The sequence below is a fragment of the Cyprinus carpio genome, chromosome A24 (assembly GCF_018340385.1).
Source record: "Cyprinus carpio isolate SPL01 chromosome A24, ASM1834038v1, whole genome shotgun sequence".
In the NCBI taxonomy this organism is placed as follows: Eukaryota; Metazoa; Chordata; class Actinopteri; order Cypriniformes; family Cyprinidae; genus Cyprinus; species Cyprinus carpio.
In genome coordinates this window covers 7401762-7515083 of record NC_056595.1, presented here as the reverse complement: position 1 = coordinate 7515083, position 113322 = coordinate 7401762, and the positions used below count along the sequence as shown (strand labels likewise).

Here is a 113322-nt window from a genome sequence, read left to right as displayed (position 1 = left end):
GTTTGAGCCACTGTAAGGTCTAATGCCCCTGATCAAGACACTGAACTCCAGGTTGCTCCTGGAGGACTGAGACTGTAGTACACTGATCAGCCACAACATTAAAACCACTGACAGGTTAAGTAAATAACATTGATATTGCTACAGTGGCACCTTTCAGTGGGTGTGGTAGGCCTATATTAGGCCACAAGTGAACAGTCAGTTCTTGAATTTCATGACTTGGAAGCAGGAAAAATGGGTAACCAAAATGATCTGAGTGACTTGAGCCAAATAATGATAGCTAGACAACAGGGTCAGAGCATTATAAAAACTGGCAAGTCTTTTGGAGTGTTCCTGGTATGCAGCAGTTACTAGTACCTATCAAAAGTAGTGCAAGGAAGGAGAACTAGTGAATCAGTATCAGGGTCATGGGTGCCCAAGGCTCACTGATGCACGTGGGGAACAAAGGCAAGCCTGTCTGGTCCGTTCATACAGAAGAACTACTGAACCACAAATTGCTGAAAAACCAATTGCTGGCCATTATATATATACATTATAACTGTCAGAACACACAGTGCATCAAAATTTACTGCGTTTGGGACTGCATAGCCATAGACTGGTCAGAGTGCCCATGATGACCCCTGTCCACTGCCATAAGAACCTAGAATGGGAAAGTGAGTGTCAGAACCATGGAGCAATGGAAGAAGGTTGACTGGTCTGATGAAATCAAGTTTCAGCTCAGATGGATTGCCAGGAGCGTTTGTGTTACTGGAGATGGCAAAAGGATGCAGTATGGGAAGAAGGAATGTCAGAGGAAGCAGTGTAATGCTCTAGGCAATTTTCTGCTGGGAAACCTTGGGTCTTGGCATTTATGTGTATGTTACTTTGGCATGTACCACCTACCTGAAAATTTTTGCAGTCCACATACACCCCTTCATGGCAATGGTGTTCCCTGTTGGCAGTGGCCTCTTTCAGCAGGATAATGCACCGTGACACACTGAAAAACTTGTTCAGGAATGGTTTGAGGAACATGACAAAGAGTTCAAGGTTTTGCTATGGACTCAGAATTCTCCAGATTTCAATCTGATTGAACATCTCCGGGATGTACTGGACCAACAAATCCGATCCATGTAGCCCCCACCTTGTAAGTTGCAAAACTTAAAGGATCTGCTGCTAATATCTTGGTGGCAGATACTACAGGACACGTTTAGAGAACTTGTGGAGTCCATGCCTTGCCGCATCAGAGCTGTTTTCAATAGCCCCTCATTGCAGAACACAAGATCCAGGGGGTGTGGTTGGATCCACATATAGGGGTGGAGATTGGTAGGTTTAGGGGTGGAGATGGGTGGGTTTAGGGATCAGGGGGTGGAGACGGGTAGGTTTAGGTATATGTAAGGTTGGAGGAGTTGGATCTGGATCCAACCACGCCCCCTGGATCTTGTGTTCTGTAGTGAGGACTATCTTGCTGTTTTGGCAGCATGAGGGGCACCTATACAATATTGGGCAGATGGTTTTGATGTTTTGGCTGATCAGTGAAAGTGTGCATAACAGCATCTGAAAATAAACTGCTCATGTAATGTATTTACAAACTTGCATGGCAATTCCCCTGAAAGAAAATTTGTCAGTATGATCCTTAATATATTTGATTAGCAAAAAAAAAAAAAAAAACAATAAATAAATAAATAAAATATGATAATGGGAACTTGATCTGAGGCAAATGCACATCTCTTCATGATACACAAGTTTTAAAATGGTCAAGTTGTAATATTTAAATTGTCACAGCATACTTTTTAATAACGATTACAGAATACTGACAACAAATCGTTATAACTTAACTCAGTCCATAGACCTGAAATTAGACAGTAATTAAACAACTCAGTCCATAAGTAAAACAGTAACATAAGCAATTATAAATTAATAAAACATCAAAACCATCAATCTGGCCATTCACAGTTTACTGTCTAAGCTTTTTATTTCTTTGTCTTTTGTCCATTAAGCTATGTGTTTTATTTATAATGATTTTTGGGAGGAAAGCAGGCCATGGTCAATCTCACTTCTGTCCATCTGGCCATTCACAGTTTACTCTTAGAGAACGATCCCGCCTCTCCCAGGTGAATTTTGTTCCTCCAGTGACTGCTTCAGCTACAACGACTGGCAGGCCATGGTCAAACTCATACTGCATGGCCTTGGTGAAGGAGGAGGAGTCAAAGACAGCATGGTAGGCGGAGTTACAGTAAGCACAGAGACAGAGCTGTGGAAATGTGCTGACCTGCTCAGCAAGTTCAAGAGCCACTTGAAGCGCTAAAACAAATGCACACAGACTGACAATTAGATGTGAAGATGCCAAAATGGGGCCATTCCTAATTAAGTACATAACAGACCTCAGCAAAAACATTGGGTAGATGTAACAATCCTATTTTTTTTTTCAGCTGACCATAATGTGTGACCTCAAGTGACCTCCATATCATCACTCATTTCCTTCTGATATGAACTCATTTTGTCCTTCTGTGAAGCACATGAAAGCTCTGGCCTCTGTCCAGATCTCCTATGGAAAGTAATTTTGAAACTGATGTGCTTGTTTAACAGTATCTCTAAACAGCTTTGAGCTCATCTCATCTAACCTTGATGTGACTGTGTGAACTGCTACCACATTACATTAGTTTAATCTGCTAACATCCTCAAGGGAACTCGGAAAGATGTAAACGCTCATAGACTGGACAAAACAACACATATACAGTACAGCATCAAAAGATACACTGGCATGCTGTATAAAAGTTAGATAAAATTAAAGGGAATCGCATCGCTACAAACCTGTGTGACATCCTTGTGTATAGATCACAAAAAGAAATATAGTGCAGAATGTCCACACTGCTCTTTTTCAAAAAGTGAAAGCATATAGAATAGCAGAATACCACAAGCACACTCTAAAGTTTGTAATAATATAAAAGTTGTAATAATACATACAGCGATAATTCATATTCCAAAGCTTCTGAAGCAAAACAACAGGTTTGTTTAAGAAACAGACCTGAATTTAAATGAAGTTCTTAAATTTAATTTGTGCTTTTCCATATTAAAACTTTCCACGTTATGATTAGTCATGTGACAAGAACACCCACAAACACAACTATCTATGATATTATTTCAACATAGATACAATGTGTTTCAAGTGGTATATGATCAACTGCTTCATCATGTTAAAGTAAGTTTCAGAGCATGTGTATGTGTACCTTGGCCATCAGGCACCACTCTGTTTGCCAGTCCAAATGTTAAAGCCTCTCGCGCCTTCACCGGTCAGCCTGTGAGGATGAGATTTTGTGCTCGCGAGACCAATCAACTGTGGGAATCTCATCGTACCGCCATCTATCAATGGCACACCTGTGTGAGACAGACAGAAAATAGAGGAGCTGAGGATTAACTGGTAGGTGGTGAATTATGAACACATGCAGATATATACACCAACGACTGCACCTCAAAAGACCCCTCTGTCAAGCTCCTGAAGTTTGCAGACGACACTACAGTCATCTGTCTCATCCAGGATGGTGACAAGTCTGCTTACAGACAAAAGGTTGAGCAGCTGGCTGTCTGATGCAGTCTTAACAACCTGGAGCTGAACACACTCAAAACAGTGGAGATGATAGTGGACTTCAAGAGAAACCCCCCTGCACTCCCCCCACTTACCATCATAGACAGCACAGTGGAGTCATTCAGATTCCTGGGAACCACCATCTCTCAGGACCTGAAGTGGAACAATCACATTGACTCCATTGTTAAAAAGGCCCAACAAAGGTTGTACTTCCTTCGCCAGCTGAGGAAGTTTAACCTGCCATAGGAGCTGCTGAAACAGTTCTACTCAGCCATCATTGAGTCCTGTGCACTTCAATAACTGTCTGGTTTGGTTCAGCTACAAAATCAGACATCAGAAGACTACAGAGAACGGTTTGGACTGCTGAAAGGATTATTAGTACTCCCCTGCCCACCCTTCAAGAACTGTATACATCCAGAGTGAGGAAAAGGGATCAGAAAATCACTCTGGATCCCTCACATCCAAGTTACCCCCTTTTTGAACATTTGCCATCTGGCCGGCGCTTCAGAGCCGCAAATACCAAGACAGTCAGGCACAAGAACAGTTTCTTCCCCCAGGCAATCTACCTCATGAACAGTTAAATGTTCCCCACTTATGCAATACAAATGTGCAATATCCTTATATTTATTTGTTACCCCTCCATCCTAGTACATCCCTGCATCTCACTCTGTTCTATTCTATTATCATCTATATTTTTTTTTTTATATATATATATATTTGTTTTTTCATCTGTGTTGTCTCTGTGTACTGGAAGCTTATGTCAATATATTGCGCAAGCATACTTAGCAATAAAGCTCTTTCTGAATATAAATAAATATTTCATCTGTGTTGTCTCTGTGTACTGGAAGCTTATGTCACTAAAACAATTTCCTTGTATGCGCAAGCATACTTAGCAATAAAGCTCTTTCTGATTATAATTCTGATTCTAACACTAAATTTTGAGGTCAGATTTTTATTTGAAATATATTGAATACTTTATTAGGCAAGGATGCATTAAACTAATCATGATGAACATTAGAACTAGCATCATTACTGCCACATTCTATATATTTTCTCCTAAAGTCCTCTTGTAGTGGGTTATGGAAATAATGCATCTCTATTCATAGTGGTTTGAGAGGGTGAGAGATAATGAGTAGATAGATACATTTGCTACCAATCATCTGACCTCTCAGTCAACACACTACACATCTGGCAGCCTGAGCTGAGGTGGGAGGGAGTTTCTTTCAGTAAGCACATCCTTCCATATTTCCTATTACTCAAGTATGTCATTCAGAAAGTCAGTCCTCCATCTCTATTACACATCTGCAAGCAGTCTTTAAAGCAGAGGTGGTGTAAAATCCATAAATTCAAGAAATCCAAATCCAAGGTACATTCACGTTAATATTAAATAAATCACCAGAGTCGCCAAATCTAGGTTTGACCAGCTGACCATCTAAAAGAGGATTTTTTGACAAACAAGAAAAGAGTGCATTTAGGAATCAGTTTACTGTTTACATGTAATCTTTTTGTCAATCCAAATTAATCCAATCCAATTTTAGATTTCTGTAAATTTTATTATATGTACCCTAAAGCTATGCATTTAAGCTACCACTGCTCTGGTATTTTTTAATCTGATTGAGAAAGTATTCTGATTCAAGGGTTGACATGGCTAGAATTTTCCTATTAAACAGATTATTTAACCATAACCCCTTTCAATCAGATCAAAATTTAATTCAGACTGAGCTCGATCAATGCTGTCATGGTGGCTCAGTGGTTAATGTTGTCGATTGACAGCTAGGTTAACATAACACATGTAAACATAGCTAGTAAGAGACTAGAGGTGTCTCAGGCACCTGTATTGGTCAAAATTATGTGACTGTGAGTTAGATAAAGTAACCCATACATCTCTCCTAATCAATCCACCACCTTTATGCCCAGACCTTCACTATTGTGCAAAATCCTCTTGATCTCACACACAGGAGACACTGAAGTGGCACAATGGCTTTACAGACTCCCTGTCACTAGTCCTGCATTAGCACCTGGGTGATTTCAGTTCACCTCAGGTGTTTGACTGAATGAATAGATCTGTCTGTGTAAGCCTGAGCCTGCGGTTGAACTTTTATGTCTTCCTGTACGTGTTCATGCTGGTGATACTGGTATCCACAGAACATCAAAGCCCCAATAAAGCCTACGACGCAAGCTTGCACACACAGTGGTGTTGAGTTAATGCCGTGTTAGACCACAGTACCACACTAGAGCTCAGGAAAAAACCTTTACACGCACATGACTATACAATTACACAAATGCAACAAAAGCTAAATGAGAAGCTTTAAGATATGGTTTACATGTCTGTGAAATCAGAACCCACACGACAATGATACAAAACCTGTCCCTTATTAATTATATTTAAAAATCACTAATGGATAAACCTAAAATTTAGTTCATTTCAGTTTAAGCTATTCAATTCAAATAAATGAATGCATTAAAGAAAGTCTTCCGTTCTCTCTCTAAAACCGTCAACAGTATTGACGAAATCTGCATCTCTGAGTCCAAGCATTACAGGCCAAGGAAGGTTCTGAAGGTTGAAGTAGAATGTCTGTAAAATTGGAGATAGGTCGAGTCATTTCAGTTGTTGGCAGCCGCTCCACTGGATGAGGTGGACGAATGGAAACTGCATTCAGAGCAACTGGCTTTGACCACCTGGGCTGTTGGATTAGATACAATGTGTGCAGTTAGGATAAACTCAGATTTCACAGATCTTCTGGTCTCTGATAAATGTACTGCATTTCATTTGAGCTGGGAACAAACTTTCCATGTGAAACAGAATATTCAATGAGACTGGATCATGAAAAGTGGGCATTCCATAGTAGAATGGAATCAGACACTTTTGGAACCTAGGTCAGGTAAGGACATTTTGACAATGGTAACACTAACTAGCTATATATAATGTAGCCAAAAAAGAAAGTAAATGTGCCCAAAGTTATTACTTTTAAATTAAAGTTTATACAGTTTTTTTCTTCTTCTTCTTTGGTATAACATGCACTGATGAACTGTGCACAATAAGACCAGGAAGGTACATAATAGGATCAACATGCTAAAGACTACATAACTTTTAACTAGGTCAAACAATATTTCCCTTGGGTTTTAATGTGTAACTGCACTAGCTGAATCACTTAAATGGCTTGTCCACATTCTTTTCAGGGCTGTTTCTTTCAGTTTGGTGGGTCAATGTAGTATCTGAAGACACAACAGGAAGTATTTGGCCACATCAGAGAGATTTCAGTCAGTTCCCAAGCAAACCTCCCCCTCCCAGGGTAACCTCCCCCATTCGCATTTCTTTCTCATTTCTTTCTCTTTTATCTCTCACCACGAGGGATTCCCCTAAGCTGTTCCCATCTTGGTCTCCCAAATACAGCCCTAAAATTCACTTGCCAAAACAAGATTAGGTAAAATAAAACCTACAAGCAGGATGTTAAAATAAACCCTTTCCACTGATGGTGCCCAAGACATCTATTATGTGAGATGAATGGTGTTTAAGGGCCTGCTGTGCACTGTGGGTAAGTACTGGAGAGAGTGAGGAAAATTCAGAGGAAATAAGTGGGTAGTGTCAGAGCGCTTAGCCTTGTTCTGTGGGAAAAAAACAGTCTCCAAATGATAGATCTCATTTAAATTTGATCATAGCGGAAAGGCCACAGGAACCGATGTGTGGCAGAAACAACACATAAAATTTGTTGACCAAATATTTTGGTAGGTTGAGGAAATGGTTGCATGTTAGATGCTCCAAATAGAAGTGTAATGTGACTATAGATATATCATATCATGTAAGCTATTGGTTTATGATTTCAAAAATAAATACAATTTTCTGGAGAAAATGTGTGGCGTGGCGTCACTGCCACAATGTCAGGATGTTGCTAGTGGTTTCTACGCTGTACTGAGTATGTATAGTATGAGCAAGTTGCTATGCGGTTGATAGAGTGTTGTACTGTAGGTGGATGCCAGAGATTTGCTACGTATCTATGCTAAATATTTAATCAAGATGACCTGAGTTATGTATAACATATTGCTCTGCGACTGTAAGGATGTTATGGGTGGTTGCTATGTGGTGTGATTTTGAACACGTTTCTATACAGTTGCAGTTTCTAGGAAGTTGCTATGCGTCTTAAACAAGCTCAAATTTCATTGGACAATGTGAAGTGGAGAGATATCTTTCCAGTTTTATTTATAAATCGGTTGAAAACTACAAACCCGACTCCAAAAAAGTTGGGACACTATACAAATTGTGAATAAAAACAGAATGCAATGATGTGGAAGTTTCAAATTTCAATATTTTATTCAGAATACAACATAGATGACATATCAAATGTTTAAACTGAGAAAATGTATCATTTTAAGGGAAAAATATGTTGATTTTAAATTTCATGGCATCAACACATCTCAAAAAAGTTGGGACAAGGCCATGTTTACCACTGTGTGGCATCCACTCTTCTTTTAATAACAGTCTGCAAAAGTCTGGGGACTGAGAAGACAAGTTGCTCAAGTTTAGGAATAGGAATGGCACGGTGGATTGTGTTCACCGACAATGTTTTCTGGAAGTATTCCCGAACCCATGTTGTTATTTCCATTACAGTAGCATTCCTGTATGTGATGCAGTGCCGTCTAAGAGCCCGAAGATCACGGGCATCCAGTATGGTTTTCCGGCCTTGACCCTTACGCACAGAGATTGTTCCAGATTCTCTGAATCTTTGGATGTTATTATGCACTGTAGATGATGATAACTTCAAACTCTTTGCAATTTTTCTCTGAGAAACTCCTTCCTGATATTGCATCATTATTTTTCGCCGCAGCATTGGGGCAATTGGTGATCCTCCGCCCATCTTGACTTCTGAGAGACACTGCCACTCTGAGAGGCTCTTTTCATACCCAATCATGTTGCCAATTGACTTAATAAGTTGAAAATTGGTCCTCCAGCTGTTCCTTATATGTACATTTAACTTTTCCGGCCTCTTATTGCTACCTGTCCAAACTTTTTTGGAATGTGTAGCTCTCATGAAATCCAAAATGAGCCAATATTTAGCATGACATTTCAAAATGCCTCACTTTCAACATTTGATATGTTATCTATATTCTATTGTGAATAAAATATAAGTTTATGAGATTTGTAAATTATTCCATTCCTTTTTTACTTACAATTTGTACAGTGTCCCAACTGTTTTCATTATTATTATTTTTTAATGAATGTGAAATGGTTAAAATTAAAGACATTGTATTGATTGTAAGTAGGGTTTAATTTACTCATTCAAACTTTTATCAGCATTTGATGAAACCATAGTTGGTTAAAAGAAGCCCAAAACATTTGTCAAGTTTTTGTTAAACGCACTATAAGAATATTTCAAATAATCTGGCAAACTGATATATAAAACTGTAATGTTGTAATGTCAGAGTTGTAATTACAAGTTCTACAAGGATGTAAATGCTTTTTGCAAGTCAGAGTATTGTAATTGCATGTAATTCTGGCATGTCATTGCTGGTGTTGTGAGTAGTTACCAGGGACTTGCTATGTGGTTACTAAGCTGTTTTGAGTTTTTTTTTAGAATGTTACTACACAGTTTCTAAGTTGTTTTAGGTGTTAACTTAAAGGTCAAATTCAAAAGAGTTTACCTCTCAATAAAATATATTCTGCTCTCTTTATGGCTTGTGTTCCTCATAAGTGAATATATGTGATGTTCACCCATTTTTTTTTTCGTCCATGTGAGAATTAGAGTAAGAAAAGCACTAGCATACCACACCAAAACATATGATTTGAGGTACTGTATCATGCCTTAAAAGTAGTGCATGTAAATTTACAGTACATGCCAATTTTTTAAGAGTTAAAAGTTTGATCAAATTCCTAAATAAGAGCAGTATTAATGCAGGCAATTGTCTTAGCAAGCACTGCATTTTTCAATGCACAAACAATTTTGCTAATCATTATTGTAGAATGCTGGTGAAGATTTAAAGACAGAAGGTGTCACGTCTTCATGGGTGGCGAGAGTACAGCAGAGGCAGACAGTATGAGGAACAGGTCCACAGCCACATGTGGGCAATGCCCGGATGCTTGGTTTAATGAAAGAGAGAGGGTCATGATGATGCCTTTATGTTTTAAATGAGCAGCTGGAAAAATCAGTTCCTGACAGTAAATTATAGCACTGCTGACATATTTATATACACTGTGGTCATATCTGTAGCACAGAGAAACTAGCACAGGCGGAATGAAACTGCATAAAAGTTAGTTTCTCTTTCTACATACTGCAAAGCCTTTCCACAATAGTTTAGTATCGCAGGATTTAATTTACTGTGTTTGGATTGAAATTGACACACTTTATTTCATTACTCATAATACAGCAGTAATAGAATCCTGGAAGTACCACTTTACAATATGGTAATATCATGGTACATGAATATGGTAATCCAGGGGCTTGCAGTCAATATAAGCTGTGAATGTTTTGCATACCTGAGCCATCTGAGAGAATGAGCTAAGGGACTGGCTAAAAATAACATTAATGTTATATTATCATGTGAGGTTTATGATTTTATAAAATGTTTTGTTTTTGTCAAAAAAAAAAAAAAAAAAAAAAAAAAAATATATATATATATATATATATATATATATCTATATATATATATATATATATATATATATATCATTACTGTAAAGTTATTTAAATTGTAGTTTTTATGTTCATTTAACTCTTTTAGGTGTTACCATAGATATCTGTGTTGTTTCAAAACAACGTTGTTACCCAGACAAGTAGTGCTATACTAATATCAGTTTTCTTTTAGGATTTCCTTCTTTCAAGATTTTTTAGAAGAAAAAAAATAATAACCACAAACCCCTTCCCCCAACCCTGATCCAGAGTAGTAGGTATAAACTAGAGACCTGTACCCCCCCGCAGGACCCAATGCAACAGGGTGCAGCGCGGGGCAACTCTTGATGGGCGAGTGCGAGTGCGGGTGCGGGTGCGGGCGTGGGCGGGAAGAGACACGTGTGTGTGCGGGATGCGGGAGAATAAAATGATTTGCAGGACTCCTGCAAAATAGAAATTATCTAAACATAAAGTGTCTAAAATATATAAATTATTCATCTGTTGCACAAAAGCAAAAAGAACAACTAATATTAACATTAAAATGATTGATATGCTCAAGCTAGGCATAGTTTATATTTATAACACGTGTTTAAAGGGTTGCGCAATGTAGCCAATCACAGACTCAGCTGTTGATTTCTGGAATGCAATGGCCAATCAGAGGTGATTAACTTAGAATCAACTTACCGCAGTGCTGAAAGTGTAGACTTTGTGAAAGATTCATTGTGCATATATTTATTGTGTTATAACAGAGCTTTATGAGATCTCGATTAATTGAGATGTCAGCTTTTAGTGATAATAAAGCAAGCACTGCTGGCATTCTGCCATACCAAATCATGCACGCAGCAGCCCACGCTTGCTTTTCTGTTAAAAAATAACAGTGGTTTGTGAATGTTGATGCTTAGCCTAAATAACAAATATTTTATCGTGAGGATTATGCTAGGATGTTGTGGAGTTTAGGAGATGTTACAGAACCATTTCATGTAAATTTCTTCGAATGTACAAAAAAAAATCTATATAGATTACTTTTATGTGGGCTTTTGCGGGCGGGAGCGGGACAAAACATGAATGTCGCGAGCAGAAGCGGGACCAGTTAAGATATATTTCTGCGGGAACGGGCGGGCGTGGGACAGAATCTTGCGGGAGCGGGACTGAAAAATCCGTCAGATTGCCAGGTCTCTAGTATAAACAAACAAAGCCATGCCGGCCAATGCCACTCCTACCTCAACTTAACACATCTAAGTAAAATAAAAGAGAAAACAATACCTACCAAATCTGTGGCAGAAAACACCTATGATGGAGCTCTCCTCAACCACCCTCTAGTCAGCCAGCAGGGCCAGCTCCAGACCCCCAGCCACAGCGTACCCACTGACTGCTGCGATCAATGGTGTCAACCGTGTGAACCGAGCTGTAGGTCTGCAAACATGAGTGTCAGATGTCCATTATGCAAAACATGTACACTGAAAGTGACTTAACTTAATGGGTGTATCATCCAACTGTATCATATGGTAGATCGCAAGAGTTTCACAGTTTGCTCTACTGTTGGTAGAGAAATTGATTAATAACAACAGAGCTTGTTTACAAATAAAAGTCTTAAAGGTACAGTAGCAAAAAACGCCTCTAGGTTACGTATGTAACCCTAGTTCCTCAAAGGAACGAGACGCTGCGTAGGAGACACTTTGGGAACGCCTCCAGTGTGACCGGCTCTGAATCATATGTGTAATCAGTTCAATGGAAGAGATGTAGAATGTAGAACCCGGACTCCCTGTAGTGAGGAGGGACCACCTCGATGGCCTCCTTCCTCAGAAGAGTGTTTACTTCCTGTTCCAATACCAGAGCCTGCTTGGGGCCCACCAGTGTGGGAAATACCCCATTGAATGGCGGCGGTGGACTGCCGAACTGAATACGATGACCCTTCTCTACAGTCTGCAGGACCCAACGAGACACATTTGGCAGTAGTTCCCTCGCTGCTAAATAGTCTACTAAGAGAACCAGTCTCTCGAGACTGGCCTCTGGTGTTATTGGATCTGCTAGCTCGGTTCCCTGAAGCGGAGGACCGGCAGGAGACAGCCAAACTAACTGCTCTTGAGGGCTTTGGAGAGAGATGGACACCATGTAATGTGGTGCTACCCACTCTTCACCAGCAGGGGACGCCCTTAGCGGCCCAAAACCGTCAGGACCGCTTTGTCGGGGGCTTCTTTGAGTGAAGCACGACTGTCAAGTCAGGCCTCGTCTTAGAAGCCCCCAGTTTAGAGCGTCGCTGATCTTGGGGAGCGGGAGAATTTCTACACTACGCGATATGAGGAGCTGGCACACGGCTGGGGCTACTACCGCCCAGCATGAGGCATCCATGAGGAAGACCCTGTCTTTCTCTTTCATATCTGACAGGGTCAACCATAAATGTCCGAACCGAAAATTCTGTTAGCATTTACTGACATTCATGTTGCTACAAACCTGTATGAGTTTCTTCAAACTATCTGAACCTTCAGAAATCAGCATATAAGAATGATTTCTAAAGGATCATGTGACACTGAAGACTGGAGTAATGCCTGATTAAAATTTAGCTTTGAGATCACAGGAAATTCAAATTACATTTTCAAAACTATTCACACAGAAAAGATTGTATTTTTTTTAAAAAAACTGTGTGATGCCAAATGTTTGACAGTTGAACAGTTGAATTTAAGGCAGATGTAAAAGATTAAAAGCTATTATTTAGTTGCAGATCCTTTGCATGCAATCAGAGCAGTGAGTCTGCAACCTATAGACATCACCAGACTCTTGGTCTTATGCTTTGAAATGCTTTTCCACAGCCTTTAATGCAGCCAATTCCAAATGTTGCTTGGTTTGGGGAGTTTCTGTCTTTAGTCTCCTCTTCACCTGGTGAAATTAATGTTCAATCAGATTTAAATCTGGAGATTGATTTGGGCAATCTAAGACTTTACATTTCTTTGCCCTGATAAAGTCCTTGACTGAACTGGCAGAGTGTTTTGGGTCACTGTCCTGATCCAATATGAAGTGCTTTCTAATGAGTTTGGTGGCATTTTCTTGATTATTGGTAGCCAAGATGATTTTGTACCCTTCCAAATTCATTCTGCTACTGCCATCATGCATTAGAACAGGACCTCTTAATTTTAATGATGACTTAGAGACAGCCATGCATGTCCATGCCATGACACCACCTCCACCAAGCTTTACAGATGAGGTTGCATGCTTAGGATCATTTACAGTTCCCTTTTTTCCCCACACTTTTGCTTTCCAGTCACTTAAATAAAGGTTAATCTTTGTCTCATCGGTCTATCAACTCAGTTCCAAAACTCTACTGGCTCACATTTGTGAAGAATCTTGCCTTTCTATTTTTAGTGCTGATCAGAGGTTTGCATCTTGCTTTGTAGCTTCTGTAATTCTGTGTCAAATTCTCCTGCGGACTGTAGATTGACAGAGCATCACCCCAGCTTTCTGGAGGTTGCTGGTGATTTTACAGACATGTATTTTAGGGTTCATTTTCACAGCTTTTATGATTTGTCTGTCATTAACTACTGTTGTTTTTCTCAGCTGATCAGGTCATTGTTGGTTGCTGATGTCTCCGGTAGTTTCCAAACTCATGATTTCCCCATGCCCTTTGTTTTTCCTTTAGTTCTAATTGACTTCCTCTTTTCTTTTAGCATACAAATTGCTTGCTTTTCTTTCAGAGTCGGCTTATATATATATATATATATATATATATATATATATTTTTTTTTTTTTTTTTTTTTTTAGAGAACAGTTACCATTTAAAACAGTCCTTCAGTGTACTTTAACAAATTCACAGCTTGCAATAAAGCAATAAAACGTGAAATGTGAGCATATTTACATAATGGTTTCCTAATGGACTAGTAAAATCTAGACTAGTAAGTGAGGTCAATTACATTTGTGAGTGCATGCTCACTTACATTTTAATGTCCATGTAAATGTCTAAGATATAGTAGATGTTAACATAGAACTGAAACTGTGTTCTGGTGAAATTAGGGAGTTCTTGTGTGGCCATCATTACCTCTGGCACCCATTCACCTCTTCAAAGCTTAAGTAAATACTGTCATCACACATTCTTTATGTTGCTGTCTATGTAATGTTATCTACTGTGTTCAGTTCCCCTGCAGACAGTCCTCTGGCTGAGCTCCGGGTTTAGAGTCTGAGAGAGAGCAAAACTGTTCTCATGTCATGACTTGACATAAGAACAGTTCGCTATTTAGGTTTGTACGTTAGCATGGACTCACTAACTTTAACGCTAACGTTAGCTAGTTTTAGCCAGAGATATCTTACTTTATAGGGTGACCAGATTTCTCAGAGTGGAATACGGGACAGACACAGAACCCACAGACCCACAACGCCTACTGCACACATACAAGTATTTACACTTAATAACATTGTTAGCTATGTAAAAAAAAATGTATACTTACATAAATTTGCAGATCAGTGGGAACAAGATGGTGCAACAGCATCATTCACTGTTGCCATTTTGTATTTTTCACTGGAACCAATTTTTGCCAGCGTGCGCTTGTCTTTCAAGAGTTTATCATAAAATGCGGAGCAGTCCAGTCCGAAATTAATTTGTACGAAAAGCATTGCCTTTATTGTTGTTACACTCTGTCAAGATTTTTCATCCGTCCATGATGCATTCATTAACGAGAACACACGCTCCACAGGTGCAGATGTACCAGGCAGGCATAAACGTCTCCCAAAGATAAGACTCCAAAGTTGAGTGAATTGCTCCCTATCTCACTAAACACGTCTCTCCATCTATCAGACACAGCCACCTTGTTTTTGTTCCACTCAGTGATGTGACAAGTGACAATGTTTTTAGCACAGGCCCACTCATCAAAGAGCATGGTTTTGTCAACCGATGTGAGAGCAGGTATTTTTGAGTAGAAGTTGCTGAGGCTGCTCTGAATGTCTCTCCATTCTGGAAAACTTCTCAGTAGGACCCACTCTAGTTCTTTTGTATTCTCCAGTGAGCAGCTCCAATTATCAAAGTAATCCACAGATGCTGAGTAAAAACTTCTCACTGCACAATAAAAATAATCAGCTTTTATGTCACCAGCTTCAACAAGGGTGTCTAACTGTGTTTTGATGTCAGAGGGAATAAAAAATGATAAATGTGCAAAGCCACTTCTGTGGCAGATATATTGTCTTGCTATACTGTCTCCAATGCACGATGGAAAGCTGCAGTTTGCTTAAGTGCAAATCCAAGCCAAAGTTTTGTGCAAGGGTTGCTGAATGTGTCTTTTAGAAACTTTGGGCACTTTTCTTGAGAAAGAAAGTATGCACGTAGACCATCAAAAAGGTGCAGAATTCGTTCAAGAGATGGACCAAGAGAGAGGAAACGTGTGCTACCATGCTCCAGTAATTTCTGATAGTCCAGCTGTACAAAGTCACAAAACTCCTTGAGCTCCTTTACGCGCACTGTATAGATATGAAAGTATTTGTATACCTTCACAGCAAAACACTCCAAATCAATCGGTAAGCATCCACTGCTGTTTGCAGGGTATTGTGGATGATGTGTGCATTACAGCCAATGCCCAGAATATCCCTTCCTAGCTGAATTTGCAACTTTCTCCATATATTGCCTTTACCAGCTCTTTTAACACCGCCAAAGTTTGTGTTAGTGTTATCAACACAAAGTGCAACTATTTTCTGAGCAAGGCCATGTTTTTCAATGACATGGGAAATGTAGGCAGTTTGCAAATCCGATGTCTCACCTGGCAGAGATGAAAATTCAATGATCTTGACCTTTACACCCTCTAGTGGCTTGAAGTATCGCACAAGCACAGGGAACAATTTAATGTCTTTGTGGTTGGATGCCTCCACAGTTAATGTGACAAAGGAGCACTTGTACAAATCATGCTGAACTTCTTCCTCTGACAAAGGACCAAGAACGTTGCATTTTATAGTCTCAGATTTAGTGCGAGCAGATGAAAATTTCGGATCATACAATTTCTTAATAAATTTTGCAGTGCAGTCAGCTGACCGAAAACTATGGCCATGAATAACAGAATGATATGCAAAAAGTCCTTCACTTGCATGCACTTTATCAGATTCGCAACTTTGCTTCACAAAAAAATTGCTGACAATTGGAGTAGCACACTTACATTTAGCAGCGTCCATGTGCTTTTTTGTGTGCATATGCTGCGTAATGTCAGCTCGGCCTCCATGAGCAATGGAAAAGCGAGCCCCGCAAATGTCGCATCTTAATTTACTTGCCTCTGATAGTGACTCTCTTTTGAGAAATTTAAACTCTTTTTGAAGATCGTCGTTAAATGTACATGCACGCTTCTTTGACCTTTCTTTCTTTGATCTTTGCACCTGAGGGAAGCTTATCCGTCCTCTCATCTCATATACACTTAACTGTGACGTCGGATTCCCCCTTCACTAACTGCACGTTGATTAAGGGAATTGTGATTGGATGGAATTGTCCTTCTGCCTTCTCTTATTGGATGGATTTTTTTTCTCTAAAATATACTGTTAGGTGACTTGCTAGTTTTATTAGGTTATTCCATATGAGAGGAGTACTCACGCTATCACTCAGCAAAAAAAATACAAATAAAATAAATAAATTAATGAGAGTGTGATGACCAGAAAATGAACGTTTTCGTCTTCATTGTGATTGGGGTTGAATGCTTAGGGAGATTTTGCTCTGTTTTGGTTGGATTTAGGAAATGGAATTATAATTAATTACATTGCCTATCCTCTCAGGATAAGGAGGTGACATATTCAATTCACTTAGTTTTGTCATGGCCACGTGGCCATAATAACTCGTTGGGAACGTGATAATATTAATATATGGCCACGAGATATTAATTTGTGGGAACATCATATTAAAGTGCATACTGGAGGTAAAAAAAAAAAAAAAAAAAAATTCTAATTAATGTAGTGATGTGATCAACCATTTTTTTTGGGAAAGTGGTACATTCCACCTGTATAAAAGGGGATGTGATTGACATCCAGGTAGCGTGTCATTTGGGGTCTCGGACGTGACGTCATTCTTTGTGCGCTGTGTTTATGTCCAGCAGGTAAGAGCTACTTTTAGAAGCAGAAAAACAACAACCTTTAATCTTGATGTTTAACCTCACACCATTATAAAACTGAACCGGATCGGTGAATGTTGTTGTTGCACCGCATACTCTGATTTAATTGACCGACTTCCTTGTAGTGTACGTGGATTAATTTGACGATCGGAACGATCGCGTACCCGGTCTGAAGCGACGCATTGCCCTCAAATATTTATTGACTAAAAACTTGTGGTGGGGTAATTACAGTGACGAATAATTAAGTGTTTGACACGACCATTGTGTTTGACTGTTTCTTTGTCAGAGGATTTCCTATTGAACTGCTTCATTGACTGTTGTATTTTATTGTATTTTTGTTTGTACAGTACATGCATACGGTTGACACTTCACAAGATGTTATGCTGCCAACAGTTTGTGAGTACCAGTGAGTGAGGATTGCCAGTAACCTGGTGTCCTTGGTTCCGTCAGGCAGCAAGTGATAAGTGTTTCTGACAAACTATACTTTGACGTGCATATGTGACTGTGTGTATGTGTGTGAATGCATGTATTTGTTTCTTATCTTGTTCTGTTTCCTTTCCCTTCAGAATTGGGGGTACCAGTCCTAGCCAGTGTCCTGTGTGTGGTGGTGGTGCGGCTGTGGATTTGCAGTGTTCAAAACGTGGGTGTTGGTGCTGTGTTGTGAGGGCACGAGTGGTTGCTGTTCATTGGATAAGTAACTTGAATCCCCCAGTTCGGAAGTTGGAAAAATTTTTTTGCATTTCATGTTTTTATGATCAACGCTTATTTTTTTTACTGCTTATGAATTTCATATGTATTAAATAGTGATTTGAATAAATTTGTTGAATCCTTTATACTGTTGTCTGAGATCTGTCTCAGCCACCACGTATCTGTATGCTGGTGGTACATTGTAGACCGGTAGGTCCCCGGCCGATTTCCGGGGCGGTGTTGTCTATATTTCTTGCCATAGTTGGCACTGGGTTAAATTCCCGACAGCAGCTTGCCACATTTGGCATATAGTCAGCAGGGTATTGTGGCTGTTGTACAGATTCAGACACAGTGATATTGTTTTTTTTTTGTTTGTTCCATTTGTATATTTTTGTTTTCTAGTTGTGACAATACAGTGGAGATTCGTCTGGTAAGTACCCCTAATAAAATTTAGCTATGGAAGCTGAATTACAGGAAATGAGAGAACTAGTGGCCAAGTTGAAGGCTGATAATGAGAGACTGCGACAGGAACGGGCACCGGTTGAGTTGCTTGATCCTGGCGCAGCCTCTAGTAGTGTGTCACGGCCGGTAACTCCTAGTTCCGTCGACCCAAATGTCGGTACCATTGAGCGTTTTGTGTTTATTCCCCGAGAAAGGCATTGTCCAAAATTTAATGGTAGGTCTGGTGTAGGCATTGAAGAGTGGGTCGAAGAAGCTCAGGCGTGTATGCGTATGCGAACCATGACTGTTGCTGAACAAGCTTTCTTTTTGTTTGATCATCTTGAAGGAGAGGCTCGGGATGAAATCAAATATCGACCGAGCATTGACAAAGATGATCCAGAAAGAATTATTTCGGCACTGCGTGAGTTATATGGTTGCGCAGAATCCTATATTGCTCTGCAGGAGGTTTTTTATTCGCGCCGACAATTGGAGGGGGAAACACTGCAAGAGTTCTCCCTGGTATTGTTGGGCCTATTTGATAGACTTAAACGACAAGCCCCACATACCATTCCAAACGCAGATGGTGTAGTAAGAGACCAATTTATTGAAGGTGTGTTAGATAATGCGTTACGTCGAGAATTAAAACAACTAGTTAGACGTCAGCCTGCTGCAACACTGTTGGACGTGCGAGGGGAAGCTATTCGCTGGGAACGAGTGGGGATGCCGGGTGGTGCCAGGGGGTGAAGCCAATCTGTTCCTCTGGTGCGGGGGATTCAATGTGGGGTTCAAGGTGATACTGGGGTTTGTTCAGACCATGGGGACCATTCATCAGAATTGGTTGAATTACGGGAAATGCTTAATCGGCAGCAAAAGCAGCTTGACCAGCTTACTCAAATTCTAACCCATAGCCAAAGTCCCCAGTTACGTGGTCATTCGCCACCTCCCACTTCTGTGATTTGTCGACGGTGTCAGCAGCCCGGTCATTTTGCTCGTGAGTGTAATTGGAGACATCATTCTCCCGGCCCGCCTACTCGTTCCCAGGCTGATTCGTCCAGCAACGCAAGGCCAGTGAGTTCTAGTTTCCCAAACCAGTCGGGAAACTAGTCCCCACCGTGCTGCAGAGTCACAGTTCGGTTGGGGGTATGCGTGGCTCCCGTGTTTTACATGATGACGTATCCGTGTCTCGTTTAGTCTCCTCATGCCCACATCTTGTTGTTTCCATGGGGGGTGTCTCAGTACCCTGTTTGATAGATACTGGTTCCATGGTATCAACCATTACAGAGAGCTGTTTAGGCTCTGGTTTGAACCATGGGGCCAGGATCGATTACAGTCATGCCATTGGTTGCAGCTCAGAGCCGCCACTGGACTCGAAATTCCTTACATTGGGTACATGGAACTGGACATTGAATTGTGTGGTCACGTGGTATTCGAGTGTGGAATACTTGTGGTTCGTGATCCTCCAGGTGGCAGCTCTAGCATCCCTGGTATTCTGGGGATGAATGTTCTTGGGCGCTGCTACAGGGAGCTTCTCGGACAGTATGGATCCACCCTGTTTGAGTTACCATTAATGACGCGTGAGGTGGAATTGTTTCAGGCCTTCCAAACTTGCCAAAGAGTAGATGGTGTCCTCACGTGCGGGGGTAATGTAAAAGTTTGGGGTCGTAGAGTGTGTCGTCTTCCAGGCGGCACCCTAAAGTTCATAACTGCAATGTGCTCATCCGTATTTCATGATAAGATCGTGTTATTCGAGCCCCTTGAGACTGGGTTGCCAGCTGGCTTATTGGCCTCTACGTCTTTATTGCGTGTTAAGGGTGGTACAGTTTTGGTGCCCGTCGTTAATGTTGGTGTTTTTGATGCTGTTTTATGCCCTTCGGCCTGTGCAACGCACCAGGCACTTTCCAACGCTTGATGGAGCGGCTCTTTGGCGATCAGCGACACCAGTCTGTCTTGTTGTATCTCGACGACATCATTGTCTATTCCTCATCCGTGCAACACCATCTGCAACGGCTAAGGATGATGCTGGAACACCTAAGAGCTGCTGGCCTCAAGGTTAAGTTGGAAAAGTGCGCCTTTTTTAGGGAAGAGGTGCAGTACTTGGGACATGTAATATCGTCCCAAGGAGTAGCTACAGATCCTGGTAAGGTCGAGGCCGTAGCTCAGTGGCCCTGTCCCAAGACTGTGTCACAGCTGCGGACCTTTCTAGGTTTTGTTAGCTACTATAGGCGATTTGTAGAAGGGTTTGCCCAGGTAGCAGCGCCGTTGCATCAGTTGGTGACCCAGGCAGGTAAAGGGAAGGTGAGTAATCGTAGACAGGAGTTGGGGGCATTGTGGTCCAAACAGTGTGAACAAGCATTTCTGACATTGAAACATAAACTTACTACCGCACCCATCCTTGCATATGCAGATTTTAAACTTCCGTTCATCTTGGAGATCGATGCCAGCCATGTAGGGCTAGGTGCAGTGCTGTCCCAAGAGGTTGATGGCAAGGTGAGACCAGTGGCTTATGCTAGCCAAAGTCTCCCAAATACTTATTGTAACACCGCTACATACAACTCAAAGATAACAAACCTCTTAGCCTTAAAATGGGCCATGGCTGAAAAGTTTCGCGAATACTTATTGGGACATCGTTGTATTGTACGCACAGATAACAAACCCGCTGAGCCATTTGGTAACTGCAAAATTGGGCGCCACCGAAAAGCGGTGGGCGGCTGAACTGGCAGCCTTTGATTTTGAGGTGCAGTACCGGTCAGGTAGGTCCAACCGGAATGCGGATGCATTATCACGGTTGCCTTCGGGGGGACAGCCTTTGGAAGGCAACAGTCAGTTAGGAACACTAGTCCCTGAACTGTTGATACGGACCACACCTGTAAGTTCAGCAGCGCCCACCACTGTGAGGGCTGTGCAGGCTTTGCCAAGAAGATCTGGGCCCGAACTGTTGCTGTTGCAGGAGGAGGATCCCACTATTGGTGCAGCCCTTAAGTATTGGCGTCAAGGGCAAGGCCCAGGACCTCAAGAGCGACGACAATTGTCCAAGCTGGTGTTGGTGCTGCTTCAGCAGTGGGACCATCTGGAGGAACAGGACGGCCTGTTATATCGACGGGTTTGCCGTCCCGATGGTGGTGAAGAGGTGCTACAGCTGGTGCTGCCTGCTGTGTTACAGTCTGAGGTACTGACCCAATTACATCAGTGTCATGGGCATCAAGGCACTGAACGAACCCTGGAGTTGGTGCGACAGCGGTGCTATTGGCCAGGGATGTCGGCTGATGTAGCACATTGGGTACAGCGATGTGAGCGGTGTCAGCAAGCCAAGGAGGCTGCACCAGTTGCTCGGAGTTACATGGCACATTTACTGTCCTCCCGTCCAAATGAGATAGTGGCCCTTGATTTCACAGTCCTGGAGCCTTCCCATTCTGGGCACGAAAATGTGCTGGTAATGACGGATGTTTTTAGTAAATTCACATTGGCAATACCTACTCGAGACCAACGAGCAGAGACCGTGGCCCGTGTCTTGGTGGACGAGTGGTTTCATAAGTTTGGGGTTCCAGGGCGGATCCATTCTGATCAGGGCCGGAACTTCGAATCCCATCTTATTCAGCAGTTATGTAGCCTCTATCAGGTGGGTAAGTCTCGCACCACGGCATACCATCCAGCCGGTAATGGCCAGTGCGAACGGTTTAACCGGACTTTGCACAATTTATTGCGGACGTTGCCCACTGGGAGAAAGAGGGACTGGGCTTCTTGTTTGTCCCAGGTGATATTCTGCTATAATACCACTCCCCACCAAGCCACGGGTGAAACTCCTTACTATTTGATGTTTGGGCAGGAGCCGAGACTGCCGGTGGATTTCTTGCTTGGCCGAGTGCAAGAGCCAGTGTCTGGTAGAATCCACCATTGGATGGAAGAGCATCAGGCTCATCTCCAAGTGGCCTTTGAGGGTGCCCGAGAGCGGCTGTAAGCAGCAGCTCAAAATCGTAAGGCCAAGTTTGATCAACAGGTAAGAGAGCAGCCTTTGACGGAGAGCCAATTGGTCTATCTGCGAGAGCATGGATTCTCGGGACGGCATAAGATCCAGGATTTATGGAGCTCGATAAAATATCAGGTAGTTCGGGCACTCCGAGAGGGTGGGTCTGTGTATACGGTAGCACCTGTACATGACCTGGGTAAGCTCCGCCATGTTCATCGTACCTCTTAAAAAACCCTGTGTTCGTGGCAGTCCGGCTCCGATGGAATCCCTTGGGAATCAGTCTGAACAATCAGCACCCCTGATGATGGAGGATGAATTGGAGGATGAATTGGAGGATGGGGATGTAGCCTATGTGGTGGAAGCGCCACCAGTCAGTGAAGGGGGTGCAGAGGTGAGTAGAGCTCCTTCTGAAATGGGATTAACTCCTGCCTCTGGGGTCGAGAGTTTGGCTAGCAGGTCTGCAGTAGGGGTAGGTGAGAGTGGCGTAAGTTTACATCTAGAACCCGCATCCGTTGTATTGGGGACGCCCAATATATCTGGACGGGCCCCAAGACGAACTGGACGTGTAGGGGCAGGCCAGCATTCCAACCTGTACCGCTAACCACGAGCTGTAGGGAGTGAGGCTAATCAAATTTCTGTCACGTCTACTGTGGGGGCTAACTCCGTGGTGGCCTGGTTTAGACCTTGGGATTAGCAGAGTTGTTCATCGTTGGGACTACGATGACTAATGGGGGGGGTGGATTGTAGTGATGTGATCAACCATTTTTTTGGGAAAGTGGTACATTCCACCTGTATAAAAGGGGATGTGATTGACATCCAGGTAGCGTGTCATTTGGGGTCTCGGACGTGACGTCATTCTTTGTGCGCCGTGTTTATGTCCAGCAGGTAAGAGCTACTGGTGGCAGTGGCAGCATAACTATCTGTTGTCGGGAGGGGTAATTTGACACCAGTTTAATTTGCAGTGTGGCTGAGGAGAGATTTTTAGACGCGAATAAACGTTTATCTCTGCAAACGTCCAACTCGTACGCCAGTGAGTGCGCGGGTCAGTGCGAGTCATTATCTGCAGGTATGTCACATGTGTATGTCTCATATAGGTGTTACATGTAGGGGTTTGCTGGGGATCTTGAGGCGGTAAATTATATTTCTGCATTTAACACGTTTTTGTGTTTTTAGTGACACGGGGGGCCAGGAGGTGTTGCAGCAGGCTTTTGGTGATCTATTTGAAACTATCTGCATGCGTTTGAGTCTCGGCACCGGAGAGCTTTCGTGCGGAGCGGATTGTCTTTCATTGTGCCTGCTAATTCTTTCGACTACTCTTCTGCCATTTACCAGACGGTGAATGTTGTTGTTGCACCGCATACTCTGATTTAATTGACCGACTTCCTTGTAGTGTACGTGGATTAATTTGACGATCGGAATGGTCTGAAGCGACGCATTGCCCTCAAATATTTATTGACTAAAAACTTGTGGTGGGGTAATTACAGTGACGAATCACTAAGTGTTTGACACGACCATTGTGTTTGACTGTTTCTTTGTCAGAGGATTTCCTATTGAACTGCTTCATTGACTGTTGTATTTTATTGTATTTTTGTTTGTATATGCATACGGTTGACACTTCACAAGATGTTATGCTGCCCACAGTTTGTGAGTACCAGTGAGTGAGGATTGCAAGTAACCTGGTGTCCTTGGTTCCGTCAGGCAGCAAGTGATAAGTGTTTCTGACAAAACTATACTTTGACGTGCAGATGTGACTGTGTGTATGTGTGTGAATGCATGTATTTGTTTCTTATCTTGTTCTGTTTCCTTTCCCTTCAGAATTGGGGGTACCAGTCCTAGCCAGTGTCCTGTGTGTGGTGGTGGTGGTGCGGCTGTGGATTTGCAGTGTTCACAACGTGGGTGTTGGTGCTGTGTTGTGAGGGCACGAGTGGTTGCTGTGTTCATTGGATAAGTAACTTGAATCCCCCAGTTCGGAAGTTGGAAAAATGTGTTTGCATTTCATGTTTTTATGATCAACGCTTATTTTTTTACTGCTTATGAATTTCGTATGTATTAAATAGTGATTTGAATAAATTTGTTGAATCCTTTATACTGTTGTCTGAGATCTGTCTCAGCCACCACGTATCTGTATGCTGGTGGTACATTGTATAACGGTAGGTCCCCGGCCGATTTCCGGGGTGGCATTGTCTATATATATATTTCTTGCCATAGTTGGCGCTGGGTTAAATTCCCGACAGCAGCTTGCCACATTAATACATAATGTTGTATGAAAATTCCATATGAACTGTTAATGCAGGATTTGAAAATGTTTTACAAGACGTGAGGGCACAAATTAAGAAAAAAACGTTACAGTTTCCTTGACCGTTCTCAAAAAACACTTTTTTTTTAACATATTACGTCACGAGAGGGAGTCATGTGCTGCACTCTGTGAGCAGGTGTGAGTCAGTGTGTTTTCGGGAGTTATTTTTATTTCAGTTTATCATCGTCATGGTAAATTATTGTGTTGGAGGTTGCACTAACTCCAGCCTGTCCGTACACAGGTTTCCTAACAAGAAATAGGACAGTATTTTCCTGGCCTGGGTGCATTTGTGCGGGTGAAGAGACGGGATTTCACTAATGCATCTGCTTCGAGAAACGCGTGGTGTGTAACTTAGGCCCCATTTACACTGCATGGTTCAAGTGACCCAATTCCGATTTTTTCCTCTCATGTGGCACAGATCGGATATGACCGGTGAACGTGTAAGCAGGAAAAAAACGCATGGATTCCGATTTTCTCAGATCGGATTCAGGCCTCATTCATATGTGGTAATAAATCGGATACGTGCATTTGCATGTGCCATGTAAGCAGACAAATCGGATATTCCCCAGTAAATGCGAGTCGTACGTCATTAAAAAAGTGACGTCAACTCAGGTGGATGCCACCAACTGAGATCACATGACTTATTATAGGCGCGATTGGAGGACGAAGGATACACACAGTGGAGCAATGCGGAGGTTTCATGTCTTTTAAGTCCTCTTTTTTCTCTCAACCGTACAAGACCAATATTTTGCTGATTTTTTTTGTTGACTTTTCAAAATATTTTGGAAAGCAAAACACTGTATAATTTTATTTGCATCTGCATCCATTGTATTTTGTGCTGTTTTACTTCCTTTTCTGGGTCAGAACGTCTACGCTTGGTAGTTTCAGCAGTGTATAGTGTAAATGCAAAAATCGGATACTGGTCACTTTTAAAAGATGATGTAAGCGGGTCGTCAAAAAAAATAGGATATAGTCAGAAAATCGGATTTGGGCATCAAGACCTGCAGTGTAAATGCAGCCTTAGCGATCACTTTACACTGAAGGATTATCATCCCGGTGATATGATGCAGTTCAACATGGGATAGCGAAGCAAGAAGCGAGTGAGACTCAGAGCTGATGCACACAGCACCTTCATTCTGGTCCACCTGTGGCTCAGCCACCGACGGGAGACGTTATGCTCACGGATCCGTCAGAGATGCTGCTCCAAGAAAACATGAACTGTGCACCTTAAGTCTTGTTTTTAAACATTTGCTACTAACCAAATCAGTGAATAAAATTATTTAAATAATGAGACATAACGAGATGTGTATAGATTGTTGTAAAGCACCACAGCTAGCTTGTAAGCATTAGCAATAACGTTATACACCGTGTAAAAGCATTACCATAAAAGAAGGCAGAGCTGATTTACTATGTACTTATACATACAAGTATTTAGCTCAGAATAATAAATTATCTCTGCCTTGTTCTCCTCACACAACTCAACTTGTCTCCTCTGCCATTGTTCTGTCTAATCCTGGCCTGTCCTTGCTCTCTTGGCCCCATAGCAGGCTCATAGTTGTACCTGTGGTCCGTCACGAGCGTAAATAAACACTTGAAATTTCCTCAGCATCCGAACCGTCATTGCAATCCATTGTTTTCCTATTGCTTACATTGACCGCTCTCCCTCTCATTACATCACTTCCGGTTTTGGCGGTTTTCAGATGCGGAAGTAAAATTATCTCACAAAAACGACCCCAGAAGCCTTAATAGCATATTTTAAAGTATAGTTGAAAAGAAAATCTAGTTCCTACATTATTTTTCTATACATCGACTCACTGGGGTCTCTAACCTGGAATATGCACTTTAACTTATGGAAAAGGAAACCTTATATCGTGGCCACTACTTCTTATGTTAAGGGAACAACATATTTTTTCTGTGGCCACGAGTTTAATGCGCAAACAAATCTGTGTGACCATAGCATCCCGGGATTATCAGAGATAAACACTTTTATCAACATTAAACATTTAATATTTGTATATTATTATTATTGCAATAACTTATTAGAGCTATATTTTTATATTTATTGTTATATATGCTTATTTCCCCTTTCAATTTGTTTATCGTTTTACCTAGTTAATGTTTAGTATAATTAGCTATGCTAGTATTTACTAGCCTACCATATATTTTGCAAATAAACACCTGACAATTATGCCAATAAAGTTTTGACTTTATGATTGTATTTATGCCCATCTGTGATAATAAATGATTGTTCTGTGTTTACATTTACAAATGAAACTGTGCGAATGATTAATTCCTCAACGAAATACTATAGTATTTATAATTATGGTCTGTTAATTAGCCAAAATAAAATGAAATATTTTAAATTTAAACTGCATTCCAGCAAAAATTCCAGTCAGCATAATCAAAGATTTATTTGCATGTCGAGCATTTACAGTAGGCTATTATTTACAAAAATATTCAGAACGTTAAGTAAAGAGATCGAAATGAAAGGAAAAAAAAATGAATATTATTTAAATACAGTATGAGCACAGAAAGGCACACAAATGTAAAACGCAATATGACGCAATGACGTCTTGGATATGCTAATTAGCGCATGACGACATCTAGCGACATTTAGCGACTTTTCAATCTGGCTTTAGCTACTTTCCATTGAAAGAAGTTGGCAACACTGAAAGACAATCACTACTTCCGTTTCATGCTGACTTTAAACTCAAGGTAGGAAGACACTGCATTGTTGCAACATAGCTACCCCTCATAGAGAGTCTTCTCAAAAACAGTACAAAAATCAGAGAGGAGAAATCGCATCAGGACACCCAAACTGAGGCATCAGATATTTCTAAATGCCAGCCTGCACTAAAGACTTAAGTGTCTTAATGGCAATGTGTTTGCCTTTGTTTATTTGGTTTGTTTGCTGTTACCGGTGTTCAATTGTTCAATGAAAGTTTATTAAAATGTTAAATAATAGTATCTGTAATTTTTTGTAACAAAAAAATGCATAAAAATAAGGCTATTATAAAAACATTGAATAAAAAGCCGGGTCAAAAGAGCCGAATCTTTGAAAAGAGCCGGACTTCCCATCACTACTACAGATGTCCGATGGTGCATTCCAAACGAGTTATATCGCCCTCCGAAGGGCACTTCGGAGTGAAAACAATCATGGCCGCCATATTGAAGGGTCGCTCCAAACCAAAGTGCTCACAACTGGCCCCTTCAAAGGGCCCTTCGGAATGAAGGATTTCGAAGGGTACAACTGATGGACACTTCGGCCTCCCATGATCCTTTGCACAGATTCTTTGCATGATGACGGTGCCCTTCATGTGGGCACTCATGATGACCCAGAAGGGCACTTCAAGAAACAGTTGTTTGGTCCAAAACACCCTTCAACCCTTCGAAGCTCTCACTCCGGAGGGTAAACCCTTTGAAGGGATTAGGGCATAGGGATGAGCCCTTCCAAATGGAACGCAGGGCGAGTTCTGCTCCCCGTGCAACTGATACTCAACTGCCAATGGCTAATCTGCGTTCGAGGGGAGGTGCTTACCGATAAGCTTACACAATTCCGCTTATTTCCTAGGTAACCAAAATATGCTAAATATATTTACAAATTAGATAAACATTCTGTTTACAAATAAATTAATATATACAAACTCTCATATCTGCCTGGCCAAACCAAATATATATATATATATATATATATATATATATATATATATATATATATATATATATATATATATATATATATATATATATATATATATTTTAACCAAGTATAAAATCTACCATAAAAAAACAGGTTTTATTACACAAAATATAGTTTCTTGTATTTTCTGTAAACATACGAATAAAGTAAATGTTAACACATTATTCAAAATGCATTTTAATAATAATAATAATAATAATAATAATGAAACTGTCTACTGTGTATGCAAATGAAACTAATAGTTTGCCAAAGTAAAACGTGTGTAATAAAGCTTCAATAAATTGATTTCGGTCTCAGTCATCAATATATCTATATATATATCTATATATATATATATATATATATATATATATATATATATATATATATATATATATATATTTCGTACTGCATTTTCTTTATCTGCTGTTAGGACTTTTATTGTGAAGTGAAAAACCCAGGACCCGGATGTTTAAACATGAACAACTCAGGCATGTTTCGAAGTAATTTCTTGTGTTTTGCATTTACAATGTAGGTTTTTCCATTACATTGGCTGGCGGTCAGATGTACTGACATTATGCAGAAGAGCTGGGTTAAGGAATGCCCGGTCGTTATTCCACTTTTTTTTTCGTGGACTATCTGAATATTTTTGTATGTCAGGTTTATCGTCCAGTTCACTAGAAGTTTGCTGTCCCACCACTGGACGCCAGACGGTCAAATGAATACATCTAACGCATAAACAAATATAACCGAAAGGAATATATTTAACGTTACAGGTTATTCTTTTTCTTCAGCTGCTCATAATGTCTTTAGCTGGAGCGCTGTGGTTTGCTGTCCAGGATGATTTATTCACAAACGGAGTGTGTAACACCTCATCAGCACCCAGCATCAGCAACACAGCTCAAGACAAACAATCCAGCATCAGTGAGCCGATCTCCGCCTCCGAGACACGCAGTGTCCTGGACGCACTGGATGACAGCTTTATTTCTCAGACTTTACATCTCAATCGACAGTGTTTGCGGTTCATCGTCGATTTCATCCAGGCCCGGTTAAAGAAAGACGTGTTTGCGCCCAGCCACAGCCTGACCCCCGCGGAAGCCAACATTCTGGCCACGCTTGCCTACTACGCACAAGGGTCTCTGCCCAGTAAAATCACAGAGCAGCTGGGAATAGATCAGACAGCAGCGGGCGAGGCGGTGAAGACCATTACCAAACTCTTATCAGAAATGTGTCCTGATTTCATCACTTTCCCGAACAGTTATAATGACCGCATGGGTGCAGCACAAGCCTTTAAGAACCTGAGTGGCATCCCGCATGTGGTGGGAGTGCTGGGGTATCTGCACCTGAAGGTGAGCCCTCCGGTCGGGGAGGAGCACATGTATATGAACACCATGGGTTATCATTCAGTCATGATGCAGGCCATATTCGACGTGGATGGGAATCTGTTGAGTCTGGAGCAGTGCTGTCCGGGAGGAACCCCTGAACGCACTGTTTGGGAAAATTCAGACATTGGCAGACAGTTCAGCATATTTCAACACGGTCATACGTGGGTTATTGGTAAGAACCACTGAAGCATAATAAAACTTCCCCTTGCATTATAATTATGTGTCCTGATTATTTTTCTGAGGAATGAAGTCAACAAAAAGTTATCAATCATTTAAAATATAATAAAATTTAACTTGATCACTTCTTTAATATATTTTAATAAGTACAGGTCAGAACAAGTATGTTTAATTTTTACATAAATATATTTGTTACCCTGAGCATAGGTCTTCAACCCTGCTCCTGGGGACCCACTGTTCTGCAGTTTCTGTCCGACCAGTATCAGCACACCTGGCCTGTGACTTTACAAGTGATCTTGGAGACCTTGATTAGTTGGTTCAGGTGTGTTTGATTAGGGTTGGAGCTGAACTCTGCAGGAAAGTTGGTCTCCAGGAGCAGGGTTGAAGACCTATAAGATCTATAAGAGCATTATTTCATCCATTTATTAACTCCTTTTTTTTTTTTTTCTCCAAAAAAGTTATTTGAAACATTAAAGTAGACACTTTACTTGCATTTAATGTGCTTTCTGTGTATGTCAAGTTACTTCTGTCTGATCATTTTGACGCAGACACCAAAATGGGACATCTTTCTCTCTCTGTCTTCAATTATTTAAGTTTCATAAATATGTATTAAAATCGATAATTGCTAAAGCATTATTTTGAACTTTATATTCATCAAAGAATCCTAAAAATAATAATAATAACAAAAATATTAAGCAGCACAACTGTTTTGAGCATTGATAATAGGAAATTTGACATCTTAACATCTTGAGCAGCAAATCAGCATATTAGATTGATTTTTGAAGACACTAAAACTGAAGACTGGAGTAATAGCTTTTGGAAATTCAGCTTTGTCACGGGTATTTTAAATTGTAATATTTCATATATATTAAATGCAGCTTTCTTAGTGAACATAAGAGACATTATTAAAAATTCAACTATCAAAAACTTCTGAATAAATATATATATTTGTTACAATTTTGTGTATTATGTTGTTTACTACATATGAATAAAATAATGATTTAAAATGAACTCCTCAAATATCAAAAACTTCTGAATAATAATCATAACTTACCTGCAATACTATGCTGTAAAATGAATAAAATAATGATTTAAAATGAACTCCCGTCAGGAAATTTAGTGTGTTTCAATTGCCTCTTCCCCCTCTTATTTTTTTGTCTTTGTTTCCCACAGGTGGCAGAAGTCTGCACGGTTGTGGACATGTGTTGACACCTGTCGAGGCTTTTCGCATCAAAAGCAATGCAGCCCTGCGATTTAACAAAGCACATGCTCAGCTATACGGCCGTGCACAGCAGGTCTTTGGCAGTTTGAAAAGCCGTTTCCAGTGCCTGCGTGACATTGGATCCATTCAGTTACCTGAGTCAGTGGCATGTACCATCAAAGCCTGCTGTGTCCTGCACAACATCTGCAAGAAGTTCTCTGTACCGTTACCCTCAGATTTTAGCCTAGAGCCGCTCCATCCACCATCTGAGATGGTAAACATAATGGCAGAGCAGCCATTTGACTACATGGAAGACACTAAAGATGAAATGATAGAAATGTTTTTCAATATTGCAGAAGATGAAGGCCAATGAGATGTGACCAGTTATGTAAAATAACAATTGTGATAGCAAAAAGACAGAAACCATTGCAGTTTACATCATGTACTGAATGCTATGAAATGAACACAGACAAATGCATGCTAAGTCAGTTGATTCTTCACATAGTTTTATTCAATTAATCAATAATTGATCAAAATAAGTTAATGCTAATACAGTAATATCTGTCAACAAGTGATGTGAATAAAAACAAAATGTCTATGAAAGACTTTATATGGCACACGCTTTATAATACAAGTCTGTTACAAGAAATGGTAGTGAATGATTATCATATTTATATAAACACCATAAGAGTTGCCATGGTTGTATCCGAAAACATGTACCATGGTACCAAGTCCAGATGTTAATAAAAGATATTAATAGCTGGTACCCCCCCCCCCCCCTTTTTAAGTTAATTATTTACAAATTGCTTGTGGCTGGAAACATATAATGTTTTGCCTTGTTAGGAAATGATGTAAATGTATTAAAAATTGAAAGTAAAAAATTTAACATTTCTGTTCTTACTAAAGTGCAAAAAAATTACATGACCAGCAAATACCAAAACAGGTAAGACAACATTATTTACCCAAATATGTGAAGGTGAACGTGAAAGTTAATTAAATTTGACTGAAACTTAATCTTAAACTCTGATTGGTTATTTAAGAAATACTTATTTTATTTTTTTATTTTATTTTATTTCATTTTTATTTATTTTTTTGAAGAATGCTTACACAGCTCTTTCTATATAACAACAGCTTGCAGAAATCTGTGAAGCTCCAAAACAAACTCATTTTCCATTTCTTGGCAGCTCTGAAAAATCATTCTCTATTTTGCATACAGATTTGAAATGATTTAAATCAGGGTACCCAGTCCTGATGTAAATAATTACACAATTATTGTCTTTAAATGAACTATTCCTTTAAAGCATACTGTGGCTGAGAATACATGACACTGGCTAAATATAAAAAAAATACTTTTCTTCTGTATTAATCTAAAACAAATTGAATTAAACTGATATTAAATAGACTGTCTCTTATTTCAATTTTAACAACAACAAATATATATATATATATATATATATATATATATTATATATATATATATATATATATATATATATATATATATATATACACACATTAAAAAGCAATGTGCAAATTAAGCAGCACTTAAGTACAGTTCAAAGGAAAGTTTCCTTTCAGAGAGCAAGATTTACATAAAAACATGCCTCCATATACAGCTATGTAGTTTAAATTGTAAACTTTTAATGCTTTATAGCTACTTCTCAAAATACCATGGCCAGTATCTTTCAGTCTTGTTAGCAGAAAAGTATATATATAAAATACCCGTATAATCTGTGTTTATTTATAGAAGGCTGTGAATTTAAAATGGGTTATTGGATCATATGATATGGCTTATATTTCTGCTCATATTTAACTTTGTTTTTCATATTCTCTTAATGCTATTGCGTTGACATAAATCATGTCTGAGTTTTCATAGAGAGGATCTGACTTAGGCACAACTTTGGGTTGTAGAGTATCCATGATGCACTGGTGCAGGAACACATACTGAGACTGTAAGAGACAGAGAGATAAGCATAAAACAAATGAAAGTAAAGAGTGTCTGCCCGGAATATGCATTTCCTTATTTCTGAGTGATAAAATTATTGCCTGGAATTAAATAATATGTAGTAATCATAAAAATGCAGATGCCATCCTGTTTGACCAAAGAGTTTTTGAAATGTCCTTTGAACTGAAAATAAGCATTCCTTGAGAACTTGCTGATAGCAAGTGCTGTTAAATATGTTTACTACATGTTATCGTACTTTGCTATTAATTCTGGAAGCTGCTGTCAAGTCTTAACATTTAATTGTAGAACTAGTAATATCACTGTATGTATATATGGAATAATGAAAAAAAATAAATAAATAAAAAAGTCTTTGTTTTATTGCTATTAGTTATAGGCTAAAAATTGTAGTGTTTTCATTTCATGTTGCTTAGTTAGGTTAGCAATAACACAAATATTTTGATGATATTCATCATCAAAATAATCACCACAATAATAATAACAACACTGAGTACCCAATTCTATGCTAAACTGCCAATAAACCTTTTACAATAAAGTTTTTTTTTTAAAATAATGGATTGAAACAGTTTTACCTCAGTTTGCACCATTAGTGGGCGGCTGAGTCTCATTTGCTGGACAAATGCTGAAATTCCCACTGCCTTCTCTTTGTCCAGTTGCTGCAGCAGAACATCCAGCGCAATCAGGGTACCTGTCCGGCCCACTCCGGCACTTGAGTACAGAGATGGAGACAAATACAGAAGGATTAAAACTCTGCTTTATTTATTAAGTCAATGTAATTATTTATTAATGCTCACTCTTCACATTGCTTTGCTGTCAGCTTTGACCAGTTGACTGATTGTCATTACTCATGTTAAGTTAATGTTTGAGGTGGTTTTCAAAGTGAGCAGTGGTCACCTGCAGTGTACAATTGTTGGCCCTGCAGAGAAAGAGCTCTCTACTTGCTGACGGATGAGTCCTCTGAATTGGATCAGCTCCTCTGTGCCAGTGGGCACGCCATGATCCGGCCATGCTATGAATTGAAAGTGCCTCACTGTTCGTGTCTCAGAGGTGGTTTTCTGTTATATGCAAAAATAGACAGAAATAGATTGTCTTATCTATGACATAATTATGTCTTATGCTTATCTGACCAGTAATGTGTTAATATATTCATATTCAAGTTAAATTACTCATATCAGGAGGAATAAGGATCCTTTGAAATGAGTATATATAATAATATATATATATATAATAATAATAATAATAATAATAATATATATATCATAACACAAATATATATATATATATATTTATGTAAGCTGCAAAATAACTTCTGAACATTGACAAGTTCACATCAGTGATGCCTATTTGGTGAACAGTAATTTGGCCCATCCAGTCAAAGTGAACAATTATGAGAAAGCAGAATTCATACATACCAGAATACATTCCTGAACATCAGATGAACTGATCATAAGAGTAAAATGTTATAAAGTCTGTCAAAGCTTGTGCTGTTTCTGACTGTGTGTAGCACCTACACACAGTCAAGAAAAACAACAACTAAAAACTATTTTTGAAACGGAGGGATAGAAATATCTCAGCTCACATTTTTGACATTAAATTCTCGCAGAGTCCAACTTGGAAATTTATCCTCCGATTTTACTGTGACAAGCAGCTGTCCATAGAGACACGGCGTGTAGTCCATTGGCCAGTATTGCTCACACTTGACCTGGAAAAGTTAAAAAAAAAAAAATTTTCAGCCCTGAAACATCATGCAAGAATAATGTAGCATAATACTGTACATTATACGTTTCATACTGTACATCACTACATAATGTATAGTTCCATATAGTGTTTAAACAAATGGAAGTCAGTAAACACTTCATACAACAGTAAGCAGTATTCTATTCTAAACATTGCCTTACCCTTCCACCCTCAGTACAGTTGGTTACCATGACGATGACCTGTGACCTTTTCTCCCAAACCATTTTCCAGAAGTCATTGACAGTTGATGGCAGTGGACCTTGAGCAGCGATATACTGTCTGCTTGCATTGCCGTAGCCCTGATATGCCAATAAACAATAATCAAATGTCAATCCACCAGGAGCATTTTCTCTGGAGATACAAGCAAGGTAATGCCTTGTGTAATGAATTAAGTACTATTTAATGTACTTACAGGCATGTAGTTAGCATTGATATAATCAGAATCACTCTCATCATTTGTGGTGAGATGCACTCTAGAGGAGTCATCTTAACGACAGAGAGAGGAGGATAAAATTAAATTTTTAGACAGTCACTGTGCAGTAATGTGTGTGCGCACGTGGGTGCACCTCTGTGTGTGTGTGCGTGTGTGTGTGTGGTCCTGGTATTCTCAGCATTATGGGGACCATATGTCCCCACAAGAATAGTAATACCAAGTTTTTTGAAAATCTAAAAATGCTGAAAAGTTTTTTAAGAGTCCATATTTAGGGGCAGGATTAGGGTAAGGAGATTACAGTATAACCATTACATCTATGGAAAATCCCACACAAACCTCTGTGTGTGTGTGTGTGTGTGTGTGTGTGTGTGTGTGTGTGTGTGTGTGTGTGTGTGTGTGTGTGTGTGTGTGTGTGTGTGTGTGTGAACACTCACAGGCTAAAACATTGGTAAATCGGTTTTTGTCCTTGTTTTCGGGCATAAGAGCTGCAACAGTGGACTGTTTTATACCCACTGAACTCAAGTCCTGTTAAAACATATTCAGTAAAAACATACTCAACAAACGCTCTGAATATCGAGACTTAACTTGATGATTCTAACATAAAAGCAGGTTGGCATTTTCAGTGTTGAAATACTTTGCGACAGTCCCAACTAGGCCTCGTTCTGTTTTAATGCCACTCAAAATTCAGACAGAGATAAAAATATATCAAAATGTAATTTCATATTTGATAAATCCTACCTCATATTCCTCACTGAAACCTCTGTTGTCATCACGACTCATGTTTTGAAAATATTCAGGAAATTTATCCGAGGGAATCAGTCTGAAAAACATTTCGCATTTGTTTATGGTTATATTTAAGTCACTAAAATGACATCATATACAGCAGCCCCCAAAATATGTAGACACTTTTGGCACACCTAAAAAAAAATGTCTGAATGACAAAGCAAGTGCATTTTTATATAAAAAATACGGCACACTTTCACATTTTTATATCTAATCACACATGCAGTTTCGCCTAAAGTTCACCTGAAACTGAAAATTATCATTGTTTACTCACCCTCACATTATTTCAAACCTGTATGTTTTTCTTTCTTATGAAGAATACAACAGAATATATTATGAAGAATGTTGGTTAACCAAACAGTTTTTGTGATCACTGACCTCAATAAAAATAAACAAAGAAAAAACCCGAGAAATTTCTCAAAATAACTAACTATATCTTATATTTCTTATGTTCCACACAGGTTTGGAAATGACATAGGGGAGAAATTTCTAGGTGAACTTCTAAATGCTTTGGGCCACTTTATTTTCAAATTTTCTCATATAATGGACTCACAAATTCTTGTAGTTTTCATTATGTACTTTTGACTCCACAGCTGGTTTGGGCATTCTAAAGATGAGAAAAGACATTAGATATAAAAAAAAAAAACCAATACATCTTATATTGCATTATATTATGAAAGAAACCCATAATCCTAGACAATAAATAAATAAATAAAAATCTTACTTATTACGCTTTGCAGAACCATAGCGGTGCCATACAAAGACAGCAACACAAATAATGATGATCAAGAGGAAAAACACAAGAACACCTGCTATAACACCTGCAAAAAAAGAAAAAAGAAACAAACACTGTACATGTCAATGCAATGTTCAACTAATATAAATAAATACAAGGTTAAGCTTTATGTAGCTGAAGCCAATAGGGGTTTAAATGCAGACATTTTGAGATATGGGAACATCATCAGAATGATAAAATGCAGAGGACCAAGAAACAATTTCCAGTATTTTCTGGTACCCACCACAGGCCTCTAGGCTTTGTGATACTGTACAAAATCAACTCCTGCAGTAATAAATATTACCTCTAGCGCAAATATAAATTTGTGAGGATGTTTCACTCATGGCAGCTTATCATCAGTCATTGTTAAATAATGAATATTACCAAGGAAACTTTCTTAGCACTGCCATCACATTATGTCATGAAGTGGACTGACTTCTTGGTATCATGAATACTGTAACATTTAATAATATTGATTACTGTTAATATTGCAGGTATTTAATGTGCTCTTTAACATTTCAAGTTGTATATATAAAAATATATATATATATATATATATATATATATTTAAAAAAAAAAAAGATAAAATAGGTAATTACTGTCCTTTATTTTGCTGAACCACACTTGATGCGGTTGTAAAACACTTTACACACAACTGGTCAAAAGTTTGGAATAATTACAATATTTTAATATTTTTAAAAGAGATCTCTTATGCTCACCAAAGCTATTTATTTAGACTAAAATACAATAAAAACAATAATATTGTGAAATAGAATTTAAATTGAAAATAACTGTTTCCTATTTTAAAGTATTTTAAAATGTCATTTATTCCTGTGATGCAAAGCTTAATTTTCAGTATTACTACTCCAGTCTTCAGTGTCACATGATCCCTCAGAAATCTATTTTAATATGCTAATTTGCTGCTCAAGAAACATTCATCATTGTTGTAATGGTTACATTATTATCAGTGATGAAAACAAATCCTTTAAAAATAATATCAGGGCTTCCACAAAAATAATATTACAAATGCTGTTGTTTGACTTTTCTGTTAAAAAAAATTATCCTGGAAAAATAATATCAGGGCTTCCACAAAAATAATAAGCAGCAAAAATGGTTCTCAACACTGATAATAATAATAAACATTATTAATAATTGAGTACCAATAAAAATGGATCATAATTGAGCACCGATATCAGTATATTAGAATGATGTGACAGTAATGAGTAATGGCTGCTGATGAGTAATGAGTAATGTTTGATGAGATGGGAGGAAAACCTATATTTCAGTGAAAAAAAAAAAAACATTGTAAAAGTGGTCCATATGACTTGTTGCATTGTCCAAATGACTTGCCATATTGCAAGTCCTCTGAAGTCACATAATAGCAATTGTGTGCAGAACAGGCATCTTATCCATCAAAGCTCTCCTTGGTTTTTCCATGACAGCTCATGAGTGAAGCAGGGTTCATACAGTTTTAAAAAAACAAAAATTAGAAAAAAAAACACAAATATCATTTTACAATTAAGATTTATTATTGCTTTAAGTTGTGATTAACTTGGAATAGTCCTGGATCTTTTATTACAGATATCTAGACATTATTTTACCTGCTGGATCTGTTTGGCAGTTGACTGATACTGTGTGACTCCTCATGGCTCCAGAGAATGATGTTGCTGTCACTTTGTACCACTGGGCAGCTTGCAGGCCTTCTACCTCTACCTTTTGTGGGTTTTCTGAACTATGTGATTGGTTGAAACTTTGTTTGCCAACATCTATCTGCACCATGTTCACAACTCCATATGGAGGATCCCAAATTACAACCAGACCATACCCTCCAGAATGATATTTACAGCTGAGGTTAGGTACACTATTTGGAACTAGTTTGAGAGAGAAGCAGAAGGACAAAAATAAAACAAAGTAATTATATTGAGTATCAGCTTCTCAGTGGCCACAGTCAAAAGAGAGCATGTAAACTCACATAACGTCAAGTGGTGTGAGCACTGTGGCAGCTTCTCTGACTCTAAGTCATAAAACAGTGAAACAGTGTAGCTTTCTCCAGGATATAGGTCTTGCAGATTCACCCCGTTGCCATCTACATTGCCATTTGTACCACTTCCGGTGCTGTTTTGAGCTGTCACATATGTGCTACCATTCACTGCAGCCACTATTGATGAGTTGGTAACTATCCAGTTAAAGGACGCACAGTTAAGAGCTGCAGAAAATATAAGAACATATGAAAGTCAATTTCAAACTTGGGGCCTTAATCTTGACATACGTGATACAGGACTTTAGGTGACACTATATTTTCCAGCGTAGTTGTTACACGTTGTATTTACAATAGTAATTACAGTAAATTATGCACAATTAGATACAAGTAACCCCAAAATCAAACCCTAATCCTTACCCTAGCTTTATAGTAAATAAACATTGTTAATTAATATCACTTAGTTTTTAAATGTATAATTAGACTGTTAAAACAACACCTTACAATAAAGTGTAAACAGACTTTAACTTCCTGGTCTGGATCTGATCTTGGCCCCAACTTGGATTTAAAACATATGTTTAGTTGATTATGCTGTGGATTATTATTATTTTTTTTTTTAGAATATTTTTTACCAAATGTGCTAAAAATATTGGAAACACTTTAGTTAACATTAGTTAATACAATAAGCAATACATTTGTTACAGTATTTATAAATCTTTGTTAATGTTAAATGTTAAAAAATACAACTTCATGTTAGTTAAGTTATATAGTTATAGTCAATCAATTAAATAATATTAACACTTTTGATATTAAATATGTATTAGCATTAAACTAATTAAACTAAGACTAATAAATACCTTAAAAGTATGTTTCACTGTTAGTTCTTTTTAACTAATGTAGTTAACAAATGGAACCTAACCAAAATATTGTTTATAGATTTCAAGCATTCAAAACCACACAAGTATTTATTTATTTATTTTTTTTACCATGACTAGCAATCTGTCAAAACGCAATTAAATCTCATACATATGCTTTTTAAATACGTAGCTGAATCAAAATAATGTTATCAAAACTTACTAGTGACATTCTTAAAGCTGTATCCTGTACTTCTGACATTGTTCACCACAGTGAAGAGACTAAAACTGTATTCATTCCCTGGTGTGAGAGATGAGTAAGTATGTGTGAACTTATCATCCTCAGTAGATCCAGTGAAATTTGTCTCACTCTTCTCTCCATGGCTTTCCAAGGTGTAGTTGTAGATGTCATTATTGTATAACTTATACCATGAGATAGTCAAATCCGTCTGTGACCGACTGACTGTAACTCCAGTTATGTCGGATAGAGCTGTAAAGAGAGATTCATTTTCAACAAGAACTGTTAGTAATTAATGCAAATACTGCAGCACATTCTTCATAAATTCATCATTGAGATACGGTATGTAGCAGGGTTGTACACCAATCAGAATTGAGTTGATAATTCATTTCAATTCAATGTGAATTTGAACTGAGACAAAATAAGAAGAAAAACTGTAATACCAATTTGAATTGTATTTTACAATTCAATTCAAACCAATTCAATTCAGCTGAAAGAATGCTGTCAAAATTTGAAATAATGTCATTCAACATTTTTCACAGTGCCAGCTACAGAATGTGTCATCAAGCAGTGTCATCTAAAGAAATTTGCTTTACTGAACTAGATCATGAGTAGTACTTTATTTTAAAGTCCTGTTCTATATGTACAGTATGTACTAATATAATGTATAATAACTATACTAACCCTCGCCTAACCTTAACCCATTACCTTCCAAAGAAGTTGCCTTATATTAAGTTATAAATAATATGGTAGTCATTTTGTGGTGCTGTGTTTGCTAAATTAAAATCTGTTTTAAACTTAGAGAATTATGTTTAATCAGTAGAAGAAAAAAAACATTTGGTAATAAGAAATTATGTTCTTGTGTTGGACTAATATAATCCCTCTGTGTTGAAGTTTTTTATTTTTTATTTTTTACTGCAATTCAGTATATTTCTCTCAGTTATTTCAGTTCAGCATCCTGTGTGTTGTAACCAATTCGAATGCCAACATGTGAATTGAAAGCACGCTGATTCTTACATTCTGACTTTTGCACAGTCCTGCTATGTGATCAATTATTAATATAATCTAAAGAATATTAATAAAAAAATGAAAGCCACTTACTCGTTATTTGGTAGAAGTTGAATCCAGTACTTCTCAGATCAGCAAACTCTGTGTACAGAGTGAAGCTGTAATTTGTTCCAGGAATCAAATCTGATATATGACATGTTACCTCATTTCTTTCTGCAGTGTAATCAGTGCAATTCACCGGTCCATCTCTGTTTTCAAGAGTATAGTTGTAATTATTGTTGTCTATGTTTGGTACAACATTCCATTGTAAGATTATGTCGGTGTCATTGAGCTTCGCATTCACATTTTCATTCACATTAGATGGCACTGAAACAAATGCAGATATAGTGAGATATGTGTTATAAAAGGAGCTTGCCAATACAGCAGTTATTAGATATCAGAGGGAGTAAGTGCAGTAATGGACCTGTTAACTCTATGACACCAACTGCCAGGTTTGTGACAGTTTTTGGGCCAGTGCTGCACTACCATGGAAAAATTTACGAACTTCTTAGTGTATTTACACTGTTTTTGTGAATTCAGCTGATTCTGAAATCTTAATCCAACAGTTACTAAAACAATAGAAGTTTATCAGTTTTTGTTGTGGGACCAGTGAAAATATTTGGTGGGCAAGTAAAAATCCATTAGGGGTATACACTGTATACAGTGAATTGCATCCTAATTCAATTAGAATTTCCGCTGTGGTTCTGTTCTTATTCCTGCACATGAACAGAAGTTGGAGAGAAATGTCAGAGGCAGTTGTTTTGTCTTTCACACCTCTTTCTTTCTTAATTGGTAGGTGTGACAGACCTCTGACAGAATAGGACAAAAATTCAGCACAACAGCAGATGTGACACCCTCAACCTAAATCAGCAGCATTTGTCCCTGTAGGTTGACTAAAATGATGTACTTACTGGTTACATTGGAGAAGTTGTATCCACTGCTTATTACATTATTAAACACAGTGTAGAGCGTAAAGAAGTATTCAGTCCCAGGATTCAGAAACAGGACGGTATATTCCACTGTATAATCATTAGGTAATGCAGGTATTGAAGTTTCGTTGTTCCTGTATTTCAGCTTATAACTGTAATCATTGCTGTTGTTGACTTGATTCCACTGTAATTTTATCTCAGTCTCTTTCCGTGTGATGACCAAAACACTGTCAACATCAGATGGAACTAAAGAAAAAGAAACAGAAATTTTATTTCCATAGCTCCTTCTACTATTCACTTGTACATTAATTCATCTGCCATTCAGTTCCTTCAGAGACTGACCAGTTAATGTGCAGTTCTCCAAAAAAGTAGTTGTAAATCTACAAATGTCTGAATGTCTTTGCATTAGAAAAATATCAAGAAAGCTACACTTATTTTAAAGAAAGGCTGCACATATTAAATAGCACAGTCAAAAATACAGCCACTTTGGGTTTGTGAATTGTTAATGGATCATGTTTGTAGGTAATGTGATAAACTAGATGTTTGAACTAACACTTCTGTATGCTACTTGTTTATACTGGATACTGGAGGACTATGCACGGTAACATAAGTAGAATAAGTCCAATTTATAAATGACCATAACATTTAATGTGAAATTCTATCTACAAGACCATACAAGTACTTTTTTAAGTAAAAAAAACAAACAAACAAACAAAAAAAAAAACACAACAACAACAACAACTAATAATTAATGGTGGACAACTGTTAATTGGCTTTTCCAGAATTTCCTGTGTGACACTTTATATTTCATTTGAATAATTACATTTCTTCTTATGGTTGTTATCAGTTATGCACATCATAGTTAAATGTTACATCTTGTGTTAACGTGTTAATGTTTAATGGATTATTTTAGCGTTGTGTGTCACACTGTTTTATTTGTATTTGCCTTGACTTGTGGAAAGGCTACTTGTGATTAATTTTTTATTTATCATGTGGCTTTCCATCGTACTACCTGCATTATTATAGTGTTATTGTGGTTGTTGTCATTATGTTCTAAAGGTAAACTTTTTTTATTACTTGGTATTTTAACATTATATCCCACAAAAGTAAACCCAAAAATGTTCTCATACGTTTGTATGTGCATTAGTGTTAAAATACTTGTACTGTAAATAAATAAATTTGAGGCCTTATTGCAGGTTTTAGTTAGTTCTGCTTGCTGTTTGCAATTAGTCAACTTCAATGAAATTGTGTAGAACATACTAGATTTTGAGAAAGATCATTAATTAATTTCACCTAGCCAACAATTAACAATTTAATTTTAATGTAAGAGGAATTTGAAACTTATTTTGCCAAAATTAAGTTGCTCTACAAGTTTCTTTAGAAAATAAATAAATAAAATAAAATTATATATATATATTTGGTTAAACCTCAAATACTCACTTACCAGTTACATCAGTGAAGTTAAATCCTTTGCTCGTCTCGTTCTTAAACACAGTGTAGAGTGTGAAAGAGTAATTAGTCCCAGGAGACAGAGATTGGACTGTTATATTTACTGAAGAATCAGTTTCTGATGGGATGATCTCCAACTCCTCTTTGCCATGTATCATCAGACTATAATTGTAACTGTTGCTTTCAACTTCCCATTGAAATGTTAATTCAAATTTTGTTCGACTAATTACTGAAACATTCTTAACATCAGGGATTTGTGCCTGAGGGAAGAAATTGCATTAATTTAAATTATGAAATGTTCTATAAAACAGCTGGACTCCATAACAATCACAACAGATATGTTTGACGACTAGCTGAATTTTAAAGATATTGCAAAAATCACTCATTCATACAGATTTGCTCTAAAAAAAAACTTCCATCTTATCTTAGCATGCTGCAAAAGTCTTTTCCCAGGCTTTTGTTACTACTGTAAAGCTCTTAAGCCATCCTTCATCATGTGCAATCAAACATCTGTCAGTCTTCAATGAACCCATATTACACCTTGTTGTGAATCTCTGCACTAGCTGCCAAGTTTAATCAAAGACTGCATATTACTGTATATCTTATTTTATAAATAAACAATACGGAGGATTACTAATATGGATTGCTCCTTAATCTGAAACGTTACATCTTAGTAAGGCTACATATCTTGGCTTCTATGTCTTCATTTCAATTTGAATGATCCTTAAAAAAGCAGCCTTCGATTAGTGTCCTTCATTCAGCATTTTTTAAAGGATCCATCAAGTGTATCCTTTGTATCTGCCAATAACCCACAATCCTTTGCAAGCTCTCATGCAAAAGAATTTGCAGAAAACGAATCGGCACTGAGCTTGTCTAAGCATGATAGCTTAGCATATACATCACACATCTGCACGTACCCTAAATGTATTCACAATTATATTCAATATAAATACATATTAAAATATAAAAAAGTCCAAATATTTCAGTTATTACAAAAGAATGAGGTTTGGTTATTCATTTATTAATTAACCGTTATCAAGTGAAGGAAATTATATTATGTCCAATTTGTTTTATAACACCATTTTCCATAGGCTACATTGCACATGCACATTGGCTGGACCCACCTATATATATATATATATATATATATATTATTTTTTTTTTTTTTTTTTTTTTTTTTTTTTTTTTTGTGGTGTTTGAGCACAAGAAACTACATTTGATAGACGGTTCATTGCTGATTTTTAAATTTGTAAAATTGAGGTTTTTGAGATTTTGTTTTTCGTAGATAGGAGTTGGTCTTGTACACCTGACTAGTAAACTGACTTTAATTCCAGGGACTTGGACTTTTTTATTTTTGACAGAGACCTGGCAAATTGTTGCCATCCTGCTAGGAGAACTAACTCCAGCAGACTGTACCTTAGTACTCCAAGGTCTGTTGGACTTGGTGGTGGTTTAGCTACTGTGTTTAGGAACCATTTTCATTGCCTATTGACGCCTTTACAACCTTTGAAGTGCAGCTAATGTTAAAACTTGTCCCATACTTTGTGCACTCATCTATAAACCACCTTAATATAATAAGGAATTCATCTGTGAATTCTCAGAGTTTTGTCAATCCTGGGAGATTTCAATATTTATATTTGCTGTAAAACACAAACCTTTATTCAAGGAATTTTTGTGTATGGTGGATTCCTTTAATTTGACACAGCTACTGTAGTTACAGGTACTACTCATATAAACGGTCATACGCTTGATCTGGTGTTAACTTCTGGTTTTCACGTGAGCAATCTTGAGGTGTTAGAATCTGGATGTTCTGATCATAGTTTTGTTTTATTTGAATCTCTACTGCCACATCCTATCCGTCCTCCCCGATAGAGTCTGCCTTTTACTTGTGTTATTACTTCTTCTACAGTTATGCAATTTGAAGAGGTTTTACACTTCCACATATCTCTCTCAAAATACAGATGTGTTACCTAGTACTATGGATTCATCACAGTTGACGGAAGTATTTAATACAACTTGTGCTGATATTCTGGACCAGGTAGCTCCACTCAAATCATTGAGGTCTAGAAAAAAGACAGATATCCAGCCTTGGCTAAATGATCATACCCGCTCTATTACATGGCAATACAGGAAAGCAGAGTGTAAGTGGAATAAAGATAAACTTAATTTTTATTTAGGTAATTTATTTACAGCTTTCTTCTTATCTTACTGACTGTAAAATGCTTGATAAATTTCAGTCGGGATTTAGGGCTTTTCATAGTACAGAGACTGCTTTGCTAAAGGTAATGAATGATATCCTGTGCTGCTTGGATTCTGGAGACGGGGTCATCTTAGTTTTTTTAGATCTCAGTGCAGCATTTCACACAATAGATCACTCCATTTTATTAAATCATCTAGAGAGAGTGGTCAGCTTTCAAGGGGTTGCATTAAGCCGGTTCTCCTCATATCTTGAAGGTCGTACATTCTCAGTTAATATGGGTAAGCATAATTCATCCTCAACATTGATCACATGTGGTGTCCCACAAGATTCCATTTTGAGTCTTCTGCTTTTTTCTTTATACATGCTTCCTCTTGGCTCTATCTTTCAGAAATATGATGTCTCTTATCACTGTTATGGTGACGATACACAATTTTATCTTCCTGTCAAGTCTAAAGGTGAAGTAAAACGTGGTTGTCAGAAAACTTCCTAAAGTTAAATGAAGACAAAACTGAGGTCATTGCTTTTGGATCTTCATTATGTGTTGCTAATACTGGAAACCAATTAGGTTCCCTGTCTTTAACACTGCACAACAGAGTCAAGAACCTAGGTGTTGTCTTTGATTATGATTTATTATTTAACAAGCAGATAAATTCTGTCGTCAAAGGAAGCTTCTTTCATCTTCGCTCCATCGCCAAATTAAAACAGTTCCTCTCAAAGAAGGACCTAGAAGTAGTGATCCATGCACTTATTACATCCCGACTTGATTACTGCAATTCAATATATGGGTTTATCTCATTCCTTTATACATCGTTTGCAGTTGGTCCAAAACGAGGCAGTTAGACTTTTGACATGCACTAGGAAGAGAGAGCACATTACTCCTGTTCTTTCTTCCTTGCATTGGTTACCATTTAGATACAGAGTTGTTTTTAATGTTTTGCTGTTTGTTTATAAAGCTCTGCATGGGCTAGCAACTCAGTATATTGCTAATCTCCTTAAACCATATTCTGTGTCAAGATCTCTCCACTCTTGTAACCAATTGCTTCTTTCTGTTCCCCGATCCCATTTAAAGACTAAGGGTGACCAAGTGTCAGACTTTTGAAGCTGTTTTTCAAATTCCTTGCTGTGTTTCCTTATTTGGTCTTGTTCCTCTCCTCGTTCTGTCTTATTAGTTTGATTAGTCATCCCATGCACCTGTGTTTCCCCAATCATCCCCTGTATTTAAGACTTCATCTGTGCAGTCTGTCTCTGTTGGGTCTGCTTGTTGTCTACATGTGTTGCTCAAGCTCCTGTTGTGGATGATTCCCAGTGTTTCCTTGATTAAAGACTGTTAAATGTTTCCTCGTGACTGCAGCATGTTCCCTGAACAGTGTGACGTGACACCGAGCTTCAGCAGTTGTGGCTCCTAAACAGTTGAATGCACTTCCAGTTGCTGTGAGATCCTTGCCCACATCGGACACTTTTAAATCTAGATTGAAGACTCATCTATTTTCTTTAGCCTATGGTGTTGCCTGAGAATATTAGGTTATAAAGTTGTTTTTGGTTTATTTTACATGCTTTTATTTGTATGCTTTTATCTTATGAGTTTTTTATTTGTTGCTTTTAATATTATTTTAATTGTTTATAAATTGTACAGCACTTTGGTACAACCCTTTTTTTATTTTTTATGTGCTTTATAAATAAACTTGAACTTGAACCTTAAAAGGGACTTTGGATTAAGTCACTGAGGCTTGCATGTAGAACTGTCACTGGATCTACAGTCTACATTAATTCAGAAATTCCAGAAATCTGTGGTCAGTGAGTGAACAGTAAAAAGTCACAAAATGAATCTTTCTTTACATTTAGTGTACTACAATTGAGTTATCAGTAACACTTTATCCTGATAGTCCACATTAGACATTATTGACTGACTACTTATTATCTCCTAACACTTTATTTTGATAGTCCCCCAACAGACATTCTATTGACTATAAGTGACTTTACAAGTACATGTCAGCGTATTCTACTAACGCTAAACCTAACCCTACAGTCTACTAATACACTAATGAGAGTTAGTTGAGATGTAGTTGCAAAGCTACTTATAATTAGTAGAATTTGTCTTGCTTATAATTTTCAGTAGAATGTCAAAAAAAAAAAAAAACAGCTAAGGACGATCAGAATGACAACTATAAAGATAACTGTGATTTATCATCTTTACAGCCAAATCCAAGACCATAGTTCATTTATGTCAACTGCTGATTACAGACACAACTAGAAACTTTTCTAGATGGTGAAATTATTTTGACAAAAAAAAATTGCAAAGGATTAACATGTAAAAATGCTCTTTCCAATTTTTCAAGGCCTGTCCTGTATACAGAGAATGACAAACCTATAAAGATAATCTATGATGACTAGTGAATGCTTATTATCTTCAAGTACAGTTATTGTCCTTTGGTGAGAACAACAGGCTTGCATGATGAAACTTTTTAAAACATAAAGTGCAACCATCCAAAGTTTAGTCATTTATGTCATTATACTATGATATTATTTTCTACATATTACAGACACAAGTGTAAAAGGACACTGAAGACACACTTTTTCCATGTTTATATGGGAACATTGAAAAGACAATCCTCGTTTATACACTGACTGTGTTAAAATTCAACACACTGCATTTAGACTCAGAAATGTCTCTAAGCCATTCATGTTCACGCTACTACACAACCGAAAACGCAAACAATCCTCGTCACTGGACCATGTCGTGCATACACACAACCGAAAACGTGTGTGTGCAAAGGGGTGTGTAAAAAGTGTGAAACAGTTTTTTTTTATGAAAAAATCATAATTTGTGTTCTACTGAAGAAACAAAGTCACCTACATCTTGGATGCCCTGGGGGTAAAAAGACGGGCTAATGAAGCAGAGCAGGATTTACAAGCTTGTTTTGACCTCTCTGATTGGAGTGTTTTTGAAGCTGCATCCACTGATCTGGACGAGCTCACAGAGACTGTGACATCTTATATCTGTTGACAAACCATGGTTCACTGCAAAACTCAGACAGCTCCGTCAGGCCAAAGAAGATGCTTGCAGGAATGGGGACAGATTCTTGTATAAACAGACCAAATACACACTGGAAAAGGAGATCAGAGTGGCAAAGAGGAATTACTCTGAAAAGCTAAAGAACCAATTATTTTCCAGTGATCCTGCTTCAGTGTGAAAATGTCTGAAAGACATCACCTATTACAAGACACCATCCCCCAGCACTGTGGAGAATCAACAACTGGCAGATGACCTGAACGAGTTTTATTGCAGGTTTGAAAAAACACCATTCACACCTCCTGCAAACCCCCCACCCCCCACAAGGCACTCCAGATCTGTGAAGATGATGTGCATCAGGTCTTCAAAAAGAACAATAGAGGAAAGGCACCAGGTCCAGATGGTATGACACTAGCCTGTCTGAAAATCTGTGCTGACCAGCTGGCCCCCATCTTCACACAGATCTTCAACAGATCACTGGAGCTGTGCGAAGTCCCCTCATGCTTTAAATGCTCCACCATCATCCCCATCCCAAAGAAACCCAAAATTACTGGACTTAATGACTACAGACCTGTGGCTCTAATGTCTGTTGCCATGAAATCATTTGAAAGACAGGTCTGTGGATGATACAGTCAACATGGGACTGCATTACATCCTGCAACATCTAGACAGACCAAGGACTTATGTGAGGATCCTGTTTGTGGACTTGAGCTCGGCTTTTAACACTATCATCCCAAACCTCCTCCTGCCCAAATTAACTCTCCGTGCCCACATCCATCTGTCAGTGGATCACCAGCTACCTAACAGACAGGTAGCTGCTAGTGAGGCTGGGAAAATTGTCATCCAGCACCCCCAGGGTTTAGTCACTTGTTCTCATTCAATATACGTAGTATTACTATTTTCTATTACTATTCTCTTACAGAAAACTATGGCAATTTCATAAAACCCCTTTTTTATGTTTTTTAAGCCTTTTGTTTTTACGGGGACAGAGAAAGTGTCCTCAAAATTATTTAGCTTCTTCAAAGCAGCCTCGATTCCCAAACTTAGTTATTCTCTTTATGAATCTTCCAGCTTCATGACTTGCATACTGGGATGCTTTTTAAAAAACTATTGAAAAAGTTGACATTGACTTCACTATCCAACAGCCTGTTACAGAAGGGCCAACAATAGAAAATATACTATGCAACTTGAATTTATTTATTTTTAATTCTTTGTGTGCTTAAGGTATATTTTATTTAAAAGATGATTAGAATGTCATACCAATTACAGTAAGTTCTTATTATAACTCACAATAACTCATGATAACTTATCTGCAGGACTTTGGACTGGAACATTGGGATGGTATTTCAGTGAAACATTAGATCCATAAATATAAAATCTGAATCCACAGAACTGTCATCTCCCACACCATTTAAAAAAAAAAAAAAGTCAGATTATATTATATAGTGGCTATTTTTAAATGACTATATATATATACTATATATATATATATATATATACAGTACAGACCAAAAGTTTGTCATACTATTTTTTATGTTTTTTGAAAGAAGTTTCCCTGCTCATCACCTGCATTATTTGAAAAAATACAGAAAAAAACAGTAATATTGTGAAATATTATTACAAATCTTAAAATAATAGATTATATACTAAAAAAATAGTGGCAAAGCTGAATTTTCATTCCTCCAGCCTTCAACATGTAACATAGTCTATCACACTGATAGAAATCATTCTAATATTCTGATTTATTATAGTGTTGGAAACAGTTTCTGCTGTCTATATATTTGATGATAAAAGGTTATGCATTTATACAAAATAAAAAAAAATTATATATATTCTATAATATATTTTCTTTTACTATCACTTTTTTATCAATTTAACACAATAAAAGTATTGATTTTATTTAAAAAAAAGAAAGAAAAAAAAATACTGACCCCAAATTACAGTACATAGTGTATCTTGTTATGACAAAATCATAGTTTAAAAACATAGCTTTTTTTTTTTTTATTATTATTATTTACTATTTAGTATCCTACACATGTTCTGAAAAAAATATTAAGCAGGAACTTTTGATAATGAATCATCATATTAGAGGAATTGTGATAAAAATTCATCACATAAATGATACTTTAAAGTATAATTTCTTTATGTTGACAGAAGAAACTTCGTTCAAAAACATTAAAATATAATGTTTTTCAAACTTTGGTCATCGCTTCACATATATGCGTACTGCTCAGAATCACAGAGGAGAGGAATTGAATAAAGTCGTTATTTTTGTTTCTTCATGTACAAAAAGTATCTCATCGCTTCATAATGTTACGGTTGAATCATGATGGCACTAAACTTCTGACGATGCTTTTCATACTTTCCTGGACCTTGACACTGTTATTTATTTGGCAGCATATGGGACAGTCACAAGCCTCCCGGGTTTTCATCCAAAATATCTTAAATTGTGTTTCGAAGACAAATTAAGCTTTTACAGGTTTGGAATGACATCGGGGTAAGTGAATAATGACAAAATTTTCATTTTGGGATGGAGTATCCCTTTAATTACAGGTGTAATTAGAGGATGATATTTCCAAATATAAGTCCAGTGTAAAAACATGTATGTACACAATAAGTGCACTGTATCGAATGATTAATTTAAACATAAGTATAGTATTTAAGGACAATTAATATGAAATGAGTCCCATTTTATTTCCATAATCACCTTTACACATTCTACTAACTATAAGTAACTTTGCAACTACATGCCTGGTTATTTTGTAACTACATGTAAACTAACTCTCACTGGAAAATTTGTAGACTGTTGGGTAGGGTTGGTAGAGTTGGAAAATTACTTTTAATCAGTAGATTGTCTGTTGGAGGACCATTAAAACAAAGTGTTAGTAGACAGTCTACTAATACTTTAATTTTCAATGTATTATTTGCTGGTTTTTTGTTATTAATTGCTGTATATATACTTGAAAATTTACATGAATAACTTGTAGTTTCCATTTGAATTCAATGTAAGTTTTTATCAACAGAGCTATTCTTTGACTTCGAACTGCTTTATTTCACTGGTTTCAGTCGCAGGTGTTTTTGTCCTTAAAATGAAATGTCTTTGTCATGTACAGCTATAGGTTTTCAGTCTCGAACCCCAATTCAGGAATCTAAGTTAATCACAAATAGCAGTTGTATATAGAATAAGAGTGACTTACCCATGCAGAAAGCACACACAGCAATACTAAAGTCAAAGCTCCTTCCATGATCAACTTGGTATGTGGTCAGTGTAAACAGCACTTTTATCACACTGGAATTTCCTAATCACTGCATTCAAAAACCGTAAATTATCAAAATAATTCATCAAGCCTGTTGGCGTTACAGTGCTCACACATGACAGCTTTAGTATTATGTATTTAGCCTCTTTAAACTCTCGGTTTCTGATGCTTCTCTGTCTCTGTTCCCTCTCTGGTGACTGATAATGATCTGTTTTATTGCCAATTCTCCTTATTCTCATGACGGGAAAACAATGCCCACCAACCTTTGTCCTGCCTTTAAACCAAAGTTCTTCCTTATTTTGAAACTCCTACCTTTTTATTCTTTAAATTAAAATTAAATTAAATTAAAATTAAAATTATTTTTGTTTTTGGATATGCTTTCAATTAAACCCAAAGAAATAAAATAAATGAATAGAACTGAATTGTGGTCATTTATTGTTTTTAGTTTTCCTTTGAATGGTGACCTGCCTGTGGGTTGGCAAGTTAAAAAAAAGAATCCTTACACTCCTTACAAAAGATAAAATGCTGATAAATACTCCATTATTCTTGTATTTATTATAGTAGCAATAGACAGAAGTTATGGCTTAAGTTAAATAGTATAGTTGGGTGTTTCTTGAATATCTCTAATATCTAATACTGTGCACATCATGAATCATGATACAGAGGCTTTGTATAGAGTGCATACAGAGAGCATTTCTATCTCACCTATAGCTTATATATCATTTATTTTTCATCAGACCTATAATGCAAACAATAACAAACAACATTAAATAACATTTATTTTTCATCAGACTGATAAAGTATGCATTAACAAACAACTTCTCTCTGTTGTAAACTATTAGTAGGTCTAGTGATATGTGGAGGAAATTAACTGTGGAGGGTTTAGTTTACTTTTAATTTCCAGCCAACACAGGAGGAGCACGATCAGCACTAAAGTAATTGTTTATCACCATGTCTTTCTCTTTGTCATGTTTAAGAATTGCTTTTAGATTCTCTTTGAATTTTTTTCATTTTCTTTGTTTCTTTTTTTTTCTTTTTCATTATTATTATTATTATGGCCCACATTGTATGAGAAAGTGTGATACATAACTGAATAACATAGCTGAAAATAGTTGTTATTGTTATTTACATTATTAACAAACAAAACAAAACAAAAAATTGTTTACACAATATTTCTAGGATGTTTACAGTATTATCTAACATAAAAATGTCATTTCTTGTTTTAAAATTACAACAGTATCATATAGACCTCAATAAATAAATAAGTTCATAGCGGACTTTTTAATTTACCACACACTATATTTAGCTGTATTTTATGTATAACACTGTTACCAAATGCATCTTATGCCATATTCTCAATTCTGATCCAAAGTATCCTCAAACAAGTTCAATCATTTAATGCTTTTACCAAAGTACTTTTAAGAGAATCTTTAACCTAGGGGTCATTAATACATATTTTTAAATCAGTTAATTTATTAAATGATTAAATTGTGTTTTTATGTTACATTTTTGAAACATAAATTGAAAATGTCAAACTATAAACCTAACACAGCAGCACATAGAATGGGCTTAAAATCAATATTTTTATAGCCGACCCACGTGACTGGATGTGTTTGACTCCTCAGCTGTAGATGTCGCTGTGGGTAAAAGCAATGGGGAGATTTACTGCCGAGGAAACAACAAACACACAGGAATATAAACGAGTTTATAAATCATCCCATTAAAGAAATATCGTGTTTCCAGCCGTAATCTGACGCGTATCGTTGCTGAAACGGTGAGTCTATGATTTGTAGCTCCTGTTAAAGTCAATCAGCGAACATACAGTATAATGCATCAGCATAAATATAATATAAAACAGGAAAGTTTTATATGATAAATTAATAAACTCAAAAACATAGTTGGTTTAAATTGGTAGTGCCAAAATAAATATTTAATTATTGCTGTGCAACATATGCAGCTATCCATGTCATTAAAGGCTGAATTCAGTTTACACCAACATATCTATAGAAACAAATATGCATAACGTTACATTGAAACGGGTTTATATAAAATATTTTAATTTGTATTATTTTTGAATCAGTATATCACTGTTTTGAATCATACTTTAAGGAGAGTTACATGTCTTTAGTACTTTCCCAAGGTTTACGTCACATCTGATAAATCTATAACGGTTTGGGCAGAATTCAGTGTCATACACACACACTCAGTATCAGCACTGAACAGTGATCACACACTTCACACGGTAAGACAGAGAGTTGTGCAGTATGCATATACAGACATTTTCTTTTCCTTTTGTTAGTACATGTAATGTTTGTCTTGAATCCCCATCTGCTCTACTAACCTTTTAAAGTTTTTCATTTTTTTATTATAGTTCATCTGTTTTGTGTGTTTTCCTCCTCAGAAATGTCTCTAGTCAAGCAGAATCTTCACCCGAACAATGAGGCAAACATCAACAAACTGATCAACCTCAAACTGACGGCCTCATATGTGTATCTCTCCCTGGTCTGTTATTTTTTTTAAATGCACAGAAATACATTTAAACATAAAAATTTTATTTTCAGTGATTACTTCATGCTAAGTGTGCATTGTGCACAGGTTCTAAAATATTTTTTTTGAAGTGTTTACGAATAGAATATTTAATATTCTATATGCAGTGATGAAATACTGTTGATTTGGCTGTATGTTAATAATTGACCCCTGCATGTCTGTTAAAACAGTAACACTAATACAGTCTCTCTCTGTCTCATAGGGAATGTATTTTGACAGAGATGATGTGGCTCTGCCCCACTTCTCAAAGTTTTTCCTGGAGCGTTCACTGAAGGAAAGGGATCAGGCGGAGCACCTGCTGGAGTATCAAAACACAAGAGGAGGACGAATCGTTCTCCAGACCATTGCGGTGAGTGAGTTTTAAAGGAATAGCACCCTCATGTCCTTCCATACCAGTAAGTCTTTTGTGGAACGCAAAAGGAAATGTTCAATAGAAAAGTCACGTTGCTCTGGTCTGTGATGCTTAAACAAAAAAAAAATAAAAAATAAAAAAGCGCCCTGAATTATCGTAAAAATAGTACATATGACTGGTGCATTGAAGACTGCTAAAGGTATATGTATCTTTGAGATGGTTCTAATATAAAAGAACACTGCTTACTGAAACCCTTTATTTCCACACTTTAAAGAGAGAATTTTTCTCATTACAGATTATAGATCAAATTATGTACTTTTAAAAGAATATACTTAATTGCAAACTGAATGCGAACTATGCTTTAGTATAGTTAACACATCAAAATTGTTGTACTTTGACATTATTAAATTATTAAAACTTTTTGACAAGATTATTGAATATAAAGATTTAAATGTATTTTAAATGTGTGAAGAAATAATAAAGTGCACTCCAAGTTTACTTTTGTGGTATTTTATGCAAGTACAGTAAAAACATAAATAAATAAATAAGTGCATATTCTGTACAGTTAAGCACACTTATTTTTCACAAGGATGGTGTCATTGCCATCAAATTTAGAAGCTTATAAAAATCAATTTTTATCTCTCTCTATCACTTATCAGAAGCCCAGTCGTGATGATTGGAAAGGAGGTATGGATGCCGTCACTTTTTCTCTGGACCATCAAAAGTCTCTTAACCAATCCCTGCTGGAGGTCCATAAAGCAGCTGGAGAAAACTCTGACCCTCATGTGAGTAGCATAAGGGAAACAACAACTGACAGCACTTGTATCTTCTTTCTCATTTGTTTCATGTGTTTTCCAATATAATTGCATATTGTTGTTCAAAAAACAGGGTAAATTACTTTCCCTGTCACTCTGTTCCAGCTGTGTGATTTCCTAGAGAGCAGCTTCTTTACTGACAGTCATGACACCATTAAGATGCTGGGTGACTACGCCGGCAGCCTGAGTCGCCTCATCTCTTCTGACCCGCACGGAAAAATGGGAGAGTACCTGTTTGACAAGCACACTCTCTGATCCACTCGGATCTGTGTTTTGTTGCCAACATTCCGTTAAACAGTATGTGACCCTGGACCACAAAACCAGTCTTAAGTCGCTGGGGTATACAGTATTTGTAGCAATAGCCAAAAATCCATTGTATGGGTCAAAATTTTAGATTTGTCTTTTATGCCAAAAATGATTAGGATACTAAGTAAAGATCATGTTCCATGAAGATATTTTGTAAATTCCCTACTGTAATTACATCAAAACTTAATTTTTGATTAGTAATATGCATTGCTAAGGACTTCATTTGGGCAATTTTAAAGCTGATTTTCTCAATATTTTGATTTTTATTTTTTTGTACCCTCAGATTCCAGATATTCAAATAGTTGTATCTTAACCAAATATTGTTCTATCCTAACAAACCATACATCAATGGAAAGCTTATTTATTCTGCTTTCAGATGATGTATAAATCTAAATTTTGAAAAATTGACACTTAAGACTTTTGCACAACCATTTCATTTCTTTGTTTTCACCTTTCAAAAGAGACATTTTGGTAAGAACCACCCAGTGTTTTGACACCACAATTTGAAGTGTTTGAATCCATATAAAAGTTGGACTATACTGTGAAATGTGCAAATCCAAACATGGTTCCCTTGTGTTGAATCCTTAACTATCCCATGTATGTTTACAGAATTGAATAGGTGCTAGGGTAAAGCTATATCTTAGACCAAATACCAGTCTATAGGCTCCTGTAGGTTATTCAGGAGTGTTGTAGTACAGTGCAGTAGTGAAAATGGGTGTTTATTTGAATATATTGTACTCCAAAACTTCCATTGATGTGAATTGTTATATCTCAAACTGAATTGTTATACCTCAAACATGGTGCTTAATGTCAATATAGCAACAACAATAAAACAAGCATTCCAAAAAAAAGTCTTGTACCTTTTAATGTAGTCTCTTTGCAGTATTATTTTCATAAGGCATGCCTTTCACTTTTCAAGTTGCATTTCTATAATCAAATTGAGCAAATCATTGACAGATCAGAGTAACATGACACATTCGAACTTGCTTTCCTGCTCATAAACCTTTTGTGAAATGCTGTCCTTATTTATTTGTAAATTTAAATCCAGAGGCAAATTATTTATATTTTCTCATATGGTTGTGAACAGTTTATTTGAAGTATGAATTCAGTTCAGCTGGTATTGGTTTTATGAAAACATGATTTACAGTAATTATTATTATTTTTATTTAGATAACATTACACTCAATTATCTGACCAGATAAACAAATTGCTTTAAAGTGCTGACTGCAAGTGAAAGATGCTCTTCTTGACATTTGACTGCACACATCCTCCTTACACATGGATATGGCTGAACACACCAATTGTTATAACTGATGCTAAAGGCAGTTATGAATTAGGCGACTATAATGTGTCAGCCACAGAGATAAGGACTTTGAAACTGCTGACTCATTATGTGTGTTGTTTGGATATGAAAAAGTATCCAGTGTTGTTCTTGTGCTTGAATGTTTTCTGTGTGGTTTATGTTCTCAAAACCGCTGAAGTGCATTGAATGCCTTGCAAACAATTTATTTCTATGACTAATAGATACAGAGATCTAACTGAAAAAAAAGTGAATTTGTTTTTTATATAAAATTCATAGTACTGTTTAACCAGGTAAAAGAAGAAAGAGGGATTTGAAATACAATTGATTTGTCATAGAACAGTAGATATAGAATGAACCACAACGCAAAGTGGAAACTACAACTTATTTAAGATCTTTACCTAATAAAGCCTGGCATGAAATAATGGTACTAATTTATTTTTTTATTTTTATTTTTGTGTGTGTGTGTGTGTGTGTGTGTGTGTGTGTTTAAACTAAACTAAAAAAAGCTATATGGTGATTTTTATATGGCCAAAATATTAAATTCTAAAATCTAACAGTATTGTAGATTATTTATATAAAATGCAAATTAATATCAGTTGTCACTCTATATCTCCAAATATTATGTTTTATTAAAATTATAGTTTGAAAAGCTTAGTTGTATGATCAAAGCTCTATAGTTTTTATTATGGGGGCCAATAAATAAATAATAAAGATCTATGGATAATCACAAAAAACAGCAAAGATTTGACAGCAAAAATACATGTGTACCAGTACCACAACCTGAAGGGATACAGTTTTACAATTATACTAAATAGCCTTTTGCTTGCTATAAAATATACAGACTATCAATCAGATGACAAAGGCATGCAGAATATTGTGGTCAACAGGTTTCTCAGCAAAGTTTTGATCATGCTGATAAATTAGAGACCAAAGTAGACTTTATAGGGTTACATACAATTCTCATATTTTATTTACAGAGCCTTTCACTGTTAATTCTTGAACAACATGATACTGTGCTGAGCAGTCATAACTGTATGAAGACTGTAAGACACTACAGACTGCCCTGACCCAGATTCCCCTTCAAAATGTGATGTCATTATCCAGCTCAGTTCAGTTTAAATAGTATCTGTGCAATCAAGTTGATGATATCGCTGGATATTAAGTGTCCCTAACTAAGCAAGCCAGAGGCGACAGCGGCAAGGAACCAAAACTCCATCAGTGACAGAATGGAGAAAAAAACCTTGGGAGAATTCAGGCTCAGTCGGGGGCCAGTTCTCCTCTGGCCAGATGAAACCAGCAGTTCCATTCCAGGCTGCAGCAAAGTCAGATTGTGCAGAGGAGTCAACTGGTTCCTGTGGTCTTGTCCCGGTCACCGTCTAGGAGATAAGGTCTTCACTGAGGATCAGTCTCCGGGGCTCATCTAATTGTCCTCTGAATAAATATAAAAGATGTATTTTCTTAATGATCACTAATATAATTAATGGAAAGATGGCAACATTTAAACAAATTAAACATATACTTAATAAAAACAACAAAATATATGCCAATATTTTCTGTAAGATAGGTAAATTAGCCAATTTTGTTTAAATGAAGGATTCCAGAAATGCATACACCCTAGATTTAATTCAGAAAATGTATAATATTCTAGTACTTAGTATGTCCTCCAGAACTTAAAGTATACTGCTCTGACCCTTGTTGGCACTGAGTGTACAAGTTCATGACAAATTTTAACATCTGTCCTGTTTAACTCCTGGACGACCTCCTTAAATGCTCTGGTCTTTAATGGGGAGTTTTGCTCAGCTCATCTCTACAGAATCCCCCACAGCTGCTCAAGAGCGTTCAGATTGAGTAAAATACATGTCCACTGAAGGATTTTCACCTTGGGAGAATTAATATCTTCATTGTTATGCTGAAAAAAAAAGCCCAATAATGCAGGGAATGAGGGGAGGGTTGCTACAGTAGGTAATTCTTGTGGTGACAACAACCATGCATGTCACTTCTGCAGGCTGCATCATACTCTGTGAGATAAAGTGTGACTCTTTTGATAGCTTTTGCTGGCTTTGAGACACTTGCATGTTATTTCTCCTGCTCTTTTTCTAGCAAAAATAAAATAAAACTAAAATAAAATTCACTCATCACTTAAGGAAAACTTAAAGTGAAGACCTGAGTATTTCAGGAGCCTTATCACAAGTCCATTGTTTTTGGATGTCGGTGCTACTTCTGCTACATTTTCACACTTAAAACAATTTCGTATTCCTCTTGTACCATTGTCCTCTTTTATGCTAAGAAATAAGTCACCTGGCTCTCCCAAGTGGCTCCACTGCTGCCAGCATTAAGTCTGATTATGATTCAGTGGGCTATATAACACTTTTAATAGTCAGGAAATTACTTGTCTTTAAAGGTTTTGGTTCAGTATACTTACCTGTTGATCAAAAATAGCCTAAAACCTATACATTTTTTTATTATTATTTATTTAGTAACTTTCAGGAGGGTGTACTCATTTTTGCAACACAAAATTGTATCACTTTGATAAAAAAAATCGTATTTTGCTGAATAATTTTGGCATTCTTCTTTGGTAATTGATCAAGCAGGCTTGTTGAAACATTATATCTCCGAAGAACCCTAACATGTCTTCTAAGTAAAGAGTAATTGCTGAATTTGTTAAGTTTTAGAGGGGGTGTACTCATTTATGCTGTGCACTGTAGATGATGTGAATAGTATCATCATCCGTGATGTCATGACGTATTTATATGCTTATAAGATCAGTTCCTATAGACTTATTATTGGTGCCATTTTAATGTCTTCTACAGTGAATAAAAAAAACACACAAACACATATCCACAGGTCAAGTTACAATCTGTCTATCTCTCCTCTGGTGTCATCCAGTGGACAGATGCCATAGCGAGCAGGAGCAGTTTGGGCAGCTCCTCTGACCCCTCCGTCCCCATCCACACCTCACACTGAGACTGAGAAAGAAAGATTAGATTCTGAATCAAATCTGGACTACAATACCAAATAAACACCCCTTTCACATATTTAGTCATTCAAAGTACCATATTCTTTTTATTTACATGCCACTGCTGTATTACCATGGTGTATGTCCAAAGTGATAATACCATTTTATCATATCCAGTGACTCCTCGCCTGTTCTTGCACTGTTATGTGTTCTGATGCCCAGGTCTAAGATGTCCTGCTTGGCTAAACTGAGTTTACTTTGCAGTGCCCCCTTCTGACTCTATAGAGTCACTACATGGGCCTCTAGCTCTTGAATAGTGTCCTCCAGCTCTCCATCCCTCGCTGCAGATGGAGGTCCTTGCTTTAATCGCAGAAATGTTGTTGATAACCTGAACAGCCGAGACAAAAGACTGTCTTACATTAAAGCAATAATCCTTTCAAGGCTTTGTGTTCTTGGGCATACAATGCAATAATAAAAGTGCCATAAAGTAAAGCTGACAGCATCCAGCTAGGTTGCATGTTTCTGGAGCTGCCAGTTGAGGTTAATGGAAATGATGATTAATAACTTTATCCTGGTATTGTGGATCTATTAGTTAGTTTGTGTTTGTGTACCTACGTAGTTTTTGCTCTTGTGTGCGGCTGTGGTGTTTGAGAAGTGTGTTCTCATTCTGTAGACGGTGACATTGGTCCTTCAGCTGCTTGCGTGGTATTCTGAACAATCGCTGGCATTCTTAATGAAGACAGAGAGACTTACAAAACAACCCAGAGGACTACGTACAATATTTGCCCAGAAGTTGCTTTTCCATTCAGAAGTTTTAGGGGAGTATTTATTTATTTATTACATTTATTAACACATTCTGTACAGTATACATTTAATTGATCAAAAGTGTCAATAAATATTTAGAATCTTACAAAATATTTATGTCAAATATTGTTCTTTCTCACTTTCTGGATTTAAATAATTCATAAAATTGTCAACCAGGATTGATAATAATATTTTTTTGAACACCAAATCATCATATTATAATATTGTGAATAATTTACAATATTACTATTGTATCTTTGATCCAACACAAATGCATATAGTGAAAAAATGTAAACATTCTAAATATAATAAAAAAAAAAACATACTGACCCAAAACCTTTCCATTCAAAAATATTTTAAACAACTTTCCTTGAACATCTTTCATCATTTATATTCATGCATCTTTCATGACCTCACAATTGAGAGACTGCATCAAATTCTTCATAAATCAAGTACTTTTATGAATTAGTTTATCATAACAGCAGGACCATTTATATTGACTATAGTGAAAGCAAACATGTGCATGGACACAAACTTCAAATTGATAATATTATAATGTAGAAACTTACTTTAATAACAAAAACATCTTAATAACTTTAAAAAAATGCTGGGTTCAGCCTGTTGGGTCATATTACATGGTTATCATTTTCCAGATGATCAGTGAGAGAAGAACGAAAGTGTCACATGTTTTTTTTTTTTTTTTTTTTTTTATGTAACGAGCAGCGGCAGAGAGTGAATTGATTATAGCCTACATGTTTGATCAATTTAGCCTTCTCAAATCATCACAACTCGCCTAAAATAAAATCTATATATAAAACAGTTCAAGCATATCACAATGTTAGTTTAAATGTTTGATCTAGATAAATGTGTGCTTTTAGATGCATATCCAATCGTTTGCGCTGAGAGTGGAAGCTGAAGCGGGCTTTGCAGGACCATACTGGGTTGGGCACACACACTGCATACAGCCCATAGACTGTAAAAAAGTCAAGTAGTGTCCGTGACGTCACACGTAGGTTTCCAAAGAGCGTTTTTGAAGCCTAAAGTAGGCAGAGCTGACCGTCACCATCTTGGCAACGCGTCACTCCCGGATTATCGAAAATAGTCAAAAAGGCGGGAGCTGGTTGCTGAAACCACGCCCACCTTTCTCGATGGTGGTGACAGCAGCGGCAATCCACCTGTCACTCAAATGGCCACGCCCTAAAATATGCAGAACTTTAAGGCTTAATATAATTTAAATGGATGAGTTATAAAAAAAAAATCACCCCCTCACAGTTGTCAAGAGGGGAAAAATTAGCTATATAGACAAAAATCATTTTTTGAACCAGGCTGTAAATGTTTTTTCTGCTGTAAAGTTGGGCATTTTAACATGGGGAGTCTATGGGATTGACTCCCTTTTGCAGCCAGCCTCTACTGACCAGTTGACGAATTACAGGTTAAGTCCACCACCATGGAAGTTTAATCTCCCGCCAAACGAACACGTGAACATGGCTTTGCTGTTGTGACAAAGTTTCCGTGCACTCCACTGACTAGTACAACAGATTGTGCTACTGATCTAGTGCACTAGTGATTTAGCTGTGATCACGCTATACGTTTGACTGGTTGAAACTTAGAAGTCTGACAGACCAGATGGCACGAGGTGAAGCTGAACAGATTTTAGAGTGCTATTTATTTATTTATTTATTTTATTTTTTTTATGAAAAATCTTTAATAGGTTGACTGACCACAAAGTCAAAACACAACCCATCAAATGGGTTACACCTATGGAGAAGCCACATACTGTATACAAACGTGTGTGTGAATAAAAGTTTTAGATTGCATAAGTTAACATTTTTCGTGACTGGAAATATTCTACACATTTAATTACAAGTGATTTGGAATCACAAATGTCATATTAAATCAAATCTTGAATAAACAATGGTTTGTGTTCTCATTGCATCATTTAACTAACTGGATATGCAGGTTATTCAGCAAAAATCAATAAACATTTGAATAGATTAACAAGTATCATCTCTTTGTCTTTATCAATAAACTCTATCAATTTTCTTCAATCTGACAACATTTGCTTTGTTACATTTCTATGTTTGTTGATTAACATTCTTTATATTGTGACAGTTTCATATGTTTTATCTCCATTGTCAATATTGACAGGTTGTATAACCAGTGGGGCATTGTTATTTCCTGTGTCATTCATGTCTGGGTTAAAGTAGGCCAGTAAGCTCTCTGTAAAGCGCTGTCCAGTGAATGAGTAGATATGTGTGCATGTTCTCACATCATAAAAGGATACCTGACCGTTTTCATAATCCACATATATGCCAATTCTTTGAGGAAGAGTCTTTAGTGACAGAAGCACTGATTCACAGTCACAAGCCCTGTACTCGGAGCCCCCTCTCAGGCAAACTGCCCAGTAACCATAGTCTGGGCTCAACGTCACCAAACCCTTCCTGTTGACAGATTTCCTGGCCACTCCCAAGTCCCAGGCTGTTTTACCTGAGACTCCAACTACCCAATAAGCCCTTCCCCTTGAGATGGGCTCTCTTGACAGGACACATGGTGCCATGTCAAAACGTTCAGCATTGTTTGGAACATTGCATTCTACATTGCCGTCAGTCACACACTTCCTGTCTGCAGACACCACCAACCAGGGGTTTGCTGTGTCAGGGTCAAGGGTCATATCCACTGCTAGAATTACATCAGGCAAACTATTAATAAGTTTTCTGATAAATAGAGGTATGCAATTTATAGTGTATTCACATGTTTTACTATAACAAAGAAGCAGTTGAAAATGTACCAGAACTGTAAAGATATGTAGATATGTAAGATTTTCAGAGATTAAAGTAAAGCTTCAAGATGGTTCAAAGTTTTTTTAAATAAAGACTTAAAGTTGTTAAAGATTTAAGAAAAAGTTAAATAAATAATTGAAAATATTTAAAATGGTTTGAAGACTCAAGTAAAGATTCAAGATGGCTCAAAGACTGAAGTTAAGATTCAGGATGGTTCAAGGACTCAAGTAAGGATTCAGTATGGTTAAAAAAATATATATTCAAGATGATTCAATGATACAAGAAAAAAGTAGATGGCTCAAAGACTCAAATGCAGATTCAAGATGGCTCAAGGGAGAAAAATCATTAAATGCATTAAACAAAACAAATTAAAAAATTGTTAAAAACATTAAGTTTCAAAATGGTTTCAAAACATAAATCATCATGAAAAGATTCATGTAAAGACTCAAGATTGAGTCTTTTTAATAGAGATTTTATTAGGTATTTTATATTCCAAGTCTATAGAATATTTATAGATCCATATCTTAAATTATATTATAATACCTGCATACTGGGATATTGCCTCAAGTTCTGTAGAAAAAATAAATAAATTAAAATAATTTAAAAAAAGAAATACATATACATATATATATATATATATGTGTGTGTGTGTGTGTGTGTATTCCATCACAATTATATGTAACTTCCTTCACAATTAGAATACTAACATTTAGTTATTGTTTTTAGCTACCAAATTACAGAAACATAATAGTAACCTCTCTTTGTGACGGTGTATATTTGTGTTTTCAGCAGTTCTTCTGCAGCATTCAGGGTTTCTCTGAGCACCTCCAGACCCTGATGGGTGTGCACACTGAGCTGAGACCAGCTTTTACACTTAGGCACCTCACCTGGACTACGGAAAGCCTGGAAGGGTCAAATACAAATACAATAATTAAAGTTATCACCCTGTGTCACAACATTCAGTATTTATATATATATATATATATATATATATATATATATAGAATATATATAATATATATATATATATATATATATATTTTTTTTTTTTTCATTTTTTTTATTTACTTTGTTTTTTTCTTTGTTTTTTTTTTACTAAACACACTGAAGAATGTCCTAAATTCATACTGAAATATCCATTGTTTTATTATTCTAAATGAGCAATCAACCTGCAGATCCAGCTGAAAAGATGCTAAAGCACAGAAGAGTAACCTGTATAAGGTTGAGGTGATCCTCAGAACATGACAGCTTTTCCAGTTCAGAGTTTCTAGCATTCAGTTTAGCGATCTCCCTCTCCAGCTCTTTAATGAGGCTCTCTACACGTTTCTCTTCAGTTTTCTGTTTGTGTTTCATCTTCCTGAGCAGCTCAGACTGGCTTCTGTCAATAAACTGCTGCAGTGCAGTGAAGACTTCAACACTGTATGCCATCTCTCTTTCTATGTTCTCCTAAAAGGGCAACAAATCAACAAATCAAGAAAGGTGTGTGAAATGCATACCTACTTTGGCAAGCTAATAGGATGAGATTCTTAACCACTTTAGGTGGCAGCTTTATCATCTGTTTTAGCATTACATTTAATTTCATTAAGCCTATGTCACCTTGTCTGCAAAGAACAAAGTTTTGAACATAATTACAATTAGATTAAATAAAAAAGTGAATATAACCTGTAGTTTGTAGGGTCTTACTTTATTTAGTTTTATAGAGTGTCTGAGTTCATCAACTTTACTCCATCTTTCCATAATCATCCGCTTCAGGTCAGACTGTGTCTTTAATAACTGAGTCTATGACAAAGACAGAGAGAATATGGATATGCTCACAATTATGTCTCATGAAAATACAGAAACTACATGAGAATGTCTGAAAAACAAAACACATGTTGATAAAAAAGAAATTATAAACAAAAAAAATAATACAAAATCAAAATCAAGAATGCCTCTTTGATTCAAAATCATAGGTAAAAGTGCTTTGTAGACTTTTTCGATATATGTCTTTGTTGTTTTGTCGTGAATTATGACCCAGACAAGTTCTTTGTGTGGTCACCCATTTATAACTTTTTTATACAGTAATTTTTAATAATTTATATTTTTTTAAATAATTGTTTCTGTTTGTTTGTTTTCCCATGTCAGATCAAATGCAAATTAGCTGAAATGTAAAATAGTTGCATTTAAAATGTAAAATATTTGCACTTGAAATTTGAAAATATTGCATGTTTGTAGACTTTCATATAAAAAACACAACAGTCAGTCTCCAGTAAAAGAAGTAAAAATTGAAGTAATAAAAGTAAGTAATTATTATTATTATTATTAATAATAATTATAAACCTTTTTAGACAGATCAACCATGAACTGACATTAAGTAATGAGACATTTTGCATAAGCATAATGCATAATGTTTTTTAATTTATTTATTATTATTATTATTATTATTAATACTGTTAAATTTTGTTAGATCCTGAACTGCTGAATTCCCTGTGAATAACAAAACTCCTCATAATGAGATCCAGCATGTTGGAAATGGAAATGACATCAAAAGTGATCAGCACTGATGGCCTTGCTAATAAAAAATATATCACACCACACTCAAAATATATCAAAATATCTACACATATTTTTAAAATTTTTCAAAAAAATATAATATAATACAACACTCCTTTTGCTCTTTGCTTTGAATAAAATGACAATCATTCACTGGACAAGTAGCAAACCTTTCTCTCTGCCCATTCTTTCGCCACTGGTATTGTGTGGTGTGTGCTGTGTTCTGTATTCATGCAAAGCACACAAATAGCAGACTGGTCATATCTGCAGTAAAGCTCCAGGGGTCTTTCGTGTATCCTGCAAATTCGCTTGTCCATCCGCTGAGGCTGCACCATTGTGTGCTTGGTGAACCTGGAGGTGTGAGAAGTCATATGTACCTCACAGTATGATGCCACACACACCAGGCATGATCTTACAGCACAGGACGCTTTTTCTAATGGGCACATGTCACATAAAACATTGTCTGATGTGACTGGATGATACTCTGTTGACCTCTGACCCCTCTGATTACGGATTTGTTTGGCCATCTCACAAGCAAAAGAATTTTCACAGAGCTCTGGTGTTTCCTGGAAAACCGTGGAGCATTTGGGGCAATGGGAGGAGCCAGATGCTGTCCACTGTGCAAGGATACATGACTGGCAAAACGTATGACCACATGGGAGGGACACAGGAAGGGTGAAAACATCTAGACACACCGAGCACTGGAACAACTCCTCTGACAGAAGCGGGGTGGAGGATGACATCACTAGGGTGGATAAACAGGGAAGAAAACACAGTGGCATCATGAATAATAATTAGACATATTTAGAAACAAGGACAAATAGCAACAAGATGAATATAAACACGAATGGGGTGGCAGATTTTACATGTGGCTGGTGCCATTAAAGAGCAAACACTGAAATAGCAATGACTAAAGTAACAGTTAATAGAGATGATATTTATTTTTTCATTATAAATCCCAATAAACTACACTCAGAAAGCACCAGTTACTATGATCTTCAAGTTAAATTCACACACACAAATCAACACTCTTATTCCAGAAAGAACATTTGGTGGAAAAGACTCATTCTGAACTGCTCTACATCTCAAAAGAGTCCATGGTTGTCCACATTTACAGATCAACAATGCCTTTGTGGTGTTCAGAAAGTTGGCCCATCTAGTCATGACAATGTAATAAAAAGGAACAACAGATAGGTCTAAGCATAATTTACAGTGCCAAGTCTGAATTTGTCCCCACCATGTTTTTATTATATGTTATAATGTGTGGTAATCCAGTGCTGGAATTTGGTATTATATATGTATATAGCAACTTTCTTTTCAGTGAAATCACAAATCACAATGTAATGATAATAAAAAATAATAAAAAATAAATATGCTTCCAGTGATGTACATCTGCATTTAATTAATTAATTGGTATATTTAGTGTACTTATATGTATATATTGTACTTGCAGATAATATTAATGAAATAAAAGACCCCTTAAGTGAAACACTTTCATATTTCTTAAAAAAAGATGTATGTACTCTTTTAAAGATGTACGTTCTACACTTATTTATGTTGACTAACATATTAAAACACATGTGAAGTAATTGATTATACTTTTAACTGTAGTGTCTTATTTTTATATTTAAAGTTAAAATATTCTTAAAAAATACTAAATTGAAACTTCACTATTTGTTTAATTACAAATATATGTAAATATATAACATGTGTTTCATTAAAAATGACATCAATGTATATTTTAGTTGATCATATAAAAGTAAAACCATATTTCCAAGACAACAGAAAAAAAATGTTCATTAATTTTCAATTAACATGCAATTAAGTGTCTGAAATAGTTACATTTGTGAATAAGTATATTATTTGAATGTACAGTATATTAAGTCCGTAATAAGGACTCTTGCAAAGGAGAGTATTTGCTCAAATTATTGTATGAATACACTAAACAAACTGCGTAAAAATAAATAAATAAATAAATAAATAAATAAATAAATAAATAAATAAAATTAAAAAAGCCTTTGAGACTGGCTCATGGTGTGTGTCACGCCCATGGACTCATTTCGTTGTGTTTTTTCCTCCCCATGTGTGCCGTGTTCCCTTTTAATTAGTCATTCCTTACACCTGTGTCTTCCCAATTATCCTGTGTTCAAAAGCCCTTTCAGTTTGCGTTTGTCGGTTATACTTGTTGAATGTCCTGCTTGTTCTCTGTTTCTTGTGGACTATTAAAGACTATTGTTCATGTTATTCCAGCAACTCCTCGTTCCTCTCCTTTGAATTGTGACAATGTGGGTGTGTGTTTTGTCTTTTGTTCATGTATGCACTTGTTAGAAATAAAGAAAAAACTATATGTGTGAAAGCTTTGAACGTCCTGTGAATTCTGCTTTCGTTAGGTGTTTCATGTTCAGAGTTTCATCTCGCTGCCTTCTCACTAAACATTCACCAAGAGGTCAAAGTCCATTAAAGGCAGGTGAGCACTATACTCAGTTAGTGTAGTGCCCAATAAATAATTTACAATTGTTACTTTCATTGTAAATCTACAGGCAAATCATGAGTACATTTTTTTTAAAGTATCCATTCCCTGTAATAAGCATTTGTAACAGAACTCTTACCTGCAAGAAAAGATGTTTCAGTCAGGAAACAGAAGAAGCAATGTTTTCTCCAGCAGCTGAATGACAATTGTAAGTGATTGCGAGGTTTAACCCCACCTCTTTGGCAGGGATGGGATCCTGCTCCATGGAACTGTTGAGTCAACTGCTGAGTAAAGGTGTGTAATGCAGAAGCCCTTAACCATGCCATACCACTAACATCTAGCATATTCCTTTTAAACTGCTTGTATAAATAATATGGAATAAAGTTTTTCAGAGAAATCTGTTTTATTTTGTAATTGTGTTTAGTTTGTGAATGGAAAGAATGGAAACAGCAAAAAGCAGAAAATATAGTAGGATACAATCTGTATCATTCAATGCACTATAAAGTATTGAATCAAAACTTGTACTGTAATATATATCAAGTATAATATAAAGACACTAGAGAGGTAAGTCCACTTTTGCATTTTATGTACTTATAGTACTTATTAAATAAATAATATATAACCTAGTAAGAAAATTTAATTATTTAAGAAAATTATATAAGTGAAAATGGAATGTAGTTTCCAGGCGCTTAATCACATTAACTGAAATGAAGATGTATTACATTTTAAATTTATACTTAATGCAGTTAATTAAATTAGAGTGCTTTTCTACTTAAGTAAAACTTTAGTATATCTTTATATAATTTAATTATTACTTATTTTGTTTTTTTAAATATATCTTAAGTGTACTGTTAAATGTTCTGATAAGAATTTATGGAAACTAAAATATATTTTAATGTAATTTCTATTTAAACTTGCCATGTATTTAAATATATTTGTAATTACACATCTGTAATGATGAAGTTGGAATTTAGTACATTATAACTGTTAACTTTAAATGTAACATGAAATAACACAGTACAGTTAAAAATATATTAAGTACTTTACACCTGAGCTATAGTAGAGTATGTTAGTGAACAATAAATAGTCACTTGTATTTTAGTAGTGTTTTAGTCATATTTTTGCAAATTAATGGCATTATTGCTAAAGCAGACACTTAAAAAAAATAAAAAACACATCAAACATCAACAACACCAACAAATTCTAACCTCTGAAAATAAAACAAATTTTAATGTATTTTATAATTTTATATATTATATTATTGTATTTATGTTTTTTTTTTCTTAACTATTTCACTAATTATACCAATAACGATAGGAGCAATTGGCCACATCCATTATATATAACAGATCCCCCAAAACACAGCAAAAAATATTAACACAACTCTACATTTATACAAAAACCAATAAAAACAGAAAAAAACTAAAAACACAGCATAAAAGTTCAAGTCAAGTTGAGCTTTATTGTCATTCCGCTACGTGTTGACAACAATGAAGTAAAACAGTATTAACCTATACACAATAACCCACTGACAGATTTTGACTTTAAATATACTATATATAAATGTTCACACACACACAAAAAAAAAAAAAGAAAAAAAAAAAAAAAAAAAAAATACTTCACATAATACTGTACATATGTGCAAAGACATCGTAAGTCAAGCAGCTGGCTGGGGAACAGTGCAAGGTGATTTGTAGTGCACGAGCATGTAAACACACATATTACTGAGTCTTTTGTGGGATTATGTACATACAGCAGTGTGTTTGAAAAGTGTCTAGTGCGCATAGAGGAGAATTGCACAAAATAGATTTGAATTGCAAAAAAAAAAAAAAAAAAAAAAAAAAAAAAACATTTCAGACAGTTTTTCTGTAATGTGGTAAGGTTGGGGGTGATTGGGGGTGGAGGAGGTGAGATGGTCCTTGTTTCAGGAGGTAGGGGGAAGGTGGGGTGATTTTAGTTCAGGGCTCTCACAGCCTGGGGGAAAAAGCTGTTGAGCAGTCTCGCGGAGTGGGCTCTGATGCTCCAGTACCGTCTTCCTGATGGTAGGAGCTGGAAGAGACTGTGGGAGGGATGGGTGGGGTCCTTCACAATACTGTTGGCTTTGCTGGAGCATTGTGTTGGAAAATGTCCAGGATGGAGGGGAGAGGGGCAGCAATGATCTTTGCAGCTGTGTCCGCTGTAGGGTCTTGCGGTCTGCTGCACTACAGCTCCTATACCAGACAGTGATGCAGCTGGTCAGCACACTCTCAATGGTTCCCTTGTAGAATGTGGTGAGGATGGGTGGAGGGAGACTTGCTTTTTTCAGCAGGTGGAGAAAGTGTATGGCTGTTGTGCCTTCTTGGAGAGTGACATGGTGTCGGTGGTCCATGTGAGATCACACCCCCCAGGAATTTAGTGCTGCTGACTCTCTCCACAGTCGAGCTGTCGATGGTCAGTGGGGGATGCTCAACGGAGTTTCTCCTGAAGTCCATCACAAACTCCTTTGTCTTATTCACATTGAGGGACAGGTTGTTAGTGCCACACCATTCAGCCAGCTTTGTTACTTCCTCTCTGTAGTGTGTTTCATCGCTGTTGCTGATGAGACCTACCACCGTTTTGACATCTGCGAACTTGATGATGTGGTTGGAGCTGAACTTGGCAGTGCAGTGGTGGGTCAGCAGCATGAAGAGCAGCGGGCTGAGCACACAGCCTTGTGGGGCACCTGTGGTCAATGTGGTAGTGCTCGAGGTGTTGTGGCCGAAACGGACTGACTGAGGTCTTCCAGTTAGGAAGTCCAGAATCCAATTACAGACGGAATTGTTAAGGCCCAGCAGGTTTAGTTTATTAATGAGCTGTTGTGGTATTATTGTGTTGAATGCTGAGCTGAAGTCGATGAACAGCATTTTAACACAGGAGTCTTTAACACACTTCTGTTTTGTGATCTTTGATGTTCACTCACTTAGCACACGCATCATTTGGATCAAAACTAAATCGTAAAGATAAGACCATTTATAGGGGCATTCACTATAAACATAATTTATTTTCAACCTTAGGCATACACCACTTTCAGGCGAAAGTGAATCTAGCAGCCTGTGTGAAATACGCTAGACTGTTACTACTTATCCCTCTCATTCTGCACCAGTACGAATACATGCACACGTTGCGCATGTTTTGCCAGCTTGAGTTTTTCTGCAATATATGAGTGGCTTTAAAATATATATCGCAACAAGTTTCATATAAAAAAATAAAATAAAATAAAAAACGTGACTTCTATTTATGAAAATATCACAGTTAGGAGATTTATAACGTGGTTCCCTGCATTATTAAAATAAAGCGTGTGATTACAGTTTTAAGCCGCTGCAATGGAGCAGCTCTAATGCTATAAAATTAAAAAATTAAAGATGAACCAAAAAAGAAAGTAACAAAACCTTGTAAAATACATTTTAATGGACATAATTAAGTATGAAAATAACCAAAGGATATACAGTCAAACCAAAAATTATTCAGACACCAGATATAATTGTTTATATTTTTTTACTAGTGGGTGCAGGACACTAAAGTGCATATATGTAAGTGAGGATAGCAAAAAAAAAAGTAAACTGTGACAAATTTTATCCAAAAATGCTTCATACAGTGGACTAGCAGTAAAACTGATACAAATTTTCGAGTCTGAAAAAAAAAAAAAAGAAGTTCATTTAAGTGGAAGTTTTTCATGAACCTGGATGACAACATGCCCAAGAGACTACAGACTGTCATTGAGGCTAAGGGTTTCCCGACTAAGTATTGATTGTTGTGTAAATACTGTCATACTAACAGCTGTATGAATAATTTTTGGTTGACTGTAATCCATTACATACCTTTCTACCAAAGTTATCTAATATTATCAAGCTGAATTTGTTATGACACAGTTTAACTCTTAGTTCTTGTCATATTTTATTACCATCTTCTAAACTATAGAGAATAATCTGAGATAATGTGAGAAATGTTAAAGGTGTCTGAATAAATTTAGTTTTGACTGTTTCTATTTAATAAATGAAGTTAACCAGCTAACATTATACATACTCTTTTGGTTTCTGTACCCAATATTTTAAAAATTTACAAAAGCAATAAAAATATTGGTATCGGTACTCGGTATCGGCAAGTACCAAAAATAAAAGTATCGGTATCGGGCGAGTACTGGAAAAAGTGGTATTGGTGCATCCCTACTTGTAAGTGTTCATTAAATGTGTAACGTTAATTATGTGAGTAGGTCTGCTCATGTCTGAACAAAAAGATTATAGCTTGTATTTCTTTAGTACATTTTTAAATTAATGCAAAAACTAAAATGAATTGTAAATCTGAAAATTGAATTGTTTAATTGTGCTCAGCATGGTGGGCCGCATTTGAATTTGTGACAAGCCGCATGCGGCCCGCGAGCCACGGGTTGAGAACCACTGCTCTACACAAATGACTGCACCTCTAAAGAACCCTCTGTCATGCTCCTGAGGATTGCAGATGACACCAAAGTCATCGGCCTCATCCAGGACGAAGACGAGTCTGCTTACAGACAAGAGGTTGAGCAGCTGGCTGTCTGGTGCAGTCACAACAACCTGGAGCTCAACACGCTCAAAACTGTGGAGATGATCGTGGACTTCAGAAGAAACTCCCCTGCTCTCCCCCCACTCACCATCATGAACAGCACTGTGGCTAGCAGGTTATAAATAGACCTGAAATGGACACACCTTCAAGTTATACCTTTGACAGCCAGACACACCCATAGTGCAGCAATGAGGCGCAGCATCTCATTCCCGAATTTCAGGGAACAGGGTTACAGTCTCACAGAGCCTGCAAAGTCCAACAAAGGAACTGCCGCTTTTTTGGGCAGCCTCAACCACTTAGCTCCCTAATTGAAGCAGGCAACTAGAGGGTACTTTCTTACAGTGACCCCATCAATCAGAGCGTGGCAAGCTGAAATGGTGGCCACATAGACACAGGTCTCTCACCAAGTGAGCCTTATCTGCCGGGAGAAACTTTATGAGAGCTTCTTCGTACCTCTTTTGCTCTTGGAACCTACTGACGACCACATTAACAGAGCTGCCAAACAGGCTGGAATGAGACACCAAGGAGGAATGCCCGGTCCCTGTCCTTGATGCCCGTGAGGTTCAGCCACAGGTGCCTCTCCATGGTGACCACAGCAGCCATAGAACAGCCTATGGTCATGGTCATCTGCTTAGTTGCCCAGAGAGACAGATCTGTGGCCTGGCGAAGTTCTAAAAATGCCTCCCCATCAATGCCCCAGCTCACACTCAGATCTTTCAGCAGGTTAGCCTGGCACGCCTGCAGAACCACCATGGTGTGCAGGGCAGTACCAGTCTGACCTGTTGCCTGGAATTGCTCTCCCCACCAGCGTGGATGTTACTCTTCAGGTGAGGAAAATTAGCTTTTTCAGCGATGATGCACTTTTAAGGGAGAGAAAGCCCATGAACGCCACTTCCACCTGGGGCATCATCAAGTAGCCCGGTGCCATTGCACCCACGATAGTCAAATAAATTGACATTGAGGGCACAAAGACATGACTCGTCATGGAGATCGCCAAAGAAGGGGAGAGACAATCTCTGAGGTCCTTCCTTTTTGTCACCTGACAGAAAACTGTAACCAGCTTTGGGGGCTTGGAGGTCTCTTGCTCCTGCGGCCAGTCCAACTTTAGTCTGGCCACTGCCCAAGTCACCACCTCGAGTAACTCCTCATACACTTTATCCTCGTAAGAGGTGTGATTTGACGTAGTTCTCTCGATCTCCATCTCTGCTGAAGAAAGAGATGAGGTGTTCTCTACCCAATCCGAAGTGCCGGGGCACGCTTCAGAAGTGGGCGCTAGGACCTCGTCGACCTCAGCCAGATCGACGTGTGACCCTCACGATCTTAATCAGGGAGTGGAGGCTCGCTTCTCTTTGAAAAAAAGAGAGCCATGCACAAAGCAATTGATGGGTAAGACATTGCAGTACTCGCACTCTCCCTCGAACAGGAGGATAGCGTGCTCATTCTTCAAGAAGTCAAAGCAAAAGGTATGCAGGTCATCCTCCAAGATGGCCTTCGAACAAGGAGGTATGCATTTCTTCATGCAATCCCTCAACATAGCCATGATGCAACTTTACTTATTTTCTTATTTTGTAAACAAACAAAAAACTTAAAAATAGCACAGAGCACAAAGCACACACACACAATACAGTTAAATAGGGCTGTATAAAGTCTATAGACTTCAATTAGACATAACTGTATACGACTGATCATAGCACTGTCTCTTATGCTGTCATGTTTCCAAGGAAACACAGTTTCTGTATGCAAATTATAAAATGTCCAAGAATAAATATTGTTGTTGCCATAGTTCATAGTTAGTTAGTTAGTTCACTAGAGTTGTTACTTCTACAGTTATTCACCTTTTCTGAGAAAAACTCTTCAAATCAAGTCAGCATCAGTAATTACTTTGAAGATTTTTTTCTTTTCTTTTCTTTTCTTTTCTTTTCTTTTCTTTTCTTTTCTTTTATGATTAAGACATTTCTTTTTCAGATATTTTTCATTTCTTAACAGTTTTTTTCTTTCTTTCTGAGATTTACTGGACAGGGTCTTCCACACATCCTCTTGTGCCATTATTTTCAGTTATGCATTTGATTCTTGACACGGCTGGTATGAGGTTTGTAAATATGGGTGTCCGTGTTCGGCGGACTGCTGACTCAGCAGAACCAGAACCTGAACCACAACCAAAATCAGAACATGAGCACCATCCTGCTCACCCAACTCATCATGACTATGAAAACATGAAGAACAAGTTCATGAATGAACTGGAACATCTTCCATGTAAGTACCTACACTTAGCCCTACATTAAAATAAAAGTGCAAGACTAAAAAAAAGCACAAAACCGCACAAACTTAATCAAGTAGATATACACCGCACTTAATTTCATTAAAATACAGAATACAGATTTTGTTGTGATTGTGTAACCTCACAGGAAACAATACATCTCACTGCACTTAATTTCATTAAAATACAGAATACAGATTTTGTTGTGATTGTGTAACCTCACAGGAAACAATATCATTCTTCATTTTCATTTTTTCTCTGACTCATTATCTGCATTTGATTAGAAGTCAGATTGCATAAATGGAGCACTTTGATTTATAGTTTTTGTTTAGCTTTACAGACAATGATCATTTCAAATTAAAAGTACATTGAACTGATGTGACATAACACTAAGCGACTATTGTCCTGTGTGATTTATGTCCTGTACCTGTTTCCATGGAGACTGACCAGCTTTCTGTTCTCTGTAGTGCCGATGTGGGCTGTAGGAGCCATCATAGTGGTGGTTCTCGCCCTTGTGGCTTGTTTTACATATTGCATTTTCAAGAAATGCTTTGGCAAAAGGAAGAAATCCAAGAAAGCTCGAGAGAAATTGAAGGGACTGAAGGAGAGGGTGAAGGAGAACTACATCATTAGAAGAATGGCATCTACGCTCATATTAGTCCTGTGTTTCTCTCTTATTCCGAGGTCACTGTAGCCACCAGATCCAGTCTGTATCCAAGTCAGAGGGGTCACTGCAGTCACCCGGATCCAGTATGTATCCAGCCCAGATGGTGGATCAGCACCTAGAAAGGACCTCTACAGCCCTGAAAGACAGCGGAGACCAGGACAACTAGAGCCCCAGAGAACAGATCCCCTGTAAAGACCTTGTCTCAGATGACCACTGCGACAAGACCACAGGAAACAGATGATTCTTCTGCACAATCTGACTTTGCTGCAGCCTGGAATTGAACTGCTGGTTTCGTCTGCTCAGAGGAGAACTGTCCCCCCAACTGAGCCTGGTTTCTCCCAAGGTTTTTTTCTCCTTTCTCTCACTGATGGAGTTTTGGTTCCTTGCTGCTGTCGCCTCTGGCTTTGCTTAGTTGGAGACACTTCATTTACAGTGATATCGTTGACTTGATTGCAAATATTGCACAGATACTATTTAAACTGAACTGAGCTGCATGATGACATCACTGAATTCAATGATGAACTGCCTTTAAACTGTCATTTTGCATTATTGACACACTGTTTTCCTAATTAATGTTGTTCAGTTGCTTTGACACAATCTTTTTTGTTTAAAGCGCTATATAAATAAAGATGACTTGACTTGACTTGGTTGAGATGCCCTTGAGCAAGGCACCGAACCCCCAACTGCTCCCCGGGCGCCGCAGCATAAATGGCTGCCCACTGCTCTGGGTGTGTGTTCATGGTGTGTGTGTGTGTTCACTGCTGTGTGTGTGCACTTTTTGACCTTTAAAATCACACCACCAATTCAAAAAATGCCTCACCAAACTAAACTATACATCACTTAAATAAAAATGACTATTTTTTAACTAAGATTAATAATGCTTTAGGAATATTTTTCACTATTAGTTCTTGTTAACTAATGTAGAGTTTTACCAAAATGATATATGTGACAGAATAAAAATACCTGTATAGCTAGATTTAAGATTTAAGTTAAAACACATAATATCCATTGTAATTTAAAATATATTTTCATATTCCATGGACATACTGTATAAAATATGACTATCCATCCTTGCAGGAGGACAGAGAGAAAAAGAGGAGAAGAGGAGAAGTACAAAAAGAGAAGCAGGAAAACCTTTCTCTTTGGATTACAACTTCACTGATTGATGTATTAAACTCCTCATTAGGAATATACCATAACAGGTAACTCGTTGAGTTGCAGTGATGTAACAAGAAAATGGAAGGTATATGTCTTAATTTTGTGTCAACAGCTGATAGTTGGAGTTCTTCAGGCTCAAGACCTTCCCGCTATGGATATTGGTGGCACATCTGACCCATATGTGAAAGTTTACCTGCTTTCAGACAAGAAGAAGAAATCTGAAACCAAAGTCCAGCGCAAAAACCTGTGCCCTGTGTTTAACGAGACCTTTATCTTCATAGTTTTTTCTTCTTTAATGTTTTTGTTTGTTAATAAAGTACGAAGCCATGTTCTGACTTACGCACATGATGAGTTACAGCAGTGGTTCCCAATTCTGGTCCTGGAGAACCACCAGCACTGCACATTTTATATGTCTCCCTATTCAAACACACCTGATTCAACCCATCAGCTCATTAGTGAAGACTCCAAGACCTCAAATGTGTGTGTCAGATAAGAGAGACACCAAAAGTGTGCAGTGTTGGGACCAGGATTGGAAACCATATTTATTGTAAAAATTTTTTTTTTTTCTTCTCCACAACAGAACAATCCAGACAAAATTTTTACTCCGCCATATTATACGCCAACTACTAAAAAAATTCCACAGGAGAATCTTGGAGACATTTGTATTTCTCTGCGTTATGTGCCCACTTCTGGTAAACTCACCGTCAACATAATGGAGGCCAAAAATCTCAAAAAGATGGATGAATGTAATTTATCAACAATAATCCAAAATCACACAAAAAAAAAAAAAATAAAAAAATCATTACTACTACATAGACAACGATACTACTACCTTTCTAAAATCCGTAAAACAATACTACTTCTTCCTGTGTCAGATCCGTATGTCAAGATTGTGTTACAGCATAATGAAAAGCGTTTGAAGAAGAAGAAATACATACTTTAACGAGAGCTTCAGCTTTGAGGTTCCATTTGAACAGATTCAGGTGATGTGTGATCATTCTTAAATCTGATATAGCCTATATTTTATCAATTACTGTACATGTAATGTCCACAATGGAATAAATTCATATTCTAAAGTCCAAAACAACTCTATCCTAATGCAGAAATTCCAGCTCCTCATTATTGTGTATGACTATGACAAGCTGGGAAGCAACGACCCTATTGGCAAAACCTTTACTGGTTTTGGTGCCACAGGCATCAGCTTACAGCATTGGTCAGAAATGCTGGCCAATCCAAGATGTCCAGTGGCCCAGTGGCACACGCTTCAACCGGACAAAGAGGTGGAAGCTGCTCTGAAAGCACCACATCGCTAATCATCGTCATGGTAATAACATATACTGTACACAAACAATAAACAACCAAATCAACAACAAAAATGAATCAACCAACAGGCACTACATGCATGAGCTTTGCTAGCATGACCAGTGATCTTTACAGTTTATGTTTTGTGATAAGATAATTAAACAATTATTTCTTATTTTAATCAAAACATATCCAAATTACAACATCAAAAATGATTTTGTGCAAATATAAAATGAGATAATTAAATATTTTCTTCTGCATTTCATTAATAGCTATGCAAATGACAACAGTTAAAATGGTTATATTTATATAGATTGCTATTGTCAAAAAAAATAGTTTATTTTGTTCCACTTTTGTATTCGTAATGCTAAAGTCACTTTGTGTTTGAAAATGCAAATCAAACTAAATGGATGTATCATTTGTTTCTTGTGTGTGCTCTATTTAACTACATTTGAATGCCAAGAACCCTCTTATGAGGGACTGTCTTTCTAAAATCAAAGCCATAAAGCAGCTATATATTTTTCATGTAAACAAAATGCCAATTTCTGTCATGAAACTCTAGATGGTGCAGGATGATGGGTGCTTAACACAAACTGATGATATTTACAGTGTTAAACTACTTGGCACAAGCTGATTGGTTCATGATGCATTCGCAGCCAATGAGCTTGCTGATTTATATTTAAATGACCGGTTAGTATTCCCGAGAGCAGGGGTTCCCAGACACATTTCTGGAGCCCTGCAAACTCTGCATGTTTTCCATGTTTCTTTAATCAAACACACCTGATTCAGATCATCAGCTCATAGAGACTCCAAGACCTAAAATGGGTGTGTCAGACAAAGGAGAAATGCAAAATGTGCAGTATTGTGGGGGCTCCAGGATCGTGGCTGGGAACCACTGCACTAGAGCATTTCACAGTGCATTCTACCTTCCCCAGCTCCACCTGTATAGATCTGCTATGGGTTTTTTAATATGCTATTTGTGCAGCAGCTGTATGTCTTAAATACTCACAGCACTGTATTGAAGTACAGTATGTATTGGCAGTAGCAGGTTCTTGTATACTCTCAAAAATAAAGGTACAAAAGCTGTCACTGGGGCCGTACCTTTTCAAAAGGTACACTTTTGTACATATGAGGTTCTAATATGTACACTTTAAGTACTAATATGTACCTTTTAAGGTACCAAAATGGACCCTTTAGATAAAAACATGTACCTTTTGAAAAGGTACCACCCCAGTTGTCATGTTAGAAATTATATTATTAACATAAGTTGTTGTATAATGCAAAATTACTTTGCTGGCTGTTCTATTGTCATATTATAAGCAAGTGTGACATAAGAAGGAAAATACTAGGTGCAATTGTAAATATGCAGTATAAAACAATAATACAGTGTAAAAATAGTACATTCATGGATCATGGATTCATGGAGTGTGAAGCATGATTGCTTTTATTAACACATTAGTGGTTAAGACATGTGACATTACAAGAGAGTATTCATATGCATCATCAGCTACACAAGCAAAACTAAAACAGAAAATAAGATGCTTCAAGCAGAGTAAAACTTTTGCAAGATTACACAATTGCTGAAATGATACAATCTGAGCAATGAGGAAAATGGAGTTAATTCATCTGAGAAATGATTGCGCTCTAACTAATAGCAGTGATTCATTATCATATGTGTTTAATTTAAAATCGGTGCTGATGACATTATCTGTAGCTTTTTGCTGCTCATATCTGTTCTACTTATTATAACTTTTGTGCTCTTAGGTCAATAAATGAGGCTAAGGGTTTATTGCTCATTGGCCCATTATTACATTACCACACATGTCCACCAGGGGACGTACAAGTGTTACACAAACAGTCATTTTAAATGGGTAAAGAGCACTGGTAGCTTTGTTGTTGAGCAAGCTTGCAGTGCCATTCTGAAACCAAGATCGTTATATAGATATTTGTACTTCATTTATCGTCAATATGATTTGGGAGTTTCCAGTAAACCTCATGCAAAAGGACAAAATCGTATTCACATAATCATTTTTGATGTTTAAATGCTGTTTCATATTCTTCCTTTTTTTATACTATTTACTATTTGTGTAATTTGTCACACTGAGACCTAAAACAATCAGTCTGATAGTTTGACAATGACAGCCTGTTGTAAGGAAATGTAACATTATTCATTAAACTCTAAGACATATATAAGATATATATTTGAGCACTTAGAAGCAATACTTCAGGTTTTCTTATCTTGGTTTGTTCCTCCACCTTCTATGAAAAGTGAAGAACAATCTGTGGCTCTACACGTGAGACTAGAAAAAGAAGGCAAATAATTGGTCTCAGTTTATATATATATATAAAAAAAACTACCTGTCTAAAAAGGCTGTTGTTCATTTGATCAAGCCATCTGTCTGTTATCTGTTTCAAATAATTGCAATTTATGTTCATGCTGTCCGTCTAGAACAAGAATGTTCCCAGATACCATGTTGCATCTTATCGGCTGGCACGCCTAGTCCCCACCCTTTACCCTTACCAAACAAGATTAACTCAAGGAACTAAGGTAATTTGGACTAGTACAGTAAATCACTCACTCGCACAAACATTAGGTGAATGGAGTCACCTTAATTGAAACATTCTGCTGCTATAAAAGATGCAAGTACACACATGCAAACAGACACATTCACATTCTCCTGCAGAATCCAATATCTGGACTAGCAGTACAGCACACATGCTCAGGGCAGCTACACACTAGAGGTTATGCTATGTCAGAGAACACTGAAAACACTTTAATGGGGATGGTGCTCCACAAAGATGTAGCAGAAAACAATCAGGGTTTGGCAAAACTGATGCTATGTTAAACAACCAAAACTTCTTTAGGCATCAATTCATTGATCAGAATCTCAGAGAGATGAACTTTCAGAAAATCAAATTTGGCACTTGATATCAAACTGAGCCTTCCATACTGTCCCACCAATAAAACGTTCTGTAACAAGATTCTCTAATGTGTAGGCGCCCAAACACACACTAATCGCTATCTCTATCATGGTCTTCCACTAACACCAGCTCTTCTCCCCTCTCCAGTAGCGCTCTCATCTCAGGGCTATCTTCTGTCTCGTCATCTTCCTCCACCATTTCGCCACATTCCATCTCCATCTCCATCTCTATCTCGTCATCTTCTCTTCCCTCCATCACTGCATTCTCCACCTCCTCTGCTTCCCCAATGACTTCCACCATCTCGGTTCCCTGGATCTCCACTTCTCCTTCACGGATCTTCTTCACATGGAAGGTGAATGGGGGAACCTTGTAGATGGCCGTTTTGGAGCGAGCATAGATGGTGTGGTCAGGAGTGAAAGACTTCACCATCTTCTTCTGCGAGGACTTGATCTTCTCCTTGCGCTCGGGGTTCACAGACATCCGATTGCCGAGTTTCCCCATCTTTTTCTCTATGTTGTGACGTGTTTTCTCCAGGTTCTCTCTGGTTTTCTGTTTGGTCTTCTCAAGATTCTCCTTGGTCTTCTGCCTGGTTTTTTCCAAGTTCTCTTTGGTCTTCATGCGAGTTTTCTCCAAGTTCTCTTTGGTCTTCTGTTTGGTCTTCTCCAAATTCTCCTTGGTCTTTTGCTTGGTTTTCTCCATTTTGTAATTGGAGAAAACGGTTTTGATGTTCTGGACGCGTTGCAGGCTGCTCCGTTTGATGCGCTCTGCTCGAGACTCCTCAATGGTCTCCTCGAGGTCCACCTCCTCTTCATCAGAGGACAGGTCCAGATGAACTTTCTCTCCGTCCTCTCCTCCTTCCTCTGCTGCTGCTTTGTGTTCACCTTCAGCTTCTCCTTCCACGGGCTCTGGAATCTTCATGGACTTGGCTACACTGACTTTTGAAGGTATTTTCACTTCGTCCTGTAGAGAGACAACAAAATATTCATGTAATTCACATTCCTGAAAACATTTGTAAATTTTCTTTCTTTCTTTATCTAGATACCAAAATTAAGAAAATCAGTGGTGGGTCCTTTGTACTCAGGCCATAACTTAATAAAAAGCCCAACTACCACCTTCTGTACCAACATGCCACCATTATGCAAGAACCACTAATACTTTCTGCTGAAAATGTCACCAGTTTTGTCCACAGTTGTATCTCTCTCCTTGAGGAAATGAGAAATTAATAAGCCTCCTTTGCCAAAAGTGTGTAACAGATCTCCAAACTAAACACTGCCAAAACAATCAATTTCCTGTCTTTATTTATCCCATTAAATGGCCCTATTGTTCAGTATCCGTACTAACATTAATGGTGACCTTGCACACATTCACAAAAGCACACCCACCCACATGCTGAATTCACAACAAGGACATTATTAGACAGAACATTTGATTTCACTAGGGTCACTGATATGATTTTATGATGTTTGTAGCGTGACTACAAACATTATATTATGCACTTGTGTGGTTTTTAGAAGATAAAAGGTCATTCTAAAAGTTACCTTCTGTATCAACCTTCTGTAGCAGGGAAATCCTTATGCAAACCTTGACTAATTGTAATGTCAAACAAGCATGTGCATATGAAAGAGCTATTTTAAATAAATTCTAACAGCAGTTGACACATGGAGAACATGCACGAGTCAGCCAGAACTGTTCCTTTTAAGTTCCTCAACAGAATTTTTGTTTTCTTTCTTTTGTTGTTCTTCCATTCTTTCATCGCCCTTCCCTTCCGACCTGACTCCCACCCACCCTCCTGCCCGACCCTAATTCCCAGCATTCCATCCTGCAAAGCCCCTCGTTCCCAAGCACACTCTTTTTCTATAGCACAATGCTCTGACTTGTTTGTAAAGGAGACATATTTTCCGTTAGTGTGATACATTGAGTCATCCCGTTTTTCTCTGTTAATGTCTCTGCCAACATTCCCAGACCAAACTAACAAATATAAAAAATTATTTTCTTGTTGTTTAATTTATTCTTTCCTCTGCATCGAGCTGGGAGAAATGATCTACACAGGTAAAGCAACAAACAAGCAAACAATGTATTGGTAAGCTTATGGTGCTATAAGGTTATTTGCTGTTGCTGGAGGTTTTTGTATTTGTACGAGATTTATACCCCCAACTTCATGTAAAAACAGACATATCATACTGAGACACAGTGTCTGCATTCATCCTACTTGTTGGTACTTCACATTGGGATAGACGTATTTTGAATTATTACACGGCTCTGTGCAATACTTGATTCTGATTGGTCAATCGCGACATTCCGAGGTATGTTATCCTTTGATAACAACTGGTAAAAGCTGATAACACAGGCTCACCCGGTTAACTGAAGTCGGTGCTATACTCTTGCAAGGAACAGTTTGTCTTCATGTAAGCTTTGCATTTGGTTAGCTAATAAAATATTAAAACTCAATTCAGTATTATGGGTACAATTATTTAATTATGTAATCCTAGTATCACGGACTCGCTCTCTCGTTTCATACAAACACTGCTGCTGCCTTTTTGCGACAATTTTTTGTACACTGTAATGGATTATAAGATAGCTATCAAACTGGAATTTTTTTAAAACATTTTCATCTTAAATCAATACATTTTATCGCTTGATTATTTATATGGTGAAATGTTGTGTAATAAGTGGTTTGACCACATCTCCCTTAAATGTCCGTCTAGTTTGAACTTGCCACTTGCTTGCAACTGCTGTGTTCACAGAAGTTTGCATTCAAATATTATAACTCAAAACAATATTTTGTGTCTAATTATTGACTTAGTAGATAGTAAGATAGTGAACTTGATGCTAATGCTAACATGCTAACATAAACAGTACAGCGAAATCTATGGTATCAAGACACAATCTTTAAGTTATGAACTTTTGCAGTGGTGGACAGTAACGGAGTAGCTTTACTTCGTTACTGTACTTAAGTACATTTTTCAAGTATCTGTACTTTACTGGAGTAGTTTTATTTTAAGTAACTTTTACTTTTACTTCACTACATTCCAAAGCATAAGATCGTACTTTTTACTTTTCATAAATCGCACTACATTTCATAAAACATATCGTTACTCCTTATAATAGGCTATATCACTTGCTCTGAGACGCAGAAGCGGTGTCTGATTTAAGAACTAACTGATTCTTTTCAATGAACCTTTTAAATCGGTTCGCAAATCGCACCAAACGATTCATTCACGAATTAGAATGATCTGATTGCAGCATAGACTGTAAAAAAATATGGACGTAGTGTCTGTGACGTCGCCCATAGACTCCTCAATAGCGGTTTTGAAGCTCAAAGTGTGCAGAGCGGGCCGTCGCCATCTTGGCAGCGCGTCACCGCGTGACTCTCCCGGATAATCGAAAATGGGCAAAAAGGCGGGGTCTGGTTGCTGAAGCCATGCCCATCTAGCGCGCTGGCATTGTCAGCAGCGGCAATCCACCTGTCACTCACGTGGCCACGCCCTTAATTATGCAGAACTTTAAGGCTTAATATAATTTAAATGGATGAGTTATAAAAAAATTCACCCACCTCACAGTTGTCATGAAGGGCAAAATTAGCTATATAGACCAAAATCATTTTTTGCACCAGGCTGTAAACATGTTTTTTTCTGCTGTAAAGTTTGGCATTTTAACATTGGGAGTCTATGGGATTGACTCCCTTTTGCAGCCAGCCTCAATCGGCCAGTCGATGAATTGCAGTTTTAGTCACTTCCTTATTGGCTTCACGTTAGAGAGCGGGAGGTTGCCGCTCGGATTGCAGCTGTTCTCGAGTCTACAACTCACTGATTCAAATGAACCGTTTAGTGCGAGTCTCTAGTGAACTCAATTCACAACTGGGAGATCTTGTGAGCGTGTGCGACTGATGCTGCTAAAAGTAAGTTACTAATGTCGAATTTTGAGATTAATTATTGTAATTGAAAATCATATTTAGGTCAAAATTGTCAGTTGTTTGTGAACTAAATCTTCTGTAAAGGGTGATCTATTTAAGCCCACTGAAATGCTTGAATGCAAACACATCAGCATCTGTGCCTCTTAGGTCAAAAAAAAACAAAACATTAAATTAACACAGATTAAATAAAATAACTAATGCACGTTCAAATTCCCGCTGCCATAACATTAACAGTTGTATTAAAATGTTTACGCATTTATCCCTATGTGACGTCTGTTTTTATATTGTTTATCAACAGTATAAATGTTTATATTGTTTGAATTAACCACCCAAGTAAACAGATATGAATGTTTATTCATAACCGTACTGAAAATAAGTAAATATTGGTAGCTGATGCTAACTGTCTAGCTAACAAGCTTGCTGGTGCTAAGTTGAGGTTATTTTTTAAAAATAAAGTCCAAATATTTTTATTCAACCACCTAGATATATTATACCTGGGGGAAAAAGAAAGGCTGTGATGTTCAGAACATGGTAACTACAGTAATTATCAAAGTGGGAAGTGATGTCCTCTGGGAGTATTTGGCCAGGAATGTTTTTACACCACAGACAAGGTTTGAGAAAATGTTCTTCCTAACTTCAGGCCTTATTCTCATGTCATATATAACTGTGATGTTCTGCAAAACAACACATTTTAAAACACTTTTTTTTCATACTGATGAAAATCTGATGGTCAGATGTGACCCTGGAGCACAAAAGCAGTCTGAAGTCGCTGGGGTATATTTGTAGCAATAGCCAAAAATACATTGTATGTGTCAAAATGATAAATTTTTCTTTTATGGCAAAAATCATTAGGATATTAAGTAAAGATCATGTTCCATGAAGATATTTTCTAAATTTTCTACTGTAAATATATAAAAACGTATTTTTTGATTAGTAATATGCATTGCTAAGAATTCATTTAGACAAGTTTAAAGGTGATTTTCTCAGTGTTTTGATTTTTTTGCTCCCTCAGATTCCAGATTTTCCAATAGTTGTATCTCAGACAGATATCATCCTTTCCTAACAAACAAAACATCAATGGAAAGCTTATTTATTCAGCTTTCGGATGATGCCTAAATCTCAATTTAAAAAAATTGACCCTTATGGTTTTGTGGTCCAGGGTCACAGATCTGTTTTCTCTCAGGTACATCGCAGTGTAAGCTTCACAGTGAACATTACTACATCACTCTTGTCAGCGTAGTCCATATCAACAACAAAAATATATCTTGACTCCATGTAGTGGTTATGTAGTAGGTATTTTGAGCAGTAGGATTATAAAAAAAAAATATGTGCTAATATAAAATTAAGTAGCCAGCCTATATAAAATTGCTAAATAAATCTATCTATCAGTACTTTTTTACTTAAGTACATAAAAAATCGAGTACTTTTGTACTTTCACTCAAGTAAAATTGAAAAAGGAGTACTTTTACTTTTACTGGAGTATTATTTTATTATACGTATCTGTACTTTTACTCAAGTACTTGATTTGTGTACTTCGTCCACCACTGAACTTTTGTAATAGTATGCGATAAAAGTTCTTTGCTGTGGTACAGTGTTATTTCAAATGGTTCAAATATGAAGTCATACCACGATGATGTTCACAGTATTAGAAGGGCATTTAATCTATAGCACTAAAGACCCAAAGGTCAGAAGGTCAATGATTTTGAGTAAACAACATTCTTTAAAAGCAGCTGTAATGGAGGAACAGTTAGATGGAAAACATGTTAGAGGAAGTCAGAAAGTCAGCTTGGTGAGCCCACATCCCAAAGTGCCTCTCTCAAGTTAATGTTGCATTGTTCTGCTGAGCAGAGAGGAAGGGAAACACGTACTCCGCCATTAGAAACCATTGGAAAATGTGAGCTAATGTGTGTATGAGGGGGACGATAAGAGCTGGGGTGTTACATTTCACATTCCCAAGAAGAAAAAAAAATCTCTTTGAACTTGTTTCCTTTTGAAAGGTTAGCTCCTCTCAAACCATGAGACAGAAATCACTTTATATACTGTATTTATTATTATGGACTGAACAGTCCATAATTAGTCTATTTGTGTAAAATGCATGATGCATTTGCTGATTACACTGTGGATTTGAGGAAGGCTTGTTTCTTCTTTTTCAATATAGGAGAGAAACAACTTTGACTTCATGTGTGCATGACATAGTCTGTCAAATCTAACCACAATATTTTAAGGACATTCATTTTTTAGAGTGATTTTTGGCCAATTTTTAACTTAAGCACATCTTTATTTGTAATATCATAAATGTCTTTAAAATATGGTTAAAATTTACTGCTGAATGTGCTGATGAGTATTTATGGTAAACTAAAATATACTTTTCTATTGAAACTTGTGTGTCTTAAAATATATTCGGAATTACACATTTATAATGCAATTTAGTACATTTAAAATATATTAACTTTGAAGTTAATATGTTAGTTGAAACATAAGAGTTTTTAAAGCACAACAAAATATTATGATTGAAAACAAAGAACAAAAAAATACTATAAACCAAAACAACAATTTAAATTACATTATAAACATTAAAATTTTATTAATTAACATCATTACAAGCACAATTTTAAAAAGTTTGTTAAGGAATAGTCATGAAAGTGTACTCTATGTACATTTAAGTCACTTTTTCATTTGTTTACATTACATTATCTACAAGTAAATTTTTTTAAGTGTATACTTTTAAGATTTGAAAAGTGCACTTTTAAGTGCAAAAGTGAAAAGATAAGTGCACTTCTTTTTCACAATAGCTGTAGTGTACCCAATAATGTAACATTTAAGAAAATGCACAAAGATGTAAATATATTTAAATCTAAAACAGAGCTTTCCTTTCATAATCCAAAAATAGATCAGTGATTACTACCAGTTAAAATAATGTCATTTTTGAAAGTACATGTCCTGTATCATTTAAGATAGCACTCTAGAGAAGAGAAGAGAAGAGAAGAGAAGAGAAGAGAAGAGAAGAGAAGAGATTACCAAGTAATCCCACCTTCTAATTCCAGCTGCTTACAACCATTACATGCACACACACAACACAGTTGTCTTGGAAACAAGTGAAATACAGTATATCTGGATCAGTGCAGCAACACATTTCATTAGGATTCCTCCGTCTTTTTATTCTGTCGCTGCCTCATTGTGGTCTGGGAAGAAAATTGGTGTCATGCAGTGGCTTTCCCCCGTTTTCCATCTCAAACGCAAGGTGTTCTGCATGCACACACACATACAGTACATAAGTATGTATGAGTCGCATACAGAGAGCTGAGACCACATCACAGACTGCTTGACTTTTCCATGAGCCAACCACAGAAGCATGGAGGGCCGTGGGCTACAGAGTTTGACATAATATGTGAGCACATGAACAGAGGGGTTGTTTGTGTCTCTGAGACAGTTAAAGGGGTCATATGACATTGCTAAAAAGAACATTATTTTGTGTATTTGGTGTAATGCGATGTGTTTATGCAACTTAATGTTCAAAAAACACATTATTTTCCACATAATGTACATTATTGTTGCTCCTCTATGCCCCGCCTTTCTAGGATGAACACCTTTCTGAAACGCTATCCAGTGTTGATTGGCTGAATGCCTCAGGCGTGTGACGGAGATGTTACGCCCTATACCATATGAAATGCTGTCTCCCGGCACGATGAGACAAAACCAATAAAACCTGTTACAAATGAGGCATTTGTTGCATCCAGTGAGGACATAATTACTGATTATAATGACTTATACTGTCTTTTTTTGTGTTGCATTCCATCAAACTCGCGTTTGAATCATCAGTGGCAAATTCTTTAAATATAAAAATGTACTTACTGGCTGTGTGTCAGAAGCGCCAGACTGTCCTTGCAAAGTTGGAACTGCCCCACTTTATAGAAACAGACACCGGTATTGTAGACTACTCTCACAGGAAACAGTCCTCGTCCTCCTTAAAATGCGCTGCATTCATCTGAATATTTGGTTTGAACTGTTCCAGAACAGTGTTGTAAATACAACTTAACCACTGATTTCTATTTGGGTCATCTTTTGGAAGGCCAAAGAAAATAGTTTCGCTTTCACAACAAAATGCACAGTGTCACAACATGATGATGGTGGCAACAGTGAGAATAAAAGTTACGCCTTCTTTCTTAGCGTGAACATTTGGGCGGTGTTATGCAAATCTTCCCACATCGTGACGTAGACATGTGGGGGGGTGTTAGAACGAGCCGTTTCAGGAGGGTGTGGTTGACTCTTAACTTTTATAAAGAATATCTCTTTGGATTTGAGACTTTAGTCTTTGCAACTTTACAGATCTTCTTTATGCACCAAAAGCTTGTAACACTCCAAAGGGAAAGGAAAATTTGAAATCGCATCATATGACTCCTTTAATATTCGTGTGTCTGTGTGTGTGTGTTTGTCACACTGAGTATAAACACAATCTGATACAACAAGAGCTCCTTTGACTCTGTGTGTGTCACATGGTGTGAAGTTTGGTTAACTGTCTCTCTGTCTTTCTGTCTGTCTGACTCTCTCGTGTGTTTGCAGTATCGTTTTTTAGAAGAAAAAAGTTTTTTTTTCCCTAACATACCACAACTTGTCTCCAAAAATGAGATAATATATATATATATATATGAAAATGTCATATATGAAAATGTCATCAAATGTTTCATTATGGTTCCTCAAAAATGAAAATTTGGAATATATATATATATATATGAAAATGTCATCAAATGTTTCATTATCCATACACAAAAAAAAAAAATTTGAACCATTTTTTTTTATTATTATTATTATTATTATTATTAATGGTTCTCAAGTTCTCTGAGAAACAGATTAGTGAACCATTCTTTTTTATTATTATTATTATTATTATTATTAATGGTTCTCAAGTTCTCTGAGTTTAACTTTAGAAACAGATTATTGAACCATTCTTTTAAGGTCATTCAGAATGAACAATTTATTCACAAATTAAGGTCTGCATTTACACTCTTAAAACTAAAAGATCCAACAGCAATATCATTGGAAAAAAATAATAATTTGGGGCTCCTAAAAGAACAACAACAACAAAATATAATTAGATAAATTGTATTAAGAACAACATTTTAATAGTCTAAAGAAGGACCTTTAGTGTAATGGAAAGGTTCCATAGACTTAGATGCCAATAAAGAACCTTTATTATAAAGAGTGCTTGTTTTCTTTTAATGATGAATAGTCATTGCATGGCAAAACCTAAATGAAGTTTTCTTCAAAATATTTAGGTTTTTGTTTCACAAAACAAAGAAAGCCATACAGGTTTGAAAGAACATAATGGTTGCATTTAATGACAGAATTCTCATTTTTTGGGTTAACTGATCCTCCTTAGAACAAAGAAGTAAGATGAAAATGTTTTCCACATGTCAGCAGACTGATAAATGAAAACTGTGTGTGTGGATGGCAAAATATTTCCACTGCCTCACAGAAGCGTCTCTCTTCAGTCACATGTGAACAGCTCTTTCACATCTGCCTGCCTCCAGCCTGCCTTGTCGCCATGGCAATGAGGGATTCCCTTCCAAAACACCCTCCACCCCACCTTTCCATTCAAAGCCAACCACCACACCCACAAACTCCAGCACAGGGTCAGAGCAGAGGGAAAAGAGAGTGGGTGTGGGGTTTTCCCAAGAATATCTGAATGTGTGGAAGGGAATCCTCCGGACGTGTTGCATAACTTTGTCATGGCAGGAAATGGAAATGTGGAGCACCAGGGTAGGGAGTACGTGTGGAATGTGTATGTGTTTGTGGAACACAAATGGCTTTGGTTGCCTAACATTCTGTTACACACAAGTCAAAAAATAAACATAAGCACACACTAAAAGTGACACTAAAGTTTATTATTGGTTTCTTTAGCAGAAAGATAAAGCAAACATATTAACAGTTTTCCTTATGTCTCATTTAATTAATATTCCCCTCCACCAGAGCTCGCAAATAACATTCATGCTATTAAATTCTACTCCTGGTGATCCATCTCCCTGCGGGGTTGGAGTTTGGAGTTTTTACTACCCTTCCATTCTATTGGACCCTTTTCAAAGACTTTGTTTCCACAGATATTAACATTGTAAATCTCTTCTTTTTTTTTTTTTTTTTTTTGCATTTTCATTAAAAATAATAATTATGTATGTTGTGTTACCTTACCTCGGTATTTAATAACAGTTAACGCAATTAACACAGTAAACTAGTTAACGCTGCTGTGTAAGTGTTTCAAATACAACAGCTGAGGAAGTGACCGCAAATTTGACATCTTTCTCTCTTCTGACTCATGTAAGCAATCTCTCAATATTTTTTCCTCTTTTGTAAAGTAATGGAAATGCTTTCAAGTATTTTTTATTTTATTTTATTTTATTATTTTTTTTCTTCCACTTCTGAAATGTGAATAGTTCATAAAAAAGTTGCCAAATTGGAAAAGAAATTGTTTCAATACTGGATGCATTAATCAAAAACCTGGGTAAGAGGAAAAGAATGCTCTAAATACAAATGTATTGGTAATAATTAAAACTAGACAAGGAAAATTTGGATAAATAAAAATGGATAGAAAGACAGACAGACAGATCCATAGCTGGAATCACTTTCTGAACTTTTTTTCAGCTGATGAACGATAAAAACAGTAACAGCCAATCAAAATCCACCTGACCAGAAAGAGCCAAAAGCACCACCTACCAAATTCGATGTTCGAAAAAAAAAAAAAAAAGTGCACCCAAGGCAGCATTTCCACCACATATTTACAATTTATAGTTTTCAAGGTATATTCCACCCAAATGCAATATTCTATTTTGAAATTCAATTTGGATGCCAAAAGGTTAGTGTTACGTTCATTATTCACACAGGTATTCATTATGCAGTCATAGGACTGCAGCCCTGAAACTAGCCTCCACCGCAGGATAATGCATCACAAAAGAGCTTGAGATTTTAATAAACAGAGCATTAATGTGCATTGGTGTGGATGCTATATAGTTATTGATATAGTGATTTTTATAGTTATTGTTCTTTGTATGAACGGCCTTTAATGTGCTGTCACAGGCGTATGTTATCCCACCAGAATTCAGAGTCTGAATTGTCCGTTCTTTTATACTGATATTCCTCCCTTATTATGTTAAGGACAAACAGAAGGAGAGAGAAATGGGAAAATATTTGTGTGGACAGACCCTAGGGAAAAGAAGAGTCTTTTCTTTTCTGCTGTTCTTTTTCTACTTTAATGTTTCAAATGAGAGAGAGAGAGAGTTTGTGTGTGTGTGTGTGTGTGTGAGAGAGAGAGAGAGAGAGAGAGAGAGAGAGAGAGAGAGAGAGAGATTTGACTATATAAAGTGATGGTATGCTAGTTTTCCCTGCAGGGAATATTGTTTGATGAATCAGAGGCTGTTGTTGAGATAGAGAGAGCTGTTAGCCTCATTGGCCGCTTTGAGCCGTTGCTGCGATACGTCAACGCGTCCGCCATGTTTGTGAGAGGCAAGACTGCCTTAAAAATAAATGGAAGTAAACGGGGGAGCTGCATTTTTTTTCTGGGTAAAAATCACGATAACGTTCACATTTATCAAACCGATTTCAGAGGTTTGTGATCTACATGCAGTTAAAAATCGCTTTGCCTCCAGTTTATTTAGTTTTTAGGTTTGGAAAATTATTAATTTTCGTAAGAAATTGTGAACGCTCACACTTCTCACTTGTTGATTTCGTTGATTTTTTCGACAATTCTAATGTTAATGTAGTATAACTGTGACATGTACATGTAATTTGAATGTATATTAAATAAAATAAGTTGTTTTATATGCTTTCTCTGTGTTCAACCCCAACATTTTAGGTAAACTTTTCTTGTGCTTCAGGTCAGAACCTGTTTTTTATACAGGTCTGTGGTCAGAACACAGCTCATTCACTTGGGAAAAAAAATCGAAAATAATACATCTTTAAACACTTATAATTTACCATCATTGAAAAAAAATAAAACAACCAAATAAAAATCAAAAAGTAATACACTGGTTAGTTTGCTTTTTATTTTGATAGCACTCTATACAGATAAACGCCACAACAAACAATAACACATGCAACTGATGAGCCTTTATGGATCCAGTGAAACTTAGTTAATTTACAGTGGTAAAATATTATTCAATACAGCGCACAGTAAAAATATAGTTAAAAAGTGATATGTAATATAAAAATATATATGTTGTACAACTTGTAGTAAAGTGAATAATATAAAAAGCGAGTACAACAGTACAATAACATAAGTGATATAATAGATTTATAATAGTACAAATTATATGTATAATAACATAATAAATTAATAACAATAGATGAATAATAGCAAGAAGAATATGTAATATCAAGGGTGGAATACAGAATAGACAAAAAGAATAAATTAATAGTAAATTATAAAGTAAAATAAACAATCGTGAAATGTAGTTGTATAATAGTATTTGTGTAATAATTATTAAACAAATTAAGACACAACACAAAAAAAATGTGGACGTGAATTCCAAATTGTGTTTAATTAATGATCTTAAGTATAATATATACATGTACACACACACACACACACACACACACACATATATATATATAAAATACAAAATGGTGGTTTAGTTGTGATGACAAAACCTGACTAATAAAGACTAATTCTACACTGCTTTCCCTCAAAGATTTTCCTATTTTATTCAACTAATTAGTAAAATAATGTAAACAACTTGACGATGCTTGATCATTTTGTTCTACAATGCAAATTAACACACACCCATGCAGAAAACACAAATTTTGAAACAGTTGTTTATTTTTCCATATATATTAATACATGTATGTTAGGGGTGTGAACGTTGTACAACAAAATATCAAAGTATAGTTATATTTAACACAGACCAGAAATTTATAATCATTATTACAACATCAAGGGCAATAATAAACAATGATTTTTGTCATGATATTGCAGCTGGACTCACTATGAGTTCCTGTGTTTTTCAACAGATTAAAACAGCCTGTGTAATCATTTTGGCCAGTCTTAGTATTGTGATTGAATGCACTGGTTATGAGAAAGTGAATAATTGGCATTTAGAGCATTTCTTCTGGGCACTCAAAGAGCTTTACTCACAAAGCAATTATTTAAATATTTGAAAAAAATTTAATAAGGTAATTACATTGTTATAAACTGTTTAAAAAAAAAAAAAAAAAAAAAAACTAATGGTTTGGGGCAGTCTGTTCCGGGGAGAGAGAGAGAGTGGTTTGCATGACCAGGACCAACTACTGTCATTCAGGGCTATTCTGGGTTTTAATTAGTACCATTTAGGCGTTATGCCAGAGAACAGCTTTTCTTCAGCTGACTTTCCTTGTCCTGTTTTGCAATTGATATATATATATATATATATTTATAAGCACTAAGCAGACTTGTCAAAGTGCTCACTGTCAGTGCTTATCCAGTCTGTGGCAAGTTATAAGTTAAAACCCTTTTCTCAGACTTTGATGTTTATAAAGTCCCAGCTTTCATGCAGTACGAGTTAAGAATATTCTGACACTGTGTTATTCAGCTGTCAACTTATGTAGTTACCAAAAAACATCGGTTGAGTCCCTGTGAAAGATGCCCAGATCTGATTTTATTATTGTAATGCCCAAGCACCACGACGAATAGTCATGGTTGCCATGGTGCCCGCTCCAATATGCGGCGACGTTGACTCTTTCCAATAACAATGGTCTATGGTTACAACGACTGTATTTACACAGAGATTTTCCATGACTGTGTGGTGACATCCGCCGAGACAACTGTGGCAATTGTGTGCTTAGCAATTGCAGCTGTCCTTGAATAATCACATAAAATTGCAGATCTGGCCAGCTTCCATTGGAAAAAAAAAGTAAAATACCAAATGCTCCCCACAGTAAAAAAAAAAAAAAAAAGTAAAAAATGTTGAAAAAGCAAAGCTGCTGAATACAAATGAATGCGTTTCTTATATTTCCAAACTTTAACTTTTAAACTTTGAACCAAATGCTACACAATCCCTGAATACAAATGAATGCACAAGAGATTTGACATTTTCAGACATCCTTTCTGTAGCACAAATGCTCCGGTTTTAGGACGTCTTTTTCTTTGTCAATTTTTTTTTTTTTTTTTACTTATTATTATTTTGATTTTTTTTGTCATATTATTATTATTATTATTATTATTATTACATTTTTTTTATAAGTGCCTTTCATGATACTCCAGATCACCTTAAATTGAAACAATCAACCTTAAACAACAATAATAATTATTACAGCCTAAACAGACCTAATACAAGAATAAAAGCAATCACATAAAAGCCTGCCTAAAAATATGTGTCTAAATGCAAGATTTATGAAGGTCAGATAAGTATGAAGGAGCAAGATTATTAAGTGCCTTGTAGGTAAGGAGAAGGATTTTAATACGGTATTTCACTGAGAGCTAATGCAAGTGTTGTTATATGGGAGTAATGTGTTCAGTTATATGAGTTCTGCAAATAATTTAGGCAGCTGAATTCTGTACTAGCTGAAGTTTATGGAGAAGACTGAGGGTAGACCATAAAAAGAGTGTTACAATAATCAATATGGTAAGTTACTAAAGCAAGAATTGCTTTAAGGATTGCTGTGCTCTTTACCCAAAGAGTTGGACGAAGACTATTATTATTACATATGTGAAAATATGCAGAGCGAATTACATTATTTATATGTGCTTCGAATGATAAAGTTCTGTCAAAGATGAAACCCATTCTTTTAAGTAGACACAGATACTAAAATTATCAGTATTCACTGAGGGACATTTAGAATTGTTTTTTGAGCCAACAAGAAGAATTTCAGTCTTACTACTATTTAGTTTAAGAAACCTCTCTTTAATCTCAGCCACATAATCTGAGAGGATAGACGGAGGAAAAATAGAGATGGGTTTGGAGGACAGGTACATTCGGGTGTCATCAGCATAGCAGTGGAACTGAATACCACATTTCTTAAAAATATTATCAAGAAGTAGAAGATAAATAATAAATAAGAGAGGACCCAATACTGAGCCCTGCAGAACCCCAGTAGTAACATATGAAGGCTTTGATGTTAACTTCTTAAACTGTACAAATTGAGTACGACCCTTAAGATAAGATCGAAACCAAGTCAGGGAACTGCCCATGTTTCCAATAGACTCCAATCTGTCCAACAAAATACTGTGGGAGATAGTATCAAATGCTCCTCTCAAATCAATCAAAATAAGTTTAGATAGAAGTCCTGAATCAGCAGCTGCCAATTAATCATTGGAAAACTTAACTAATGCAGTCTCAATACTATGAAGTGAACAGGAGCCAGATTGAAAGTGCTCATACAAACTATTATCAGAAAGATGATCCTGGAGCTGGGCTGCAACAATCCTTTCCAGCATTGTAGAATGAACAAATTCAATATATATTCAATCATTAATATTTCTTTAGTCAAAAATAGGAAATGCCAAATGCAAAGTGCTATATACAAGTGCATAATATATTATATATATATATATATATATATATATATATATGTATAGATATACACAAATAAAAAAATTTACCAACAATCTGTCATGTTTGGGAGTGACTCCTGTATTCCGCCAACACACAGAATAATTTTTATTTTATTTTAGTCTCTCAATATTTGGCAGTATAGATATACTTCAGTCCACAAATGGCCAAGAAAGAATCTTTGCTGCCTTTCTCCTTTATCGTTTTTTGTTACTGTTAATATAAACGGTATAGTTTCTTGTATAATAAAGGAGAATGCTACCTCTGTGTACGAAAGCCCACTGTGACCATTATTCATCTTAGAAAAGAACCACTGCATGGTGGGAGTAACAACTAAAATTAACGGTTCAAAAAGGTTTTTTTTTTTTTCACAACAATGTCATTAAATAACCACTTTAGGCTCCCTAAAGAACCTTTCATGCAAACGTGAAAATAACCTTTTTCTTAGTATGAAGAACATTTAATAATCTCATGAACATTTACTACTTTAAAGAAACTTTTGTGCCATGGAAAAGTTCCATGGATGTTTAAGGTTCTTCATGGAATCGTTGATGGCCTTATTTTTAAGTGTACCTGAAAGTAGCAATATTACTACAGTTACAAACTTCACGTGATTTTTTCAGTACAGTGACAGCAGCTCAGTTTTTTAAAACTAGAATACATTTTTTTATTTTCAATTGCAATTAATTTGCAATCAAGTGTCATAAATCACTGCATTCATTTTGTATTTGTAGTATACATTTTAAAGTACTTTTTCTATAATATGTGTAAGTGTGCTTCTTAAAACTTTTTTTGCATTGTAGCTGTTTTATATATATAGCACTGTAAACTAGTAGTAATTAAAAGTATCTTGTAGCTCATACAGTTTCAAAGTAGTTTACCCAACACTGAACAAAAGAGAAGAAGGAGAAGAGGAAAGATGGAGGGTAGGCGATCGGGTACAAACAAGATAAAGTCTCTGCCAAACTAAGAAGCATGGGCTAAAAGCCAGAGTCATGCTGTTATGCCTCATGCCCGCCTGAAGATTAACTGCACAGAAACAACTCAAAAAGACACACAGCCATGGGCCGTGCCAGCAGTGGATATAGCCATCCATTCTGCTGTTGCCTTCGTCTGGACATGGGGCTTTTTGTGCGTCTGCTTCAGATCAATTATAGAGAATAACCCAGCCTCATCCACAAGCCCTCTCCCCCTCATAATCAAACAGCTATGCAGCAGGTCCTATTTATAGCAACCACTAGTGCTTTTCCTTCCCTTCTCACAGATGTGTGTGTGCTAGCTGTGTTTTAGAAGCCCAGATGGCTTTCTATTCTCATAACTTCACCCTGCACGCTTCCTACTGTCTGTTTCTCACACTTTTCCTCTAATTCTCTTTTTTTTCCTGGTGGCACTCCTTCTCTCACTTTGGTCAGTGGAGAAAGCACTGAAATTGCTTCCAAAGTGACATAAGACAAATGGGCTTTTCTACATGACGTAGACAACAGGAGTATTTCTGTGACTTTGCCATATATGGTCTACCAGTGTTAGGGCCAGATAAAATGCATTTAGTTATCGACTTACCTCACTATGTGATTGATGTTAATTATATAAGTTACATGATACAGTTAAGCATTCCAGTCTCTGAAAGGTGGACAAGATCCAAGTTTTTCCTTTTAATTTCAGGCTTTGTATTTCTAATAGATCTTTGCTTGCTTGAAATATCCAATCTCTGTGATACCGAAATGTCTTAATAACAATGCTATGCATCCAGGTTGACAAATTCTGGACGTAATATTTTTTTTTAAATAGGTTTGAGCTGAGGTTAAAGGTTTTAGAGCTCATGAAATGGATAGCTTCACAAAGTCAGTCTTTTGAATATCGGCAAGAAAAAATGCCATATTTCAACCTATTCTTGACAAGAACAGCCCACTTAGGAAGAGACTGAAACAAACCAACCAGTTCAGTGGATGTACATGACTGAAATTGGATCCAGCCCTTAAAGCAAAGTGGAAAGGTGTACCGAAAGATCTATTTAATGCACTACCTGCCTTAAACAAAACAATAGGTTTTAATGATGCATTGCCAAAAATCTAAGATTTAATGGCACAATAAGCCATGCAGTACAGTGCAAGCAGACCGCTACCAAAGCTTGCCATTACTGTGCTGCCAGTGGTATCTACAAACTTGAAAACAGTTCCCCTTGGACTAATAAAATCCTGTGTTTCCCTTGTTTTGTGCGATATGCATTATAGCGTGTAAACTATGTTGAGTGTTTACATTTTTGGGAATTATAACTATATGTTAATAAATCTGTATATATGTTAATGTGTTAATGTGCATAATTATGTAAATAAATGCCTATTACATTTCCCTAAATATATCAAAAGTTCGGGATCAGCCAGGGAAAAAAATGTAATGGCTACTGAAAATAATATTTTACAATATAATAAAACAGAAAATCCTTCTTTTTAATTGCACTAGTATACACACACACACACACACACACACACACACTATATGGTTTTTTTTTTTATTTTTATTTTTTTGCACTAAAAATCTTTTTATCTGCACTGTTTGTTCACTGGTTTGCACTCTAACTGCCATGTGCCTTGCGCTGCTTTTATTTAACCTTATTTTAATTTTATTTATTTTTTTTTTCTATTATGTCTTTTTTACATTCCCTTATTGTATAGTTTTATCTTATATTTTATATTTGATCTAGATTTTTAGGCTCTACTGTTAGTGTTATCTGTATGCACCGGGGGTCTGAGAGTAACGCAATTTCGATTCTCTGTATGTATGTACTGTACATGTGGAAGAATTGACAATAAAGCAGACTTGACTTGACTTGACTTGACTGACGATATATATATATATATATATATATATATATATATATATATATATATATATATATTTTTTTTTTTTTTTTTTTTTTTAATGCAGCCTTAGTGACACATGAAAAACATAAAAAAAAATGTTGTAGACCTCAAACCTTTCAGTGGTGCATCTATTTATGTGTGTTTGAATTTGAGTTGGTTAATCAGACGTCTGAGCTTAAGAAAAATCTACAATAAAATTATTCTTCCTTGTAATCCTTTTTATATAAAATAATTTATTCGTTTTATTATATTTTTATATTAGGCTATTTGTTTTATTTTTATATTTAATGGGAAATGTGTTGGCTTGCATACCTCATTATTTAGACCTTTCTTTACAGATCTTTATTTATTTTAACCTCTCTTTAAAGGAAAAACAAACTTGCAGAGAGTTGCAAAATCTAAAAAATCAATGCACGACATTTTACTTTTACTGTTAACCAAAACACACTGCACACATACAATGTTTAACTCACATAACAGTTATTAGCAAGTCACATCAAATGTGTTCAAGAGTTTGAAATTTCAGGCTAATGAGCCATCAGGATTTTGGAGGCAGGGAGTATCAGGGTGTGAAAGGTACTGGCAGGTTTATAAATGAGTGATATACTGGGAGGGTGGAACGGAGTGGTTGCAAAATGGGATGAGAAGTAAAAGAGCTGGATGGAGACAGGGGAGTGAGGATGCCTGAAGTATGAATCAGCACGGTAAATATGAGCTCCACTTTGTTAAGACACCACACCCTACCACACAACCCTCCTCTCTCAATCCTTTTCCTGCTTTTACTGAATAAAAGAGGAATAATAACTGGAATATACCTCTACATTCGTGCCCAGAGGGCCCAAGAAACAACAAAAAATGCTGTTAAAATGTTTTAGAGGTTTATTGTAGTCAAGCATTAAAAATAAACCTTTGAATTTGAGTAATTCAGTGGCCTAATGAAAGCGACTTTATTCTATGTTATGCAGGTCAACTCATAGGAACTGACATGTTTGAAAAAACACTTTTTCTCTGTAATCCCTAATGTTATTGGACGCTTTTGCACACAGAAAAAAACTTTTAAGTCCCTCCCGAAAATCATGTTTCATTCAGAAATGTGTCCTGTTAAATAAATTGGGTTTTAAAATGCACGTCCTATTAAGTAAAGTGTAAAAACTGAAAAGTTGCAAAATCTAAAATATTATGGCAATTTAATGCAAGAAATTTTTACTTTTACTGTTAACCAAAACACACTGCACACATATAGTGTTTAACTGATGCTAACTGATCCAAAAACTATTTTGTCCCACTCTAAATGATGTTTCATTAACAAGGTTCGGGAGGAGCACGTCAGATACTTAGCCTAATTAGCACAGGTGGAGCTCACTTAAGATAATCAACACTAGGGTATAAATACAGCTGACTTACCCCTGTCCATTGACGGTTATCAGTATCCCCCCTCCACCCCATCGCCTCCACTTAGAGTTCATTTTACACTTATGTGGGGGGGTACTCTAGGTTCGGGCCATTCCCGAGCTCGGAGCCCTTCCCCGGACAGCACGCCAAATATGCATTTTATACTTCAGCTAATTATATGTAAGTGTGAACTCGTGAATGGCTATTAAACACATAATGAAAAGGGAGAATGAAGGTGATAAAATTATGTCAAAAGAATGTTAGCACAAAACAGAGAGAAGCAGAGAGAGAGAGAGAGAGAGAGAGACAGTTGCAGCAGCAGCAGATAACAAGATGAATGTTTATGATGATATAGAGGGGTCAGAAAGGTAAAGAGTCATTAGTACTAACCGGTAACACCCCCGGGCAGCTAGATCCTAGGTAATAGCCTACAATTATGATTGCTATCTGCGTGAAATGGAAAAGACCAAATTCTCTGTAATAATTGTCTTATCTTTTTTTTTTTAATTCAAACCAGAAATAAAGTGTGATAATAGCATCACCTTCTCCTTATTATACTGTCTCTGCAATAGGCTAACTAAATTGCATTATGACTATCTTCTAGTAGCTTGCCGAGTAATTTCCACACTGCTTGACAGGCACCTCAACAATAGTCCCTGATGTATGAAAACTGTTATTCTTTTAACTCGGAACTGAACGGCTCAGTGGGGTGAGGAGAGAGGCATCTTGTTTGGGCAGGGACACAAAAAATCCCCTAAACGCCCATTAACTCATGACCGTATAATGTTTGTCAGACACACATTTCAGAAATTATGAAATATGGAACGTTGGCCTACTGTGCTGAAGGAGACAAATGATTAGAATACTCTTTGTCCTACAAAACATTTCAACACACCCATGAAGCATGCAAATCAGACATGTATCTAATTATCTAATGGTGGGTTTTGCATGCCACTGGTGTAAAGACGTTGCTCTGAAGAGTTCAGTACTCTGCATATGACATGTATTAGGCCTGAAACATTTGTTATGCAAGTGCATGAATGTAAACACTTCTACAGTAACTACTAAAGCTTGATTTCACATGACTAGAACACAATTCACACATTCTTAGCATTGCTACAAAAGGTGTCATTGTTGGCATTATCATAAAGTATTTTGATGACTATGGTGTTGCCTCACGTTGCCTGCATATGGGCAAAAAAATGTTGAGCTTAAACGTACCACAATGACGACAGCCAATGGCCAATTAGCATACGACCTGCATGAGAAAAAATAACTCTCCATACCAGCAGGTGGCAGTAGTCTGTATTCACTATTCAAAAAGGGAAACTAGGAAGAGCTCGGACTTGAAAAATGAAAATTAAACCTTCTTGCTTTTGTCAGTTTTGTTTTTCTTCACATTCATTGGTTGTGAACTCCAAATCAGAGCGATCTCTCTCACAAATTGACTTCGCTGCAAATTCTACATGCTCAATCAGCCGAAAAGCCACCAACAGGGCTCAGACTAGTGCAATGGTGCATAACACCCTGCAAAAACTATGCTGAAAGCTGATCACAAAAACCCGATATTGTCCAACCATCACAGCCTTTAAATCAATTACTGTAATGATACTAGTCAATTAATTTACCAAGTTTTGCAGGTTTGTGTCATCAAATCTTTGAAAGATATAAAAAATTTTGTTTGAATTTGGTTTCTTTGATGGAAGTAAATGAGATATCCACTATCAAAAATATATATTTTATGTCTGTGCAATAAACCATACCAAAAGTGAGGGGGACAGAAATGTCAAATATAATAAAAAAATAAATAAATAAATAATCTGTAATAGACTACAACTGATGGGGAAGTCAAAAGTCTGGCAACTCAAGACAATAACACAAGAAAGCACATTGTATGGGACGCTTACAATCAGTGGTGTATAGTGGTGCCTTGAGAAGTGCGTATACTCTCAATTTATGCCCCCATTTTTTTTAAGCGGCCCAGCAAAAGATAAACACCCTGTGTTATAAACAGTGACATGCAAGGCTAGTCTTGCATACTTAGTTTACACCAAAATTGCCCAGTGGTATTTGGACGGTCACTTAACTTCTGCTGCTTGACATAACAAAGTAAGGATCATTATGAAATTAATATTAGCCATAGAAGAGGTGCAGATTTTGCAATAAATCATTCAAATAATAAATCAATAAATCAAAAGGCTGCAGCAATTAGCATTTTGTCAGAACCTGTAGTAAATTACATTATATATACATAAATATATATATAAATATATATATATATATATAATCATGATGTATATATATATATATATATATATAAATATATATATATATATAAAAAGTGAGGGGGACAGAAATGTCAAATATAATAATATATATATTTTTTTGTCTAATTGACAGGTTTTATTTTTATTATTGTTATTGTTGTTGTTATTTGTCTAATTGACAGGTTTTATTTTTATTATTGTTATTGTTGTTGTTATTTTCCTATCTCTTACTTTTAATTGGCTGAGAAATCAAATATACTGCTGGACAATAACAAATCATTTGTATTCTATAATATTTTACTATATTTTCCTAATGACAATTTTATAATTTGTTTATATATATATATAAAACCTTTTTCCATTTTTATCACAGAATAAGATCAATTTTATAGTTTCTATAGCCAATTGTAATAAATACTATGTCAGTTAGCACTGCATTATTCAGATGTTTTTATTGCCTGGAGATGACTTGAAAAACACACATAAACCATATATTGTTGCAATCGTGTGTTTATTGTCTTCACGTTTCAGCAAAAAAAAAACATTTCTTTTTATTTAGCTTAGCTCCAGCAAGAGATTGCTTTGGCTACGATAGCCACATGCCTTTATCCATATTAGGGATTTCCTGGCATGTCATAGTTATTACTTCTACGAGTCAGTTTTGGACTTTCTGCACAAGAGTGCACTCTGCTTCGAGTATGAATGAAACACACTGCATGATAGTGTTTACTCCTTGGTCCTGACTTCCTGGTCCAGGACAGCATCACTGTCTTTACTAGGTGTTTGAGGGAATATTTGCATTTGTTCACATGCAGTTGAATTAGTTAGGCCTACTCATATGCTGGACTGTCATAATTCTTTGAATCACCTAAATCATCTAAAGAAAAAAGATCAGAGAATCATTAAAAGTGGGTATACGCCTTTTTCTTGTACTATGTTTCTGGCCTTATCTTGTTGAATCACCTAAATCATCTAAAGAAAAAAGATGAGGGAATCAGTAGAACTGAATAAATGAGAAGAGTGGAATTTGATCTTCCTAAACTTGCAAAATAATAACAGGGTGGAATTGTGACGGACACTCCCTCTCTGATGAGTGAAGGAAAGATGTTCGGAAGAGTAATTAGTGGATTGTGTGTGTGTGGGTCGGGGAGCTCCAGCCTCTTCTGACTCACTGTGTGGAAACTCTGAATGTTCTTGCGCCACTGTGCAAAGCTGCAAGCTATTACACATTGCACTATACAGCCAAAAAACCTCTAACTACAGACAGACTGTCTGAGTAACTCTCTCTGACTATTTTTTGCATGAAGCTACCCTTTTTCTTGTTTTTCCCACTCCCCTCTACTCTGTCCTTAGCCTCTGTTCTTCCATTCCTTCTTTCCCTAACAAACCACTCCCACCCTTTTAAAATAGTCTCTGGATTTTGCTTGTGGTATTTTCCATTTATGAAAAAAAGAAAGAAACCTTCTCTACATTAATCCAGCGTGTCTGCCATGTAGAAGAGAGAATGCATGTAAAAACATGTCAGTGTTCGTTTATTCTGCAACCATCAAACAGAACCCTGCTTTTTAAGGCAGCAGGTAAAGCAGCTGAGGCAACTGTAGTAATACACAGTGCATGCAGACATAAAAAACGTACACCAGTTCATACTTGAAAAGCTTTACATTATTGATTAAAAAAAAGTATTTGTATACCTTTAAATGTTTACATGTTATTGCATTAGATAATAAAATGTCACATGTACAAGATGCTGCTAGGGCTTCTTCTCAAAACTCTTTTCTTCATAATTTTTTTATCAATGCTTTTAATCATATGATGATTTTAGTAGATGTATATATAAAGTGAATCCTTCTCAGGTTCACACAGGTCTCATTTCATTTCACTAAAAACATGATCCAAACATCTTAATATTAATTCTACACTTCATTCATACATACAAATGTCTGTGAAATGTCTGTGAACTTAACAGAAAAGGTAATGATTATTTTCTGCCAGGAGATTATTTCTTTTTTTTTTTTCCTACTGATTTTTCCTCCAGTGTAACGGCAGGCCTGAATGTTGCTTTGCTATTTGTTATGTAATGCAATAACATTCAATTTTAAGTAAGCAAACACTTTTAAGGGCCACTGCAAATGCTTATATTTATTAATGGTATAATGTAACCTACTCATTTTTACCAAGGCCACACCCTACCACTTATGACTGTGACATGTGATGTACCCTGAATATTTTATATTGCACTCAGTGTGTATATAAATGTATAATGCAAATCAAAATATATCTATGTAATTTATGAAAAGAAAGAAAAAACACCAACAGAATTTCTTCAATTTCTCAAAACGTTTCTCCTAGACACCAATAACATTAAATGGAGTTTCTCTCTCTCTCTCTCTCTCTCTCTCTCTCTCTCCTGAGAAAAAGACAATAGAAATCTTGCATCTTAACTCAAGTTTCAGAAGAGATCTCAACCTGTGCTCAGATTTACCAAGAAACTGGAATCTGAAGTCTGAAGTGAAGTCATTGTGAAGTAAGGGATTTCAATATGAACGCTTCTTATTAAGTGCCTCTAAGATCTAAGATATCCTATCTACATTTTATAGATATATACTCTTACTGCATGTCAACAATTGTCTCAGTTTTGTCCGTTTTTACTTGTAAGAGAATTTCAAAAGAGGCAACATTGATATGTCAATGAAATGTAACTAAGCTATAAAACCTGATCAAACTCAAAGCAATCCTAACTGTCCTCTGTGTGCACACTCCTCACCTGGTAGATCATGACTTTGAAGTTTCTTCTCTTCAGAAGTTCGTTCTCATTGCTCTCCAGGCGTTTGATCTGCCCGGCCTGTTTTTCTAGGTTCCCCCGCACGGTCTTCACATTCACACTGACTTTCCGCACCTTCTCCAGCATCTTATTGACCTGGTTGGCTGTGGTGTTGTGGCTTTTGGACAGTTTGGTGAGTTCCCCCTGGATGCCTGTTACTGATCTGTCCATCTCCCGTTGACGGGCTTCCAGCCCAGCCTGCGTCTGCTGGATCTGGTCCACGGCCCCGATGATTTTGTCCAGCAGCGCCAGGACCATGACTCCATTCATCTCACCTTTGTCTCCCTCACCTACCTCTTCTTTCTCATCAGTAACTTTTGCTTTGTTTTCGGTGGTGACCTCATCTTCTTCATCAGAGGCTGGAAGGTTGATTTCATCTTCTGAGATCTCAGTAAGGGATCTGTGTGGGTCAGGCACCTCCAGGTGCAGATGGCTGTCTTCAATCACTTCCATGTTTAAAAGCTTGAATATGTGGTAAAATAACGTGGAATGTGAAAGGATACAAGCAGTGGAAAGTTCTGTGTCCTTACTCGCCTTTCTTTCTGCTCTCAGGATTCCCCTCTAGAGTTCACCTAACTGTTCCCTCCTCTGTCACACTCAGAACATCTGCTCTCCTCTCTCTCTTGCTCTTTCTGAGTGTGTTTGGGATCTGGCCAGAGCAACAGAGGCTGGCAAGCAGGCTGTGGACAGTCTGTACTGCATGAGCACTGGGTCGTGAATGCCACACTTTCCCGTGAAACCCTCCAGACAAATCAGCTGCGTGCCAGCTGCCTTCCTCTTACCCACTGACACTCCCCCTGTATGTGTGTGTGTGTGTGTGTGTGTGTGTGTGTGTGTGTTGGAGAGCAGTGCTCCACCCAGTGGCCTGCATTGGGACCCCATTGTGAAAAAAAAAAAAAAAAAAAAACACAAATGAGATCTCTGTGGAGATGAACTTTTCCCACTGTCAAAACAGTTGTCAAAAGATGAAGAATCCAGTTATATCAGTGGTCTAGAAAAAGCTGTTTTATTCTACATAAGGGTTGTCCATCTCATTGTGACCAATGTTAACAAATAACCAGACAAATACCACACTCCTGAAATCACAGGGGATATCATTGTGAAAAATGTAGAGTATTTATTACAGAAATAATATACTTAAGTGCAAACTGAATGCATTGTTTTCAGATACTTAATTGTATGTTAAAAATTTTAATTGATTATAGTTTACACTTAAATTAAACCAAAAATGACCCACATAATAATTACCAAAAAACATCAACAAAAATAAATAAATAAAATAATATAAACTTTAACCATATTTCAGAAGTAATTTATGAAATTACATATATAGATGTAATAAAGTCATAATTTAACATGGGACAAAAAAACAGAGTTCAACTAATTGCATTTAGTACATATTTAAACTATAATATATTTTCGTTTAATTTTAAATAATATGCAATTGTTCTAAAACATTTCATTCAATTCACACTGTAGTATATTATTTCTGTAATAAGGACTGTAATAAGTCAATGATCTTAGCACATTAGTTTTATAGTTCTAAATTCCTATTGTATATGAATAATTGTCTCATTTGAGTCTATTTTTATACCTCCAGATGAATTGTAAGAGAAAGGTGATACTTATATATCACAATTCCAAATTCCATTAGATCTTTTGAGCCAGATCTGAGTAATATAGTTTTTTCCTTGGGGATAGTGGTGTATATGTGTGAAGATAACATAAGGTTCTGGAGAGTGTAAGAGTGTTAGACAGGCACAGGCACAGCGAGAGCTGGAATGTGATCCAGACCTACAGGGTTTCTAAGTTCCCTAAAGGCCCATTTTTCCAGCACAACAAAGCCACCCAAAAGGAAGAGTTTACAAAAATAACTTGAGCTCTTATGCCTGCATGTGTACACATGTGTGTGTGTGTGTGTGTGCGTATTATTACAGCTCATCTCTCACTGATAGAATGCTTCTGTTTACAGTTTTAGAGAGAATAATGTAATATTCAGTGGAGATTGACTGACGATAACATTATTGTATTTCCAGTGGAATGGAAAAAAGGTTTGGTGGATTTGGACTCCAAAAATGAGCCTCTCAAAATAACAACATCCACAGATCTTAGAGTCCACATGCTAAAAAAAAATCTAAAAAAAAAAAAAAAAACAATAATAAATAAATAAGTAATGCGAGTAATGTGTTCACTCTGAAAATTTCAAAAAGAAAAAGTACACTTTCTTTACCTGGATGATGCACTTAAATAACCAAAAAGTGTGTAATATTGGACACTTCATGCACTCAACTGTGACAGCTTTAATCGCGTAGCGAGAGATAAGGGGCTATCAGACTCAGATTATGAAGGACAAAATAACTTTACTGTATATAATTCATACTCTATAGTACATAAGTACATAGTGCATAAGTGCATAGTGCATCATTTGGGATCCAGCTCACTTAGTCAATCAGTATGTTACTGAAACTCTTCTAAAGCCTCCCTGCTGCACAGCTAAATGTGATTGATATTCAAACTATGTTCATTAAGATGTGAATGAAGTACACGGCTGTTTTTAGGCATCACATCACAACAATACTAATTATTTTCATCCATCTCACCCATCCCTTCATAAAACACCCCTCATCATCTCCCCACAGTGGGTATAGAAAAGAATCACCCCCTTTAAAATAATGACATTTTGTTGCTTTGCAGCCTGAAATGAAGACAAAGTTTTTATTTTTTCCAACTGTATTTACTCAGTGCAACTTATAAAATCCAAGTCACAGATATAACACCAACATGTCAGAGAGAAAAAAAAACAAACAAACAGAATACCTGAGTTGGAAAAAGGATCACCGCCCTGTGTCAGTATTTTGTTGAATCACCTTTAATCACAGCCTTCAGTCTGTTGGGATTTGTCTCTACTAACTTTGCACATCTAGACTTTGCAATATTTGCCCACTCTTCTTTGCAGACCTGCTCAAGTTCAGTAAAATTTGCTGGTGACTGTTTGTGGACTGAAGTCTGTGCAGTCATTCCACAGATTTTCAATTTAAGTCTTGTCTCTGACTAGGCCATGCAAGGACATTCAACTTTTTCTTCTTCAAACTCTGTGTGGATAGTTTTGCTGTGTGCTTTGGGACATTGTCATGTTGGAAAGTAAAACTTCTTCCCATTGTCAACTTTCTGGCAGAGGGCAGCAGATTTTCCTCAAGAATTTGATAGCATTTTGCCCTATCCATTTTTCCTTCTATCCTGACAAGTGCTCCAGTCCCTGCTGCAGAGAAACACCCCATAACAGGATATCACCACCTCCATGCTTTGCGTCATTTGTAAGATGTGCTGTATTGGATTTCTGCCAGACATATCGTTTGGTGTTGAGGCCAAATAATCAAATTTTAGTCTCATCTGCCTCAGAATCTTCAAGTTGTGTTTTGGCAAAGCTCAGTCGTGAATACAGGTGCTGGTCATATAATTAGAATATCATCAAAAAGTTGATTTATTTCACTAATTCCATTCAAAAAGTGAAACTTGTATATTATATTCATTCATTACACACAGACTGATAGATTTCAAATGTTTATTTCTTTTAATTTTGATGATTATAACTGACAACTAAGGAAAATCCCAAATTCAGTATCTCAGAAAATTTGAATATTACTTAAGACCAGTACAAAGAAAGGATTTTTAGAAATCTTGGCTAACTGAAATGTATGAACATGAAAAGTATGAGCATGTACAGCACTCAATACTTAGTTGGGGCTCATTTTGCCTGAATTACTACAGCAATGCAGCGTGGCATGGAGTCGATCAGTCTGTGGCACTGCTCAGGTGTTATGAGAGCCCAGGTTGCTCTGATAGTGGCCTTCAGCTCTTCTGCATTCTTGGGTCTGGCATATCGCATCTTCCTCTTCACAATACCCCATATATTTTCTATGGGGTTAAGGTCAGGCGAGTTTGCTGGCCAATTAAGAACAGGGATACCATGGTCCTTAAACCAGGTACTGGTAGCTTTGGCACTGTGTGCAGGTGCCAAGTCCTGTTCGAAAATGAAATCTGCATCACCATAAAGTTGGTCAGCAGCAGGAAGCATGAAGTGCTCTAAAACTTCTTGGTATACGGCTGCGTTGACCTTGGACCTCAGAAAACACAGTGGACTAACACCAGCAGATGACATGGCACCCCAAACCATCATTGACTGTGGAAACTTTACACTGGACCACAAGTAATGTGGAATGTGTGCCTCTCTTCCTTCAGACTCTGGGACCTTGATTTCCAAAGGAAATGCAAAAATTACTTTCATGAGAGAACATAACGTTGGACCACTCAGCAGCAGTCCAGTCCTTTTTGTCTTTAGACGCTTCTGACGCTGTCTGTTGTTCAAGAGTGGCTTGACACAAGGAATGCGATAGCTGAAACCCATCTCTTGCATACGTCTGTGCGTAGTGGTTCTTGAAGCACTGACTCCAGCTGCAGTCCACTCTTTGTGAATCTCTCCCACATTTTTGAATGGGTTTTGTTTCACAATCCTCTCCAGGGTGCGGTTATACCTATTGCTTGTACACTTTTTTCTACCACATCTTTTCCTTCCCATCGCCTCTCTATTAATGTGCTTGGACACAGAGCTCTGTGAACAGCCAGCCTCTTTTGCAATGATCTTTTGTGTCTTGCCCTCCTTGTGCAAGGTGGTCAGTGGTCGTCTTTTGGACAACTGTCAAGTCAGCAGTCTTCCCCATGATTGTGTAGCCTACAGAACTAGACTGAGAGACCATTTAAAGGCCTTTACAGGTGTTTTGAGTTAATTAGCTGATTAGAGTGTGGCACCAGGTGTCTTCAATATTGAACCTTATCACAATATTTTAATTTTCTGAGATACTGAATTTGGGATTTTCCTTAGTTGTCAGTTATAATCATCAAAATTAAAAGAAATAAACATTTGAAATATATCAGTCTGTGTGTAATGAATGAATATAATATACAAGTTTCACTTTTTGAATGGAATTAGTGAAATAAATCAACTTTTGGATGATATTCTAATTATACGGCCAGCACCTGTACATGTGGCCTTTCTTGATGAGTATTCCTGCAACTGCTTCAGAGTTTCTGTAGGCCTCTTGGTCGCCTCTCTGACCAGTTTCTTCCTGGCTCTTTCATCCAGTTTGGAGAGACGTCCTGATCCAGGGAGGCTCTGTGTTTTTTCAAATACCTTCCACTTCTTAATAATAGACTTCACTGTGCTTCTAGGCATTGATAAAGCCTTTGAATTGTTTTTATTTTTTTTTATTTTTTTTTTGTATCCATCTCCTGACTTGTGCCTGTCCACAACTCTATCCAGGAGATCTTTTGACAGTGCCTTGCCACCCATAGTTGATTTTTTGCTTCAGTTGCACAACCTACATAGGACTCAAATGATTCAGGAAAGCTCTTTTCATGCTGAGCTATAATCAAAATGAGCTGATCACAGTTGAAAGTAAAATGTCTTTGTGTGCCATTTAGAAGGTGATTAGCTTAAACTGATTGAGTTTACAAGCTTTTAGGAGGGGATGATCCTTTTTCCAAATCAATGATTCTGTTTTTGTATTTATTTATTTTATTTTTTTCTGACATGCTGGTCTTTTATCTTTCACTTAGACATTATAAGTTGCACTGAGTAAATACAGTTGGATAAAACAAAAACTGTGTCCATCTTCATTTCAGACTGAAAAGCAACAAAATGTGATTATTTTAAAAGGGGGTGATTATTTTCTATCCCAACTTTATTTCTGTGTCCTCTCTCTCTCCCAATCATTTCTCTTACTCAATTCTTTCTGTCTCAAAATCAAAGTATCACATTTTATACTTATTTTCATGACATTTTATAACAGTAAAATTATCAAAAAAGAATAAAAAGGAGTTAACATCTTATTTATTTATTTAAAATGCTTATTAAAGAGACCTTGTCCTCTTGAGGACATCTTTGTCCTCTGGTGTGACAGTAGAGGTGTCACACTGGTGGACATTATCTGTCACACCAAAGGATGTTTCAGTGTCTCACCAAAACACAACAAAACGTAACAGTGATTCGAAAGTGGTTCGAAAAAAGTTAATATTGTTGTCAATGGAACTGCCTGATTTATAATCCCAAATATGGTACCAAGTTCCTCACTTTTAGAATTATATGGATGGAAAAAAAAAAATTGATTGCCATTTACTAAAACAGACACTTGTAAAATTATGCCTGAGGTATTTATTAAAATTTTTATGCTTTTTTTTATTATTTATAAAAGTTGTAATTTATTGAACCATGTTTGAGACTGTCACAACATACGACAATTCTGAGATTTGGCTCAAAAATGTAAATAAATAAATAAATAAAATAACACAGCAGCTTTTATAACAAAAGGTCCATGTAGGACAAAGGAATGTTTAACCATTTACTGCATTTTAAATAATGTCAATACTAATTATATTCATTTTTATCTTGTGCGACAGTGAAAATGGCATGTCATGTCAACAGCTCATAGATACAACAACTTTGAAAACATTATGTAAGTACTGAAATTTATAATACTCTTGAAAGGCCCTAATTATTGATTAGTAACAACACAAAGAACAGACTTTCAGCTTGCTTCAGATGATGTGTGTGTGTAGGTGTGGCTGGATGTGTGTGTGTGTGTGTGTGTGTGTGTGTGTGTGTGTGTGTGTGTTGGGTGTGTACACAAGTGTGAATTGGTCAGTCATATGTAGGTTTCTCACCTCTGGTTCTTCAGTAGTTACCGACTCTAAATATATCCAGGTTCATTACAGAGTCTGTGCTACATTTTTCTAAGGTCTGCACTCTCACCTCTCAGTATTACACTGGCACACAAACTTGCATCGTTCAGTCTATATCAGATAACTCTGAGCAGACTGAGTAAAAGTCTATAGCATAATTCAATAATCTGGGACTGTACAGAAGCTCCCTCTAGCTTAATTCTTGACTTCAGATTTGAAAAATCATAAAAGTGAATTTACCATGGTTCCTAAACAAACAGTATTCTGAGTTAGGATGTGTCTCTAATACAACTTCAGGTAGCAAACTTGTTAGGTTCAACACAGGGTCAATAGTATCAAAAAGGAAATACTTATAAGAGCTCATAAAGGCTAATTCTACTGTACTCCATGCTA

General features: G+C 36.7%; 5 protein-coding genes and 2 pseudogenes across 7 annotated transcripts; 3 read left to right on the top strand and 4 right to left on the bottom strand.

The window, feature by feature from the left end:
* Positions 1–2048: 2048 nt before the first annotated feature.
* Positions 2049–12273, bottom strand: LOC122135448 (annotated as a pseudogene).
* A 16816-nt stretch (positions 12274–29089) lies between these two features.
* On the top strand, positions 29090–32525 carry LOC109049305 (putative nuclease HARBI1). Its single transcript, XM_042714136.1, has 2 exons — positions 29090–29843; positions 31022–32525. The coding sequence occupies exons 1-2, from the start codon at positions 29090–29092 to the stop codon at positions 31420–31422; spliced, it is 1155 nt and encodes a 384-aa protein (XP_042570070.1). The 3' UTR covers positions 31423–32525.
* A 220-nt stretch (positions 32526–32745) lies between these two features.
* On the bottom strand, positions 32746–51911 carry LOC109049304 (receptor-type tyrosine-protein phosphatase H-like). Its single transcript, XM_042714135.1, has 17 exons — positions 51643–51911; positions 43231–43495; positions 41769–42032; positions 40912–41184; positions 39796–40062; positions 38713–38946; positions 38342–38611; positions 36690–36786; positions 36519–36572; positions 35921–36002; positions 35617–35707; positions 35162–35235; positions 34911–35048; positions 34592–34714; positions 33907–34067; positions 33585–33720; positions 32746–32999 (listed from the first exon to the last, which is right to left on the bottom strand). The coding sequence occupies exons 1-17, from the start codon at positions 51688–51690 to the stop codon at positions 32859–32861; spliced, it is 2718 nt and encodes a 905-aa protein (XP_042570069.1). The 5' UTR covers positions 51691–51911; the 3' UTR covers positions 32746–32858.
* Positions 51912–53320: 1409 nt separating this feature from the next.
* LOC109048948 (ferritin, lower subunit-like) lies at positions 53321–55857 on the top strand. 3 transcript variants are annotated; one of them, XM_019066598.2, is made up of 6 exons: positions 53321–53476; positions 53843–53944; positions 54104–54204; positions 54452–54598; positions 55261–55386; positions 55522–55857. In XM_019066598.2, exons 3-6 carry the CDS (start codon positions 54106–54108, stop codon positions 55669–55671), a joined length of 522 nt encoding a protein of 173 aa, XP_018922143.1. In that variant the 5' UTR covers positions 53321–53476; positions 53843–53944; positions 54104–54105; the 3' UTR covers positions 55672–55857. The 3 variants fall into 3 exon arrangements, with proteins under 3 accessions (XP_018922143.1, XP_018922144.1, XP_018922145.1); XM_019066599.2 differs by having other exon boundaries at positions 53323–53476; positions 53831–53944; XM_019066600.2 differs by lacking the exon at positions 53843–53944 and having other exon boundaries at positions 53332–53476.
* A 6238-nt stretch (positions 55858–62095) lies between these two features.
* Positions 62096–68816, bottom strand: LOC109049303 (E3 ubiquitin-protein ligase TRIM21-like). Its single transcript, XM_042714134.1, has 7 exons — positions 68707–68816; positions 66268–66842; positions 65249–65344; positions 64778–65011; positions 64321–64468; positions 64109–64135; positions 62096–63461 (listed from the first exon to the last, which is right to left on the bottom strand). Exons 2-7 carry the CDS (start codon positions 66838–66840, stop codon positions 62884–62886), a joined length of 1656 nt encoding a protein of 551 aa, XP_042570068.1. The 5' UTR covers positions 66841–66842; positions 68707–68816; the 3' UTR covers positions 62096–62883.
* Positions 68817–74833: 6017 nt separating this feature from the next.
* LOC109050395 lies at positions 74834–78521 on the top strand (annotated as a pseudogene).
* Positions 78522–79934: 1413 nt separating this feature from the next.
* On the bottom strand, positions 79935–106947 carry LOC109050394 (caveolae-associated protein 1-like). Its single transcript, XM_042714133.1, has 2 exons — positions 106138–106947; positions 79935–82390 (listed from the first exon to the last, which is right to left on the bottom strand). The coding sequence occupies exons 1-2, from the start codon at positions 106645–106647 to the stop codon at positions 81521–81523; spliced, it is 1380 nt and encodes a 459-aa protein (XP_042570067.1). The 5' UTR covers positions 106648–106947; the 3' UTR covers positions 79935–81520.
* Between the last annotated feature and the right edge of the window lie 6375 nt (positions 106948–113322).

Coding starts and splice junctions, on each gene's coding strand:
- LOC109049305 (XM_042714136.1), top strand. CDS start 29,090: ATGTCTTTAGCTGGAGCGCTGTGGTTTGCTGTCCAGGATGATTTATTC. Junction 29,844..31,021: donor CGGTCATACGTGGGTTATTG/GTAAGAACCACT, acceptor TGTTTCCCACAG/GTGGCAGAAGTCTGCACGGT.
- LOC109049304 (XM_042714135.1), bottom strand. CDS start 51,690: ATGGAAGGAGCTTTGACTTTAGTATTGCTGTGTGTGCTTTCTGCATGG. Junction 34,068..34,591: donor GAGAATTTAATGTCAAAAAT/GTGAGCTGAGAT, acceptor TGCATATAACAG/AAAACCACCTCTGAGACACG. Junction 33,721..33,906: donor CCAACAATTGTACACTGCAG/GTGACCACTGCT, acceptor TCTGTACTCAAG/TGCCGGAGTGGGCCGGACAG.
- LOC109048948 (XM_019066598.2), top strand. CDS start 54,106: ATGTCTCTAGTCAAGCAGAATCTTCACCCGAACAATGAGGCAAACATC. Junction 54,205..54,451: donor CATATGTGTATCTCTCCCTG/GTCTGTTATTTT, acceptor TCTGTCTCATAG/GGAATGTATTTTGACAGAGA. Junction 54,599..55,260: donor TCGTTCTCCAGACCATTGCG/GTGAGTGAGTTT, acceptor ATCACTTATCAG/AAGCCCAGTCGTGATGATTG.
- LOC109049303 (XM_042714134.1), bottom strand. CDS start 66,840: ATGTCATCCTCCACCCCGCTTCTGTCAGAGGAGTTGTTCCAGTGCTCG. Junction 65,012..65,248: donor ACTCTATAAAACTAAATAAA/GTAAGACCCTAC, acceptor TTGCCCTTTTAG/GAGAACATAGAAAGAGAGAT. Junction 63,462..64,108: donor GGCAATATCCCAGTATGCAG/GTATTATAATAT, acceptor TAATTCTAGCAG/TGGATATGACCCTTGACCCT.
- LOC109050394 (XM_042714133.1), bottom strand. CDS start 106,647: ATGGAAGTGATTGAAGACAGCCATCTGCACCTGGAGGTGCCTGACCCA. Junction 82,391..106,137: donor TCAAAGTCATGATCTACCAG/GTGAGGAGTGTG, acceptor GTCTCTCTACAG/GACGAAGTGAAAATACCTTC.